The sequence below is a fragment of the Zosterops lateralis genome, assembly GCF_965231275.1.
Source record: "Zosterops lateralis genome assembly, chromosome: 3".
Taxonomy (NCBI): domain Eukaryota; kingdom Metazoa; phylum Chordata; class Aves; order Passeriformes; family Zosteropidae; genus Zosterops; species Zosterops lateralis.
Window position 1 is genome coordinate 11,069,699 of NC_139764.1, and position 124,832 is coordinate 11,194,530.

Below are 124,832 nucleotides of genomic sequence, written 5' to 3' on the forward strand. Positions count from 1 at the left end.
GGCACAAGCTGTATCCTGACCAAGGAGATGAGCTTAACTTCTTGCATTTACCTCTCATGCATGTTTTTCCAGGTCATTGATGAACCAATCCCTTGTGGAACCTTAGCATGTTTTCCAAATCTCCTTGGTAGCCTTAATTCACGAGAAAAATACTGCAAAAAGAGAGACATGCAGCTGTGAGAGGTGTCCTCACTTTGCTCTCTGGCTACATTGCTCAAAGGTTTAACAAAACAAGGTCCAGCACTGTTGCTTTTTATCTTCTTTTCTGCCAGGGTCGGGATTAAATGCTCGAGACGATGTTTCATGTTCAGACTCAGCTGTTTATTAATTCTTATCTCTATTACAGTCTCACAAACTGTGAGTTCTACAGAACTTCTAGCTAACAAACTAAAACAATGGAGACCCCTCTGTCTCTCTACAAGGCCTTTTAAGAACAAACTGTCCAATTATGTAATGAAACCTCAATTATTTTTACTTTTAACCCAATAACCACTCATAGCCCACAATGTGGAGTTTTCTACACAATTACAAAACACAACCCGGACCCATGGAGAAGAAGGTGAAAAAGAAGGACTCAGCCTCTGCCCTGAAACCTCCATCTTGCTTTATATGTATTACTATATTCTAAACCCTTAAACTCTAAGTTTCCACCTTGTGATATCACACACACTTCCATTCAAACTCCACACCCACAATCCCAGTGCTGTCACTCAATTTTGGAAGCCTTTTCCACGGGCTCATGTCCAATGCAGTGTTTGCTTGGGGGTCAGTGCCTGTCAGCACAGACAGTCTGAAATTCTCAGTGGCCAACACAGCACCACAGTGTATCCTTGTGTTCCTGCCACGCTCTATCCTGGGCTTAGTCCATAGCAATGTTCGGAAAACAAACACATTAAAAAGTTTCTCTCATCACCAGGGGTGTTCCCCAGGCCTCAGTATTGGGATGAGTTCTGCTTGTTTATTTATTTAGCAAATGGTGGGATCACCATTCCTGAAGGTGTTGGAAAGACCTGGTTTACTGGTGGACTTTGGTGTCCAGGTTAACAACTGGACTCACGATCTTAGAGGCCTTTTTCAACCCAAAACATTCTGTGATCCTACTTTTTTAGCCACTGGTTGTGTAAAAGAGATGCTCCACAAAACATCCTTCTTGATAACTGAGAGATTTGCCTTTTGGCTGGAGCTGATTTGATGGGAAGTGAAGTTTTGAGAGCAGGAGTAAATGACACTTAGAGTTTTTTAGAACCTTGCTGATAACCTCACCCTGAAGTGTGACATGTGCCCAAAATGATCTTGACAAAAGAGTTAATGTTGAAGGTTCTCAGCTGTGAGTGTGTGTGAGGGGGTGTGTGCAGGATGTGAACCTTTTATTGCCAGAGAAGAGAAATCTTTGTGCTGCTTGCCACTGCAAATCTGCTTGGTGGGCAATGATACATCTGTTAAGTTATCAATCATCAGCTAAGATTCAGGACAAATCAGGACTCTTTTACAAAAATTAGTTCAGACTCTTTCTAGATTCTTAAAACCTCCAAAATAAATCACCAAAGACCCACCTGAGGATCCACAATTTGGTGAGAGTCCTTGCATTTTGAGAGACCAGGACAAGCCCATCTATATGTGCACCTTCTTCATGTGTAGCTGGAAAGGGCCTTTAGGTGTTAAAATGCCTGAATGAAATGTCCCTCCACAATAATGCACTAAAAAAAGTATTCGGCCTTTTATCCTTAATTTCAATGTTCTTATCTTAAAACTCACCAGGCAGACTGTTCTAAGCATGCTTTGAGGCACAGACCCAGAAGAATGCTACAAAACAAGACAGGTTTGCAGGCATTACAAGCTGTGCCACTGCTGATATTTCCTAGACATTTTCTGTCCCTGTTGATAAGAACATGCCAAACTTTAACGTTCTTCTCTTTCAAACAGACAGTCTGATTATCTTGAAACGTGCCTCAATGTAGGCAGCCTACAGAAAAATCACAGAGCAAGACAAGTTTGAAGGCTCTAACCTTAATAAAGTTGATGTTTCCCCAGCACTGATGCCCTGCCTTAACCCTGAGTTGTAACTTCATTTCTTGCCTGTGGCTGGATGTTGTTGGACGCGTGTCCCTTCTCTTGTGGCAGTGCCTAATGCAGACACTTCACTCCAGCAGGGTCTTTGTCACACAAAGGGAAGCCCTGTGCTGAGTCAGGCTCTTTGGGGAGCTGGGGGTGTGCTGGATGTGGCAGAGGTTTGTGCCCTGACTGACTCCAGGTACATCCTCTGCTGCTCATTTGTCACGTTGCCACAATTAAGCACAATTAAGCTAACCAAAGGCTCCAAATCAGTCCTGACTTTGTCACTTGCTTTACCTCATATTTTGGGTTTGCCTCTTTTTTTTCTTCCCTTCTTTGCTTCTCTATGCAGTCCCTCTCCCCCAGACAAGCCAGTGATTGAGCTGGTGCCCTGACTTTGTTATCAGCAATGTTCCTCTTTGCTGCCAATTTTTCCTGCTGCTGTCTAGTCAGTGTAGCTGGTGATCAGACATGGACATCACCACTCTTCTTACAGTCTGCAGGTTCTGGTAGCTCCCCATACCTTTATTTCATGTTGTTAGACAGCCTTAAGTCAGGATTATCCAAAGATTTTTTTTTTCCCATTTTTTAATCATTTTTTCTTTTTTTTTTTCATATTTTTCTCATAATTATTTCCCTAAAATCATAGAATCACAGCACGGTTTGGGTTAAAAGGGAGCTTAAAGAGCATCCAGTTCCCTGCTATGAGTAGGGACACATTCCACAAGACCAGTTGGCTCAAAGCTCCCTCCAACCTGGCCAGGAACACTTCCAGGGATGGACCATCCACAGCTTCCCCCTAAAATTTCTTCCTTATATCTGATCTACACTTCCAAGGATGGGGCATCCACAGCTTCTCTGTTCCAGTGCCTCAGCACCCTCACACTAAAGAATTTCTTATTAACATCTAATCTAAATCTCTTCTCTTTTAGTTTAGAACAATTAGCATTGTTCTGTCACTGTCTGCCTGTGCAAAAAAAAAAAATCTGTGAGCATATTGGCATGTGAATCACTCTCTCTCTTTTGTACACTTTTCAAATTAACGTTGTTGCTGTCACCATTCATTTTCTTATCTCTCTCCTGTTTCCAGTAAATTGTGCTCATTTCAGCCCGTGATCTTTGCCTTTTGTGCCTCCAGTTGGAGCTGGGAGTGATTTTAGTGGGAGAATTAAATTGGGGAATATAATTTCTAAATCACAACAGCCTGGAACAAACCCTGGCAGGACAAAACACAAGTGGGATATGCCACGGGCTCCAGAGCAGCAATCAGCTTCCTTCCCTGGTGTCCTAAATGGCTCATCCACCCAGGAAATTGGCTGCCAGCCTGGACGAAAGGTTGCTCTGCTCCCAGGTTGTGTGAAATTGGAGAGTATTGCCACCTAAACTTGGTCGTGCTCTTCCAGCATGGCCTCATTTCCAATGTTCTGACTCTTCTGAAACACCAAATTTTTGTCCCAAGCCTAAAGGAAAGCTCTTTCCTTTCAGCCTTATCACAACCTCAGTTTTCTCTTTGTGATGTGCTGGATGTCTCCATCTCATCTCCCAGATGCATTTTTTTGGGTGAAATGACGCTGAGAATCAGGTCACCTACACCTGATCTGAGGTTTGCTCATCCTGATCTTGAAACCTTTCAGTGATAAAACACACTTTTCTCCCTCTTTACAGACAGCCCAGCTGCCCTACACCATTACCCTCATGGCTACAGGCAGTTTTTCCTTGTGCCAAACCTCAGTGTCCCTGGCTGTAGTTTAACTCCCTGACTCCTGATCACATCAGCAGAAGGAATGGAAAGCATCCCCTCTCTCAGATGTGCAGGGATGTGTGTCTCCTCTTGGCCTGTCAGTTTGCATTCCTGCAATGTTTCCTCTTGAATCACATCTTTGAGACCTCTCACTTCTCTCATTTCTTCTGCAGCTGCTGCCTGTTTTCCCAATGCCACTGGTCAGGTAAATACAGCTGTTAACTCTGGAATCTGCCACTGGCAAATAAAACCCAGGTACTGTGGGCAGCCCTGGCACAATTAACAAAACACCATACTGGTACCTGGAGGTGCAGGGGGCAGAAAGTTTCTGAGTGACTGAGGTGCATGTGGAAGGGAGCTGAAAGAGAAGGGAAAGGCCTTATTCCCTGAATTCTCTTAATCAGCCTTGTAAGACACTGCTCCACCAAACACAGACAGCAGAAAACTGGTTCTACAGCCTCAAACCAGATTTCAGAGGAGCGGGGTACAGCTTCCCAAAAGAGCAGGAGATTTCCTTAAGGGACTTGGGGATTTCTAACCATGAGGCAAGTGGCAAAGAAGCACCTTCAATCATTTTAAAGCATCATCACAATCCAATAAAAACCTTCAGTTCAGAGCAGCTTTTAAACAAGCCATTTAAAACATTTGAACAGCTTTTAAATGTTGGAAATTCCAAGGGGGGAAACAGACCAGAGTGTGACAATGTGGAAATTTGAAAGGAAAGTCCAGTCTTACAAATGGTGCAGTTTCACATCTCCAAAGTGTCCAGCAAAACCCCCAAACCCAGAACTACTAAGAAATCAGAAAGTTACGTCTGGTTTCCTTGTTTCTTGGTTTTTTTGGTTTTTTGTTGTTGTTGTTTTTTTGGTGGTTTGTTTTTTTTTTTTTTTTTTTTTTTGTTTTTTTTTTTTTTTTTTTTTTGTGGTTTATTGGGGTTTGGGGGTTTTTTGGGTTGTTTTTTTTTTTGTTTCTTTTTCTTTTTTTCTTTTTTCTTTTTCCCTTTTTTTTGGGGGGGATAAATTCTCCTTACACGCAGGGCTTCAATTCCTGTGTTTAGGGCATGCAGCATTGGTTTCTGCCCAAGCACTGCTTGAGCAGGCAGCACAGAGAGAAATAAGCATTTTTCATGCTCATTTTCATGGTTCATATGTCTCCAGACACAAAACCAGAAGAAATAGAGCAAACTGTGCCCAAAGAGCAAGATCTGTGTATGCACCAGTGTGAGCCCCTGGCCAGCATACTGAGCTGTGGGGAAGGAAAGTGGGAAAAGAACCCTGCTGCTGTCTCAGCTGTCCCAGGAGGGGACTAAACCAGGAGCAAGGACACAGGGTTTCTCCAAGGTGCCTTGGGAAGACCAAGGAGCACAGAAATTCCAGGAAATGGACTGAAAACAGCAGACAACATGTTCCTGTGTCCCCGGGACTCAAGGACTATCATTGCACAGCCTCCCACCTCATGGGCCTGGCTTCTGCAAGGTGTTCCACCAGCTTTCCTGATCTAGAAAATATTAATTAAATAAAAATACGATGCTTTGTGCAGCTGAGGCCAGTCACACTTCACTTTTAATTAAAAATAAAGGCTATTTTCCCTGGAATACCCAGCCTTGCTGAAGGATGGCAAACAGATGATACAGAGGAGGCCAAATTACTTTCACAACCAGGGGCCACAGCCAGAGCCACGCTCTACATCTGATTTGCCTTGTGCTTCCCACTGGTAACTATGGGAACCTTGCTCATGGATCAAAGGAGAAACAAGGCCAGAGCAGCTGAGGAAGCCTCACAGCCCCCAGTGTGCAGGACACAGCTCCCAGACAGTGCCACATGGTGCTTGCACTTCTGTTTTTCTGGAAGTCCCAGCTCCTGGAGCCATGTGATTTACTATTGCAGCACTCGTATAGTTTTTTTAACTCGCTTCTGGTCACCAAGTAAATAGGAAAGCACCAAACTCAAGGGCTCAAAAGCAGAAGACAAATCCAGAGAAGAAGTTATTTGTAACTTTTTAATTCTGTGCTTGGAGGCAGGGGGTGGATTCTTTTTATTTTTTTCCAACCAAAAATTTTCCAGGCCTTGGGAAAACGGTGGTGAAGAGGGCTGGAGTGTGAGCTGGAGAGTGCCAGTGCCTGTGTGCTGGCAGTGCTGCCCCAGGGCTGGCACACTGCACCTCCATGGCCCTTTGCAGGGGAGCAGCAGAGCCACTGGGCTGTGGCTTTCACTGGGAAACACATTTCAGTCAGCCCTGCATCTGCATTCTGAGCCCCTGCCTTCTGAGGACAAAACAAAGCTTCACTGGTGCCATGGTTTTGCTAGGAAAAGATCCTCAGGGACAACCAGTTCAGCAGGGGACGTTTCTGAATCTCTGGTCCCTCATTCCCCAGTGATTCAGGGCTCCAGCCAGGAGCTGGTTTGGTCCTGGGAAGTGGAATTGAGGTGCTGATGTTAGCATGCACTGCTGGTGAGACAACTGACAGCTGCCAGAAGGCTTTTTTTTTTGTTGTTTCCAGCCCTTTGAGAAGAGTGAGGACACAGTTTGCACCTTGTACATCTCTCACGACAAGCCCAGCTGCTGAAGCCATTCCATACACATTTTGGATTTTTCCTGTCCATGCCTGGTGACCAGAAAGCAGGGGGTTTTTTTCCCAAAAAAGAAAAGTACAACTGGGAAGCAGAATTTGAAGGGAAGAATGTGTGGCTTGTTTTTCAGCCCACATGATTGCAAAATATGTGCAACTCTCCCCATTTCCAAGCTTCCTAAATTCAAGTCTGGGGCCTCTAACTACTCCTTCTTCCAGTCCCCATGCAGCAGGTGATACAAATATACTTTGGTGTCTGTTGCACATCAGCAGTGCTCTGCAAAATTTGGCCAGTCAATGCTTCCTTCCTCCAGGAAAGCTCTTCCCCAAGCTGTTAAATGCTACGCTCATGAATTAGAGTTCCGGATTTATTGTTTAAACACACATAAAACACAGCACAGAACAAATATCTGGGGCAGAGCTCTAAAGTGGCACGACCTGGGTTTCTCCATTTACCTCTGCAAGGTCTCAAAGCAGGGGTAAATCACACACTATTTTTCACAGGTGTGCCAAAATACTCCATCAACCTCTGCCTCCTCCCTGGGGCGCAGTCTGTGCTCTCGGTTTTCCAGCAGAGAAGATGTTTTCACATCTGGGGTGCAGCCTGTACTCTGAGTTTTCCAGGGGAGAAGTTATTTTCACATCTGGGGTGCAGCCTGTACTCTCAGTTTTCCAGGGGAGAGGATATTTTCACCTCCAAGCCCCCTGGCCTGGCTGATGGACAGCTGGGATTCAATCAGACCTCCACAGGATCATTGGGGCTCAGATGGTACCAGGTACTTGGAAACAGTGAAGGAGGCACTGTCTGGAGAGCTCAAAAAGGAATATATTGATGTCCAGCACACAAAATTGCCCGTCCTACCTACTGGCTGCTGTGTCCCACTCCATCTGCCACATTTCTGAGTGCCTGGTTTCTCTCCTCACAGCCGAGGCTGGTTTGGAGGTGTCAGTGAAAGGCAGCACTCAAATCACTGGGAACAATGTTTCCAAGCATCTTTTTCGGAAACACCACTCTCCAGGGATCTCCAGGTCTCTGCCAAGAGCACGCACAGCAGAGCCAGGGAGTGCTCAGGGAGCACATGCTTGAGCCTCCTGCAGAGAGGAGCACAGACAGACAGATGGAGGGCAAGCAGAGGTGGTGACAACCCACCCGCTCCTGCAGGACCTCTCTGGCACCTCCCGAGGGACTGGAGGAAAAAGCATGACCAGAGATCAGCAGGCAAAGCAGCAGAGTCACTGGTTATCCTCCAGCATCATCTGAGACCAAAGCATTCCATGGAGGAGATGTTCCAAAGAGGGACAAGAAAGGGTGGCAGTGGAGCTCCTCAGAGAACTGAACACACTGAGCATTGCCCTGACCTCTTGTCTCTTACAGGGATTACAAGGCAGGATTTTTTCCAGAAAAAAAAAAAAAAAGTGCCTGAGGCTTTGTGCCCCCCCTCCCCTCTAAACTGTGCAGTAGCTCAGATGTCTCTTTCCACAAGGCACTGCACAGAGAATTCTGCCCTGTGCTCAAGGCTCCACAGCCCACTAACCCCATTCTCTGCCAGCAGGAATTGCCTCGATCGCAGAGAATATTGCAGACAATGCCCTGAAACCTCCTCCAGCAACTGCAGAGAGATGCAGGCTGCTGTCGGAGGGAGCTGTGGGTGGGCATGAATGAACGAGGGAATGAATGAGCCGTTCGCTCACTATCGGCACGACAATCCCCACGGTTTGGAGACGAGGGATTAGTGATCAGTGATTAGTGGTTGTGAGCACGGCTGCAGCGCCGGGTGCTCCCTTGCAGGGCTGCAAACAGTGACAGATAGTCAGAGGTGGCTGGAGCAAGGCTCTGCCTCCCCCAGCACGGTGCAGGCTGCAGTCGGGAGTGCTGAAGCACGGCTGTGCACACACCTTTGTGACAAAACTTGCTGTGTCAGGACACCAGCAGTCCTGTTGCGTTTTTTGCTCTTGTTGCATTTCGTGCCCAGAGCATCTGGCAGAGCGTTTGCTCAGCTCGCCCCGCAGGTTTCACAGCCCGGGCAGAGCTCCACGCTGTCACAGCCACTACTCCAGCTCACCTGTCTGGGAAGAAAGCAGCATGAACACCATCAGCTGCAGTGGGGAGCTGTCCTAGAGCATCTCCTCTCAGCAGCTGGACCCGCTGTCTCTCCCACCTCTGACTTCCAGCCTTCCCTCCAGAGCCCAGCTCCACCTTTCTGTTGGAGGCTGTAAGAAAGGAACATCTAAACGTGCCTGCAAAGGGGTTGTGTGAGGGACCACATCTTTTCCAAGCCTCCCAGCCTCATATTCTTCCCAACCAGCGGCTTTAGAAGCAGATAAAAGCTGCTCTGGTGTTCAGATGGGATAGTTCAGCTGCTTCACCTTTTCTGTCCCAGTGCCATTAGGGCTGTGTGGACACAAAGGGTTCAGGGGCTAATGAGCACCACCACAAACAGTGACAAACTCTTTGTTTCCCTCAGCTCCCCCGGAATGTCACAGAAATCCCGCAGCTGAAGCAGGAGGGACCCTTTTGGAGGGTCTCAGCAGGAGGCACTGGGAGACAGGAACACTGAGGTGAGAGGTGAGTTTGGAGAGGTTTGGAGGAGCTGGCCTCCCCACAGGGCAACTCACCAGTGGATGCCCATTAGCACAGCCTTGGTGATCCACAGAACTTGGGCACTGTGCTCACTGAAAGAGCTGGGAAGTAGGTCAGCAACATTACTGAGGGAATTAGGGAGTTTTAGGGGAGAACTCCATGACTAAAATTTGAGTTCCACTGCTCACTGGCGCAGTGATTGGATTCCAGGGTGAAAAGCAGCAGCAGGGATTGTGTTTGCTGCAGCCAGGCCAATTTTCCCTGCTCACACCATCCTTTAGCCATGCCAGCTCATGCAGTGCCCTGCATCCTGCAGCCCTTGCCAAAGCAAATGCCACAGATGCACATGCACTGCTCTGCTCAGCTCCTGCACATGCACATTCAGCTGGGCTCGTTTGATATCAATGGTCCTGCTGGGAGGATTTAGTGCTATCAAAGTGCCACAAACGCCAGATGCAACCTCAGCCCTCCACCAAAGGGTTTTTGAATCAAAAGAGGTGAGGCAGAAAATCAGAGTTAGCTGCTGGACACAAAATCATGGGTTTTTTCTAAACCAAATTATTCTATGGAAATGCCTTTCATTCCATATAAAGGCAATAAGCTCTTAAAGTGAGGCCAAAAGTAAATAATATCCATTACTGCTGCAACACTAATTATCAGTAGCTGGTTTGTTGGTTGGTCAGCTCATCGCAAAGTGCTTTACCAAGGAGTTTTGTGGCACTGTCCATGTCTTACCCCTCACGTTGAACAGAGAAATTCAGTTTTCCATCTCTGCTGAATGAATGATGGAGTGGTGCAAAAATCTTCAAAAAAATTTTGTTGTTGAAAGCAAGCAAGAAAAGCACAAATGAAATTCAAAAGAAAAATTCCAGGTTGCTGTCTTTTCAGTGGTGATCAAAATTCCAGGCAGAGCTGGCAAGATGAGAGGGAGATGGTGTAAGAGAGTGCAGGAGCTAAAACAATGTCTCTGCTTCCCCACAGCTCTGGTTACACCTGAAGATCTGGGCACAGAGGGTTCGTCAAGGTCGCTGGGTACTTGCACACCAGCCTGTGAGTTATTAGCTCTGCTCCTATTTTAAGTTCCTAAAGTCACAGAGTTTTGCCTGCAGGGTGGGACAACGGGTTCATCTGCTCCTTGCCGGAGCCAGCGAAGGGTGGAGGAGTCACTCAGGCATGGTGGAAGGGGAATTGCCCACAGGAAGGACACTTTGGTCAGCCTGAGGTGCAGCAAGTCCTTCTGTGCCAGGCTGCTGCCTTCCTGCAGGAACTCCCTGAGCGCCATGACCCTCCTGTGGGGTCACAAAAAAGCTGCCAAACACGAGGCCAGCTCCCAGGAGAGTCCTGGCTGAGCCACATGCCCCTTGCCTGTCACCCCATGTTCCCTGCTAACCCCTGCCACAACTCTGAGGATGTCAGAGAGGGGCGAACATCAACTCTTGGGATGCTCCTGAGCTCCTCCTGCCTCCCCACAGCTGCACTGTGGGGCACGGGGACAGACACGGCAAGGCTCTCCTTGTACACACACAGACAGACGGACACACACAGACACACAGACGTTTCCCTTCTCCCCACCTTTCCCAGGGCTCTTTCCCTCCTGAAGGGCGCAAATGGGTTCAGGACCGCCTTGGCAGGCTGCAGGGCAGCCGGGGGGATGTGGGCAGGAGCTGAGCGGCCAGGGTGGGGTGTGATGGGCTGGGATGGGATGGAGGCAAGCAGGGCATGGATGGAGACTGTCCCGGGCAGGGCAGAGCAGGACTGGGGGCAAGCAGGGCATGGCTGAGGACTGTCCCGGGCAGGGCTGGGGGCAGGCAGGCAGAGCAGGGCAGGGCAGGGCAGGGCAGGGACTGCCCCACGTAGAGAGGGCAGGGCTGCTGAGGGGTGGGTCCGCAACCAGCCCTGCCTTTCAAAGTCCCCCGATCGGAGAAGGAATTCGGGAAATATCTCCAGCAGCGGGAGGACGAGCAGCAGGAGGAGGACGAGGAGGACGGCGGGCTCGCTCGCTTGCCCGCGCATCGGGCGGAGGGATGCGGAGGGAGGGCAGGCTGCCTGCGGGGCGGGCCGGCTGAGCGCATCCCCGGGGCGCGCCTCTGTGTGTGTGTGTGTGTGTGTGTGTGTGTGTGTGTGTGTGTGCGTGTGCGCGCTCCCTCCATCCATCCATCCCTCCATCCCTCCCTTCCTTCCTCCCTCCCTTCTCCCTCCCTCCCTCCCTCCCTCCCTCTCTCTCTCTGTCTCCCTCCCGCCGCCGCCGCAGCCGCTCTCGGGGCTCCGCCGCCCGTCCCTCCGCGATGCCCCGCCGCTGCTGAGCCGGCCCCGGCCACCTCCGCTCCGGCACCCCCCAGGTAGGACCGACACCCCCCCGAGCCTGCCCAGCCCCGCGGTGCTCCCCACACCGCCATCCGAGCACCGGGGGAGGCGGCGGGGAGGCGGCGCGGGGGACCCGGCGCCGATGGGGAGGCGAGGCTGGGATGGATGCTCGCACTCACTGCACACACACACACACACAGAGCCGGGAATGCTTCCTACAGCCCCAGCCGCGGCACCTCCGGGCAGGGGAAAAAGGGCTGGCCGCCCTCTCCCGGCGGCCGGTCGCGATATGTCGCGATGGGAGGCGCGGCTGCGGCGGAGGTCTCTTGGCCCCTGTCCCCAGAGCCGGGCGTTGTGGGGTCGGGCGGAGGAGATGAGGGAAATCTCCTTCCCCGGGGGGTTTTGGGGCGCGGTGCCTCCGCCCGGCGGGGCTGTGCGTGCCCCCGGGCAGGGCTGCCCTCCCTGCCTCCGAACGCTTCCCAGGGGAGCGCCGGGAGAGGCACCTGCAGCCGCCACGCCGAAATTCCCCTTTTCGCCTCGAGCAGCGGGCGTTGATTAAGGGCTGGCATTAAGCAGCGCTCATCACGTAGGCTTTGTCTAGGTGGAAGCATGGCTGGGGCTCTTCCGTCATCTTGAGTTTAATTCTTTATTCACAGCCTTGTTGCTTCATCCCCACCGCACACACACACACACACACACACACTCCGCCGAGCCGTGCAAAACAACTCCACGCTCTGCTCTGTCTCCAAGGCGAGAGCAAACTGCCAAAATGTTGCAGAAATGCAGCAGGCACTAAGGGAGGACCGAAAATGAAAGCTGTAGTAAAAATCACAAGGTCACCGGCGTGTGGGTGCGAGCGGCGTGTGCTTTCAGGGCTGCTCCCCGCCTGAGCTGGGCAGGAACCTGTTCATTCCTCCAGTCCCAGGTGTCGGGAATTGGCAGGTCAGGCGATGGGAATGAAGGCTGGGAGAGGCTGGGGTTCTCTGCGGGCTCCCCTGGCACCTGCCTAGGAATTCCCGTGCTTTTTGTCACCATCCCAAAGAGAAGGGGGGAGCTTTTGAGAAAAGAGAAGCTGGGACACTTGCATGGTGATGTGATGGTGGCATCCAGGAAAAAAAGAGCTGTGCCACTGTGTGGCTTTGGCCAGGGACATGGCTATCATCAAAGAAAGGCATTTGTGATCCTTTGGGAGCATCTTTTAGATGTTCCTGTCTCTCCTTTTCTTTCTGACTGGTTCTTCAGCAGCAGCTTTGCCCCTTGTTCAGCACAGACGTTTAGTCCAAATAGGGAAATAAGATAACATTTCTAGGAGCATCCCCTGCCAGCCAAGCCATGAGCCCCCAGGAAAGCTGTCTGACTCCTCTCACGCCCCCAGCAGCTCTGCTGACATGAATAACTCCTAAATCAGTGCTGAGGAGCCACGCTGGTCAAAGCTTCCTCTCCACCAGGCTTTGCACTCAAGGCACCTGAGGAGGTTGGATGTACTCTCTGTATCCAGAATCCCTGAGTGCCAACACGGCTGGCACAGCTCTAACCTCATGAAACTTGCCTTGCTTCCCCTCCCCTCACTTTTACTAAGGTTTTTGTAATCTGTTGGGTGGGAATAGCTCCTGAAACTGAAATGTTCACTGTCCTGTAGCCGCACCTCGTTTTCTCTCCAGGCACTGCTGCACATGACATGGCACAAACTTTGGTTTATGTCCTTGCTCTTGGGAGTCTCTACAGCACCTTAAATGATGCTGTATAGGCACAGCCACTTGTCTGCCTTTTGTAGTGTTCTGAAAGGCTCAGGGAGTTCAGGGCTGTGATTTTCTGGCATTGCATCTGGGACAGATTTTAGGTTCCTGCTGTGGTTTTGAGGGGATACAGCCCTGATTGCTCACTGGGAAAAAAAAAAAAAATCCCCTGTTCTCCAGCATCCTAATGAAACTGAGATCCTGTAATAAAGCCCAGTGCCCCACAAGATCCAAGAATCACTGGATGACCAACCAACAGGTTGGACACAGACAACACAAGGGACAGTGGCTCTCCTTTTGACTGGCACAGGGATAACCTGGAGCTCTGTCCAAGCTCAGAGTGCTGGGATCTGCACGTGCTCCCAGCTCCTGGACATCTGTGCAAATCCTGGCTGCACCTGGGGCTGCTGCAGGCTGCTGTGCTCTTCATCCACTGAGGGCTGAGCTCCCTGCTTGGGCTGTCCCTTGCCAAGGGTGTGAGTGGGATCTCTCCAGCTGTTTGCAGGAACCTCAGAGGAACTTGGCTTTTGCTCTTATCTCTCTCCCTCTGGTGATTTCAGCTGAACTTGGAAAGAGGGGGGAGAACAGACAGACAGACATGGAAACTGTGATTTCATGTGCCTGGCTTCCTAAGGAAACCTGGCTACAAATAGAAGTGAGATTTGGTGCTGCAAAGGGCTCCTGAGGAGACAGAGAAGGCGGGGGAGTCTGCAGAGAAGGAAGGGGTGGCTAACCTTGTGTTTGAGGTGGGTAAAGAAGGCTTGGCACACACCTGGGCTCAGAATCCCTTGCCTGAGGTCTGGGGGTCTAAAAGCTGCCCATCTGCTCAGCACTAGCATCCAGCTCCCTCTAGAGTCAGCCGTGCCAGAGCTGTGCCTCTGGATGTGGCTCTGCTGGGAGGCACCAGCCCCTTCCCACAGCCAGGAGCAGTGACAGCCATGGATGGAGCAGGCCAGAGTGAGCCCCTGCCCAGCCCCTGTCCGCTGCCATTGCTCAGGTCAACAACCTGCCTTTGTGTCCATCCCCATGGACATCACCTCCTCATCCCTGGATGGTCACAGGGAGCTGGGGAAGGGGATTTATCTCCTCTCCCTTCTATTCCTGCAGGGCCCATCCTGCTGCACACAAGACGCACAAACCCAGTGCAAAAACAATCCCAGAGGGAAGAGCAGGCACAGGGGGAAAGCAACAAGCCTGGTAATTCCTCCCTTCTGGCCCGTTTGGGGCACCTCTGGGCAGATACTTTCTCCCCAGGCTGCCTCAGAATTATTAGCAGTGTTTTATTCTCCCAGCACTCACGGGAGATGCTCTTCCCATTTTACACAGAGCTCAGGGAGATGCAGGGCTGCCCTGAGGGAGCACAGGAAGCCTGCCATGCAGGCAGCCTCAGGGCCAGCTCCTGGAGAACGGGCACACTGGGCTTAAATCAGCAAGGGAGATGCACAGGGCACAGAGGAAGGCATCAGCAACCCAAGAGTAATCACAGGAAAAGAGCCTGATGCTGCTTGATAGAGAAGAGACCAAAGGCAGGTGGTAAGGATAAAGAAATGAGGAAATGAATGCTGAAGACAGCAGCAAGAAGGAAGACAGTTGTTTAAAAAGCAGGCAAACAACCATAAAAAACCCCAGTTCCAGAGAAATGTAGCATTTACCCCTTGCTTCTTATTTCCTGGCATATTCTTTGCTGAGATCTTGAGTCGTGGGAGAAAGGGATAACTTGACACTTGGTCTCCATGTGTGAAAAGCAAGACTGTAATCTCCCTGACAAACGGTTCCAGGCTCATTTTCTGCAAGCTGCCCCCAAATTCATCCAATGTGGTTGAAAATTTTATATCAGGGATGTTTTATTTTCTCTGTTTGTCTGTTTATTTTGGAAAGTTGCTGGGGAAATTGTGGGAGGAGATTGGACGTTTCATTGAAGAGATAGGATACTTGGAAAAATCAGTTGCAGACTGATAATTATTCTTACTTTTTAATGTCCTCTACAGAAACCAGGGTGGCCTGATATGTGTTTTACTTGATCGGCCTCATGAAGGGTTTGTGCTTCTGACTATATTTGGAAAGGTTTTGATGGGGGTTTTTTTGGGTTTGGTTTTTTTATTTTTTTGTACTGATGTAATCAGGATGCTGATGGCCTGGAAAATCATTTTCCTGATGTGGAGATCCACAGGGTCATGGGTAGGGGATGCCAACAGGCTGTGCCTGTTCTGGAGTGGCAGAGCTGGGTGAAAGGGAGCAGGAGCCAGGCAGGGCCGGAGCAGGGAGGCGAGCCAAGGGTTTTCAAGCAGTGTTTAAAGTGCCATCCCTGAATGGCCCTTTGGGCTCAGCAGCTTTTTGGATGTCCAGGCAGTGCAGCAGAAGGGTCCTTTTCCTGCTCTGACAGGTGAATCCCACAGCTGGCAGGAGCTCAGTTTTGCCCAAGCTGTGCCATAGGGTCAGCACCATGATCAGAAGTGAACACAGCAGAGCCTGTGGCTGCCCAGACAGATCTCCAAGCACCCTGTGCCTCCTTGCAGGGCTGTTGGCATCCCTTTGGTGCCCCTTGGCTATGAGGAGCTGGGCCTGTGATGGTCACAGACCAGATGGTTGGTTTAGTATTTTGGTTTTTTCCCTACAGCCATATCTTTTCCCAGTACAAGCTGTCTGCTGTAGAGACACTGCTGATTTCAGCGAGGCAGAGGCTTGAGCATAGCAGCAGCAGAGAAGTTCACTATTCCTCCAGAGATAAAGCCATGGCTGTCAGTCCCATGCACGGAGGTGAGGTTGGCAGTGCTTTTCCCCAGGGAGATTGCAGTAGATTCTTCTTCTGCAGGAGAAACTGAGGAAGGGAACATCTCTTCCTCTTCACCTCTGGATGGTCACAGGGAGCTGGGGAAGGGGATTTATCTCCTTTTCCTTGAAGCTTTCTGTTCCTGCAGGGCCCACAGGAGCATCCTGCTGCACAGAAACACGACTGTAACTTGGGGATTTCAGGTTTGACCCTGGAGTAGGAGAGAATCTGCCTTTTTGGGGCTCCCTGTTTCTCCATCCTGCAGGCTGGTTGCTCCTTGCAGTGACCACCAGCTGCTTCTTTGTCAGTTTTTGTCCCCTCTGGCTCTACCTCCAGCCTGTGACACCAGAAAAGGGTGGCTTGAGCTGCCTTCCCTGCCTCTCCCTAGTGCTGGGAAAAGATCCTCTCTTGTCTAGCTCTGGCTGTGGGATGGGAAAAGACTCTTTGGGAATCCCCGTGGTGTTGCAACAACTCTCATGGTTGTGTTCCTACATTGAGTTGAAAAGCAGCCACTGTCACCTGAAGAGCAAACTTTCTGCTGGCAGCCTGTGGGGACAGAGAGGCTGCTGCTCCAGCCTCCTGCACGGTGGGGACACAGCTGTGGGGACACCTTGTCCCCCCCAAGGTGGCAGTAAACTTGCAGTAATGATGTCCATGATGGAGCTGTGGGGTGGCTGTGATGGTGTGGACACTGCTGGGTGACAGCTGGTCTGCACAGGTTTTCTGTGGGATGCTGGGAGAAAGATTTCCACGTGGAAAGCCTCTCCCAGTTTTTCTTTGTATGGAGCCCAGGCCATTTCCTTCCTTGCCCAGTCCTTCTGTAATTAAAGTCTCTGGAGTAGCAGGGCTTTTTTTTTTTTTTAGTGCTCTTAAAAATAATGGTGCTTCTAGAGTGTTGCGTTTTCTGTGTGATGCAAAGCTTTAGGAAAATAATAGGGAGGGTCTCACAGTGGATGTTTCAAGGTTGAAGTGGGACTTTTGGGATGCTGCTGCAAAGGAAAAGCTGTGCTTTGTTGAAATGCAGAGCAGCTTTCAGGCTCGCTTTGCATGCAGCAACCAGGCAGCCTGAAGGATCGATGCTGCCAGGGAAAGATCAGAGCAGAGTCTAAAAGGCTGTTTCCTCCCCATCTGGCAGCTCCTCAGCTGGGGGGCAGGAGTGGGAGCTGGCAGCAGGAGCTCTCTCCTGGCAGTTTGTAAAATCCAGAGCTCCCATGTCCAGCAGGGAGGCAAACATCTCTGTAACCCTCTGCAACAGCTGCCCTCCTGGTGTTTGACAGCACCAAAGGGTGGAAGGAAGGCTGGACTGACCACCCTTGGCCAGGAGCTCCATCTAAACTGAGTTTGTGATGGAGCTTCTCCCAGGCTTTCTTCCCTGAGTGTGCAAAAACCCCTGCTGACACTGCTGTGGAGCTTGTCTGGAAAGGGAGAGGGGCTCAGGGCCACTTCAGGAGAACCCAGGTCGGGCTCTGTCTCTGTTGGTGAGTTTGAGCTCTCCCTGAGAGCTCTCCAGCAGCACCAGGACAGTTCCCCTGCTGCAGTGGTAAAAACGGCTCAGGGTGCTTTCCCTGGGCATCAGGTGGTGCTTATGGCCCAGGACACCATTTTGGGGTTTTTTCAGCACACATTTCAGCCTGTGCCCCTGCCCCGTGCTGCCCTGATCCCTCTGGCCCCAGGGCCACTGGGGCAGTGCCCCTAAAGCCACCAGCACTGTGGCAGGCAGGGTTTGCCAGCCTGACACTCCACACCAGCTGCTGCACAGGCTTTTATTGCTGACGGCCAGGAGAGGAAATGCAATTGAGACACCTTAATGAAAAGCTAACGAAGTTGGGTTTGGAGGGAGGGCTGCTCTCCAGGTAGCCTTGCTTCTCCCTGCAGCATGTCGGAAGTGATTTTTGTGGGGCTATTCCTGCACTATGCCACAGTGTGCTGACCATGAGCCATAGGCAGATGCAGAGCAAAAGGGGCGCAAGCTGTTTATTTTGGATTGTACAAACAGAGAAATGTTGACGGTTTAATAACAGGTGCTTCTCAGAGATGTTTTGGGTGTCAGGCTCTGGCTGCATGTGTGTAACTAGCATGTTGTGGCCAGGCATTTTCTAGCCCTTCATAATTCCTGAGCTTCACTGGGAATTTAGGTTTAAGTAGTGAATTTAGGTTTAAGTAGGAAAGCTGGCCATGGTATATGAACCTTTTTTGATGACTACACCACAAAATGACAACACAGCAGAGCTGGGGGATGCTGCTGCTGCTCAAAGGAGCATTGGCATGGCCGGTGGATGTCTCTTCCAAAACTCCAGCCATTCCTTATCCCTCTCCAGAAAAGCCCCACATTTCTTACCTCCTGACATCTGAGGGAAAAAAAAAAAATTGTTTGTACATGGAGTACTGGTTGGGAATGCCAGAAACATGGATTGCTCAGATGCAAGCCTCTAGGCCTTTTTTCTTCCTGTTTAAAGTAGTAGGGGACTCGATTTCAAACAAACAAATAAATAAACAAAACAAAACCCAACTTATATTAGAATGTTTGAAAGAGGAAACACAGGGTAAATAAAGTTCAAATTATTTATTAATCTGATTTTGTGGGTGTCCTTTTTTCTGAATGAGACATCCAGTACCCAAATACTTTCAAGGCTGGAGAGTTGGTCCAAAGTGTGATGGGACTCTCCTATTCTTCATGACCTAAATCAGTGACCCAAAGCATAATATTTTTTCTAGAACCATCTGTTTTCTCTTCTTGCCAAGGGGATTTCACAATGCCTGATTGCTCTGAATAATTGTACATGTGCAGGGATATGACTTGCCACAGGGATAAAAATTAACTGGACAAGGACAGGTGGATGCTCTTGAGTTTTCTGAAGAAATTACCACCCTTTAGAAGGAGAGGGTGAAGAACCATGCAACTGAGTAATATTTTATGCCCACAATGAAATTTTTTTAAGCCTACATATTTAAAAAGGAAACAAAACTACACTTAGGAGCTGTCTGGGATAAACAGAGTAGGTACCAAGTCAGCCTGTGTTTTGACAGCCCCTTTATCAAACGTCTCCATGGTTTGGTTTGGAGCAGTGTGAGGCACAGGAGTGCAGATGTTGGGTGACTAATTCATTCTTCAGCTGAATTTCAATGACCGTGAATGCACATCTGTTTCAGATCAGCCATCCACTGAACAGCCTGCAACAAGGTGCTTTGCTTTACAAACAGCATTTTTTTTCACTTTGGTGGCTACAGCTCACATTTGGGGAAGGAGAAGGTACCCAGGTACTATGATCAGTCTGGTAGTGAGAGATTTTTTATAGCATTAGCAGGATTCCCAGTGCAAACAACTTCCTTTTAAATCTGTCTTCCTACAAGAGACTTGCTTTTTCTTGTTCAGTTTATCTGTTCTTATCAGCCAGCTCTCTGATTTGCTCACTTCCTCCACCGTGTATCTTTTTCTTTTCTCAATCACAATACCAGGGAGTGGAGGGCTTGGAGGCAGACCAACAGCTCCTGGTGAGAAAATGCCATTTATGTGAAACCATCTTGATCAATTCTCAGTATTGCTCTTCCAGACCAATGATTATATTACTACAGCATCCATAAATAAAAGCAAATGGAGGAGAGGGCTTTGATCCACCAGTACAGCGTCTCTTTGTGGAGCAGATCTCAAACATGGGTGTGGGATAGTACCCATTGCTTCTTCCAGCCCCTACCCCAGTGAGGAGTTAAAACCTTTCATGGCTGAGCTTTGTTGGTTTGTTCTTTCAGGAGAGTGGGTTTTTCTGAGGAAAATCAGCTCAGCTTTTCTATTTCCCAGTGAAGTCGAGGTATTGACATGCTCATTTTCCTCTCTTCACATGAACATTTTTAAGTACCATTTCATTAAATTAACTTGGATTGGAGAAGCATGGTATAGCAAAGGCTCTCCTTGAGGAGAAAATATACAGTTTTAATAACTAGAGATCTGGCTTTTATTGGCTAGTAAATTTGAGAATGTAGCACTGAGCATGCTCAGGTTTTGGTGGGGTTTTTTTTCACTAAGCATCTCTTTGTACTAAAGGCATCTGTTCTGTAGGTTTATGCACTGTTAACTAACTGCAAACCTCTTTAACAGCTCCTCTCCATAGCTGGAAAATCCCGAGGCAGGACAAGGGCAAGCAGGGCTGTCATGCCTGATGACTGATGCTGTAAATGGAGTGAGAAAGGCCCTTGAAGGGGAAGCCGTCAAGGCTGACCTAGTGGGAAAAAAGCACAGGGACACGTTTCCTCCAGGAGCATGCCAAGAGAGCCAGGCTTCGTGCATATGGGGCTCTTTCCAGTTTTGGGAAGGTGCAAAGTGATGCACTATGGAAGGAATGGCTCCAAAATCATTAATTACAGGCTGCCCTTCTGGTGCACCTTATGACCAAGTGACTGTTAAGAGTAAGGTTTTGCCAGGGCTCAAGATCACTTTGTGCAGATTTCCAATGTGGAGTAGATGCTTGGGAGGACTGTGAGCAAGAAAAGACTCTGAAATGCACAGCTTAGAGTGATTTAAAGAGTATAAAAATATTTTTTAAACATGATGAAGGGGATAGTAGATTTCCCTGTCCTCTCCTGCTCTTACCCTGAATTCCAGTGAGTGCACTGTAATTTCGAAATGGGAAACACTTCTGCCAGCTGTGAGGCAGAACGATGGGCTTTAATTAGATTAGAGGAACAAGAAAATGCAATTGAACAAATAGGTTTTCAGCAAAGGGAAAGAAACATCACGGTGGCTAAAGGGGGTAGGTGCTGGCTCACTGGTACCATCTGAATCCATCCTGGTTCAGATGACTGAGCTAGAGGATTTCTGCATGGAAAACATCACTAATGACAAAATGGGCACTTTCTTGAGTAACAGGACAGCCTGATCATATCTATGGGGAGGAAAATCTGTTACATCTGGTTGGCCTTACTAAATGCAACTTTTCCTTTTTGCCTCTTCAGGTCGAGGATGTTTGGGACCCATCTGGTGGGAGCGACCATGTCACGAGTAACCCACTCACACTCGTTCCCAGTGAGCCTCCCTCTCCTGAGCCTGGTGCTGGTGCTGCTGTGCCATGCAGAGGGCACACAGGGGGAGAGCCCCAGCGAGCTGCCTGCCAATGACACCGAGGAGTGTGCTGGCTCCTACATCTGCAAAAAGGGGGTGATCCTGCCCATATGGGAGCCCCAGGACCCCTCATTCGGGGACAAGATCGCTCGGGCAACGGTGTATTTCGTGGCCATGGTGTACATGTTCCTAGGGGTGTCCATCATAGCCGACCGCTTCATGTCCTCCATCGAAGTCATCACGTCCCAGGAGAGGGAGATAACCATCAAGAAGCCCAACGGGGAGACCAGCAAGACCACGGTGAGGATCTGGAACGAGACCGTCTCCAACCTGACACTGATGGCCCTGGGCTCGTCCGCCCCCGAGATCCTCCTGTCTGTGATCGAGGTGTGCGGCCACGGCTTCACGGCCGGGGACCTGGGGCCCAGCACCATCGTGGGCAGCGCCGCCTTCAACATGTTTGTCATCATTGCCATCTGTGTCTACGTGGTGCCAGACGGGGAAATAAGGAAGATCAAGCACCTGAGAGTGTTCTTTGTTACAGCTGCCTGGAGCATCTTTGCCTACACTTGGCTTTACATAATTTTGTCCGTCTCTTCCCCTGGGATTGTGGAGGTTTGGGAAGGCTTGCTCACCTTCTTCTTCTTCCCCATCTGCGTGGTGTTTGCCTGGATCGCTGACAGGAGGCTTTTGTTTTACAAGTACGTCTACAAGAAATACCGGGCCGGCAAGCAGAGGGGGATGATCATCGAGCACGAGGGCGACCGGCCCTCCTCCAAGGCCGACATCGAGATGGACGGGAAGGTGGCCAACTCTCACGTGGAGAACTTCTTGGACGGCACACTGGTGCTGGAGGTGGACGAGAAAGACCAGGACGATGAGGAAGCCAGGAGGGAGATGGCCCGGATCCTGAAGGAGCTGAAACAAAAGCACCCTGACAAGGAAATCGAGCAGCTCATTGAGCTGGCCAACTACCAGGTGCTGAGCCAGCAGCAGAAGAGCAGGGCCTTCTACCGCATCCAGGCCACGCGCCTCATGACCGGCGCCGGCAACATCCTGAAGCGGCACGCGGCCGACCAGGCACGAAAGGCCGTCAGCATGCACGAGGTGAACAGCGAGGCGGCCGAGAACGACCCCGTCAGCAAGCTCTACTTCGAGCAGGGCACCTACCAGTGCCTGGAGAACTGCGGCACCGTGGCGCTGACCGTGGTGCGCCGCGGAGGGGACCTGACCCACACCGTGTGCGTCGACTTCCGCACCGAGGACGGCACGGCCAACGCCGGCTCCGACTACGAGTTCACCGAGGGCACCGTGGTCTTCAAGCCTGGGGAGACCCAGAAGGAAATCCGCGTTGGGATCATTGATGATGACATATTTGAGGAGGATGAGAACTTCCTGGTGCACCTCAGCAATGTCCGTGTGAGCGCCGAGGCCTCAGACGAGGGTGTCCTCGAGGCCAGCCGTGCCTCGGCGCTCGCCTGCCTGGGGTCACCGGCCACCGCCACCGTCACCATCTTTGATGACGACCACGCTGGCATCTTCACCTTCGAGGAGCCGGTGACACACATCAGTGAGAGCGTGGGAACCATGGAAGTGAAGGTGTTGAGAACCTCTGGAGCCCGAGGAAATGTTATTGTGCCCTACAAAACCATCGAAGGCACGGCCAAAGGTGGAGGAGAGGACTTTGAGGACACCTGCGGGGAGCTGGAGTTCCAGAACGATGAGATAGTGTAAGTCAAGGTTTTATTTGTTCCTTACAATCTCTGTTTGTCCTGAAATGAAATGTACTCAGCTCCCAGAGCTGCACTGGAGGTGTTTGGGTGCCAGTGCATTGGAATAAGCCATGAAAGGCCTTAAGTGCTTTGGGGAGCCTGAAACACTGCATCCCTGCCTAGCAGCAGACTGGAGAGTGATGCCTGCTCTGAGGCTCTCCAGCCTTCCAGCAGCAGGGAGGTGGGGCTGATCTGGGATCTCTCCAGCCTCAGCTCTGCAGTGGAGCAGGGAACAAAACCCAGGTGGCTGTGACCACACAGGCATGGGGCTGTGTCCTGGAAAAGGCTTAGACTGAAGGTGTGAATTGTGGTACCTGCTTCCCCTTTCCTGTTGGAGCTCAGATCATCTAGTGCTGGGTCACAGCCTGTCCCACTGATGCTCTGCTCAGGGCTTTGGTGAAGGTTGCTTCACCTCCTCCTTCTCTGGGTCACTGTCTAATACACATCTTGAAAAAGTGTTGTCATGCAGGGAAGATGCCTCATGGTTAGGATGTAACTGCAGCCATATTCAGTTGCTTGCAAGTAAAAAAAAGGAGTCTGAAAGCTGTTGGAGGCTACTCCAGAGTGTTGCTGTTTGGATGGTGGGGAAATTATTAGTGCTGCAGTCTTATTACATGATGTGAAGAACATAAATTTGCTCAGTAAGTCACGGTGGAAAACATCAATCCTTGGGTATGTCATGGAGACATTTCCTTGCCCAGCTGGAGCTCTGGGAGGAGTAGGGGTTGGGAGCTGTGTTGTTCCAGCCCGGGGCTCTCCCTGCAGTGAATTCTGTGTTTGCAGCCAACAGGGACTGAGGTCTGTAGCACAGAAACACTGCACACAACTGGAGGAAGTAACTGATAAAGGGCACTGCTGTGTCAAGGGAGAGCTAAATTATGGCTTGGGTGTTATTTATTGTGCTGCTGGTCTCCTAGGAGCTGAGACAAACCATGGTGAATGCCCAGAGTGGCCCTCGTGTTCTGTCACCTGTGTCTGCACAGAGAGAATGAAATTTCTTCATAAAACTGCTTGAAGTAGATGTAGGGGGTGGGAAAAAAAGGTGATTTGTAGTTCTCAGGCAGGATTTATAGCAGTTGGGATTTTGACTTCCCAGGAAAAGCTGGGCAAAAACTTCACAGCTCTACAGTCTGGAGGCCACAACAGGCATGTTGCTCAAACAAGGCTCAAGAGCGTGTGGCTCCTGAATGACAAATTTAGTAGAGAGGAATGCAGTTATTTGAATTTTATTTTTTTAATAATTTTGGGAGAAGCAGGGAGTTGCCTGCAGAGATGCAATGAACTAGGCAATAAGGATATCTCCCAAAGGCTCCTTGCTTTTTATCCAGGTCACTCAGCACTGGCAAAACTGGGCTAGTGGCAGTTAGACTTTGTTCCCAGCTCCCATGGGATGTGACATGTTTACATGGCAGGCCAGACACGCAGCCTTGCCTTGGATCCATCACTGTGGGCAGGATCTCTGTGCTGTCCTGTGCACCTGTGTCTGTGCTCGGGCTGTGATGAGGGGAGGTGTTCTCCCTGCCACTGCTGTGCCTGCCTCTGCTGGTGGCCTTCCCTCCTCTAAGCTGTGCACTGCTGGCTTTTGCCAGCAGCCCAGTAACCAAGGGGTGTGCTGGGAGCCAGCTGACCACATCCTGTGGGATCTGTGCTGGTGTGCCCCCACCAGGGCCACAAGCCTCCTCCTTCCTCCTCTTACCAGCTGCCAGAATGTGCACAGCAAGCAAGAAAAGGGGGACAGCAGCTTTCTTAGAAACCCCAGCGTACTTTTAATGTGCTGATCTGCCATGGTATCTCTGTTGCCTTTAAACTGTCTCTCTCAGGAGTCACAGTGAGTGGTGGAACCACAGAACTGTCCCCAGCCTGGAGACAGTGTGGGTGACTGCAGGGACAGATGTTGGCCAAGGGGTTTTCTCCATTCAGGTGGGAGAGGACGTGGTCAGAAGGAAACCAGTGGTGCATACTCCGATCTATCCCTGTGCCTGAAAGATAGGAGGTATTAAACTAGGTCTTCATCTAAAACTTGGCTGCTGCAGTCCAAGTTCAGATGCTGGGTGGTACGATCTGACTGGCAGAAGATTTCCCGCAGGTCCATGTTTTCCCTGGACACAAGTTTAGGAAAACCCTGCAGAGTGTTCCTGGGCTGAGCTTCTGCTTACAGGCATCCTCCTCTGGAAGAATTTGCTCCAATAAAGAAGATATACCAGCACAACATGTGGATTGTGGAGCTAAAGACCTTTTGCTCTGTCATTGCTCGATGGTGATGTACTTCAGCTAAGCCACAGTTATGTAGAATGGTGCAGTTCCCTAGCACATTGGATCCAATAAAGTTCTAAAATTCCAGGTTTTCCCATGCTCTGATGGCCAGGAGTTGTCTTTGCTGCCCTTCCTAAAGGTTTTTAGCACCTCTTTAGTTCCGCCATTCGAGCCTGAATGAATCAGTGATAAAAGTGAGTAGGATGTGTTTTTCTGGGGCAGTAATAACAAAGGTAGGGCAGTACAGGGAGACGTGAAGATGAAAGAAAAGCGTGCACAAGCCTCTATTATTAGAGGGCTGGTTTGCTGGTAAGTCCCAGTAAAATTAGAAAGCACTGGGAGGGCCCTGATCTTCTGGAGACCTTCCTCTGGTTCCCAAAAGGCCTAATTACGTAACGTGTTGTTTGTTTGCAGTGTCCAGAGAGACTTCCCCATTTTGCAATCTGTTGATGTCCCCCCTTCCCAGAGTACACAAAACAGCAGTTTAACTGCTGCAGCCACGCTGCTCCCGTGCATTTAAACAAACATCTCCTTCTGATGCCACCAAAAAAACCCAAATGTGTAATGGAGAGGATGCTGGTAATCCTGGGGGACATTAATCCAGCACTGCCTCTTGGAGTGCTGCTTTCCTGCTCCTTATTCCTGGAGCACAGCTGGTGTATTCAGTGGCTGCATTCTAGCCAGTGAAAGAAACAGCTTTTAAAGGGATTTGCATGGCACATTGCTCCAAGCTTCATGGGAAAAGGTCTGGGGCCTCAGCCAGGTCAGTCTCAGTGATGCTGCACAGGAGACACCAGTGTAGGTGCTGTGATTTAAAGTGTAAGAGAGCCCTCCCTCTGGGCTCACCCTCAACAAGGTGGCTCCAGCCTTGTCTTGCATCTCCAGATTAATGATCAAAGCTCTCTGCCTGAGAACATGGAGAGGATATGCAGTTGTAGGCCCTTCCTGCCCTCCCCCCCTTCCCATCTACTACAGCTATTGTGATCATAGAAGAGGTCACTGGTTCACCCAGCCAGTGTATTTTTATCTCCTGACTGAATGTTAAATAATTCAAAAGAAGTCCAGCTTCCTATATTAGAGGAGGAAGCAATCCTTCCCCTATCTGATATCCCATCAGCTCTTCTCCTTTCTGTCCCAAGGCATCAGCAGGAGCACCTCTTCCAGATGTGGCTGCAAAGCTCATTGAAAACAGTGTTCTTTCATGTTCAGAACCCACAGTTTTTCTAGGGATACCATTGCAACTAGAAGTCTGTCACAATCTGTGCTCCAGATGTCTGCACACACACCCCCCAAAAGAAAAGATTTTACTGCATTCATGTCAGTGGGGAAGATGGTACATGTGGACAGCCAGTTAAACTCATATTTCACCTAGGCAATCACACCTGTAAATGCTTGGAAAATCTTATGTCAAATGATCTTGCTGTTTATAATATATTTTAATTGTTTTTATAAAACATGTCTGCTGCAGATTTAGGAAATGACACTCTTTGTCCACTGAATTTGACTTGTCCAAGTCAGTTCTGGCATTTCTCTGGAAGCATAAATTTAGGAGCTGAATACTAACAGAGACACAAACATCAGCTACATCCTCTTTTTTTTTTTTTTTTTTTTGGGAAAGTGTCCCCAGAAACCACATAGGCTCCCTCCCAAGAGCCCTTTAAAAATGTCAATGTTAATAAATATAGACAGTGGCAGGAGGGGAACCAAGTGGTGCAGCTTTTTTAAGTGCCCCTTTTCTTTTCCAGAAAGAAGTTGGGTCAGATATTTCTAAAGAAATAGCAAAAATAATATCCTGACTCAGCCCTGGAACCCCTCTAATATCCCTTTTTCTTCTGTGGCCTGCAGCTTCAGAGGAAAAAAGTAAAGCCTCCAGCACGAGCAGCCTTGCAGTAGGATGCAGTTGAAGAGCAGGATGTCTTCTGATGTGGCAGAGGGAATGCTGTAAACCAGGCTGGAAGGGAAGCAAACCAACATTCCCTTTTTCAGGTTTCACTTGTTGAGTACATTCCCTTCCTCTCTGTCGTCCCACTTTTTTCAGCTGGGCCAATGTGCTTTCCCTGGCCCAACAGCCCCAGCCTGCACAGGGTTAATGTCTGACAGCACAGCTTGAGATATCAAAGGAGACCAAACAAAGATTAAACTCTTGCTTGGCCTGCTTCCAGAGCCCAGCATGGGGTTTGCAGAGCATTCTCCCCTCTCCACTGGAAGTCTTGCCTGGCCCAGTGGGATTTGCAGATGGTACAGAAATGGCCAGCTGGATCTAGGGCTTGGATCCCTGGTCCAGTGGGATTTGCAGGTTATGCAGATATGTCCAGCTGGATCTAGGATTTGGATTCTCAGTCCAGTGGGATTTGCAGGCAGTACAGAAGAAATGGCCAGCTGGATCTAAGGCTTGGATCCTTGGCAGAAGCACCCAGTGTTGCTGGTCCATCCAGTACAGATCCCCCTCATGCGAGGTGGCCCACAGCAGGGTCTGAGCAGGTGTGTTGCACCACGGTGGGGCACGGATGGGGCTTATTTCCCTTTTGAGGAGGAGAAGTTCTCTGGGCTTGAAATGTACAATTTCTTTGGTTCCTGAAGGCCAAAAGCTGGTTGTAACCTCTTCAGAGAGGAAGATACAGCTCTTAACAGGGCCAGCTATCTTTTCTTTTTCTCCCCTTCATTGAAAGAATGTTTAGTCTTTCCTGAAGGCTGTTAAAATATTGGCCTTAATATCTCCCAGGCATGGGCATCTCTCTCAAACTGCTGTGCTCTTGCCTCAGCTGCCTGGGCAGCCACATCTCTGTTGGGGGAATAAGGCCAAGTGATGCCCCAACACAGACCTGTCAGAACCCTGGGCACTGAGAATTTCAGACCCCCAAGCAAACACTGCATTGACCTGAGCCCATGGAAAAAGCTCACAAAATTGAGTGACAGCACTGGGATTGTGGGTGTGGAGTTTGAATGGAATTGTGTGATATCACAGGGTGCAAAACTTAGAGTTTAAGGGTTTAGAATACAGTAATATATATAAAACAAGATGGAGGTTTTAGGAAGAAGGTTTCACCTTCTTCTCCATGGGTCTGGGTGGTGTTTTGTAATTGGGTAGAAAAGTCCACATTGTGGGTGATGGATGTTTGGTTCTTGGGTTAAAAGTCAAAATAATTGAGGTGTCATCTCATAATTGGACAGTTTGTCCTCAAAGGCCTTGTAGAGAGATAGAGATGGCTCCATTTTTGATTTGTTATCTAGAAGTGCTGTAGAACTCACAGTTTGTAAGACTGTACTATAGATTATTAAGAATTAATAAACATCTGAGTCTGAGCACAAAACACCATCTCAAGCATTTAATCCCGACCCTGGCAGAAAAGAAGATAAAAAGCAACACAGACCTTCCCCTCTGTGCTGTGCCCAGGACATGGCAGGTACTGAAAAACTCATTCCCAAGCGAGTTTTTGGGACCACATCAGGTCTCAAGCCCCTGAAGGGCAGTCTCACAGCTGTGTCCCTGAGTGTCCCATGGCTTGATCTGCTCTGTAGGGTGAAGCCACTGAGGGTGCCCTTGTGGCACCTCACTGTTGTGGTGTGTGGGACAAGTGGGAGGGTGAGCACGGGATGCAGGCTATGCCTTTTGCCCAAATAAGTCAGGAAATCCAGGAACTCGACTGCATGATGTTCCCTGTGGAGGGGATTAGGCAGTGAAGTCGTGTTATTGGACAAAGGCAGTTGTGCCAGCACATCACTGGGGGTGAGTGCCGGGGGGAGAAGGATGAGGACAAGAGTTTGCTGAGGAGCTGACACTTTTTTTTTGTCCTTGAAAAACCAATGTTTCCTTATTTGTAATGAACTGTTGTTGGCAATTTACTGCTGCCAGCTGCATCTCTGTGGTTGATTAAGAGAGCTTGGAGCTTAAATATGTAATAACTCCCTGAAAGCCATTGAGAGGTAGTTATTAGCTTCATCAGGGCCTGTGTACACATCCGCTGCACTCCTTTGTGAACAGGCTACCTATTAAATGCATTGTAGTGATTCACAAAATGTAGAATCTAGGCTTGTTTTAAGAAATTAAAACAAGCACAGCTTGTTGGAGCAGGAAAGTTATCTCGGAGTGAAGCACTGCTCCACAGCTCCCTGATGGGGAGACAAGGATAGGGGGTAGGAGAAATACTATCCCTTTTTGCAGACCCTTCTTTCCCTGGCATGTGCTTGAGCACAGCATTGGCACCAGCAGGTTTTTACAGCAGAGCAGGCATCCATCCCTCTCCCAGCTGTGCACACATGGGATCCATGGCTGTGCCAAATCCTTGAGCAGGGAGAGGGAATTCATTTGTACACAGGATCCCGGTGCAGCTGGAGTTCAAGTTTGGGCATTTGGGAGTAAGATTTCTTTCCTCTGACACTTCGCCCTTGGGTTTGAACTCAGTGGATGGCACTGGGTGTCCTTCCAGCAGCAGGGCTGAATCTGTGGGCTCAGGAGGAGAGTGGCAGAACACAAAGCAGACAGCTGACCACAGCCAGGATCTAAGCATCTGTACAGATGGGCACAGGAACATCTGCTGCCATCCAAGGCCAAACACAGAGGAGAAGCTGGACCTGGCAGACTGTGTCAGAAGCAGCCCCTCCTCAGAAGGAGAGGCTGAGCCTGGAGGCACCATCCTGCATGCTGTAGGGGAATGAGAGTAATCAGCCAGCTCTTTGCTCCCAGGGGGATGTGATGTTGCCCTGCCCTTGTCAGATGCACAGTCTTCCATGTCTGGATGTGGCTTCTGTGTGCCTCTACTGGCTCTGCCCACATCAGGGACAAAATCATGTGTCCACTGGCAAGGACATGTACACATCACTGTGTGCAAGGGGAAAGTCACCTCTCCTGTCCCCGGTCTCTGCTCCCTGTCCTGTTCTCCAGCACCACAGGGGAACTGTTTTAGTGTAACCTTCACAGTCTGGTCTTCCTGAACCACCTGTGTTTTCCCAGTACTCTCAGATGAGGAGCTTTGGAGAACAGCCTCTCACAGCTCCAGTGTTAGCCATGGTGTGTGCATGGCCTGGCTGCACTGGTACTGTGAGGTCCGTCCTCCTCTTTGCAGTCCTGAGCATGGTTGGAGTCAGGGTCATTCCTCTGCAAGTTCCAAATGCCACTTAGCCTGAGGACATCTTGGGAGCTATCAAGAAACTCTGCTAATTAAATTTCTGACAATGACATTAGAGGCACTGTGCTGGTTTCCAAGAATGGCAATGCTGGATCCTGGGTGACAACAAACAGTAACAGCATTCTCTGTTTTAAAAATATCTTAGTGTAAGAGAGAAAATATTCCCACTGCTGTGTAAGTAAGAGGGTGACCAGCATGAGCCTCCTCTGCCCAGTCCCTATATGGTTCCATTTCCATAATGTCTGGACTGCTTCCTACACAATCAAAGCAACAATCAGATGTGTCAGGCAATGGGAAACAAGGCAATGACAAAGAGCATGGCTGGATCCCTGTGACCTGGGTGCTGAAAGGAGAGAGATGGAGCTGATGGCATCTGCCTGCCCCCTCAGAGCAGAGTCCTTTCCAGGGAAAGGTCCCCTGAGTGCAGATGGCTCAAATGGGGACAGGGATGGGGCCCAGCTGAGTGGAGTCTAGTGCAGAGATATTATCTTTGGAGAGTTTTGAGAGGTTTTTTTAAAATGGCATTGTTATCAGGAAGCTTCTTTGGAGGGCTTGAGTGATTCCTCTGGTTATTTGCTCCCCTTAAAACACTGTTGTATGGTAGAGTCAGACACTGTGCTATTTTGGGGTCATGCAATATGGCTCTGATTCAAGCACAGGGCCAGCACAGCCTGCAGGAGACCCTTGTCCCAAGGGCCAGATGCACTGTCACCAGGTGGCAAAGCTGTTGTCTCGCTGGCTGGGACATAGGAAGGGCAAGAAGACAAAGAAAGGATTGATTCTCTCAGTTCTTTTCCAAACTTGGTTGCTTGCTTCCTAGTAAGAAACTTATTTTGAGACCTGCTTGCACGCTGCTGGTTTAATTTGTCAGTACACGTGATCCTAAAGAACAAAATAGCTATATGTATGTTTTTGCAAACAATTTGGAGTAGAAATCTACAGATCCATGAGCACTCAGCAGCCCCCAAAAACTACCAAGCAGGCTCTCAGCATCCCCCTTGCCTGACCTTCTCCCTGGCACTTGCCCTCCCATCTCTATAGTGCTCATGTGGCTGTGGCTGTGCCATCCTCTGGCCCCCAAAATCTCCCCCTGCATACTGAGCAGCAGTGTTGTGACAGATGAGTTATCCTGGCATGTCTCTGGATGAGGGCAGGCAGCACTCCTGTCTGGAGACTGTGGCCTCTGTGCTCCAAGGAGCTGTGTGTCCTCAGCCACAGCCCTCCCCTGGCCCCCAGCACTGCCACAGCGCAGCCCAGGCTCTGCACAGCTCTCACAGAAATTCACAGCCCTGTCACAGCCTATAAGGCAGGGGAAAAAAAGCCAGTTCTGCAGGGAGTCTGGGATGAATGGAGCTGCAGAGAGCAGGGCAGAGACGCCCTGGTTTAATTGAGAAGAGGAGGCTTGGTCTGAAACAAAAGCTGTTACTTTGGCTCAGGCAGGTAGGGAGCAGGTTTACCTGGCACTGAAGCCTGCACAGCAGCCAAGTGTTTGCTTGGTTCAGTAGATTTCCATTCACACTTTAGATTTGGTTGTTGAAATTTATCTTCCTCCTGTATGTGACAAAACCTAGGGGAATGAGATATCACCCCTGCACAGGGCAAAAATAATGTAAACATAGTCAGTATCAATGCCCCAGGCACACATCATCCTGGGAATAAGGAGGGAAGTGTAGCAGGAGATTTACCTGACTCATGAGCTCTCTGGTGACCTGGAATTCAGCAAGACTCATACAAAAATCTGAAAATGGGTCAGTTTAGTAGGGAGGATTGTAACAGAGAAGTGTGGGAGGGTTGGGTCAGAATCAGGCTGAGCATGAACTGGACAAGAATTAGATGGGAAGGAGATATTTTGGACATTCATTCCTTAGCAATGCAGAGGGGAAAAGGGAAAGGGAGCTGAACAAGACATCCTGCCAAGAAGCAGGTCCCTGTGTGATGTCTGTGATCATGGGGCCTCTCTGTAGGACACAGGTGACAGTTTGCCTGTCCTCAGCCCACAAGGAAATCCAGGCTCCTCCTGTCAAGGCACTGCATGGGAGGCTCTGGGCAGTCCCTCTGGAAGGTTCCCTGGACAATGGGTGACACGTGCAGGCAAGCTCAAGGAGCTGCCTTCAAAAGCAGCTCAGCCAGCTTAGGTCTGCTTTTGTACCTAAAAGAGCCTAGAATAAATCAACACGTTATTTGTAAGTACCTCAGAGATAACAAGGAGATGAATAACAGCCAGCATATATTTGTCAAGAACAAATCTTATCAAGCCAACCTAATTTCCTTTTATGCCAGCCTTTTGGGGAAGGGAGAAGCAGTGTTGTCATATCACGGAGCTTCAGAAGGGCTTTTAATGTTGTCTTGTTTTAGAGCTGTCATCAGCAAGCCCTGGCTAAATGGGCCACTGGGGTGATGGGGTCTAATCTGTCTGGGAAGAGAAATGTGTCACTGCATGGGGGTGAAAAGGTGTTCAGTAGGTGCTTGGCCTGAAATGGAGCTTGCTGGGCATAGGAAAGAGAAAAATGGTGTTTTAGCTTGCAGATAGAAAGAGAATGAGAGTCTGAAAGAGTTATCAGAGGTGGGGTGGGGATTTACAGGGATGGGAATTAGCCTGGACAGAAGCAAGACACTGTAAAGTGCTTGTGTAGGAATAGCCATAAACACAAATTCAAGTGAGGGAGGAGAACAACCAAGTCAGTGGGTGTCAACATGAGCCAAATCTGAGCTCACAACACCCTGTTCTTGCAATGAATGAGACAGATGCCATCCTGAAGATGTCCAAGAGGAGGGAAACCATCCTCGTGCTCTCTCCTGGGGGAGTGGGTGGCCTCTGTCAGCACCAGGAGACAGCTCAGAAGGCACTGCCCAGTATTGTGCATTCAGGTGTATTGTGTCCTTTAATACATCCTTGGGTTAGATGGGAGCTCTTTCTGTCCTCTTGCTGTGTGCTAGCCAGGCCAAAGTGTTCATCCTGTGAGCCCCTTGTCCTGCAGGCTCTCCTGCCACAAACATGCCAGGGGATAACATGCAAAGCAACCCACAGATGCAGCAAAAAGACCAAAGGCACACATGGAACCTGCACAAGCTCCCTGTGGCCACCCACTCTGGGCTCCTGGCTCTCCAGGGATCTCTGGGCCAGGGGCAGTGCCTGTCTCCTTTGCTAATAATTAGATGCAATCCAAGCTTCCCTGCAGGAGAGCCCTGTCCCCCTGGGGGAAGAAGCAAGGCTGCACAGATTAAGGAGACTAATTAGAGGGGAAGAGAGCATTGGTACTGAAGCCCCAACAGTAAACTTTGAAATCTAGATAAGGGAGCAGTATTTAATTATATACAATTAAAACACCATATCTCAGCCCCCTGAGAACTGGAAGTCCTGGAAAGCCCTCACAAAGGTGCTAATGAAAAGCTCTGAAGGCAGCAGTAGGCTGGGGGCTAAGCTTGTCAAACTTTACCTGGGAAACACACCTGAAGTGAAGAGCTAGGAACATTCCCTTGGACCAGCACCTCCTTGTTCCTCCTTATTGTCCTCCCTCCCCTAGAGCAGGTGATGGGAACCCAGATCTTGGGAACAGAAAGGGAGGTTGCTCTGCTCATACATGCAGCTGGGCAGGACCACTGCAGGCATCTAGGCAAGGAGAGGCAAACCTCTTCTTGAGGTTTGAGAGAGAACGTAGGGAAAGTCAGAGGGGGTTGTAAATACTTGGTCTGAGAAACAACCTTTGTGCCTTTTTCTCACAGAAAAATCTCCTGCCCCAGTGCCTGCCAGCCAGGGGTATCCCAGAACCTCCAGGGAGCACCCTGCCAATGTTCCCCTTTGCTTCACAAATCCTGCAAAGTTACCTTGGGTTATTTTCCTACAAGTTCCCTCCAGCCACTAAAGCAGCAGCTTCCCCTCGCTGCTCCTTTGCTGCTCCACATATCCAGTCCCTGACTTCTGTTCTTTCACCTGTCCTCTTCAGGCCAGGAGGGCAGTGTGGTTTCCCTGTGGGGAGCCTGCTTTGTGCTCAAACACTCCCTGTCCAGCTGTGGCAGCTCCCTGGACCACAGCAGCAGCTCTCAGCCCAGAGCTGTGCTGGGTGCTAATGCAGGATCACCACGAGGGAAAGCTTGGATTCATGTCATCTGACAGATTAGGGCTGCAGAACCAGCCTTGAGTTATCCAAAATTCCTCTTCTTCAGCATCTTCAGCCCCTTAAGGAAGGCCTTTAGTTCAGCCTTTAGTTCAGCTGCCAAAGGAAGTGGTTCTTCTTTTAATTTGTAAATGGAAAGTGCCAGAGAGCTTCTACCTTCTGAAAAGCACAGGTGAAAGCCTGGGGCTCCTTTTCCTGCAGCCTGTTCTTGTTGAGGAACACACCTAGAGCAGGTCTGTCCTTGTGCAGCTGCAGTGGGAGCTGCAGGATGTGACTGGGGTGGGGGAAATGTCTGGAACTCCAGGCAAGGGACCTGGCACCAGCCCTGTGTCTGACAAAGGGGACAGGGACCTGCAGCACTGCCTGGGGGTGGCCAGTCCCCTGCAGACTCTACAGAACCCAAATAAACAAGCAGAAGATCCCCAAAAGTGTAAGAGGCATAAAGAGCAAGAGGGGAATGGGTGCACAGACTGTGTGGGTGCAGAAGGCCAGGGATTCCTTCACTGGCCCAGGAAGCATCAGCTCAGGCTGTTGCAGTGTGACTGCACCTCAATCAAGTTCCTTAAAAGAACCAGACACCTGCAGGAAAGCTGGGGCTGAGAGAATCCTGTCTGGCTGTTTGAGTGTGGTGTGTGATGGGAGCCAAGCTGGGCACAGGGGGGTTCATTGGACCCTCCTGCTGCAAGAGGACTTTAGTCCCCGCGTCTTGGGTGCTGCAGCTGTGACGCCTGAATGCTCAGACAGAAAGGATTCCTTAACAATCTTGTGCCTGGCCTTTGCCCCCACATTCTGCTCATGAAGAGCCTCTCTCCTGTCAGTGTGCAAAGGCCATGAGTCACATCTGTGATGTTGTCACAAATTACTTCCTTCCCTGGTGATGCAGCGGCTTTAAAATGTTACAAGACCCAAAAGTGATGCCCATGCACTCATTTTTATTTGTCTGAGCCTTTCTGGTGATGTTTCCTCTGCTGTGCCAAGAGCTAAAACCTCAGGGCGTTCCTTCACTCAGTGTGTTTTAGGTGAAAATTAAATGTCTTGTCAACTCCCAGGACTCCAAGAGCTGTGGTGCTAAGAAGAATGCTGACTAATATCTCATGTGCCCTGCCTTGGTGTGCCAGGGAAGAAGTTGCCATGGTTTGGGAGAAGAATTGCTCTCAATTGTCTCAGTCCTCTAGAACTGGAAGGAAAGGGGAAGGTTTAAGTTACACTTCACTCCTTATTCCCAGGACAATATATGCCCAGAGCATTGCTATTGATTATATTTACATTATTTTTGCCCTGTGTCAGGTGATTTCTCATTCCCCTAGGTCCTGTCACTAAGGAAGAAGATCCATTTCAATAACCAACTCCTTCCTTGGTGTGCCAGGGAAGAAGTTGCCATAGTTTGGGAGAAGAGTTGCTCTCAGTTGCCAGGAAAGATGGAAGGCTTAAGTTGCTTCTCAGTTCAAGTATTCCTACATCAGTGTGAACGAGCGTGTTGGTGTCTTGCAAACACACAAACACATTTCCACAAAACCCTTGCTAATGAACCAAACCAGCAGCCTGTCCTGTCAGTTGATTTGTGGGGAGCTGGTAAAAGACTCGACCTGGGGAGCTCATTACCCTGCTGGAGGAGTGAGTGCATTTTGAGGGGAGATGCTGGGAAGCTGTTAGCTGCCAGCTGTGAGGCAGAGCCTTGGCAGGGCTGGGAGGAAGCCTGGGAGAGGAGAAATCCATTGCCTTTGTGTTTTCATGTCCAGACTCAGATGTTTATTAATTATTATCTATGTTACAGTCTCACAAGTTGTGAGTTCTAGCTAACAAAGTGAAAAATGGCTCTGTCTCCAACTCCTTCCAAGGTCTTTTAAGCACTAATTATCCAATAATGAGATGACACCTATATTATTTTTACTTTTAACCCAATAACCAACCACCCGTGGCCTGCAATGCCGATTTTTCTATCCAATTACAAAAAAACACCCAGACCCATGTAGTAGAAGTTGAAAGAACTTAGCCTACACCCTAAATCCTTCCTCTTGCTTTATATATATTACTATATTCTAAACCCTTAAAATCTAAGTTTCCAGGGTTCCAACTCAGGCAGGAACTGCAGCATCCAAAAGGGATGGAAATACCTCCAGGTGCACATGTCCCTGAGGGCTGCACCTGCCTTTGCCCCAGCAGTTGGAGTAGGTGAAAGGATAACCAGGGAAATGCACCTGTGGAGGTGAGGTGGGCTAAGGTAAAATATGAATAATTGGAAAAGGAGTGGAAGGAAGGAGTAAAAGAGGGGCCAAAATCACAATGGTTTATATGAATGCCTCCTCTTAGCTGCTGCTGAGCACTTGAGAGCTGCAAAGTGCTTGGGTCTTCCTCAGAGCTCCCCTGTCCCATCAGACCTTAGAGCGAGGCTGTGCTGCTCAGGTTGGCAGCAGGTACTTTGAAAAAGCTGTCAAGTTTCATGTTCAGTGTGTTTGCAGAGAAAACCCTGGCTTGGCACCAGGCATCAAAGGTAAAAGCAATGAGGAACAGAGAATACTTCTAGCCTTGCCAAGAAAAATCACTTGTCTGGGAAAGGAAGAACTAAATTGATCTGAATTTTCCTGCTATTCATCAGCGTTTTGGTGCCAGGGCAGTGCATGTGAGAGAGGAAAGAAAAAAGATAACGTGAAGAGCTCCATATTTAATGTTGTGTTAATGTCTTCCCTCCCAGCTAGAGCAGAGGTTTAAAAATTCTTTCCTGTACACGAGGGAAAATGTACTGATCTGTGTGAGCATTATTATTTAGGGATGACAGATTTACCTTTCAGGAAGTCTGCAACCTGAAGAAACCAATTTGGAAGTCTAAAGAAATTAATTGAAGGTTGAGGTTGTCAGATAGATAGATAGATTTTTTTTTTTTTTTCCCTCTTGCTTCACGGAAGATTAATTTTGCTTTTTGAACCAAACTTTTCTCCATTGACTCTGGAAAGTTGAGCAAGGAGGATGCATTTCAGGCCAAGTGTTTGGAGAAACCCTGCTAACAGCAACTGTGACAGAAGGCGAAGCAACAACACTTCATCACCTCAGCTTTCTCCCATATGAAAGCCCATACATTGGGAAGGAATATATTGTCAGGCAGCTTGTGCAACAGCTCTTCACAGGCAAGGATTTGCTTCTAGCACCCCAGTTATGTGGTGGGAAATCCTGCGGAGGAGCAGGTGGAAGTGGCAAAGCCACATGCCAGTTTTGGACCTGGAGCTCAAGGTGACGGTGACCTCCAGTGCCTGCCCTCCAGTCCTGGCTGGGTGCAGCACCCTTTAATTGGTGGCATAAGTTTTATTCATTTATTTCTTCCTGAGCTTGGACTCGTGGACTAATTAGAGGAGAACTGGTGAGCTCAGCTAATGCATTTGAACACGGGTAGCTTTAGGCTTGCATTTGGGTCATTAAAAATGAAGTGAAATGATGCTCTCTTTGCACCAGCTATTATTATGAGCAGGGGCCTTGGTTTGGCAGCAGTTTTCTCCCCGGCACCACTGCAATAATGACTTCCAGCACAGAAAAGAGCAGCGTGTCATTAGCCCAACACAGTGGTGGGATTCTGCTGTAGGCACAGAGGGATCTGGGACAGAGCAGTTGATGTCACACCTGTAACAAAGCTGGGACTACCTGGCTGAGTTGAAACCCTTAGGAGGCTGGAGGGCACCATAAGGGGAAGCCCTTCCCTCAGGGACGTGCTCCCAGAGCCAGTGAAGTGGGTCTCCTGGGGGCCTGCTGGCATGTCCAAGCAGCCTGGGTGACCGTGATATTTGCGTCAGGTTTTCTTCATTCATTTCTTCTTCTTCTTCTCTGCTGGCTGCAGGCAGGTTTTGGTTGAGATGGAGCCATCAGTTTATAGCATAAAAGGCTGGAGAGAAAGGCTTCATCTCAAATTGGTCTAAACTGCAAATGCAGCATGGCCAAAGCAGCTGGGGATGGCTCATTTGGCTTGACTCCCTGTGGGACAGAGGTTGTGTGTGTTTGTTGGTTGTCATTCCTGTAACAGCAGAAACTGAGGAAATGTCAGATTGAGGATTTCCCCCACAAAGAAATCTGCATTTTCTCCTCTCAGTGAAAGCGAGGAAAACTGGAAACTCCACAGAAGCATACCTGCTTTTCATTAAAAAAGCTGGAGGAGGAGGAGAAACCATACAGATTTAGAGGCATTGTTGGCTTGTATCTTAGAGTAAACACCTGGTACAAGAGAAAACATCACTTGCCTCCTTCAGGCCCCGATGACAGAAACCTGCATTACAACACTGAGGCTGAGTGACCCTGCAGAGGTTTACAATGCTGGGAGGGCCTGGGCATGGTCCTGCTGTGGGGCTGCAGTCACACTGCTCCAGGTTCCATTCAGAGGCTTTGCTTGCATGCTGTGACAGTAGAAATGGCTCACATTTCTGGAGCTGCAGAACAAAATTACCTTCAATTTCTTCCTCGGTCGCTGTGTGCCTCGTAGCAATGCTCTCCAGAGGTGGTTGCAATGCAGGCATAAATAAAATTTGGCATGCACGGGAACTACACATACCTGGAGCCATAACGTAATGAGTTAAATCAGAGCTTTTATTATCTAATTTCTCATTGTCATCCAGTTTCTTGCATCTCTGCAGATAATTGATGTGGAGAATGGTTCTTGCCTTCTGGAAACTGGCTGCCTTTTGAAATGCTCCCATCAGAGATGCCTTTTTCAGGCTTGTACTTCTTTCTTCTCATTATCCTGTTAATAGGCCTGGCTCTGCCAAGTGGAGGAAGGGGAATGTGTTGGCAGGGTACAGGAGTACAGGAGTGTGCCTTTGCCTTGGAGATGTGGGCACTGAGGCCTGGGGAGCAGCTCCTGCCAGGTAAAGGGAGGACAACTCCTCCTTCTGCCAAAAGAGCTGTAAGGGTGGCTGCAGGCTGGTAGGGGGGAAGCCAGCCACAGCTGGGGCTGAAAATGCCTTTGGAGCAGGGGGTCTTGCACTTTGCCTGCAGAAGATTGTGGACTTTGGGTTTGAAGATCAGTAGTATTGTAGAACTTTTTGTTAGAGGATAGTTTAACAGAAATTCTGGGCTCAATCGAATGTTATGCTTATGCTTTTTAGCTTTGCTTGCCTTTAGGAATGCAAATTTACCAGTTAGACAACCCAAAACAAATGTCTGGGTGGCTTTAGCTAATGCATCAGGTTCGGACACCATATCTCTGTCCAATCCAACCCCAGAAAAGCCATTTTCCACCTGTCTGGTGGCTAATCCCCTGGCCACTGCTCCTGTTGGGAGGCTCCATGGCTGCTCTTTTCAGCAAAGGAGCTCTTTTCAAATCTCAAAAATCCCAGCTGCAAAAGCAGTGCATCTTTGAAGTCTAGAGGAGTACAAAAGGCTGCAGATAAACCTGAAGAGTTTTTCCCAGTAGCTAAACCCCTGGGTTATGTCTGTTGAGATTGTCAAGAGGAGATCCAACAAATATTTGTAACAGATTCCTACCGAGGACGCCGCGCATGCACATGAAAGAGTGGAGACGGCTGCTTCTGCAGCTGGGGAGGGTGAGCCTGCATGCAAATATCACTGTGCTCCTTTGGGGACAGCTCCTTTTCCTTCCCAGCCTTGTGCTTGGGCATATCTGGCAGATGTGCCTTTCTTTTCAGATTTGTCCTTCCCCGTGCCGTGTTTGCAGCAGCACGTGCTCGGCCGTGGCATGCAAGGCAGGCAGCAGTGTGAGCTGGGGGACAGGGGTAGCCAGGCCTCCCAGGCACGTGGCACCAGGGCTGGCAGCACAGGGGCTCTCACACAAGGCACCAGACATCTCCTCCCTACACTTAATCCTCCTCTGAGGTTGTGAAACCTCTTATTCCCACACAGACCTCTTGTCTTTTATCATTGCCCCTGTTTTTAGCTCAGCCTTCTCTCTGTTCTGACATTCCAGTTCCCTCTGCTCATCTGCTGTGTGATGAACTCAGGGTTAGACTTGTACCCTGCCTCAGACCATGGGTCACCCTGCCTTAAAAAGTGCTGTGAGTTCACCTGCACAAGTGAAATGCTGCTCCTGGCTTTGCCTTGAAGGCTCCCTGCAGAGAGGACAGGTGCCTGTCGGGCATCTAGTCCCCAGCTGCCACAAATGAATAAATGAGCTGTGCTTTACTGGGATATAAACCAGGGTTTGCATCCCAGTAAAACATCCCTGGTGCCCTGTGGGCTGCAGTGGGTTGTGCAGTGGCACATGTGCATCCAGCCTGGTGCTGCCTGCAGGGTCAGCTCCTGCTGGGAATGCACCAGCGTTCATCTAACACCTGGTTAGATGAGCCCAGTAGTGCCCTCTAAGGCAGCCCGCACCGTAACAGCTAGCACAAATAACAACTAACTAAATAAATAGAAATAAAACAAATAAAATCCCCCTGTTGTGGGGGTTCTGTTCCAAACTACAATTCTCAAGCCTATATATCCTTATTTGCCACCACTGCAGAGAGGTCTGCTGTGTCCAGTGACTGTTTCCACCCTGGGAGCTCACCATTTGCTGTGTCACAGCTGGCTGGTGGTACTGCTCTTCTCTGCTTTCCTTTGCTGTGCCAAGAGCTAAAACCTCAGGGCATCCTTTACTCAATGTGTTTTAGGTGAAAATTAAATTTCTTGTTGACTCCCAGGACTCCAAGAGTCCTGCTGCTTTGGCACCGAGAGAGACCAAAATTTGGTTTGATGCCTTGGGAAGACTGACTTGAAATAGAGACTGGACAGTGTTAGAGAATAAAGTAGGGATTTATTGAAAGGCTTTTAAGGGTGCAGGTTGGTTGGTGGTTTCGTGATCCAGCCCTTTGAGATACAGCACAAGTTACAGAAAGAGAAAGAAAGAAAGAAAGAAGGGCTGGTGTTGAAATAGAAGTGGTTTCTCATGGTTTTGACACCTCCATATGGCAGGGACATATGCAGAAATGAATTTGCTGCTGTTTGCTTGATAACAATGAGCAGGTCGAGACAGTGTGTTAGATCTCACTAAAGGAAAACGTGACCTTTCGGTCATAATCTCTGTTTTTTTAATTGAGATGTTCACTGCTGTTTCCTTGAGATTCAGCTGCGAGTAGTGGGAAGGCATTCAAGTGCAATGAGGAGGAAAGGCTGCCCCAGAGGCACATGCCTGTCAGAATGCTCTCTGAGATGTCCTGTGCAGAGGCTGATGTCTTGATGAGGACCAAGCATTTTGTGAGCTGCAGCTCAAGGCTTGTACATGTTGGCAAGCTCACTTGACTGGTTTGGGATTGCCATCATGGGTGAGCTGTGAGAAGCCCACATGCAGCAGGCTGAGGGCACAGGGCTGTCTTTTGAGCACAGTGTCTTGCTTTTGAGCACAGTGCTCTCTGTGGGGAACTAATGCCTTAAGTTTGAGCTTTCATGTATTTCAGATTCTGTGCTGCCCAGGGGTGCAGTGCTGAGCTCACATTCAGTGTCACTCAGCTCTGCACAGAGCAGGGACACAAAACAAATCCTTTTCCTGCTGAAGACCAAGGACAACTTTCAGCCCCAAAAGCACAAACAAGGGTGGCTGAAGGGAGGAACAAGCAGGATGGGACCTCACAACCTGAAGCTGGAATTGGACAATTCAACCCCAACATGCAAATGGACCAAAACTTATAAAAATATGAGACCTCATGACCAGTTGTCCATTTTGTGACCATTTTGGGTCCACCCTGGGTGTAGCCCTGGTCAGGCCCTGTCCTGCCCAAGGTGGATCCTGGAGGCCTTTCAATAAATCCCTACTTTATTCTCTGGCTCTGTCCAGTCTCTGTTCCAGGTCAGCCTTCCCAAGGCATCAGAAGAGCAGTGAGAAAAAGTTTTTAATATCACAGGGCCACAGCTGTTGACTCTTCAGGGTCCATGAACCTGTTCTTCCCCCTGTAAGAGCAGCCTGCAGTGCTGTTTTTCAGGCCTGTCTGGTTTTGAACACACGTCACAGAACTGTGGAATCATAGAATGATTTACTTTAGAAGGGACCTCAAAGATCACCTCAGTCCTACCCTCCTGCCATGGGCAGGGATGCCTTGCACTAGCCCAGGCAGCTCAGAGCCCCATCCAGCTTGGCCTTGGACATTTGCAGGGGTGGGGCAGCCACAGCTTCTCTGGAGAACCTGTTCGTGTTAGCAAATGCTCAGGTAAAAGCAGAGGAGGGCAGCGAGGAGATGCCTCCACTCCTCAGGGTGTGAAGAGGGACCTTGTGCTCTGCACTAGGGAAGATGTGGAAACATCTCTGTGAGTAAAGCTCTGCAGTTCATTTCCTGCTGCTGCAGAAGGACGTGTGGTGGGAGTTCTTAAAAAAAAAAAAAAAACAACAAACAGTGTAAAATGTAGACTTTTGCCACCAGAACTCATTTAAAAAGGATAAATGGTAGTCACTAGTAGAGTCTCAAGCAATGCCTTTCAATGCCTTCTGATTTTCTAGGTCCCTTTCATGCAGGAGTCAGTTTTGCTCTCATTTTTCACCAGCCTTAATACCAGAAAACACCATTCCTCTGTCCCTGTGCCTTGTAAAACGCCTGGCAGTGCTTTCCTGCAGGAGTGCAGGGGGTCACCCCCTAACTTTGCAGGAGTTAACAGTGCTTTGTAACCCCCAGCTGGTGTCACAGGAGGCTGGGGGACTCTGAGCATTTGCAGGATGCTGTGCCCTGCCCTACACGTGGCTGTGAATGTGACATCCCTTGCAGAGCAGAGCTCTCGGTGCCACGGCGTGACAATCACACTTCAGGGCTAATTGACGACACGGGCTTGGCTAATTTCACCGAGGTTAATGGATCTTCTCAGAGCCCTGAGCATGAGGAGTGCCGGGGACTTGAGCATCTTTTTCTCCCCCACGGAGTTCTTTGACCATATATAGCCAAGGTATCGACTTACAGGCCTGGGATTTCAGCTTTCTGTTTAGATTTCAGATGAAAGGCTGCAGTTGGAAGTGATTGTTATGAATATTTCCTGCTATCTGGTAGCAGCCCGGCTTCAGCCCCTTCTAAGGAATTCTCCCATCATTATCCTGTACAGAGCTGCGGTGAAAACGCCGGGTGAATGAATTTTTATTTATTTTCTTTATTTAGCGGAGAGGAGAGGAAGAGGAGAGGAGGAGATGGAAGTGGTCAAAGGGCAGCCTGATGCTGTGGCCACAGGAGGTGGGGTTGGCACTCCTCACTTTGTGGCAGCCAAAGGATTTTCACCTGGGCTCATTGGACACCAGCAATGAGTTCCCAGTGGAAGGAAGTGTAAAATGTAGACTTTTGTCATCCAAATGCTCAGAGTAATAGGGATGAAAAGTGCTGTCACCCTGCCCAGGCCTCTTCTTCTTTTCATTTTCCCCTTTATCTCTCCGTCACCTATCTCTTTGAATCTCTTCATGTATCGAAAACCCACATCAAACCAGCCAGAGCTGCTACTACATGCAGTAGGGTTAAAAAAAAAATAAAAATGCTGCCAGATCAGTTAGAAATCCTGACTTCCCGGGCCCCTGAAAATTTGTGCCACAGAAATGCTGCACAGTTGTGCAATTTAGTGCCTCTGTGGAAGAATAAATTTGCTTTAAAAAAAAATCCATCAGCATATTGCATGTATTTATAGTTAGCTGCAAGCCTTTCCAGTGAGAACTTTTAGAATTTATTTTAAATTAAAGTGACTAGCATGACATACCAGTACTTAGCCTTTTAACAAAAACATTTTAGTCGTATAAATACAGTTGCTATTATTAAACTCCAGGGAAAGCCAGCAAGCTGCTCCAAATAACAGCCCTCTGGCCTGCCTGCCTAAGCTCTTCTGTTCATACCCAGAACCAAAGCATTTGAACACCTTGTTGGAGATCAGGGGTTTGTTTTATTTTTTTGTTCCTTCCATGGCTTTTTAAGCTTGTTTTAAACTTTGTTTCCACTTTCTCTTCTTTATTCTCTTCTCCATTCCATTATGTTACTCTTTTTTCCTTTTCCTTTAGACATTTTTACCTTTTTCCTCTTCCTCCTCTCTGATCACCAGGGAAGTCAAATTCTCCATGGTACTTCCTGGCCTTTCTGAAGCGTCCTGAAACCTGTTTGCTAAATCAGTTACTGGGACTGACTTCAAGGACATCACAAGCTGCCCTCTGGGTTAGCAGAGACTAAGGGTACTTCAGTGCATGGAAAAAGCGCCTGTAAATGAGATTTTAGAAAATCTCTGTCCACTTATCCTGTCTGTATTTACATCTTTCAAAGGTGCCAAGGGAGAGCAAGTTTTGATGCTTCAGAGTAAACCTCAGACATATTGTGGACAGATTTTTGTCTCTGACCAGCATAGTGCAGGCAGGAGCTCCTTTTTGGGGACCCCCTCCCCACCAAAGAGCTGTCTATAGTTAAAAAAAAAAAAACCAGGCAGCCAGTGACTGGGGTTATTCCCATCTCCTCCACGTGAGCCTTCACCCAGCTCATTTCCAAACAAAAGCTGAGCAGCTCATTCCTCATGCAGCTTTTAAACCTGTGTGGCTGCTGAGAGAGGGAGGATGCAATAAATCATCCAGTCAATTAATGAGGGACTTTCTCCTTATTTGTAACCTCCTTTCCAAGCAAATGAGTACGACTGGTAATGAAGGGAAACATATGCAATAGTTTAAAAATAGTTGTCTGGGGCCAGTGGGGGAAATCTTCTGTCGCCTCTCCACTCGCTCTCTCCCAGCGCCCACTGCAGCTTATTCCTTCAGGTGATGGAGCAACAGTTCCACATCCAGGGCCATGCCAGACCACCCCACTCACAGGGGATGTTTGAAGAGAAGTTTGTAGACTTTCTACAAACCTAAACCCCCCCATAGACCTTGCCCTTGCAGATGGGAAGTGGGGGCAGAGGGCTCTGGGAGCAGCCTGCAGCATTGCAGCAACTCCTCTGCCAGCCCAGGGGCTTTGGGGAGAGCTCTCAGAAATTCAGCAGCCCACAGGTGGGACTTGGGTCTGCAGGGAGGAGAAAAACAGCAGCTGTGTCCTACTCACAGCCTCCTCTTGCTGGCTTCAGTCAAGTGTCTCCTGAGGGAAACCAACAGACATTCCCAGGGTTTCTAATGTGCTTTACAATTTGCTGGGCTGAAAGGGCTGGCTCCAGCTCTACACACTGCATTTCAGACTTGGAATAGAACCTCATGGGTTTGGGACATAGTTGCTGGGGTTGTTTTTTTGTTTGTTTTTAATAATTCCTTGAGGTCTTTCATATTCCTTGGCACCTGCCTCCTAGTCAGTCTGTGTGCCTTAATGTGCATTGTAAGGGAAAACCAGGGCAGCTGCTCATGGCTTGGAGGTCCTGATCCATGTACCTGCAAGACACAGATCCTTCCAAAAATGTCAGGGCATTAGTTTGAGGGCCCAAACAAGGGCACATCTGTGGCAGGCTGGATGGGCAGGATACAGGACAGCAGGAATCATATCATTGTCCAAAACTCTGTGGATCCATGGTGTTCCCCTGCAAAGCCAGGATTTTCTCTCTGTGACAGATAGTGGAAGTAGGAAAGCTTAAGATTTTAGCATTTATCTTCCTCTCCAGCATGGGAAACTGAGAGGTATCAGGAATGTTCTCTGAGTGTTAATTTCTGTTTGCTTTGTCCTTATTCCAGGTTTTCGTTTTTTTACCTCTCTTAATTCTGACGATTTAAAGGACTCTTAAGAGTTATGCTTCAGAATTAAAAGCAGACAGTCTTAACAGTACTCTGATAATAGCTGAAACTTTGCAATTATTGGGCAGGGATTTCCTCTGTTCCTGTCTGAGCTGGTCACTTTGGCCCATCTCAGCTGTCTTGTCCTGAATTCCTTTTCCCCAGGTCAGCAGCAGCCACCTGCTCACACTCCTCTGCTCCCCTTCTCACCACAGAAAACAGGGCCTGGCAGTGCTGCTGCCAGCATGATTAGGGCAGTAATCCATAAGAACCAGTAACCAGGAAAAAAGCAAACACTCAAGCAAGTATGGAGTGGGGGGAATAATTTAATCCCTGTAACAATCATTTCATTGTTGGGTTTAGTTTTTGGTTTATAGTTGGGTTGTGTTTTTTTAGCCTGGAGGTTTTCTGATGGTTCAAGAGATTAAAAAAAAAGTCTTTCTGCCGTATCTGTAGCTTTAATAATCACCCATGTAATTGCATTGTTTGTAAACTGTGTGGTAATGAGCATGTGTGGAGCTGTGATGCAGAAAGCAGAGCTAAATCTGGCCGAGGGTGCCAGGCAATGTGCAGTGCAGGAGCAATGATTATTAATGGTGTGTGTTGACTTAGGCTGATAATGGCCCAGGGTTTCCGTGCCCTGTATCTCACCATGGGGAAGCAGAAGACAAACACCTTGTAACCAGGAAACTGCTGGAACCCTGGGCACTGAGAATTTCAGACTGTCTGTGCTCACAGGCACTGACCCCCAAGCAAACACTGCATTGCACCTGAGCCGGTGGAAAAGGCTTCCAAAATTGAGTGACAGGACTGGGATTGTGGGTGTGGAGTTTGAATAGAAGTGTGTGATATCACAGGGTGCAAAACTTAGAGTTTAAGAGTTTAGAATATAGTAATATATATAAAGCAAGATGGAGGTTTTAGGGCAGAGGCTGAGTCCTTCTCTTTCACCTTCTTCTCCATGGGTCTGGGTGGTATTTTGTAATTGGGTAGAAAAATCCACATTGAGGGCCACGGGTGGTTGGTTATTGGATTAAAAGTCAAAATAATTTAGGTGTCATTTCATAATTGGACAGTTTATCATTAAAAGGCCTTGTAGAGGGATAGATAGGAGCCCTTTTTTACCTTGTTATCTAGAAGTGCTCTAGAACTCATGGTTTATGGGACTGTACTATATATAAGTCTACTCCAAACATGAAATTCCGTCTTGAGCGTTTAATTCCAACTCTGACAGAAAAGAAGATAAAAATCAGCAGGCCTTCCCAGGGCTGGATTCACCTTGGAAACAGCGTGTTTCCAGGTCAGATCCTTTAGGTGCACCCTGAGCAGACCCCAGGGCAGGGGATGTGACCTGGGATCGTGGGTTTGCCTGTGGGGAGTTAATTATTCCCATAATCAGAGATAAATCAGTGCTGAGCCCTATTTCTGGAGGCAAATGCCAAGTGAGCTGGTGAAATATTAAGTAGGAGAAGTTATTACACAGCCTGAATTGTGGAGTCCCTCACTGAAGAGAAAGAAAAGAAATTCAACTGAAAAACTACAAAAGCTGAAATAAGAAAACACTGGATTAATCCAAGAAAAATCCCTAAACCAACCCCAAACCTAGAACCATCGCCTTTTCTTTGTTTTCTGGCCCTTATTCAATTTTTTCGAACAGGACCATATGTAACTGTCAAGGCCCTGGGAGGGGTGGGGAAGAAATTCTTTATTTACTTTCTTCTTTAAACATCTCCATGTTTCCCAGAATTCCCTGAGTTTATGGGAAGAAATCTCTGATGTAGCGAATGAAAAGTAAAACCATGGCTATGGTCACTTGTAGCATTTCAGAATGTAGGAAAATGTTAGGCAAAGGAAATTAAGATAACAGTCATTCTTCCCCTCCATTTTTTGACAAATTTTGAAACATTAATGACATGCTGAAAGTCAAAGAAACTGGTAGGAATCAGCAAAAGTGAGGATGTAAAATAATGGCAGAGAAATAGGTATAATAATATAGAAATTTAAAAGAACACTGAAAATAATACTGTAAAAACTGGTCAGGGGAAATGTGGTACTCAAACATTTTGTTTGAAGAATAGAGTGGGCTTGACATTTTCAGGAAATAGTTCCAAGATAAATTTTGGGTGGGGAAAAAAACTTCTAGCAACACATTTTTGGGCAGGTCTGATAGTAAATATTATTCTTCTAAGGGGAATTGTGGACATTTAGAGGAAATTAAGAGATTTTCCTTAAGCCAGAGCTGCAAGTAGCCTCCACTCAAATGCAGTGATTCATGCTGCCTTGTTTAAGGATCTGAGATCCCTTATATTCAAAAGGAAAACTGGGAAAGGCTCCAACCATAAGGGCAATTAGTACTTCAGATGTGAAATGTACAGCCAAAATTTTCCCAAAACAAAGGTATTTCTCACTGTAGGGCACTGCTTCTTGTACCACATGAGCTGGAATTCTAGCTGGTAAAACAAGCAGCTAAAATATCACCTATGATACTTAGAAAAAATGATCTTATTGCACAAGGTGCTGATTTTAAGGGGTTGTGCCAAACAGCAGCGTGCAACTTAACATCATCAGAGCTCAGGAAATATCACCTGCAACCCAAGGCCATTTGCATTGTCCAGTGAAAGCTTCCACAGGGATTTCTCCAGCTCTCCATCCAGGCCTGGTTAAGGCCTCTGAGGGGCACTTTCTACTTCTGTTTTCATTGAAGGGCCAGATCTCCCAAATCTGGTCTGTCAGAGATGGAGGACACAACCACAGATGCAGCACAAATGCCTCTTCCCTTCTGGATATTTAACAAAAAGTGACTAGAAACCTGTGCTTGGGAGTGGAGCCCTAAATAGCTGAGAATTGCAGTAGTAATAGTGGGAGAAATTGGGTTTGGGTTTTATTTTTTTTTGTTACTTAGACTCATAAGCAAGTTTCTTTAGTGCCTATGGAACTAAAGGATCATTTGGGGACTTGGGGTTTCCTTTAGGAAACGTCATATTTGAGGAGAGGTGATTGGTCAGGCACCCATGGACTTCTGTCAGGACAGGCCTTAGGAAGCGGTTTCCTCAGGTTGAAAACAACCAAAATCGCTTTTTGTTGCAGAGTAAGTGGTTTGGATCCTATTTTCCCACTGCATATTGTGCTTTGCAGACTAAAAAAGACATGAGAAATAGAAGTGACTGATTTTTCCATTCCTTAAGCTGCCTCCATGTGGGTTGATTGCTCAGGGGATTTCAAGGCAGACTGAAACACAGACAAACTCTGGCTTCGTGCAGGCTCTTAAATATTGCTGTGTTTTGAATTTTATTAGAAACTTGGCAGGCTTCTGCTTGAGCTCTAAACTGCCTTTTCTGCCTTCGGTTTATCAGCCACCATAATTTTAGATGCACAATCACAGCGTGCAACCGTGTGGCCCAGCACACATGGGCAAGGGAAGCACTCTCAAAACATGTCTGGTTAAAGTACTTGTCAAATTAGTAGCTGTCAGGCAGGATGAATTAGACCCCAAATGGTACATGCACAAGCGAGGGAACACGTCCTCCAGCACGCCTTGTGCCACCAGTCCTGCTGTGCTTGGACAGGGGAGCTTAACCCAGAGAAAAAGCCAGGATCTTCCCTCACTGGTATCGTCAGAGTTGTGCACCTTGGCTCTGTGTACTCGAGGGGGATATGCATTCAGAGGAGAGGATGTAATAAACCCATGCATCTGTCAGAAAGTAAACACAGCCTCGTGATCTCTCTGAGCTGCCTGCAGCTCTAAATCCTGCCCGTAAGGCAGCCATAATTCCTTGTGTGAGACTGCTGAAGGCAGATGTACAAATCCTGGTTTAACTGGGGAACTAGGTGTTTTTCCACTGGCTTGTGAAATCAGCACCCTTCATTTAGTTTTGCTGCATTTTGTCCTGTCCAGGGTCCAAAAATGCAGGATGGCAGGTGCTCCTGGGTCAGGCTGATTAGGTCTCACCAACCCATGGGGATGTGGAAGACACGAGCAAGTTGGGAAGACGAGATGGGTGCAAAACTCTTGCAGAAGGAACCCAATTCCTTGGGGCAGCACCAGCCCTCAACACTTTGATGACCAAAAAGGCAGGAGAAAAAAAAAAAAAAAAAAAAGCTGATTGCTAACTGATAATGCTGTTAATGTGATGAGATGTTTCTTGGGCATGGTCCAGGCCACAGCACGTTTGGGAGACACTGGCAGCTTGCCACCTGCAAGGGAGATGTTTGTGGTCTCCAGCAGGGCAAGAGGAGGAAACTCCCTGCTTGATTTTGCGTCCCACACGAAGAGCTCTGGTGTGCAGACTCTGCACTTGTGAGGAGCTGAGATGTGCCTTAGAGGTGGGGACACAGCTGTGCTTTAGGGCACTGCAGCACTGGCCTGCCTTGGGGACAGCAAGGGCTTTGCTGGCGTGGCTGGCACAGATCTCTGAAGCAGAGATTTCATCACAGCACGGGGAAACACCAGGGAAATAACCAGGGATAGACTACTTCCAGGTAGTCTATCAGACACCCACATCAGCCAGTCTCAAGGTGGAGTGATAATGAAGACGAGATGGGGAAAGGCAATCTGTGCCCAGGGAGGTTTTCATGAGTGAAATTGAAAATAAATCACTGCAGACGTGATGGCTCATGCCAGCTCTCCCCTCATCCATGCTTATCCCCTCGCTCTGCTCTCCTTCCCATTTGCTAATTCCTCTGCTGCAATGCACTGTTATCCTGGTTTACTACCCAGCTGGGACAATCTCTGAATGTGCCTTGTAGAGGAGCTGCATGAGCCATCTCAGTCTGGGAGAATAAATTGGGAAATGAGAACTGGAGAGCCTAACATATTTGATGTTGCAGAATTAGGTGTACTGAAGTGATTACCAGCACAGCCTACAGCACTTCAGCATATCTGTGTGCCCCTCCTTGAAACTGAGAGCCCACTGTCACAAGTGCCAAAAATCATCCCCCTAGAAGGGAGAGCTCCATCTCTTGCCATCACTGCAGAGAAGTTAAAGCAAGGTCTGGGAAAGCAGCCCTGTGCTGGAGAACTCATGGGATGTGGCTCAGAACAGAAAGGCTCTGCCTCACCACAGCCCTCGTGGAAGCCAGAAGGAGATTGTTCCCATCTCCTCACTGACGATCCCCCAGCTGTAGGGCAGGAGGAACCAGGGTTTGCACACTTCCCTGGGTGGTTTTTGTGTTCTTGAGTGAAGGGCAGCCATTCCTGCCTTGCTTTTTGCCATAGAGATGTGAAAATCTTTGTTTTGGAGCAGATGGACAAAGGCAGCAAAGCACAGACGTTTCATGGTTGTGGGTTTGGAGAGAAGGGCTGGACTGTGCTTATCTCACCCTGCTTTGGGAAGCCAGACTGCTCCCTAGGCCCAGCTTGGTGTGCTCCTGGTCTCACATCCAGCCAGCCTGGCTTGCACAGCTGTGGCACGGTGAGAACCAGCCCTTCAGGGTTTAAAATCAGCTCTGGGGAGTGCCAAACCATACAGAGCAAGAGGTGCTGGGACAGCAGGGCTGCCTGCAAATGTCACAGAATGGAGAGCTGCACTTTGGGGCTGCTGGGGAAATATGCAGCCAAAATCCTGCCTGCAGCTGCTGAGCAGGAAGGTAGATGAGTTTGTGGGGGCTGGAGGATGGTGTATGTGCTGCATCAAGCAGCAGAGAGCTGTGTGAGAGATGGATGAGCTGCAGGAAATGGCTGTCCTTGGGGTGAGCTGGGACCCACTGTCCCCATGCCTGAGGTCATGCCAAGGCCCAGCCGGGGGTTTTCTCAGGCAGTGACAGTGGTGCCATTGCACACAGGGATGCAGAAGGGAGGGTGGCTGGGGTGTCTCTCCCTCGCACAGTGGGCTGAAGTGCAAGCCAGTGATCCCAAACATTTTGAAGATGTTTTCTCCCGATGTCTCTCCATTTGGCATGAGCCCAGCTCTCCTGGCAAGAGCCCAGGAGTGTGCTCAGAATCACAGAACCATTAAGATTGGGAAAGACCTCTGGTATCATCGAGTCCAGCCTTTGACCAAACACCACCATGTCAACAAAACCACAGCCCTGAGTGCCACGTCCAGTCATTTCCTGAACACTTCCAGTGACAGTGGCTCCACTACTTCCCTGTTCCAAAGCCTGACCACCCTTTCAGTGAATAAATTCTTCCTGATGTCCAATATGAACAGCTTGAGGCTCTTTCCTCCTGTCCTGTCACTATTTGCCTGGGAGAAGAGGCCAAGCCCCACCTTGGGTACAATCTCCTGTCAGGGATTTGTAGGGAGTGGTGAAGTCTCCCCTGAACCTTCTTTCTCCAGGTTAAACCCCTCCCCAGCTCCCTCATATGCTCCTCATGGGAATTGTGCTCCAGACCTTACAGCAGCCCTTCTCTGGACTCAGTCCAGCCCCTCCATGTCCTTCCTGAACTGAGAGGTGACAATTGGACACTCAAGGTGTGGCCTCACCAGTGCCAAGTGCAGGGGAAGAATTCCTGATCCAGGCCAGGCTGCCACTGGCTATCTTGGCCACCTGGGCATGCTGCTGGCTCATGGTCAGCACCCACAGGTCTTTTTCTGCCAGGCCATTTTGCAGCCACTCTTCCCCCAGCCTGTGGTGCTGCAGGGGGTTTTGAACCTTCTGTCACTGGTCTTGGCCCCTCAACCTGCCCAGATCCTTCTGAGATTAGATGGGTTTTCTGGCTTTTCAATGCTTCTCCAGCATTGGAAGGGCCTGCTCTGAAAGGAGCTGGAAGAATCACTCTGGCTGCTCTGTGCAAACTAAGAGAAGCACAGTGGAGCTTTCAATGAGTGAAATCAATCTCCTGGCTATGGAGAACCAGGGCTAAAGTTGTCCATTTACTGATGATTCCACAGTGGCACAGCCAGGAATGTACATGAAAAGGCAGACAAGCACATGCAAAGCACCAATAGTTAACTGCAGGCTGGGATATGAAGATTTCTCTAGAGAACATGGAATAACATAATGGGCACAGGTAAGCTGTGGTCATTTATTTAAGGCAGCCATAGCATAGAAATGTTTATCACAGCCTTCCTGCCCTCCAGCAGAAGCTCAATAGCAGCAAGCAGGACTCATTTCACAAGGAGCATGGGGTCATGCTCAGCTGCCCACACCATCCCACACTGTCCCTATGCAGGCAGAGGAAGATCAGGGCTGAATTCCTGTCAGTCCTGGTTGAATGCTCAGTATCACTCTGACTCTGAGTGCTTTGCAAAGAGCCAAGTGCCTTTTGGCCTCACTGTGCATCTCCAGGCAAACCTGCAAGGAAGCACGTGCCTAGGATGCAGCACACATGCTGCATGTGCAGCAGGGTTTCCCTGATGAAGGTAGCTGCAAAGATGCTGACTCAAATCTCCCAGGAGGGTTAGGCAAGCTCTTTGTTGGCTTCTCCACATCTCTGAATTATTCAAGAAATTCAAAGCAGAGAGCAGGTTACTCAGGGACCCTCTGTGAGAAGGCAGAACAGAGACAGCCTGGTGAAAAATGCAAGGAAATTAGGGAAGCTGAAGCAGTAGGATGCCCTGGGCAGATAGCCAGGGAGGCTCTGCTGAGGAAGCAGGACTGCTAATGCTGCAGGTGGTGACTGGATCAGGGAAGTGGGTGCTTGTACCTGCTGCACCTACAGTGTGCAGGTTCCCTCTGGGTCCCCCTTGCAGGCATTTTGTCCCCTGAGTTTCAGCAGTATTGCACAGGGCAGAAATCAGTGCAGTTTTATAGGATGTGAGGCAGTGGCTCCAGCCAAATCTGGATTTGAATTCAGGAGCAGCAATCAGCTAGCCTGGCCCCCTTGCTGAACTTCCCTCAGTTGTGTGTCCATTTCAGATGTCACACACATCTGTGCACATCAAGTGCTCCCCAATTACAGGAATCTAGCGCTCAGAACCACTCATCTCTTTCAGGAGCAAGTGAAAAATTTGCCTTGTGTTCCTTGGCTTTGGCAGCGATTCTCAGCCTTTTATCTGAAGCCCTTGAGATGTGAGAAGCAGGGATGGCTCCTTGCACACTGCAGATGGGCTTGCTGCATGACAGAAATGAAATGATTCGTCTTGTGTGTAATCCAGGGGCTCGGCTGAGTTACTCATCAAGCCCTTCATAAACCACTTTGTAGACTGCCACTGCTGCTTATTCCTTATGATATCTTACATTGTCTGATGAGTTACAGGATTTTGTGCCTGCTGCTTCTTCCATCACGTTGAACTCTGAGCAGCTTTAGTGTCTCAGGCAGCTTCTGCTGACTCAGAGCAACACAGCCCTGAGCAGTGAGGGGTTTGGAAGTCTCAATCTTCTCTGCAATCCAGCTTCCACCTGGAAGCTGAAGGGTTTGGGCTTCTGCTGGAACCCTGGGCACTGAGAATTTCAGACTGTCTGCGCTCACAGGCACTGACCCCCAAGCAAACACTGTGTTGGACATGAGCTGGTGGAAAAGGCTTCCAAAATTGAGTGACAGGACTGGGATTGTGGGTGTGGAGTTTGAATAGAAGTGTGTGATATCACAGGGTGGAAAACTTAGAGTTTAAGGGTTTAGAATATAGTAATATATATTTGAGTAAGGAACTTTCTCCAGCTCCCTGTGTTTTGCTGCTAAGCATAGGGGGATTTGTCTCGAGGAGGAACATTCTCTGTCTGATCTAAACAGAGTTTGGGTGCAATAGGATTTTACACACATTTTCTGGAGTTTTGAGTTTCATTTCCTCATCAGCAAATACAAGTCCCTGCAGGAGTGGAAAGCACTGAAGTGCTGGAGAAGGTTCTGGTGGAAGCTCTGTGGAAGAAGCACTGATTTGAAAGTGTCCAACTTTGGCTCATCATGGTATGGTGGAAATAAAGGGATCAGCTGAAAGTCTGTTACACTGTGAGCTGCTGGCTCTTTCTGGAAACTTCTTCTCTTTTTTTTTTTTTTTTTTTTTTTCTTCCCCTTGCTCTGTGCAAGAGGAAAATACCACAGCTGCTTTCTCTGAGAAGTCATGTCTCCTAAACAGCTCCTCTGTCTGGGAATCAGGCAATGAGGTGCTCTGAATGCACCAACACCAAACCCCCTGGAAAACATTGTTGATGTCACAGCCATCCTGGTGGCGTGCTGGGAGACAAGCCTGGCTGGTGGCATCATTCAGGAGCTCCCTCTCTGCTTCAGAACATGATTCCTGCTATCAATACTTCCAAAATAAAACAGCCAGGAGTTTCAGGGATATGGGGAGGGGTGATGGGGGGCAGCCTGCCTAGCCCTGAGCCATGGGGTGGTTTTGGGCATGGCAGGGCTGGATCTGTGCCTTTTTTTTTGCATAACCCCAAAAGAAAGCTGCCACAGGAGACAGGGTCCATCCATGCTCCCAGCAGCAGCACAAGGATAATGGGCAGACATTAAAGATGTGAGCTGATCCTCAGGTTCTCTGTAGGCTCCTACAAATTTGGCCAGGGTCTGAAATAATAACCAGTTAAGAGAAAAAACACTTTCTTTTTTCGAAGAAGCCCTGCCTGGGGTTGGATCTAAGGCTTTGGTTGGTACATTTAGCTTTAGCTCGCTTGTATTTGTTTGGCAACCCAGCTCTGTTTTGTAACCCTGTGAAATGAGAGAGATTTCCAAAGAGGTCTGGAGTTTTCCCCAGCACCTCCAGCAAGAATCCCTCCCTGCAGCCTCACAGTCCTGGTCCCTTGTGTCCAGAGTCCAGGGTTCCCCTGCCCTCACACCCTGGGTGGCTGAGCTCCCTGCCTAGCCTCTCTCATCCCTTTTCTGGGCTGACGTCATTGTCCTCTTTTGAAATTGTTTATTTCCCCCCTTGCCAGGAATCAGCAAAGACCAAGGGCAAGACATTTTCCCCATGGTTTGGGTGAGGAGGGTGGGCATGGAGGGGCACCATGCCGTGGGCAGAGCTGGCAGGAGGATGATGGGGAGGAGGAGGAAAATGGGGAGCTAACCCCAGGCACAGCTCTGGCCCCAACCCCAGGCTCCACTGCATCACCATGACCTACATACACCCCTGCTGCTGGTGGATGCGTTCCCAGACTTTTAAAGAGTTTGTTCCCCTTGGCCTTGCTGGGAGGAGCCAGGGCCATTTTTTGGGGCCAGGCTCGGCACATTGCTGGCCTCAGAAGAGCTTTCTTAGTGTGCAATTTTTTTTTTTTTTTTTTTTTTTTTTTTTTTTTTTTTTTTTTTTTTTTTTTTTTGTGGTGTAAATAATGAATCATACATTTAATATTAAACATCCTGTGCCCTCACCAGACCCCGCTGAGCACGTGAAGCTTGGCAGATGAAGTGCACGAAGGTGACTTGTCTGCACAGCCATGCAGTATTTCTAAAGTGCCCCATTCTTTTTTCTTCTTTTTTTTTGGGGGGGGGCGGGGGAGCAAGGTTTGATCCTTCACTCTGCTGCTCCAGTCACATCTCATCTCAGTGCATCTCAGTGCATCTCCCACTGTGCTGGGCACAGTCCTCAGAGTTCTTCTGCCTTGGCCATCCTGCCATGACTACCCACATCTCCTCATCCTTCTGCTCTAAAACCTCAGCTGCCTGCAGAGGAATGGTTCAGTGCACAGCCCAGGAGGACCACAGACATGGGCAGAGAAAGCCTGAGGGATTTGCTTATAGTGAAACAGCAGAAAAAAATGTGTGCAGAGCTGGGGGAACCAAGGCAAGGCTGTTTACTGGCAGGGACCCCAGCAGGATGCTGGAGCTCAGCAAGGGTGATGGAGCAAGGGGAAATGAGTCATTTGGGAAGGAAGGAGTGTCAGTGCAGTGGGTGACGTCGGCATGGTTAGCTCACAGACTGCCAGGGACACACTGGGAACCCCTCCTCTGGAGTAAATTAAAATCCAAATGCACTCAGCCATAGGGAGTGATCCTGCACAGGCAGCAGGAAGTTTGTGTGTGCAGGCATGGATGCATCCATAGGTGAGGTGGTGGACAGCAGCCTGATGCAGTTGGTTTTTCCATCTCTGACTCCTGTGACTCAGTGAGCATGGATCATTTTGGAAAGCTAACCACATTACTCCACAGCTCCAGGTGAACAAGGAAGCAGGCAGACTCCCTGGGGATCTGACACACTGTAAAGCAGGCATCCATCTGGGAGAGCATTTATTGCATTAGCTCAGCATTCCTGTTGGTATTGATGCATGTTCTGCTCCTGCATTGCTCCCTGCAAGCAAAGGCTGCATGGAGTAACACACAGAGGGTGGTGAGACAAGGCTGGGCACCGTGATTAGGTGATGCTGCTGTTCGTTTGTGTAAGATTCATGGGAAGCAGAGGGAGGGGGAGAAAAGTCTGGATGAAGATGAAAAATGATGCGGCACATAAAGCTGTCTCTGAATCCACAGAGCTGGCCTTTAATTCAGTTGTCATAGTCTGAAAGCAACACACACACACACACACGTGCAAAACCCAGGCTGCAGATAATGAATTTTAAGAAAACGAGCCCTCAGCCCCCTCCTCCCAAGCTTTACTTTTTAGAGAACGCCCTTCCTTAATTTTGGGAATGATTGCATTATCTCAAACTGCTTGTAAATCTTGTTAGCCAAGTAATATAGTTTGGGCTAAATGTCTGTTCCTACATGAGCCTCAGGGGAGTGTGGAAAATAACCAATGCAGCCCTGTTGCAACCTCCCACCAGCTCTACAAGAGAGACTCCTTTTTTTCTGATTAACCTCAGTTCCTTTCAGCAGTGAAGCAGAGAGAGGCAACAAGATTAATGAAAATTAGGTCTATTAAAGCCCGCCTTGTTTTCTAGCTGTGTGTACAGCCTTGCCACAAGCTGAACTCGTCACCAAATGCACAATTAATCAAAGTGGAGTGCAGGCACTTGGTGTGTGTGTGTGTGTTGTGTGTGTGTTTGTGTGAGCAGGCACTAAGGTGACTGCACCAGATGCATTTGCAATTGAAAGGAGCAGAGGAACAGAAGCAAGATGTTGGTTTTCCTATTTTTTATTTATGGAGCTGAGAGTCTGCACCCAGCAAAGCTCGTGGAGCTGTGACTGATGAGTTAATTGGATACCACACGGGCATCTCTGGAAGAAGCTGTGGAAACCCAGGGACAGAAATAGTAGCTGGGACTGCAGGAGAGCATGTCCAATGTGTGTTGACGTGCTTAGTGATGCAAAGCCACAGCTCCTGCTCCTGCTCCAAAGGGAAGGGACTTGTCATCGTTGACTTTATTTCCCAAAGGACTCTGGTGTAGGATTGGAGCTTCTATAAGGATCAGGATTCCTTATATTAAAGCTGTCTGATCCCCAGCTTTGGGAGAATTGCTTGGGATGTGTCAGAGACAGGCCCAGCTGCATTTCTCTACATCCCAGATGAGTCTTAGACTCTCCTGTTGGCACTTTCCTCCTGCCAGCTTCTGCCCTCCACCCCCTTCTCCTGCTTTTCTGATGGAGTTTTATGGGGTGGGGAAGACACTGAAGACACTGGTGACGATGAATTCTCCGGATTTCTCTGGCCATTCCTCAATGTGTGATTGCCCTGATGCCTTGGGAAGGCTGACCTGGAACAGAGACTGGACAGAGCCAGAGAATAAAGTAGGGATTTATTGAAAGGCCTCCAGGATCCACCTTGGACAGGACAGGGCCTGACCAGGGCTACACCCAAGGTGGACTAAGAATGGCCAGAGATGGTGGCCCACTGGGCTTCCCAAGGTCAGAGCAGGGGCTGGGAACAGCATCAGGGTCCTTTTTCCCCTTGGTGACCAGTCCTAGTGACCAGCAGGTGTCTGTGCACCCCTAATTTTGCTGCAGGCATCACAGCCCCAGCTTTGCTCAGTGCCAGGCAAAGCTCCGTGTTTTCCTGTGGCTGGGAAACCCTGAGCCAGGAGTAGTCACTTCTGGAGAGCACTCTGAGGGGGGCCAGATGGGCAGGGCCCTCCAGCAGACTCAGCCCAGGTGCTGAGCAGGACCTTGGCAGAGCCACCTTGTCCCTGTGTTGCTTCTCCTCCCTGTCCATCACCCCGGAGCTGCTCCACATGAGAGATGTCAATGCTTCTGTGGCACAAGGAGAAAATGCCAGTGTGTCCAAGGGCACACAAAGGACAGCAACTAAGCTGTTTCACTCTGCAAGCATCTCCCTGCCACGGTGAGTGGTTTGATTGGGCTTGGTTTGTGGGTCTTGCCAGGAGCTGGAGTTGTGTTCCCAAAGCTGAGCGCACTGTGGGAAGATCTTGTCCCTTTCTCTGCCCCACCACTGATAAGGAGCAGCCCCTCTACTCAGTCCTTCTCAGGGAGAGTCACTTTCTGACTCTGGGTGGCACCGTCAACGTTCCAGCAAAGAGAGAGAGAGAGAGGAAAAAGCCCTTTGTTGCTGCAGCAGAGCAGCCCTGCCCAGGGTACCCCAGCTGGAGAAAGGCATCACAGGCTTGTGACTGGCTGGGTCAGCTTTGGGCTCCAGAACTGCTGGAAAAGGGTGTGAGCATATCTGGAGAGCACTTTCCCATAGGAAAGGACAGGAGGATGTGACCTCTGGAGCTGCACCCTGGGCTGCCTGTTTGCCCTCTGCATCTTGCAGTGATTTCATTTCCAAACCCTTCTCTTCCAACCCAGGCACTCAGCCGTGCAGCACAAGGTTGAAAGGAGTCAAGCCAGGGAGGGAGCATGGGGAAATAAGGTTGCTGTAGGATAAAAAACAGCTGATGGTTGAAATCCTATCCACTGAGAGCCAGGGGAAACCCTCCTCCATGGGTTATGCTGAGTCTTACATGGCTCAGAGAAAAGAGAGTTAAATTATCCCCCTTATCCAGTGAATTCAATCCGTTTTGCTTTCCACGGACATAGCAATTTATTTTTTTTTTTTTGGTTCGTCTTACTGCCTACAGTACACATTTCAAAATAATCATCTGGATTCCTCGGGATCTCCTTTATTATTGTGCTGTAGGCCATGCAGGTTAGGTCAGACTCCCCCAAAGGAGCAGAAGGTTCTGGCTCCACACTTGCCCAGGTGAGCTTTCCAGACCTCAACTGCTCTTCAGCCTTTACCAGGCCCTTGAACAGCCATGCTGAGAGGTGGCCATGGGAGTTGAAAGACCTTTTTTTGGTGGTCTCACTGGTGCTGTCATGTCCCTGACTCCCTGCCCATCATGGTCTCCCTTTTTTATGAACCCAGCTCAGGACACAGAGAAGGGTGGTGGGAGAGCTGCACCATTTCCAGAATCACTGGTTTGGGGCTACCTTCCAGCATCTTTGGACCAATTCTTTGTTCCTAGTCGTTTGGACTGAATGAGAAAGCGTATTTGTTAATATTTCCTCATAAAAGCATAGGGGCTTGCATGTTTTTTTTCCCTAAACTTCCATTTAAAGTGACTGTATTTTCCTCCTAAACATCTGATTCTGTCTTTAATCATGCTAGTCTCCTGATCTCAACAACGTGTCAATGCCACAATTTGGTGCACTGTAAGTAAGAATATAAAAAACCTTTTGTTTCTTTGAAATCCATTGCTTTTTTCATTTCACCGAGATGATTTATTCTTGTGTCAAGGAAGAATAAATGAGAAGTGTCAGGCAGACCTTTTATATATTGCTTTATCTTTAAGCTAAACAAATCCTCTGTATGCAGCCTGGCTTAGTATGGAAATCTCTGCACTCCTTTATCAGTTGTCACCCTGTTACTTGATGTTCTCCCTTTCTGAAGTGGAATAAGAGAAACCTCATATGTGCCCTTGCAGCTGCTTCACTGAATGTTATTGTGCTGGTTTGATACTATTTTTTATCCAATCTACTGTTTGCACAGCAAAAGGTTGTATTTTGTTTTCGTGATGTCAGAGTTCTTTGCCGGGCTGACTGCTGGGAAGTCGTTTTCAGGAGCAGCCTCAGCTGATTTACAATGTAGGGCACTGTAGGAGTACTTTGGGTCTTTTGCCATTGGTATGTGTGCTGCTTTGCATTAGTTCCCTCAGACTTCATCTTCCCACTCCTTTGTCCTCCTTGGGTGCCTTTGAAGGCTCTCAGAGCTCTCTCTAAGCTGCAGTTAAATAACATGTACACGGATATTGGCCCATTTGTGTGTGTGTGTACATCCATGGACACATCCATCCATTTTGCTCAAGGACTCCTGCAGCCCTGCACATCCTCCCACACACACCTTAGGTGAGCTCCTTCCTTTGAAATCTGACCACTTATTCTTTCTCCTTGTTTTTTTCACTTCTGAGAGACTTTCAAAGGCTCAGCCCCTCTCAGATCCCTTCACTATTGTCACTGCCTTTCACTGCTGTCCTTTCATGGGAGCTGGGCCAGGCTGAAGCCATCTGAGCCACTCACAGAGTGCTCTTAGATGCTCATCCTCAAATTTCCTGCCCTGACACCAGACACCTCCTGGTTGATGGCTGGCCTTCTCTCCGAATTTAATTCAGTCACTGCACAAAGAACCACTTTGTACCCTGAAAAAAGAGGTCGGAAACTTTTGGTGCCGCACGTGAGCCAGGGGCAGGAGAGGAGGACAAAACGTCAGAGGCCTTTTCTGTACTGTGCCAGCAAACAAACCAGTGAGGCTGAGCAGATCCACTGCCACTGGCCACTCGCCCCACACAGCACCTGCCCCACTCGGGGTACTGAAACCCAAACAAGCAAACAGACCATCAAATATAATTCCCATCCAGAAACACAGCCAGCTCCTAACAGAGTGTAAATCACCCCAGCCAGTGAAACAGTCCATGCAGGATCTGGGCCAGGCTCTATGTTTTCCAGGTGGGCCATGGAGTGGTAGCACTGCTGCACATTCAGATCCCCTGGCAGAGGAGGATGGACAGCTTCTTTGGGAATCCTTATAGGAGGCCAGGAACAGCACCAACAAGTTTTACATGAGGCAGTGAGGCTGTCTGGCCCCTTTACATCGTGAAATAAGATGAGAGGTGCATCCTCTTGGGTGAGCATGAGGAGAGCTACTGCTCTGCTTGCTCTTGCTGCAGCCTTTCAGCTTCACACCCACCTTAAGAGGAGCCAGACACTTTCATTTTATGAAGGAGTCGGTTGGGGTTTTTTTTTTTAATTTTAAATTTAACCTCATGTTCACTGGATCCCTTTGTGGCAAATTTCTCAGGGACAGTTCAAGGGGGGAATGTTCCACTCTAGTGAGGTCTGGTGTCTCATCCAGCACAGGGAGCAGCACTGATACAGAAAATTTGGGTTCACCATGCCGGGAGAAACAGAGAGTATCGCGCACACTGTTCTTGAGTCTCTGTGAAATAATGTTAAATAGTATAGAGGAGAAAGGGAGCATTAAAACAGACCATGAGCATTTTTTTTCCCCACGCAGCGTTGGAATGTGCATAGGGGAGGGCAGAATTCGGAATTCTCGCTGCTCAGTAAAGTCACATTTCCCATCAGACAGGGAAAGCAGTCCCAACAAAAAAGCACTTGCTGCCCCATAAACTTTGCCAGCAGAGGCCTGAAGTTGGCAGTTCTGGTTGAGCTGTGTGTTGAAACAGCACAGGAGCTGGGCTGGTGCAGGGGACAGCTCTGCACATAACGTGGTCATCACATAACGTGACTTCTAGTGCCAGTGGGGCAGTGGGGTTGCTAATACCAACATTAACAGGAGGTTTTCTGTGGTTTCAGAGCTGAGACCTCTGGCCTCAGTTGCACTGAAATGAAGAGCAGATCAAAGGGAAGAATTTGGCCAAGATTCTGATGTGCCTCTGTGTTTATGAATGTGCACATGCACAAAACAAGTTAAAAAAAAACCCCACCTGGGTATGATTCACCCAAATATTGTGTGGGGGAATCATTTTCCACCAGGGAGCTAATTGCTAATTAGATGAGTGTGAAGCAAATTCATTTGCAAAGTTTTGTTCTTTGCAGCCAAAGAAACTAAATTTTGGAGCAGCTGAACTAATGGGTATTCAGGCAACGGAGGTATTGTTATTTCTGTCAGAGCCCTGAGCTGAAGTTTTTAGGAAAGCTATTGCTCTTTAAAATAACTTCTCTTTATTTATTAGCTCAAAACTTTCCCAGAGTGAATGACAAATAAAGCCTGTGTTATTTTTCCAGGGCTTATTTTGAGATAAAAGCTATCTGATATGAGGGGTTCCTCTGGCAGCTGGACAAGGAGTCCATACATCAGCATCAAGGAGCAGGGAGAGCTGCCTGACAGATGTGAGATGTGCTGGAGGCTTTCTCTGCCCTGCTTGAGAGCTGCTCAGGCTGCTTGATCACAGAGGTGTGGGGCATGAGAATGGAGATATGAAAATGGTGCAGTGTGGGGAAAAAAATATCCCCTCTCTGCTCTCCTGTCCCCTCCGTGGTGGCCACATCCTCTGCTGCCTTGGGAAGGCTGACCTGGAAACAGAGACTGGACAGAGCCAGAGAATAAAGTAGGGATTTATTGAAAGGCCTCCTGGATACACCTTGGGCAGGACAGGGCCTGACCAGGGCTACACCCAGGGTGGACCCAAAATGGTCACAAAATACCCAACACAGTCTCACATTTTTATAAGTTTTGGTCCATTTGCATCTTGGAGTTGAATTGTCCAATTCCAGCTCCAGGTTGTGAGGTCCCATCCTTCTTGTTCCTCCCTTCAGCCACCCTTGTTTGTGCTTTTGGGCCTGAAAGTTGTCCTTGGTTTTCAGCAGGAAAAGGATTTGTTTTGTGTCCCTGCTGTGTGCAGAGCTGAGTGACACTGACTGTGAGCTCAGAACTGCACCCCTGGGCAGCACAGAATCTGAAAACACGAAAGCTCAAACTCAAGGCATTACCTCAGCAGAGTGTGGGAGTGGTCATGGGGCCACAGCAGAGTGGCAGGATAGGGTTGGGGGCTGCCAAGGGTGATTCCATTAGGAAACGCAGTGTGGCTGAACGTGGTGGAGCAGCAGGATCACAGTTGTATGTCCATGGAGCTGCTAATTGGAGATAATAAGCTCAAGCAAAGGTGGCTTGTTTCTGTGTGCCTCCACAGAGAACTCATCCTCCCCTTATGAGTCCTTTAGTCCTCGCAGTCCAAGTTCCTTTAATTTATCCAGACAGTGCTGGGGTGGCTCCCGGCAGGCTTTGATCAGGAAGAATGGAGAGGGAAGCTGAATGAATCATTAAAAGCAAGCTAAGAACCTAAAAGCCTCCACCAAATGCCCTTATTAATGCTGATTTGATTGTTTATGCCACTTGACAGGGATTAAACCAGAGGCAGATGCAACAACTAAATCCTGGGTCACTGCAGCGCCCTGCCTGTGGCGCCTGGCCTTTGCTGGAGACCCTGTGCATCCAGGCACGAGGTTTATGTGTTTGGGGGAGCAATTCTGCTCTCCCCTCAGGGGCTGGCTGCTGCAGGCCAGGCAGGGGGTGTGTGGCTGCCCAAAGATCCGTGGCCAGATGCCGTGCAGGATTTCTCACAGAAGCGGAGAGTGCGGCTCGGGGCAGCACAGCTCAGCACAGGCAGTGGCAGGCTTGGTCACTGTCACCCATTGGTGACATTGGGGCATTGCTGGTGTCCCCCCAGGGCTGCTAGTGGGTGCCCTGGGGTTCTTCCTGTGCCCTGCAGGCTTCTTGCTTGCAGACAACAAGAGGAGGCTGAAGCAGGAGGTTTTAAAGGCATTTTTTTCATCTGCGTTAGAAGAGAAGCAGAAATGGAGCTCCTGGTCTTGGCAGGGTAAGGCAGGTGCTCATGCTCTAGAGCCATTCTCTACAGGCAAGCTTTGGGCAGCCTGGCCTCTGGGAGAGGGGCTGAGGGGGAACATCTCCCATCTCTCATCCCCAGGACTCACCCATGCTATCCCCACCAGTTCCCCACCCGCTCCCAGCAGGCAGCAGCAGCTCCTTGTACTGCAGAGAGCTGGAAAAGCTTGCAAGGTGCTCAAACACCATGGCAAGAGTGATAAATGCAGACAATTTCAGGCAGATTATGTGTGCTAGATAAGCTGCCAGAACCTGGAAGAGTCATTGAGGGACAGCTGCTGTGCAGCAGTGGAAGACATTTCCTTTTCCTGCTGCTCCCACATAAGCATTTGGATTTAGGTGCATTTCGATCATTCTGAACACTTGTTTCCAGTTTCTGAATGCTGTTTTCCAGTGCATGCTGGAGACTCCACCATGGGGCAACACTGTGCCCTGCTCTGGTGCTCTGCAGCTGAAAGCAGAGAGCTGAAAGGCAGGCCACCAGCTCCATCAGGAGTAAGTCACCAGAGGCCAGGACAGAGCTCTGAGGGTGTTGAGGTCTGCCCTGACCCCAGCATGAGACAATTTTTGGCAATGTTTCCTCTCTGTTTAAGAGTGTTTCCCCCACTCACAGCAGTGAGCAGTAAAAAGCATGGAGTTTTTAGAGGAGAGCCTGAGTGTGCACCAAGGAACAACATGCAGACTCTTTGCAGATGCAAGAAGAAGTTGTGTCTGCTTGTGCTGCTCTGAAACCTTGCCCAGTGCAGCCCTGCAGAAGCCCAGACAGGATCTGGAAGCTGGAGATGTCTCACAGGCACAAAGCAGACTTTTTTTTTGGTCAGCTATTCAGCATGTCCTGCTGTTAGTGGCAGCTTGTCATTGGCAAATCTTTGGCACCATCCAAGCCAAATCCACCCCTGGTAGCGTTGGGAAAGTGTAGGGATGCACCCCACACCCCAGCAGCTGTTTCCATACAGGGAAAGGTTTTAGACTCACCCCTTGCTGTTCTAATAAGGTAAAAGGACCCAAAAACTTCTTTGCTCTCTTGGCAATAATTGGTTCAGTGCCAACACAAAAGTGCTGGTAGGTCTCTTTACCTGTTCCTCAGAAATTTAGCTAATTCTCTATTGGGCTGTTTGCCAAAAAACCCCCCTAAATCCTCCAATACTTAAGGGAGAGCACAAGGTTTCTCAGTGCATTTTTGGGGTTTTGTAGCAGGTATATGGGACTTGTCCCTACACTGTGCTCAGCTTTGTTCTTTTGATTTTGTATTATTTTCTTCCTTTCTTAAAACTGTTTTTGCTTTTTCAAGACACACTCTCTGTGCCCATCTCGCAAAGTTATTTTAAGCCATTTTCTGTGAGGTGCTGGACGCCCTCAGAGGTATTGAACCCTCAGAGAACTAAATACATCTGGGTCTTCGACAAATTCAGTAGGAGAGACTCGTTGCCCTTATTTCTGTGAGGTCTTTCCATGTCTTGGCTGTCTTGGATGAGCTGCTTGCTGGCAGTGTCTCAGGATGACTGCGGCTGGCTGCACGTGGGCTTCACCCCCTGCAGCATGTGCCTGCTTCTTTGCCTCCAAGGGCTCAGTTCCTGGTGCTTTTCAGAGCATTGTGCTTCCTCCTGTCTTCAGAGCGAGACATGTTTCCCAGGGATGAAAGACCAGAGCTGAACCAGGCTGGATCCAGAGCTCGTGGAGCGGAGCTGATCTGGATTTAGATCAGCAGAGCTCAGCTCGCGGCACAAAAATAGACAGAATTCTTCAAGGCATACTGGAAATGTTAGCAGCTCTTTGAACAGCAGCTCTTTCAGTCTACCTTCCTAACTTTCCCCCTGAAATGCTGCTTGTTGAATGGGCCCTGCTTTCCCCTCATCCCTGCAGCTGTGTGCAGCTTTGCTGGCATTTGGAGCTGTGTCTGTGGTGGGCTCTCCCAGGGTTGTGTCACCCTGCAGCTCCAGTGTGATGGTCTCCCTGGCAGTGCCGAGCCAGGGATGTTTCCTCAGTCAGGCTGAGAAGAAGAATCACCTCTGATCAGGTGGATCCTTGGCTTTGGTGAGGGCAGGACTGGGCAGGGGAAGAGGAATCCTTTCTGCTCTTCAGATGCATCAGGCTTCAGCCTCATTGATTCCCCTCACTGGGAGCTGTGTGTGGACACTGCTGAGCATGTGGGAGCTGCAGACCCTCATGGCAGGAGATAGAAACTTTCCAGGGGGGAGTTAGCATGGCTCAGTGCAGGAATTTCAGTTCAGGCAGCCCCAGTGCTGCAAGAAAACCCAGGGTGAGAGCAGCCCTGAAGGAGAAATTTGGTTTAGGAGGGTATCTGTATAGGTGATACCTATACAAATGAGTGCTGCCATGTTGTACCCAGTCCACACTGCCAACTTTTCCAGCTTTTAGGGTAAATTTTGGTTACTTTTGAGAAAAAGAAAGTAGCTTTATTGGTGCTGGGCCATCCCCTGGTGCAAATAAGATCCCTTGATGGTAATGCCGTGCCAGCCCTGATCAGTGAATGCCTGGCTGCTGATGGCAAGAGGTGATGGCTCTGAATTAGCAGCAGTCAGAGTTTAAAGATCCTTCTCTGCCCAGCCTCATCTGGCCCCTGGCAAACTGTGGAATCAGGGGGATGAGAGGCTCAAGGCTCAGTGCCTGCTCTACTTTTCCTGATCTCCATTTTTTTCCCCTGTCTCTTTTTCTCACATCTGCCCTGTGCATTTTAAATCACCTCTCAGGGCAGCTGCAGCATCCTGCCTTATTGCAGTGGCATGTCTGGGTATCGTCCACACTTGCTCTCTTCACAGCTGAAGAAGCTTTTCAAAATAAAAAATCCCTCACTTGCAAGCGGCGCACAGATGAAATATGCTTTCCTTAGTAAAATATTAAAACAAATCTTTTCCACACAGGCACAGCCCATGAAAATGTCTTTAAAACACACAGAGAGACATGGATGCAATATTTACAATCTTGAGCAAGGCAATTTATAATCTGCCTGAGCTCCCTGATGCTATTTGAGCAGGGTTTTGGGTTTGTTTTTTTTTCTGGAGTGTTTCAGAACAAATTAATCAACATTTTCCTAACTATATTCATATGGACTTCTAAAATTCTTTGGCTGTAGGTTGTATCAGTGATTGCTGACAGGGCTTACCCAAGCATCTTGGATTTGATGAGCAGGATAATGCACCAGCCACTCCAGTGCATTTCTAATGCAAACTGACCAGCCCATTTTCCCTTCTGCAATTATTAAAGGTCAGCTCAAAATGAACCGAGGAAGGGGAAGGATCTGGTTGCTTTTTGCTGTGATACTGGGCTCTTATTTCTCTTCCCTGAACTGGGGCTGGGGGAGAGGAATGGAAGCACAGTCCCCTTGTGCTCCCTCCTGTGTTCTCATTCTGGGCACAGAGCTGGCTGGGAGCCCTGTCCAGGGGGCCTTAAAAAGGGTCTCTCACACCATTTCCTTCGGCTTTCTGCTCATTTGCCCCTCTGTGAATTTTCCCCTTAAAAGAAGACACCATCCCACTGCCCTTCCAAGCTCTTCAAAGCCCCTGAACTCTTCTATGCCAAAATGCTGACTTCTATTGTTGCTAAAAAAAAAAAAAAAAAAAAAAAATAATAAAAACTGTCTCCCCCCCAAAATGTCAAATTTTATTGCCAGGCTTTGCCAGAGCTTGAGAGATCCCAATGCTGACCCCTTGGGTATTTTACCTCTGTGTCCCCTAGTGCTGGAACTGCAGGGGATAGCAGGAACTGGAGTGAGGTGGAGCCTTTTCTTGGTGGGGTGGTTTGGACAGGGTTGCTCCCATCCCCTGCCCCTGCTTGGATGCCCATGTCTTGCCAGGGATTTCCTGCATGTGCTTCCTGCTGAAGCTGAGCAACACTTTTACTGCCTCAATGAGTTCTCTTGTACTTTTCTGTGTGACAGCTGCACTTGGGAGAAATGAGGACTGAGGAGAGGAGCAGAAAGCTCCCTGAGGAAGCTAGAAGCATTCCTGTGTGTCCCTTTGCTGCCTCATGTCACAGGGTACTCATGACCTGTGGCTGTATACAGGCTTTTTGTGTCTGTGGTCTGAAAATGCTTCAGCCAGCCCCAGACAAGCTTTACTGGGCATGGGCTGAAGTGGGTGAGTGTCACAAGGTGGGGAGATCCCCATGACCCCAATCGTGGTTTGTGTGGGTTGCACATGGCTAATAAATGAGATGGGGATGATGGATAGCCCAAAGATAAGATTTAATGCATCAGACGATAGGCAGCATCCGAAGGCATGGCCAACCTGGCACTCTATAGGGTTTTACCTGGACAGGTATCCAGTCATGGTTACAGGGCAGGACCCTGTAGACTAATAAGTCTAAGGTCCTGAACCAATGAGGCTTATTGTGGGTGACTTTAATTAGCATCCCACCTCCCCAGGTCTCAGATTTATTCCCTCTGTGTAGGGAATTTGGGTTAAATTTTGATCTGCCCCAGGTAATTCGGTTTCCAGTCGAGCATTGGGAAATGGCTGCTCACTGCAACCATGTTGCAGGAAAACCAAAACTGTTTTCCACATTTCAGGATCCATGTTTTAGGAATCTGGTTGCTAAATTTTAAGTCATTGCCTGACCAACAGGGTTTCAGCACAAGCTTCAGGAGGACCAGGATTTCCCTGGGTAGCCTCAGAGCATAAGGATGGGACAGCAGGAGGTCCTGGGCATTTTGCCCATGGTGCTGCTGGCACTCTTGCAGTACTCTGGGAATAGCAGGGATGGGTGTCCAGTACCCACTGAGTCAACAGAGGTGTGGCTGTGCGGCTGCTGAGACTCCAGTGAGAAGTTTTGGGAGGCAGAAGGCTTTGATGTACCTTTATAAAGCCAGCTGGGCAGCCATGGAGTCCCAACTGTTGGCAGGGGGACTCCAGAAGTGCTGAGCAATGTATCACCATGGTACTACTCCCCAAAACCACCAGGATCCCTGTGCCAGGCACCCAAGCTCCATGGTGTCGGGGAGAACCAAGAGGACGAGCCATTTGGTGAATTATTTATCCATTTTTCATTTACTCAATACGCCGTGCACTGAGTGAGCAGGCGCAAAATTAAAACCCAAAATGATGGATGCTGCCTTATCAAGCGCTCTTCATCCCACTCTTGAGACTCATTCAGCTTTAAATATTGATGGCAGCTCGCCTGTTGGCAAACAGGGATTGTGTAAATCCATCCATCTTGGGGTTGGAGGCAGAGCTGCAGCTGTGGCTGAGACGTGTGGTCTGTGCTGCCCAGGATAGAGAGGGGGCTCAGAGAGCCTTTAATTACCTCCTGAAGTTGATAATTAATCTGTGCCTGAGCACTCACCTGCATGGCAATACCAGTGAGCTGCAGTGTTTGATAAGCTGATCCTTAGAACACCCCTCCAAAGCCTTGGCCACCTCGGCAGGGACTGCAGCACGGCTCCAGTCACAGGGCTGCCCTTCCCTCTGCTGAGCTGCTGCCTTCAGCTGCTCTGCTTTTACTTCAAAACCTGCCAGGTATGCATTAGTATGGAGGATTAGTTAAAAAAATATAAAAATTAAGAAGCAGATCCCTGTTGAGAAAAGTGGTGTGATGCCAGAGGAGCTTTGGGAGCCACTGTGTTGAGGGGCTAGCGCAGTGAGGAGCAGCTTCCCAAGTCCAGGCAGAGCTGCATTAGTGCCCAGGCCAGACACAGTCTTTCCAATGACCTGTAGGACCCTGAATTTCCCAGGTTGGATCCTGCCCCTGCCACCCCCAGGCCTTCCCACACCTTTAACAGGAGATGGATACCCCAAAGCAGCCACAAGCCAAGCAGACCAAGAGGGGCTGCCTGCACAGGGGTAATTTCAGGGCTGAATCCTGACACTGGGGATCTGCTTTTTCCTCTCTCATGACCTCTTGCTGGGCCCATCCATGTGGGTGACAAGAGTCGTTTCTGAGATGAGACCCATGGGTGCTCAGCTCAGAGGGCAGCAGGGCCCATGGCATGTGCCAGCCCAAATTCTACATCCACAGCATGGAGTGGGGAAGCAGACACCTTTCTGGGCTGGCTTCTCCCTGTACTGGCAGTGTGAGAGCACGGGGGAGATGTCCAGCCACAGCCTCCTCTGCCCAGCCAGCGTTCCCACTGCATTTCACACCATCCCCTTCCCTCCCTTCCCCAGCTGGCAGGAACGTGGGGAGGGATGGGGGCTGTGCACAAAGGGTGGGGATTTGCCAGCTTCTCTGGCAGTCTGGAGGCACCCTTGGGACCAAGGCCGCAGATGGATGGCCTGGGGGAGGTGCCAGCAGAAAGCACTCTGGAAACGTCTCCGCTGGCTCTCCTGAGCCCGAGGCATGTGGTGAGGAGCCTCTCTGGGGACGATGTCCTTGCACGACTCCAGGGCTGAATTCACCACGTGCTGCAGTGTGACTCCCACGTGGGCACATTCCTGCCTGCTCCTGCCTGCTCCTTCCTGCTCCTGCCCATTCCTGCCTGTTCCTCCCTACTCCTGCCTGCTCCTGCTTGTTTCTGCCTGCTCATGCCTGATCCTGCCTACTCCTGTCTGATCCTTCCTGATCCTGCCCATTCCTGCCTGTTCTTCCTGCTCCTGCCTGCTGCTCCTGCCGGCTCCTGCCTTCTCCTGCCTGCTCCTGCCTGATCCTTCCTGCCTGCTCCTGCCTGATCCTGCCTGATCCTTCCTGCTTCTTCCTGCTCCTGCCTGCTCCTGTCCGCTCCTGCCCGCTCCTGCCTGATCCTTCCTGCTTCTGTCTGTTCCTACCTGCTCCTTCCTGATCCTTCCTGCTCCTGCCTGCTCCTGCCTGTTCCTTCCTGCCTGATCCTGCCTGATCCTTCCTGCTTCTCTTTCTTCCTACCTGCTCCTTCCTGCTCCTTCTTGATCATGCCTTCTCCTGCCTGTTCCTGCCTGATCCTTCCTGCTTCTGTCTGTTCCTACCTGCTCCTTCCTGATCATGCCTTCTCCTGCCTGTTCCTGCCCACTCCTACCAGCTCCTGCCTATTCCTGTGCATTCCTACCTGCTCCTGCCTGCTCCTGCGCACTCTGGCAGCGCTGTGCAGGCAGCTCAGTGCATTGCAGGGCTTTCAGGACAGCAATAAAAAGCAGGTTTTCATGCTGGCAGCATATCAAGGGACAAAGCAGCATGACTTTGGGGTAAAGGCCTAGAGGATATGCAAGCTGAAGAAACAAATGCCATTAACCCCTCTCATCCTCGCTCTCTGGAAGAAAGAAGTGATATTCTTTGCACATTTGAAAAGCCCAAGACAAGTATCTTAAACATGGAGCACGGCCAGTCCAATTACTTCTCTTGGTCTTGTGCCCAGGGTTTATTCCGTGAAACATCTCAGTGACAAATGTTCCCACTGCAAGAAACTTTCTAGTACTTCTTTTCTTTTTTTTTTTTTTTTTTCCATTTCTTGACACTGTAAACTTATGCCAGAGGCTGCTCAGAACCAAGGTGTAATTCAGATCCATCCAGACCTCTGTGAGGTGCAGCTGGAAAATATCTCAGGAGGGAGGTGATTGGTACAGCCTTGAGAAAGAGCTTTGTGTAAATTAACCCAGAGATTTCTTGGAGATATGTCCTTTTGCTCTTTTAATCTTTCCACTGGGATGTCCATATCAGAAACCTAAGACCCAACCAGACTGTAGTGCTCATTTTCAGTGTGTTTTAAGCACAGATTAATTGCAGATACCCAGCTGTCCTCCTCTAACTAGCCATCTCATACCATTAAACCAGACAACTGCCAGGTCATCTGAAAGCATGCATGAATAACATTTCTAATTGCCATTCTTCATCTACTAAAAAGAAAAAGTCCTAGTGGCAATTCAGGTTCAGACCTTTGCCTCAGAAAAAATCAATGCCTCTCTGTTGAGCACACTTGGCCATCTTGTGCTGGCAGAGAGCTGCTGTGTGTGCTGCTGCCTGAATGCATATTGTTGACATAAATGTTGCATGGGAGCTGCCATCTCCAGAGGTTAAACTCCAGTCTGTGCTTCCAGGCTGCATCACAGCTTCTAAATGGGGACGAGACTGGGAGACAACAGCAGTGCATTTTTTTGGAGGGGCAAGAAGTGTGCTAGTGACAGACCCACGGGCATGGAGGGCAGTGCCAGGCTGAGAGGAGCAGCTCACTGCTCCATTCTGGCCCTGAATCGTGTCTCAGCATCGAGGCTTTTTATTCAGGGCAGGACCCTGTGCAAATTTGTTGCCAGCTCTGGCCCTGCTTAGCCAAATGAATAGTGCCAAGCAGGAACAAGATGTACTGGCCAGTTTCCCTGGGACCAGGTGGGTCCTGGCTGTCCCCACCAGGGGAGCCAAGGAAGGGAAAGGCTCCCCTCTCCCAGGCAGAGTTCAGCCCTGCTGGCCTTGCTCTCTCACAGCTCCAGGAGCCCCAGCATCCCTTAAGCTCCACTTATTGGTCATATTGGGATTTAGGGAGAGGCAGGTTGCAGAGATGTGCACCTTCTCCATTCCCCCACCCTCAGCACTGGGTGGCACAAACCCTCCCCACCATGGCTGTCCCCTGCATGTGGCTCATTCCCTCCTGATATCTCCAAGCACTCATGGCACAGCAAGCAGGAAAGTCCCTTTTTGTTTGTTATTCTTGCAGCAATACCCCCAGTCTGCAGCCAGTGCCTCAACCACAAACTGCTTCCCTTTGGAATGGGACAAATGGACTCTGGGGCCTGGGGAGCACTGTGGGCAGAAAATCAGCGTTTCCTGGGACCAGGAAGTCCCTTGCAGCTCCCAGAGCAGCTGCTGTGTGATGATGTTGCAGACCAGCAGGCTGTTTGCCACTGCCTTCCCTTTTATCTCCCCAGTGAAACCTCATGTGCACAGATTTTCCTGATGGAGCAGCTGGATCTTCGCTAACCCATCCCTCCCCATGCCTCTCTTGGGATCTCTCTAGAAAGTCTGGAATCTTGGCCATCCAGAGGTACAGACAAAAAGGGAAATTCCATTTTGAAGCAGACTGAAAGCCCCAGGGATGGCACACAGACAAGTTTGCTCCCCAGATCCTGTGCTGCCATGCACCACTGGTAGTGCTGGCAGGTACCAAACCATGTTTGGGATGTTTTTTACAAGCCATGGATTTACATTTACTTCTTTGCTTGCTGGAGGGAAGGCTGCCTATCATTCTGGTCCTCAGCATTTCACAAAGGCTCAATTCACAGTTCCATCTGGGGTCCAACAAAGCTTCAGATTTGTGGGAGACTGCTGAGAGCTCTACTTGGTTATTAAAATATTCCCGGTAGCACTTCCACTACCCTCACCCTAGCAAGAGGTGCTGGAGGATGTGAACAGTATCCTCCACAGCCTGCAGAGGAATGGAAACCTCCTCAAACCCAACTGAAATTCAAAGCATGGCATTGAATTTTTTTCAACAAAATGCTGTCATTATCCTAAATATAAAAAATGTTTGATTCCAAACCTTTTTTTCATAGTAATATTAGACAAAAGCAGCTTGTTCTAAACATGTCACTTTTGACAAAACCAGCATCTTTGTGGCTGAAAATAAATATTCTGTGAATAAATCTCTATGCCAGTACTAGTGATAAGTCTTTCATTTCATGCTCTAATTGAACATTGGCTTTACATCTTAAAAGCAATCATCCTAAATTGCCTTCTGCTAATATTAATGCTTCAGACAAAGGGTAACAGCCAGATTATAGGTTCGTATATTATTCAGGCAAATCTGGGTTCTTCATACATCACTTCTAAAAAGAAAATTAATTTTCCCATGTGTCAAGAATGAAAATAGTAATAATGGATGATACACTTACATCACCCTGCATTGCTGAGATTGGCAAGAACATTGCCTCTGAACAGAGTGAGTGTAGATGGCATGCGTGCCTTCATGCCAACCCAAAAGTGCCACTGCCTGTGACTTAAACCTGCTCTTCTCTAAGTGACAAACCAGATCTCACCAGATCTCAGCAACACCCCCTGCCCTTCCTGTTTAACATTCTATTTAAATCCCTCACCTGGCAGGTGGCTCTGTGAATTGGCAAGGATTCACCCCCCTCTAACAGAGCTGAGAGCAGAGCTACAGGAGGGGGTGTTCTGTCACCCCACAGTGGTGCCACAGGTCTGTTTTTGGGGAGGGTTGGTGCCCTGCTCCTGCCCAGTGAACAGCAGGGTCCATGCAGGGCTGACACTGAGCCTGGACAGATCCCAGCCACAGCAGGAGAAGTTTGGCAACACACAGGGTCTTCCAATGGGAAATAAACAAAAGCTCCAATCTCAGCCATCAACTGAGGCTGTGGTGTCAGGGCTGGACCTGTCTTGGAGGCGTCTGGATTGTCCACTGGATGGGAGTCCCTGGTCATTTGCACGTTTTCCTCCTGCTTTATCCATTTCCCAGCCCAGCTCCCTCCCAGGGATGGTGCTGGGTTGGCACAGCAGCCCTAGCACCACCCTGCATGCCCTCTGCTTTTTTGGCTGTGCCATGGGAAAAGCTCTCTTTCCCAGGCCTCTGCTGGGAGTGGGGTATTTTTAGCTCTTGGTGCCGGGGCCAGGTGTGGCAGAGGAGTCCCTGGATCCCTGGGAACTGCCTGTTCCCACTGCAGCTGCTGCCCTCCACTTGCAGGCACAAAGCACCAGCATCACCTCCTCATTCAGCAGCTTCCTTCACTCACATCTTGCAGGTTTCCCCTTGCAGGAGCAGTGTTCCCTCTGTCAGCTTTAGAAAGCCCCTTGTTCTCACCCTGCAGATGGAGATCTTGCCTGCCTTCCCACTCACCCCTGACATGCTGATCCAGCCTGGCATGGTCAGGGATTCACTGGCACCTCAGTGGTTGGGGGATGTCTTTTGTATCAGCTGGAGCAAGTCTGTGCTGGTTCTGAGCTTGGATGGTGGGGTGGGGTCACACCTGGATCCAGCCATCACATCAGCAGTGCCAGGTCACCCCTCTGCCCTCCTCAGGTGCTCTGGACCCTGTGCAGGAGGTGTGTGACCCTGGTGATGATGGTGGGAACTGAAGGGTCTCCAGGCTGATGGGGGAATGAATGGGGGAAGCAGGTGATGACAGGAAAGCACCACATTCCAACTGTGCTGTCCTTGCATTTCCTTCCTTCCTTTTCCTTCCTTCCTTCCTTCCTTCCTTCCTTCCTTCCTTCCTTCCTTCCTTCCTTCCTTCCTTCCTTCCTTCCTTCCTTCCTTCCTTCCCATGGAAACAACTGCCCAGGGGATTGATGGCTCCTTGGGCAGAGACAGTGAAAGGTTGTGTGACCTGCAGAGGCATCATCCAGTAAAAATAGCCACCCAGGAAGGAAAAAATAGCTGCAGCTGGGAGCTGTGGCTGGCATTGAGGAGCATGGCCCCAGCAGGGGACACATCCCTGTGGGCAGAGGCTGGAATGTCATGAGCAGACAGTGGCAGGAGGGAGCAGTCCTTGCCCTTGTTGCAGCAAAGGGCACTCACAGCTCTCCTGCTCTTTCCCTGTGGGAGCTGAGGCTGGGAGAGAAAGTGTCACAGCTCAGGGATCCTTCTTGAGATCAAGATGCTTGGACAAGCAGAGGGTGAAGAGCAGCTGCAGCCCTGGGGAGTGCACCATGCCTGGCAAAGGATTTCCTTACTTAGGAACATCTGATACCAGCAGGGCTGAACTGGTCACACAAGACATCCAGAGCTTGTTTAGGCTCAAGAGGCTGAATCCCAATTGGTCACGCTGCCATCCACGTCCCATAGGATGCCGTCCATGCCAGTCTGCAGCAGCTCAGCAATTTGCAGCAACGCCCAGAGTTTTATGCAGCCCTTCCATGTTGGAGGTCCCCAGGTGCTCACAAAGCCTGGCTGGCATTGTGCTGTCACAGAGGGGTTGGCACAGAGGTGATGTGTGCTGGGGCAGAGCACAGGGTTCCCCAGCATGTGCTGGCAGGCTGAGCCCTGCCCTGGGCTGTGAGCAGCACCTCCTACAGACAGAGGAGCACTTGGGGCTCCTCTGCTGGCTGGGATTCACTCTGCACTTGTCAGTCTCCTGTTGAGAGCAGTGCAGAACCAAAATGCCTCGTGTTAATAGCTTGTTATCAGGGCTGGTGCAGCCATGTACAAGCATTATCTCCTTGATCCCATCTGTCTCAGGAAATGTGGTTAAGGGGAGAGCCAGGGTGGAGCTCGGTGGCTGCAGGAGGCTGGGAGAGAGACCTGGGCACCCCAGGGATACTCGTGGCCATCTCTAATTCATCCCTGCTCAGTGAGCACTTGGAAATGTCACTGGGGAGCTGCAGTGGCCATGATTGATCATGTCTCTGCTGCAGGCTGACGGGGGAGAGCAGCTCCAGCAAGAGGAGACCTTGGCTCCTGAGCCTCCCCTTGAAGTGCAGGAATGAATTATGCAAACTAATCTGTCCCTTGGCTCCTCCAACAGCTGCTGCCTTCCCAACACCTCCTGCCTTCACATCTTTCTTTATCTCTGAGCAGTTTTAGAGCAATTGAGGCTGCATATTTCTTTAGTCTGTTGTCCCTGTGTGTCCCAGGATGCCTGTGGAGACGGGGGCAGCTCATCATCAGTTGGAGGATGTTGTCCCATACACCAAGATAAATTGCTAAACCAGCCTTGAGCAGAGCCTCTGGGCTCCCAGGTTCATGAGGAAATCATAAACCATATTAAAATATAACCAGTGTCTTCTGGCAGCCTTCTTTTGGCTCAGCTAATGGATATAAAAGGGCTCCTGTGCAGGGAACACTCACACAGGGGTGGATTGTCAGGTTCCCTGCATGGACTGATGCTGTCTCCAGTGGACGGGAAGAGGGAAAAAGGTGGAGAGAGGAGTGAGCCAATGAAGAAGGGCATTTGCACAAAAGTGTTTGGTCAGGTTCTTGTATCCATGTACTGCTGCAGAGGAGATTTGTCCAAGCTGAGCAGGTGTCCCCCTCCCTGCCCTGCACTGCTTGCCCTGGCTGCTTGCTGGGATTTTGGGTCCCTGACAGAGCTGGGAGCTGAGGCAGGCAGAGAGGAGGACAGAGAGGAACCAGATGGGAGCAGGATGGACGTGCTGAAGAATGTGGACACGCGACCCTCACCAAACTCACACCTCAGCCACCTCTTTGCCATATCCCTGCTGTGCCTCTCCCCCCTGTGATCTGCCCAGGCTGCCAGCACAGCACAGGAGACAGAGGAGCTGCCATTTCCCCAGCTGTCTCCCTGCCCTGCTGAAAGCCACATTTTATGCAGAAGTGAACTGGCAAATAGCCTGTCTCATTTTGATTTCAGAAGCTCCCAGACTGGAGAAGTGCAGTGGAAGTGGTTGTTTTAATCTGTCACTTGCTGGCAGGTGGGGGAATGGGCTGACCCAGAGACAGGGAGGTCATCAGCTTTTTGGGGGAATTAAAATAGGAAACCTTTTTTTTTGTTGTTCCAGGTATTGGGGAAAACACAACCTAAACATCTAAAATCTTACAGAAACAGGTCCTCTTGCTGCCTGTAAGGCAGAAGGAATATTTCCTTCCCCCTACTCTTTTGTCCATGCAGATCAGCGGCAGGCAGGACTCAGCTTTTATGCCAACATTGTCAGCCAGAAAATGTGTTTTAGTTATGGCTGAGTCTTGAAAGTGATGCTGAGCTGGGAAGGCTCCCAGTGATAGCAGCTCGTTGTGGAAATGGTTTAAAAGGACTGTTTCCCTCCTGCTCTCCCAGGAGCACTCGTGCTAGCCCTGCTGTGTGCTCAGAGAGATTTGGGCAGGCAGCACCATCACACTGGACTGCTGGAGGTGCAGTGTGGGAACGCCGAGCGTCGGATTTACGGTGAATTTTTACAGAGTTAAGGTTGTAGGGACAAGCTCTGCTTCCTTGCCCATGGGCACTTCTGTGCACAGGCAGCTCTCAACACACTCCATGCAGTGCAGTGACTGCCAAGCCACTGAGAATATGGTGTGGAATTACCAGGGCACTGGCTTGAGGCAAGACAGCACTTGAGAAGGCCATGGGGGCAATGCCGTGTCTGCTGGGCAACCAAAGAATTAAATCCCCACAAACCACTTGCATCAGGAACCTCTCAGCAGGTGGATGTTAACAGGTTAACCCTGCTGGAATGGCTTGAGGCCATCATTCTTCCAACCAGCTCTTGTACATTTTGCAATTTTGAGATACAGAGTTTTAATTTCTCCCTTTGCTTTCAGCTGTCTGCAGCACCAAGGCTTCAGCACACCAGATAATAAAATCCGAGATTATTAGCTCTTGTGGTTTGCCACTGTTTGCAGAAGAAAATAATAACTAGCTTAAATACCTATTAGTCACCCACAGCTCTGTGTGGCTGCATTGTGAGTTTAGAAAGCAGATGCAATTTAGAAGGTCACGGGATTTTTTTTTTTTTTTTTTTACATTTTCTTTATGAAGAATGTCTTAAAAGTGCACTTGTGAAAAGTCAGCTTTTAAGTAAGGAGAACTTGATACAGCTTGGCAGCTCTCACTGATTAAAAAGCCAGTGTTAAAACCCATTTCTAAAGTGCCAGCAGGAAACAGAAATGATTCCTGCCAGGGTTTAGAGCCCAGCCTAACCCTGAGCCCAGCTTCAGGAAACAGATGCAAAATGCTGTGTGTGGTTTTGTGGTGTGTTGCTGTCTAAGGCTGGTTTGGTGTCACTGGCCTGGGCAGGGAAGTTATAATTGCTTGCATGGATCTTTTCTCTTCTTATTGTTGTTTCATTTCACTTTATAGATGAAATCATCTTCCTCTGATCTAGGGAGCCCCAGAGCTCTTCCCTGTGCCTGTGAGATTTCTGGCCAGTTGCTTCTCAAAGCCTTTGGAGAGAGGACATGAAATAACCAGAAGGAGCTCGGAAGACTTCCTGGCTTTCCCTAGGAAAAAATCCCAACAAGATGGGCCATGCATCCATCAGGGAAGCCTGAACCTGCTGGCCAGGCATAAGGGAAACCACAGCTTGGTGGGGAGGATGAACCCAGAAAAGAGGGAAGATAGTTTTTATCATCATCTCATCTCACTCAGTTAAGCTGCTTTCACCACCATTTCACAGCCTGCAAGGGCCTTGCAGAGGTTTGGAAGTGCTGCTCCCAAACCCTTGCAGAGGGAAGGCTGGGAGGGGATGTTTTTTAGGTTTCTGCCTGCAGTATAGACAAAAAAAATAAGAAAGCAGCATTTGGGAGTGGATTTGAGATGTCAGCAAGGGTCCATCCAGGGCTCAGGGGTTTCCTTGTGTAACCCACATCACCAAGGCAGGGCTCAGCCATGGAAGGTGCAGAGGGCTTAGGGAGAGCCCTCAGGCAGATCACAGGGATGAGAGGCACAGCAGGGATGTGGCAAAGAGGTGGCTGAGGCGTGAGTTTAGTTTAGTGAGGGTCTTCAGCCCGTCCATCCTGCTCCCATCTGGTTCCTCTCTGTCCTCCTCTCTGCCTGCCTCAGCTCCCAGCTCTGTCAGGGACCCAAAATCCCAGCGAGCAGCCAGGGCAAGCAGTGCAGCAGCAGCCATGGGCAGGAGGGGACACCTGCTCAGCTTGGACAAATCTCCTCTGCAGCAGGACATGGACACAACGACCTGACCAAACACTTCTGTGCAGCCCTGCTGCCCGTGCCTGGGGAGCATTCTCCATGGATATCCACTCTGGGCCCTTGGATCCTCCATGGATATCCACTCTGGGCCCCTTGGATCCTCCATGGATATCCATATCCATTCTGGGCCCCTTGGACCCTCCATGGAACTACCCCAGGGAGGTGACAGACCCTGCTCACTAAGCCCTTTCCTGCAGGGAGAGATGGTGCAGGTCTCTCCACTGCCAATAAAATTCCACTCCAAGAGGCAGAAGGGAGCTGAGCAGATATTCCCACTCCCAGCAGGAGTGGGAGCTGAAAGCCCCTTGCAGCCTTTCCCACCGGTGGGGGGAGCATGGCAGAGAGGGACAACTTCTCTTTGTCCTCACCAGGAGCACCAGGGCAGCACACAGGGCTCAGGGGTTGAGCTGTGTTGAAAACTGGGGTCAATCTGATTTCAGATTGCTGATCCAATCCAGCACTGATCTGGGGAGGACTGGATGCCCTTGCTACTCAAATCTAGGAGAAGTTGCAACTAATGGGTATTGATCAGAGGAGAAAGCAGATCTGTGGGCACAGATTTATGTGTGAGCTTGAAAGGAGTATGTTCCCTAAAAGAGGAACAGTGTGAATAATCAGGCTTTGAGACAAATGCTAATCAGTATTGCATCTTGCCTCTGAATCTCCAAACACGGTGTTTAATCTCTGAAATTAAAAATTTCCCTGGTGAGAAGTTAGATGACTTCAAGAGGGTCGTGTTTGAAAAATGCAGCTTGGTGTGCGTTGGTTTCAGATCTCTCTGATTGTGTGGAGCTCAGTCTGTCCAAAAGCCAACCCAGCCCCTGGGTCTCAGAGCAAAGCAAAAACATCCATTTCTTCCCTGCTTTATTGAGAAGTGTATTAATCAAAGGCTGCCCAGGACAGCTTTCAATCAGATCTGAAGGCACAGAGTTCTTCACTGTGAGAGCCATGGCACAAACATTTTCCCACTGGGAAATACTTTATCAAAGATTAAAGATCAGATATTTGTGATGTGGAGAAGAGTGTCCTACAATTGGCATCTTGGTTTTGGTAGTCTGTGGGACTGTCTTGCAGTGGATACAGGAGCTTAGCCATAGGAGAACAATGGATTTATAGGAACTTGAGTTGGACATTTGACAACTGTAGGTCCAAGTTGATTAATCAATAACTGGTATCCACCCCAGCTTTTACTGCACCAGTGATTTCTAGTTTAAAGCAGGTCTCAGATGGATTCACCTTTTATTGTGTGCTCTGAGAGGCTGGAAAGTGTGCACGTGCATGCATCTACACAGAAACCCATATGTGAGCACCCTGCCCTTGCTTGGGGGTGAGCCTTGCTTTGACCAAAGACCTCTTGAGGTCCCTGCTCACCTGTGAGCCCTCCTACGACTCTGTATTTCTATCCAGGCTTCAGCAGAGGGTGTCTGTGCTTCCCTGAATGCTCTGTGTCCATAAATGCACATATGTGATGCTCACTACAGCAGAACGAGCTGAATGAAGTCACAAAGAAGCAAGAATAAAAGCTGTGCCTTGCTAATTAAAAAATGAATTATTTAAAGGAAAAAAAAAAAAAAACCAGCACCACCAGCAACAACAATATATAAGGCAGAGTTTGTTTGTTCCTTATAGGAATAAGTGTTCTGGTGTTACAGCAGTTATTTTGGAAATTTCATGACAGTGATTTCATCCTTTGTAGCCACGTGTGGCTCAGTACATTTTTACCATGGTTGCCAAGTAACAATCACTAAGTATTTGTGCCTAGATCAGTAGAGGCGAGTGGAGGGAATGGATAAAATCTATTTTCAGAGGCATAATCATCACTGGCTCTTTGTAGGTTAATGGTTAAGTTCACTCAGCAGGGACAGAGTTTCTAAGGCCTTGGGATTTACGAGCAGGAAAATAAAAAAGCAAAGAGACTAAAGGGGGGGGGGGGGTTTATCATTATTATTGTTCTTTCAGAGCAGAATGGCTTATGAGTGATTAAGAAGGCATTAACATGTTGGACGTCAAGTCCCACGTGCAACAGGAGCTCCGTAATCCCCTCCTTGGGGCCGCCCTGCGACCTGCTTGTTCCCTCCCATGTTTGCTGTGCCAAAACCTCCAGCAACACACACCATACCCTGGCCTCCCTCTGCTCCTGGGGCAGCTCACAACCTGTGCATGTGGAGGAAAGGAAAAAAAAAGTAAACTCACATTGGAGCAATGTGGGGAAAACAGGGAGGGAAGGCAGAAAAGGCCTGCATTGGCAGGGCTGGTGTTATCACACACCTCTCCATCCCTTTTGTCCCAAGAAGGAAAAGCCAGCCCTGGAAGAAGGGCCAGGTGTTAATTACATTTCATTATTCTTCCTGTGGAGGGCCAGCACATGGGATGTACCTGGAGAGAGGGTATGGCTTCCATAATTCCGCTTCCATCGGGTGTGTGCGCTCAGAGGAAATAAAGCTTCAGCCAGAGGAGCACCTGGGCACATTTCCAGGAGCCCTCTGTGACCAGCCTGGGTTTGTCTTGGCAGGTGAAGGCTCAGAGATGAGCCAAGGAGGCAGCACTCACTGCTGACTCTGGCATAAGTCAGCATCCCCTCCCGGGAGAGGAGTCAGGGCTGCCCTGCAGCCCCTGCTGTGACACAGGGAGTGACCATGGAGGGCAGGAGAAATGCCAGGGGGCAGTGGGGTGACCTCAGCTCAGGGTGAACACCCTGGGGAGGGGAGTACAAAGAAGGGCTCCTCCTCCCCTTTCATCCCTGCTCCTTATGGAGTGACACCTGGCAAGTGGCCAGGATTTCTGTGCGTGGATTTCAGGAAAAACAACCCAACCCTCAGAGGGATGAGCACTCTGTGAGATGAGTGGTCCTGCTCACCCAGGGGAGAACATGGTTTTGTCAAGGTCTGAGGCACCCGTAGGTGCCTTTGCCTGCTTTTTACATGGAATGAAGAGCCAAATGCTATGGGTGTGTTTGGCAGGGACAGACTGTGAGGAAGGGCATGGAAGAGCTGCCATGCCTGGCACAGGCAGCACTTTTCATTCCCCTCCTGTTTCACAGGGGCACAAAATTCCTGCCTGGTGTCCCCAAACCTCCCACACACAATTCCCACCTGAAAGCCAGGTTGTCAGCAGACAGGAGCGGGGGAGAAAAAGGGATTTGCTGAGTGTTTTTTGCAGGTGCCCTGGAGATGGCAAGCATAGAGGGGATCCATCTCACACACAGACTGTCCCCATGGCAGGAAGGAGTGTTTCCTGTTTCATTGTGGGATTCCACACTGCTGAACAGGCTGGAAACCAAGCAGGGCCAGACCAAAATGTGCCAGAGCAGAACTGCTGGCACTCTCTCCCTTGTGGAAAAGCAGTATTTTTAGAGGATTGGTCATATTATGGAGTTCAGCTCCTGTCTGTTGGCTGGGATTGCTGAGTCCACCTGTGATTAATAAGGGATGTGAGGGGTGGAGCTGGAAACCACCAGGATGAGTGGTGCAACAGTAATGGGAGTCCCAGAGTTTGCCCTGGATGTGAGGAAAGGCATCAGAGTCCTGTTATTTGGGCCAGAGGGACAAACAGCTTTTGTGATCTGCTGATCTATTGGACTGGTGTGTGGTTTAATGTCATTAATATAATGATATAAGGACAGCTGGGAGGTTGCTTTCATACCAGTGAGAGTTTCAGTCATTTTGAGGATCTTGTGAGTGTGTTCATAGGAGCATTGTGCCCCTATGTGATTATAAACATGGAGAGTAAGATTGTAAATGAATCAACTCAATGCATAAGCATTTGGCTTATGCAATACCAATATTGCATAAGCTCGATATTAATGCAAATGCAATATAAATATTGCATTCAGCTTATGCAATACCAATAGCATAAGGTACATTAAATGGATCCTAAGACTTGGGGAAATGCGTCATTTTTAATAAAAGAGGCATCTAGGTATTTTGGATCATAAATACTGTATTTGAGAAGATGAGTCTCCTATGATCCTTCAGAATCTTTTCCCTCTGTTCTGCAGGAAATACATACTTGTAATAAATTAACATCTTATACCTTCTGATTAAAAAAACCCGAAACAACAGCAACAACAACAAAAAAAAAAATACACCAAACACACAATACAACCCTGCTGAATTCAAGTGGAAGAAACTTTCTCCTCCCACTTATAAAATCCAGCTGCTATAGCAGCTCCCAGTCCATCAGGAATTTAAGTTCCTACTGAAGAGTTTCAGGGTTGGGTTGAGTGTGTTTTTTTCAAGTAGGTTTTGATATCTAGATCCAATTTTAATTGCCCTCTTCTGATGGACTGAGATTTGGGGAAAAAAAATAGAGGCAGACCACTAGCAATTGCCTATGATTTTAAAAACCCTGCCTTCCTCTGAGAATCACAAGTGGAGAGGAAAAATACACACAGCCTCTTTTTCACATCATCTGACTGCATTTCATGGAGCAGGAGAGATAAGGAGCCCTGCAGGACCTTTGCTTTTGAAACATGGGCTCAGTGCTGGATTTCACACCTGGCTATCAGAGAGTTTCTGCCTGTGCAGTGCCTTACCTATTTGGGAAGAGATCCATGGTATTCCTGCCTGGTGTGCCAGCACTCAGCCCTGGAGGTGTTGAGAGGAAGGCAGCTGGAGCTGGGGCTGTTTGGCTTGGACCCAGCAGGACATCGCTTTTTCCAGCGTGTTCCAGGCAGATATGGACATCTTAATGTGCCAGCAGCCCTTCCCATGCCACCAGCTGGCTGGGACATCTCACTTGGCACCTGCCAAGGCTGCTCAGTCAAATCCAGTGTGGCCAAACCATTCCTGCCTCACTTTAGCCCCATGGGGTCTCCTGTCTGCTGAGGTGTTTTGGTGCATGAGCCCAAACAGCTGCTGCTGCTTGCAGAGGTGAGTTTTGTGATCTTTCTAGCAAAAGGAACTCAAGAGGCAGTGGGTGCAGCAGTTTGTTAGATCAGCAAAGCTCCCAAGATGTGCTGGAGCTTGCACAAGCAGGATGGGACAGCTGGGATATTCCTTGAGCTTTATTGTGACATCATTGAGCCTCATAACAGAGTTTGAGACAATTGAAAGATGGCAACAGCTCACATCTTGCCAGCAGCAAAGATCTCTTTGTTACAGGGCATTTTAAAAAGTTTTCTAGCAAATAGCACATTGCTAAAGCTTACAGACAATTGTTCTACCAATCACTAAAAGCACATGTACACCTGCTTCAAACAATGCTTGGATGCTTTCTATCAACAATAATCCATTATTAAGCTTAAAACCTTCTACTATCTTGCCAGGCATATTTTTCTGCAGTCTTCAGGTCTATCTTAGCCAAACCCAAAAACTCAAACTGTTGTTTCATGTCCTTGCTTGCTGTCCCATTGCATCTTCTTTGCTTTCAGGCTTTGCAGCTGCAGCTAGCTCTAAGTTCTTTGCTCTTTCTGTTTCTGAGGCCTGATTTCACAGCTTCTGAAAGTCTTCTTATGTTGGTTTCTCATCTTCTTTTCTTCCTGTTAGAGCCGGGATTAACACACCGGAGTCGCAGTTTTGTGTTTGGACTCAGATGTTTATTAATCCTTATCTATAGTACAGTCTTACAAGTTGTGAGTTCTAACAAATAAGGTAGGAAATGGAAGTGCCTCTAACTCTTTCCAAGGTTATTTAAGGGTAAACTATCCAATAAAGAGATGACACCTATATTATTTATACTTTTGACCCAATAATGACCACCCAAGGTCGGCAATGTGGGCCTCTTTCACCCAATTAGAAAAAATCACACAAAACCATGAAGAAGAAGGTGAAGGAGAAGGACTTAGACAACACCTTAAATCCTCCATCTTGCCCCATATATATTACTATATACTAAAACCTTAAAATCTACGTTTTTCACCCTGTAAGATCACACAACACTATTCAAACTCCACACCCATAATCCCAGTGCTACCACTCAAGTTCAGAAGCCTGTTCCACAGCCTCAAGTCAAATGTGATGCTTGCTTGAGGGTCAGTGTCTTTTAGCACAGAAAGACTGAAATTCTCAGCCTCCAGGGTTCCAACATTCTTACCTTCACTATTTCCCACACGGAGGCTCGGGGGAGTGTTGGGGTGGTTTTGCTGGGAGGCATCCCACTGAGCCTGGCTGCTCCAAGGGAGCTCCTGGGGAACCACCAACATTTGGAGACACCCACCCAGTTGTGTGGGTGGAAACACAGGTGGGCACAACATGGGGAGAGAGGGCAGATCAGCACCATGGGGAGAGATGGCAGATCAGCACCATGGGGACACTGGGGATGAGCAGCAGGGACAGGGACACTCATGTCAAACCCCTTTCTGAGTCATATCAGGCTGAGAGCCTTCAGATGGCCAGGCTGTTTTTTGGAGGCTAAAAATAGCAGCAGAGTGGAGTCAGTCCTTGGTTAATCCGGGCTTGTTAAGGCCAGACCTCCTGATCCAGTTCAATACTTTTGTTAAAAAGGCTGCGTTTGCAGCGCTGCCGGGCTGGCCCGTTGCCCACTCGGGTGACACTGGCCACTGGGCACTGGGCCAGCTTCACTGGGTGACTCCTCCAAAGGCTGTGACGAAATGTTGGCCTGGCTGGTTCTCCTGAGACCTCACACAGTCAGAGCTGGGATTTCTCTCTGCTGGATGTCTCGGCCCCAGGCTCACAGACATCCACTTCTGTCTCCAGAACTCTGCCGGCAGGCCAGAGCCTTCTAATATCTAACAAGAACACCATGCCAAAATTTTTGAACATGGCTAAGAAGTCCAGGATGTCCCAAGCAGAGGGAAGGGAGGGAGGCAAGGCAGGAAAATGAGTGTACATTGGTGATCCACTGTGTTTGGCTTCATAACAGCCTGGATGTTGTTCCCTGAACATTCTCAACTCTCCAGTGGTGGAGGGGGTTGCTGAGAGCAAATCTAGGTTTTGAGGCATAGTCTAAGTCCTTCTTCTTCACCTTCTTCTTCTTGGTTTCAGGTGGTTTTCTCTAATTGGGTGAAGAAGGTCCTCATTGCAGGCCTTGGATGGTCATTATTGGGTCAAAAGTATAAATAATATAGGTAAACCTGGATAGTTTACCCTTAAATAACCTTGGAAAGTTAGAGACACCTCCATTTTCTACCTTCCTAGTTAGAGCTCACAGTTTGTTAGACTGTACTGTAGATAAGAATTAATAAACATCAGAGGCACTGGGATGAGTCCTGTGCCTCTTCTCCTAGAAGAAATTGTCACTGCAAGGGAGAGGGAACCAGAGGAGACTGGCTAGGCAGAGCAGAGTGTCCTGGTGTCTTCAGGCTGGCTTGGCTTGCCTGGGAAAAGCCCAGGCCATCCAAGTGACAATTTATGTCATTTCTGATGCTGGGTCACTGAAGGTCACTGGCTCAAAACTGGGAGAGAGATTACTTTGTTTGCCCACAGTCGGCTGATTAAAACCGTATTTCCCACACGTTTGAGTAAGGATTAGTGATGAAATGCAAATTTCATGCAAATTGGGTGCAAATGGCTAGTGTGCACAGCCAGCTCCAAAGTCAGTCATTTTCCTTCCCTCTGAGGCATTTGGGCACTTTTAATGTTCACGTGGAAGAACTGGACAAACCCACTTGTGATCCAAGCCAACAGCTTCAGTGGAGAGAGTGGGAAATCAGCTGGCACCTGAAGGCACCCACCAAATTTGGGTGGTACCTAGTTTGGGAGCATCAATACATGGATTTTGTGCAGAGATCTTTATTTAGTAGCTTCAAACAGGCCTTGCACATCCCTCACTTCCCAGAATTTCCCAAACCCTTGCCACAAAGAGCAATCATAAATATATATATATATATATGCACAAAAATATGTGCATATTTTTAACCTGACTTCGGTTTTCCTTTGGCTTGCAAGATCCAGAGCATTGCTTCAGTCTGAGGCCAAGTTTCCTCACTTCCAGGCAGCTTTGTGGGGGAACAGCAGGGCCAAGAGAAATAAATAAATAACAGCTCACAGAGTGAAATACTATATGTAGTGAGGCTGATGGGCCCTCCTGAAACCCGGTTGTGAAAACTTTAAAAAGTGCCTGTTTCCTGTAGCTATCAACATGCTGGAGAAGGGGAAGCCCTACAGGCTTGTCAAATTTATTTTTTTTCCCCAACGTCTGCAGCTTTCACAGCTGGTCCTGATTTGCCTGGATATTGCTCGTTTCTCTCCAGCTTGTAACAATCCTGGAATGGAAATCCTGGCTCCCCTGGCACCTAGTGCATCTCCATGGTGTGCTGGAGGGTGAAGGGTGCCAGCCCCAAAATTACTCATGCTGATTAGCTCTTGGCTTTCCCTGCAGTTTGAGAAAATGAGGCTGGGATCATGAATAGTAGAGTGGATAGAGGAGGCCCAATAAAGGACAAAATCCGTGGTGTGTGTAAACCCCGTCACGTCAGCAATGTGGTGCTGCTGGTGGCACTGCCCTTCTCCACACACTGTGTTCACAGTGTTATAAATACACATGATAGGATTGGCTTTTGCAAATATTAAAATGAATATTATATGTGCTATGTTAGAAAGTTATGCTGTATTATTACAGTCTTTTCTAGTAATGTGATAAATAGAGTTTTTAAGCTATAGCATGTGCTTTTTTGTAACTAGTTCAAAAAGAAGTAAAAGAGACAATTAAGAAATTCTTCACATTATCTTATCTAGATAGAGAAAACAGCAATGACACCAAAAATCTCCAGAAAGAAGGGTTTACTGCCCCTGTTATCAAGAGACTCGGGACTTTGTAAAGCTCCTGGAAAGATTTATTTGCAAGAAAGAATGGTGGGGGAGAAAAGTCACAATTAAACAGCAACACCTAAAGTCTAAAGAAATGTTTAAATCATGTCCAAAATTTATGAACATGCAATAACAGGCACCCAGACATCTGTAATCCGTTTGCTCTATGCATGTCTTATTGTCTTTTTTCTTTTTTTTTTTTTTTTTAGATTAATAAACTTTTAAAATTTTAACAAAAGCAAACCATGTTTTTCACAACAGAGTTTGAGTGTGCTGGAAAGCAAACCCTCACCTGGTGGTCAGGTGAGGAATTTTTTTATTTTTAATTCTGCAGGAATTGCAGAACCCACCCTTTCCTGGTGGTCAGGGATTGCAGAAGGACAACTCTGGACTTTAAAAAGGCAAAAGCAACCCAAGGCAGCGAGGAGGCTGCAAGTGCCCGCGGGCTGTGCCTGTGCCTATTAAATATACATGGCCCTGCTATTTGTGGGACACAAATAGGGTGTGTGCCAGGGAAGTGGCTGAGCTGACTGTGGCTGGCTCTGTCTCATGGCAAACACAGAGGGATCACTGCCTTCACCCAAATTTTCTGCAAATCAGACATAAATCTCGCTGCCTTCAGCTTCCAAGCCAGCCTCCCTCTGGTGTTTTTCGTGGCACAGCTGTTTCAGGTGGGAAACAATGGCATTTTCTGCCCCCCTGGAAAAGCCGTGGTGTCCCCTTTGCCCAAATACGTGGTGGAGGGTTCTCTGCTATTCAGCTGGAAATCGCTTTTGTTTGCCGCTTTTCTTCTTGCACCCAAATCGTTGTCCACTTGGAATATACCCTGGGCATTTCTATCTGGGTTTCTGGGAGCTGGGAAGCACATTTTCCTGCCTGTTTCTAGGATTTTTGACGTGCAGCTGTTTATTTGAGATGTGGAAATGGAAACCTCATCCTCACGAGTCGCTCTGGAATTTTCCTCCGAAGATCAGTGAAAGCAATCATTAATATGGGACATCCTTTATAGCTCTGTGCAGAGTAATCCTCCAGGCTCCCTGGCAGCTGTGAATTGGAAAACAATGAAGACCAATGCTAGAGGGTTCTAAAAAAAAGAAAAAAAAAAACAGACACCAAACCAAATATGTTCTTTGATACATTGTCTAGTTCTCAGAAAAGAAGGCAGCAAATTGAAAAGCTCTCTCAGAAAATGCATGCAGCACCATTTCAAATTCTTAAGGTTTTGGGCTTTGCTTTTTTTTTTTTTTTTTTTTTTTTTTTTTTTTTTTTTTTTTTTTTTTTTTTTTTTTTTTTTTTTTCCCATGCCCTGACATCTTCCCTGAGTAGTGCCAATAAAATTAGAGGCTTTTGCTGATGCAAAGGCTCCTCTGGGGAGAAACAGCAGCCGTGAACAAATGTCCACATCCAGGGAGGGCTCCAGGGCTGCTGCAGCTGCCCCTGGGCTCAGTGAGACCATGAGCCCTGTGCACACAGGGCTGGGCTCACCCCGGCTCTCCTGGTGCTCCTGATTGCTCCTGAGATTCTCCCCTTTTGAAACGCAGCAGATTGAAGCAGGGGGAAATCTGACTGGGCCCCAGCAGGCTGAGCCTTTCTGGGTGCTCTGGCAGCTTCTGGCCCATCACACTCCAGCACATGGCCAGCAGCCCTCACTCACCGTGCTGGAGCCCTGCTGAGGTCAGGGTTTCATTTAACCTAAACAGCTTTAAAATGTGAGCTCTGATGGGAAAATAAAACTTAACTGTGTGTGGCTGCCCGAGGATCCCTACCTGAGTGCAGTAAATAAATATGCTCGTGGCCAGTTCGGCATCCTGATATTCAGAGGGAAAGGAGATATCATGAGGAGAGGATGTGAATTGATGTGATGAGTGACAGCAGGGGGGTGGCACTGCAGAGCGTTTGGAAGGACACCTCAGCCTGCTTTTGAATGGAGTCTCCAGCTGAGATTTCATTCCCTTCTTTGAGAGCGTTAATAGCCCCACAACAGCACTTGTCCATGCTTGAAGGGAGAGCAAATGAGTGTCAAAGAAGAAGAGGGGCGAGATACAAAAAGGCTGCTTGTATTTCCTGGCTGGTTGTTCTGGTCAATTTGGTTTCTTCTTACCACACTTCACTACGGTTTCCTTGAATCCTGGCAGTGTCTTTAGAACACTTCTTAAAAGCTACTTTTATAATACTGCATGTTCCTGGAGCCAAAGGCAAATCATGCTTTTATCTCTCTCTTTTTATTTGCTTTTATCTCTCTATTTTCCTATCCCCCACTTTGCACTGGGGGGACTCCTTGGAAAACCATTTTTCCTAAATCATCCCAGTGGTTCACACCAGGCCCACACTAGAGAGAAATTCCCAAGCACAGCACTGAGGTGCATTTCCACTTCTTTGTGCTTTCAATGCTTCTCTGTCTTCTGGTATTTAAACTGCCCTTTCCCAGGAGCAGCAGGGGTTTTTTGGTACCATCACTCCACCTGCAGCCAGAGAACATGGCACAAGGAGCAGGTCCTACCCACCCAGCCCAGCACAGAGTTAAACTCAGCTTTCCCCAGCAGCCCTGGCTCACTAAGTCAAGCTCAGGATGGGGATGGACAGAAAAAGGAGAATCATCCCCTGCAGATCCAAGGCTGAGTGTGAGGGGTCTGGTGTCTGTGTCCCAGCAAGTTTCATCATTTACAAGCTGGTCAGGAGGGTTCCAAAAATACTGCAGAGAGCCTGTCATGCTTGCAGCAAGGTGTGAGGTCTGTGGTGCTGCATCCATGTGCCTGGACCCATTCAGCTCAGAGGCCAGCAGTAAAGGAGGAGGATGAGGATGAGGAGGAGGAGGGGAGGCATGGCTGTGGAATTTCTCAGCCCCTGCCATGGGTACCCAGGCCAAGCCACCCTTCCTGTGGCTCCCACAGCTCCGCAACAGCTCCTAAGCACAGGAAAAGCCCTGCTGAGGGCACAGCCTGTGCAAAAGCAGGTTTGGCACTGGGCAAGGATGGAGCATTTCCAGAGCAGATTAAATCTTCCAAGACTTTGAGCTGCCAGTTTGAAGAAGCCTACGCGTTTTGCAAGTTTTTAGAGTCTTAGGACTCGGTCTAATTTAAGCAAATTGGCACATCCTGAGCACTAGAGAGAGATCCTTCTGCTAAGTTTTGTCCTCTGCAGCAAAGCATAAGGAAGAGAGAATTACTCAATATAGTGTTTGGGGGAAAAAATGTTTGCATGGGCAGAGCAGCATTTTATTTTTATTTCTTTTCCAAAGCTGAGACGGTGGAGCTTTTCATTACTCTCTCAGCAGTGGCCACTCTACATGGAAAGTTTCCTTCTGAATGGCTAAAGTCTGGCAAAGCCCCAAGCAGCTGAGACAGACTCTAAAATAGTGGAAAGTCGTGGGCAGGCTTAACAACAGGCACTGGCTCTAACTCACAGCCCTGACTGCATCAGGCATCCGGATGAGCATGTGTAAGAGCTGAGGATCTGCTGGAGAAACAGCAGCTGGGAAGTTTTCCCTCTCCTTGTCTCAGCTGAGCATTGCAGAGGGGATGGAAAGCAGCTTACAGGCTCTGGGGTTTGTGTGGGAATTGCCACTTCCACAGAACATCTGCAGTTCCCAGCACAGGAGAAATGTGCAGCTGGACCTGAGGCCTGAGATGGGGCTGGAGAAAGCCCTGTCTTCATGTGCAACCTACTGGTGCTTCTCTTCTGGCCTTTAGTGGTGGATCTTGATGATCTCAGCTGTCTTTTCCAACCTAGATGACTCTGTGATCCTGTGACTGTCACAGGAGCAAACCCAGCATGTGTGTGTCCATGGGGCTCTGCAGCAGGGTTTTTCCATCCCGTGTTCCATGGATCTGCCAGCCCTCTGATCTCACAGACAGGCACTGGAGCTGCTGAGCTGGCCACAGAGGGTGGGATTTTTGGCCCCACACAGAGCTGGATTTAGTCTGGTCCCACTGTGAGATCTCCTGTGAGAACCTGAACACACAGGTCCAGGCTGAAGCCATGGACAGCTGTGTCCTGCTGCCACAATTGCCATGAATGGGGCTGGCATGTAGCTGAAACCTCTGTTGGCAGGGACTTTTAAAAATTAGCATTTTTAAAAGCTCTTGGCCATTTCCACAGGTACATGCAAACCAAAATATGCAGACCAAAATATGGACGTTATCCCCTGGGATGAGGGGAAGAGCTGCTGGCCAAGGCTGAGCCCAGCAAAAGCCATCACAAAGCATTCAAGTGCTCCTCCACTCCCATGTCTCTCTTGGCCACTTGGTTCCTCTTATTTTAGCTTTGTTTGAACAATCTCCTTGGTAACTGGAGACAGAAGCAGGATTTTTTCATGCTCCTCACCGGATTGGTTTCCTGCCTATCTCAGCACTGGGAGGGATCCTTGGCAAACCTGGGCTTGCTTTTGTGCTCCCACCACAGGCTTTAACCCCACGGATCTCTGGGGATTTCAGGATACCTGGCATCTCTTTCAAAGGGTGTTTATGCTCAGAGTTTCAGCTGAGAGGGATGTATTTCACAACTTCTTTTGTTTGTAAATTAAAATCGTTTGGTTTACACCAAATGAATTGTTGCAGTGTGTCAGCCACACTGTGAATGCTGACTCTTGAAGCTGCCTGCATGCTCCTGACCTCCAGAGTGTCCAGCAGCAGGGAAACTCCATTGGGATGGCCCTTGTCAGGATGCTGCAGCCAGCAGAGTGGCAAAACCCTTCAGCAGGGCAGGGAATGGCTCCTTGGGGTCCTTCAGTCTTTTTGGAGCAGTTTCTGTGGAGGCAAGGGCATTAATCCTTGGCAATTCCTAAAGACCTGGAGGTGTTTGAAGAGACAGGGAGAAAAATCCCATCTCAACTGACACACTTTTTTCATCTGGAGATGGAAGTTATTGAAAAGGAAGGGTGGGGGGGGGGGGGGGGGAAACCAACAAACCAAACAGGTACCAAGCCGTGTGAAGGTTTGCTGGGCTGGAGACAAAGAACTCCACTGCTGGCACTCAACCCTAGCACATGTTTTTCCTTGGCCAGAGCCAGCCCCAAAGGATGAAAAAAGCAGTTGTGATTCCATAAAGTGGTGGATTTATGTGCAGACTTGAGATTTTTTGGGTCATCTGTTGACTTAACTGTCCAAAGAGTGTCCCTGCTTAAGGCAGCACTGTCCCAGCAGCAGCCCCTCTCTAGGGGTGCCTGGACACTTTATGGGGCATTGTCTGCTGGCCCTATCCCTGGGCAGAAAGGACAAGAGTCCAGGATCTGTATCACCTCCCTGGCAGGGCTTGCCCTGTGGCATGGTGACAGCATGGCAAGGCACTGGGCTGTAGCTCTGAGCTTGGCTGGTGATCTTCAGAAATGAGAATTCCTGATGTTTCAAGCCTGTTATAACAGCAGCATTTCACGTGCTGGTACCCAGACACGGTTTTTGTACCATCAGGTAACCTCTGATACCGTCCCAGTGCAGGGGACTTGCCAAGGGAGTCAGGAGTGGAGTCTGCATCCAGTCACTTAAATCCCACTGAAATGTTGGCATCCCACTTGAGCCTCCCTAGTACCCTGACAGAGGAGAACTTACAACTCCTTTTAATAAAAGTTCAGTTTGAGTCTGCTGTCCAAGGCTTGAAATCAGTCCCTGACACCCTTCACTGGGCAAAGGATGATAAATGTGGTGATGGCCAAGTGTATATTCCTGCCACACCATCACGAGGCTTTGATCCTGCTGCTGGGTTACAACGCCAGGGATTTCAGAGGAGTGTCTGCAAGAGCAGGGCTGATTTTTGGGGCCAGCCATCAAATCAGAGGAGTCAGACACATGCCTGGCTGAGCATGGAGCTAAAGTGACGGTGGATGCTGCTTTTGAAAGCTGACCTGCTCATTCTGTATTGATGTTTGCCCTTTGAATTTTTGTGGCGTGCCTTCTGCTGTCACTGAGCATTCCTCGTTTTCTCCTCCTTTTCCCATGTACAGCTGCTTTTCCAGCAGCAGAGCTGGCTGTCAGCAGCCCTGGCAGAGTGGCAGGACACAATCAAGGCTCTTTGTCAAGTGTCTCCCCAAATAAGAAGGGAGATTCTCCCTCTCCCTGAAAGCCAGGCCAGCAGGAATTGAAATGTGCCTTCCCTGAGAGGGAATCTCTTCAGGATTGATACAAAGCCTTGCTGTAGTGGCAGTGCTGGAGCAGTTCATACACAGCACATGTATTTTGGGCTTCCTTGAATCCTGAATCCTGATGCTGAAGCCATGCTGTTAGACATTGACCTATTAATTCTGGTGGTCCCCACTGTTTTGTTCAGTCAGGTTTAGCTCAGCAAAGTTTGCTAAATGATTTACAGAACTGCAGAAACGCCCCTTTTTTTCTGCTGGCAGATCCTAGTTGAAATTCATTTTGTGGAGGCCAAAAGCCATTTAAATAAGAGTGATGTCTTCTGTTTGAGGAGCATTGTCATGGCAACCATCCAGGTGCACATGGGGAAGTATTTATTTCAAAGGTGAAAGCAATTATTGTCATGGGGGAAACCTGGCTGCAGAGAAAAGCTGGATGTGTATTTGGGTGCAAGAAGCAATGGTGTGCCAAGTTTCTGTCCCCTTGTTTACCTGCCTGCCCAGCCAGGTCAGTGCAGAGAAAACCCCAGCAGGGCAGGGCTGGGGGGAAATACCAGATTTTGGCTCTGAAGGCTTAGAAGTGGGATTTACAGGGTTTTATACTGAGCAAGGATGTTGGGCTGGGCTGAGCCCTGGGCAGTGAATCCTTGGCTTGCAGCACAGGCTGGATTTTTCAGGACTAATGCAGTTTTCAGCTGGCATGGGCAGGGCTGTGCACAGCCAGGGGAGAAGTTATTTCCACTCTGTCAGCTTTCCTAGGTACCTTAAGTAATTGCTGCTAGGGGTGTTTTTGATCAAATCCACATCTAGTGTGTTTTCCCTCCCAGTCATCAGTGGTATTGCACTCCTTGTGCAAGCTGTCCTTGGAACTGCAGACACTGATGGAGATGGGTCTCTCCTGTCTGATCTCTCAGGGATCCTGCCCCAGCAGGAATTCTGTAAGGACTGTGGATCATAATCACTAGACAGGCAATGAGATTGGGAAAAAGCAGGAAAAACAGTTTAGTCCTGGTGTCACCACACCCAGAGCCATGGAAGCTGGAGCTGTGGAAATATTTAAGGGTGACCAAAGGCTCAAGCACTGGTTTAGGGCAGATCAAGAGAGTGCCATTCATCTTTGCCCAGCTGGTCCCTTGCAGGATGTGACACTGGCAGATGGATGAAGAGGTGCATTAGTCAGAGCACAGAATTCACAGTCACATCAGAGCAAACATTGAGGATTCGCCAGAAAAACATTCCTGATCTGACAAATCCTTCTCAATATGGTCTTCCTAGGAGGAGAGTCAAGCAGCATTCAGTCTGGCATGTGAAATCATCTTACCTGGCAATCGCTGCTCCTAAAAATGTATTTTCTGAGACGCTGAGCATCAGCTGTGCCTGTCATCTCCCAGCTATTCGAGCAGCAGCAGCAGCCCTCAGTCTTCCTGTCTCTGCAGACCACCTCCTATGCCTTGTGTTTCTGCAAGGCCAAGGAGGAGCAGGCTGGATCTTTTTCCAGGCTTTTCCTGGTGGTGATGCTCTGGATGCTCTGGTGTTATGTATTTTGAGCCGTATGTTGTCATTTAAACTCAGCACATCCCCAGGCCAGGGGAGCAGTTGGTTTGTGCAGACATGGAAATGACAACACAGCCCTGTGGTCTGATTGATTCAGGAGGCCTTGGGGGAGGAGGTGGAGGGCACACAGGAAAATGAGAGCAGCCAGATGAATTTTGGCTCCAGAGGTAAGGGAAAGGTACAGAGGGAGCATTTCCACCTCCCCCTCCCCTTGTTGGCAGTGTCCAAGCTGGTGTGCTCCATCAGTTTTGGGAAGCATTGGGCTGTGAAGCCCCGTGCAGACCTGTGCTGCTGGACCAGCAAACCAAGCTGCCACATCAGATCAGCTCACATCCATCCTTCCCAAAGCATGCGTCATGCTTCGTTTCAGGCAGGTTTTCCTTCTCCCTCCCTGTCATGTTTGCAGTGTGCTGCAGGCAAAATTTTCATTAAGTACAGACATTTCATGTCAGCAAGGCTTGGTTCAGCAAAGGATCCTGTGTGGGTGACTCATGGGACATCTTACACTGATGGGAACCCATCAGCAGGGACAGGAGCCCTGATGAACCCTCTCCTTTGTCAAAGACCACTGCTGAACAGCTAAAAACACGTGTGGCACAAGGTCTTTCACATAATCTGACCTGGTTTTGCCCTTTCTCTGTCCCTCAGGAAGGTTTGTCCCTGTGCTGGCTGAGCAGGTGTCACCACACACACACACACACAAGCCCTGTGGCTAGGACAAACATCTCCACCACAGGTCTGGGTGTCTCTCTGTATGTGAGGCTGCCACCTCCTCACCAAAAGGGGCAATTTTGCTGTCAGCTGGTGGAAGTAAAGCCCCATCACCTCCTTTTCCTTTCCAGCAACAAGCAACTTCCTTCCTCGGGTATCTGCCAGGAATTTGAGCAGGAAAGCTGCTCTTGGTGGTTGGTTCCAACTGTGCCCAGGGGTCTGGTCCAGGCTCCTCACTGTGACTGGGGCCCATTTATGTGGCCCTGCCCTCTGGCTCAGGTGATGATGATGATGATGATGATGATGATGATGATGATGATGATGATGATGATTTGGGAGTTTTCTTCCACAGGCACTGCCCAGAGCCCAGTGACCACATGAGCTGTGTGAGGCTGGAAGCTTCCTATGATGCCTTAAGATTTATCTTTCATATTTTCAGATTCTCTGCTGCCCAGGGGTGCAGTTCTGAGCCTCATTCAGAGCAGGTAGACAAAACAAATCTTTTTCCACCAAGGACAACTTTCAGCCCCAAAAGCACAAACAAGGGTGGCTGAAGGGAGGAACAACGATGGGACCTCACAACCTGAACCTGGAATTGGACAATTCAACCCCAAGATGCAAATGCACCAAAACTTATAAAAATGTAAAGTCTCATGACCAGTTGTCCATTTTGTGTCCACCCTGGGTGTAGCCCTGGTCAGGCCCTGTCCTGTTCAAGGTGGATCCTGGAGGCCTTTCAATAAATCCCTATTTTATTCTCTGGCTCTGTCCAGTCTCTGTTCCAGGTCAGCCTTCCCAAGACATCAGCTGTACCACGTGCCCATCTCTCATGACAAGCTCTAATTTCACTAATTAAGTGACTGGCTGACAGGCAGACGTGTGAGGAATCAGTGTGGCAGAGTTCTGGAGGAGTATGGGAGCATGTGCCAGGACAGGCAGCCCCAATGGATGTGGCTGTGCAATGTCACCTCCAGAACATGTGTCCCTCCTGGCTGTTCCCTCACTGTCACTGGTGGCCCTTTGGGTGGGAATTGCTGCTCTGTTGGGACATCAGGGCTGGCAGCACAACCACTCCTGACTGCCCAGCCTGGGTGCTGCAGCTGTGAATTTGCAGCTGGACATCCTCCAAGCTGCTCCTGTGGCTCTGCTGGGTGAGCAGTGGATCAGCTGGATGGGTGACAAGCTGCAGAAGTGCACCATTCCCTCTGTTGATTCAGGAACAAGTGTCTGTGCAGCTCATGGGCAAGCTTGTCACTGGCTGCTCTAACAGCTGGTTTAGAGGTTATTGTTCTCCTGGCCCACTGCAGACACCAGTTACTGACTATGTGCAGAACTTCTTGGCTGTTCCAGCTCTGGCAGGACTGTGGTTCTGAAAGGGAGATGAGGAAGTGAGTGCTGGACATCTCTGCTCCTGGAGATCTGGCACTGCCAAGAGGTGTCCTGGATTATGTCCCCTGTCCTCCAGCATGTCCTGCCTGAACCTTTCCAAAGCTGGCTGCTGATGCCCTCCAGACACTGACAGCCCCAAATCAAAGCTGGTTTTTGGCCTCTCTCTAGAAGGGTCAGCTTGGAAATACACTCTGTATTGACCCCAGATTCCCATGAGGTGAAGAAATGTGCAATGGTTTAGAGGCTGTTTGATCTTCTGCTTTAATCCCTTGGGTTTTTTCCCCTCTGTCTTGTGGATTTGGGACTCCTGGATCCTGGCCCCACGGTGACGCAGCATGAGGGGTTTCAGGGTACTGATAAGTGTCCCTTACCCCTTGCCATTTTGTTTTGTTACTCCTTCTTATTTCTTGTCTGGATCAAGATGAGGGACCAGAGCAGGTCCTGTCTCCACAGCAGTGCCATGGCAGTGAGCAGAGCCTCCAGAGATGAGCAGAGGCTGCTGGATTTCTGTCCCTGTTGTCTTTGCAATGACTTTGCACTGTAGGAAGGACCACAGTAGCACAGGTCCACCAGCCCATGTTTGTACCCCAGCTTTGGTCACCTCCTGGTGAGCAGCTTTCATCTGGGCATTCCTGTGAGTCCCTGAAAAACTTCTGTGCTATTTTTTTCTTTTCCCTGGAAGAGCAATTTTTACTTGATTGGGTGGCTCCAGAAACAAATCTCTGATAAGTGTCCCTTTGGTTTTCTGTTAAAGCCCCTGAGCCAGAAGGAGAGAGAGACACCTTAAATGCAAATTTCAGAAGGTGCTTGTGCTGTTTGGCCTCCCCATCCTGCTGTGTCCAGCTGGGAAAGCCCAGAGGCAGGGAGCTGAGCTGCTGCAGGCAGTGCTGTGATTGCCCTGCTGCCTTGGGAAGGCTGACCTGGAACAGAGACTGGAGAGAGCCAGAAAATAAAGTAGGGATTTATTGAAAAGCCTCCAGGATCCAACTTGGGCAGGACAGGGCCTGACCAGGGACACACCCAGGGTGGACCCAAAATGATCACAAAATGGCTGAATGGTCACAAGGTCTTACATTTTTATAAGTTTTGGTCCATTTGCATATTGGAGTTGAATTGTCCAATTCCAGCTCCAGGCTGTGAGGTCCCATCCTTCTTGTTCCTCCCTTCAGCCACCCTGGTTTGTGCTTTTGGGGCTGAAAGTTGTCCTTGGTCTTCAGCAGGAAAAGGATTTGTTTTGTGTCCCTGCTCTGTGAAGAGCTGAGTGACACTGAATGTGAGCTCAGAACTGCACCCCTGGGCAGCACAGAATCTGAAATACATGAAAGCCAAGACTTAAGGCATCAGCTCTGTGAGCCTCAGGCAGCCATCCTGGCTCTGCCCATGCTCCCCCTCATTCCCACCACAGTCCTGGAATGCAGGGAAAGCCCGTGGGGGGGGCGTGCTGCACACATCCTCACACACCCTCACACATCTTCACACATTCTCACAGCCACAGCCTGGGGGAAGAGTGACAAGCAGGGACCACATGGAAAGGTCCAGCAGGAGCAGGGGGACATCAGTGCCTGCTTACTCTAATGCAGGATAAATTTTGCAGTTGCCCTCTTCCTTTGCACTGCCCAAGCCCTGCCAGGTGTGTGCAGGACCCGGGGAAGGGGGTTTTTGGGAGAGGCAGAAGGCTGTGAAGGAGCTCAGAATAGCCTGTGTTATTTTCACATCCTTGCTGTTCACCATTAAGGAGGTAATCCTTTCCCTCAGGACTGCAGTCTCATCCCAGGGACAAATTCGCCTCAGCAATTTTTGCTGATTGGAAATCCACCCAGAGAGCAGAGTTGCCATTTGTTCTGCCTGCCCGTGTTCCCAGCAGAAAACAGCAGCAGTGCACAAATCTACCCAGCACAGGGCACTGGTTCACACCCTGGAATGATCACTTGGAAAACTGCAGAACACCACCACCTCCTGGCAGTGGCACTTAAAGCCCCCTTATTCTGCTTTATTCATTTGCTATGGTATCTAAGCATCAGAAATTTATTTTTTTAACTAGCACACAGATTTCTTTTTGTGAGGGAGAATTATTCTGTGGGGCTTTGAGACGTGCCACACATGGCAAGCCAGAGTACACCCACGGGAAGTTTATGTCTTGGTGTCTCTGCTGCCCTCAGAATTTGAGAAGGCACCTCTCTTAATTAACTTTCCTGAGGGGACTTTTCCTGCATGAGGCCAGGATGCAGTGTACATTTTAATAGGAGCTGTCAGGAAAATTATTGATTTTGTTAGTAATGTTTCTGAAATTGTGCCATTCTGGTAATTCCATCAGGTTCTCTTTGAAAGCTTAACTGGGAGCATTTTTATATCCTTCATTAGTTTTTTAATACATGATAATTTCCCCTAACTCATCAACGCAAAGCAAGCTCAGCTGCCTGCCTGGTAACCATTTTTCCTATGTACAAACCTTTTGCAGCAATAATTACAAACTGAACAAATTATTACAGAAATTCATTGTGAAATACAATTACGCTGTGAGCTGTGCTGCATTGTTACACTATCCACAGCCATCACTTGCTCTTGAGTAAATGGTTTCATTAAAAGCATGAAGGGCAAACTTAATACACTTCTGACTCACAGCAAACAGCACAAGAAATCACCCTGGCTTCTCCCTCCCAGTGCTGGAGGTGTTTACCCTCAAGTAGAAAATGTTTCCTCTGCTGCCAAATACTTGGGGGGCTCTGGGTGGCCAGTGCAGATGTGCAGGGCAAGGAGAAAGCCAGAAATCACAGCAGAGTGGCCTCAGTCTCACTCCCCTAGAGCGTGGCTTCCTTCCATGTTTATAGGGTTTTCAGTTCTGCTGTTTCAGACCTGCCAGGAGCAGCAGAACCTCCTCCATCATCTCTTGGAGCAGCCTTGGGGGAATTTCAGCTGGTGCTGGGTGCTGGTGGAAAACAGAGGAGCCAGGGGTGGGATAGGAAACATTTCCTGGAGAGACAGAGAATTCAGGCTTGGGCAGAGAGGGAGCAAAAAGCTGGTTTGAGTAAAAATATTTACAGGGCTGTCAGGTGGCTGTGGGGGGAAAGCAAACCCAGGACTACAATCACTGCCTTGGCTTTTTCTTTTGTACTGTTGCTCCTTCTTATTTCTTGTCTGGACCAAGATGGGGAGCCAGAGCAGGTCCTGTCCCCACAGCAGTGCCATAGCAGCCAGCAGAGCCTCCAGAAGGAGCAGACGCTGCTGGGTTTCTGTCCCTGTTGTCTTTTGTGAAAAATAAGGTTTATTTCTTTTGGTAAAATTAAAAAAGTTTAATTTAAAAAAAAAAAAAAAAAAAAAAAGATGATAGGAGACAGAAATAAAGTAAAGAGTTAAAATGGCTGGGTGCTTGGCATTTAGCCAAGAGCTCACTTACTATTTTTGGAAATATTTTTTAAATGTTTTTTCTGTCATGTTAGTCTGTTGCATATTTATAGACTATTATGCATATTTATACTTTTCTACCAACTAATTTTTTATATTTTAGGGACTGTTTTGCATTGCTACTCTTTAGATTTCATTGGGTTTTTTTTTAGAGTATTCATGGTTTTTGACTGTGGTTTTAATTTGGGGTTTTTTATTACTTTTAATTTGGGCTTTGGTCTATACTTTTTATAGATGGTAGGTGTTTGATAGTTGGCCTGTTAGTAGTAAGGTCTTTATTATATGTTTACTGGATGTTATTTAGCTAAGCAGACAGTTTAAGTATACTATATTAACTATGACTACTATGCTTAATTTTGTTAATTGCAGAAATAAAAACTATATCCATACAACAAGGCTATTTTTACATTATACATATAATATTTATTTTAATACTTGCAAAAAGCCAACAATATAATATGTATTTATGACATCTTTGCAATGACTTTGCACTGTAGGAAGGACCAGCACAGGTCCACCAGCCCATGTTTGTATCTCAGCTTTGGTCACCTCCTGGTGAGCAGCTTTCAGCTGAGCATTCCTGTGAGTCCCTGAAAAGAGCTGAAAAACTGCCATGCTAACTTTTTTTTTCCCCTGGAAAAGCAATTTTTACTTGATTGAGTGGCTCCAGAAGCAAATCTCTCTCCTGGTGGCCACAGCCTCCTCTGAGGCTTTCAGCTTCTGTGGTGTGTGTTTGTGGCTGTGCTCTGAGCAGCGACTCTGCCTTTGGACCTGTCCTTGTGATGTTCTTGGGCAAATTCAGCAACCCCTGGGTGGTGTGAGAGGGAACTGCTGCTCAGCTCTCTAATGGGAGAGGACTAAACCTTGAAGGCTTGGGAAGGGATGTGCTGCTCATAAAGTGAAATTAAAGAAGTAAAATCTCACCATCAGTGAGGGTTTCCATGTGCCTGCCCTGACCAGAGAGGCCATTTTTCCTTTGCATTCCCTCCACAGGAAAAGTCCTAACTTCGACATCCCTTTCGAGCTTGTAAATCAGAGCCTCCAGAGCCCAAACAGAGCAGCTGATCATGGTGTTGTTCATGAATCTGCTGAGCCTGGGGGCACAGAGCCTCTCCCATGGCCAAGCTTGAGCAGTGCATCATGCTCCCAGGGGCTGGGGCTGTGCTGGTTCCCAGTGCTGGTGCCCATGCAAGGTGTGCCAGCTGTCAGGGGGCTGTTCTATACCACAGGGGTTGAGACAGGGACTTGCCAAGACACCTCTGGGGGAGGTTGGCCCATGATACAGGTTAACAGGTGGTTAGAGTCTTAAAAATCATGTGTAAATATATCAATCTCTGAGGGTCCAGCCTTTGCAGACAAGTGGCTAAAATTAATTAGAGGTGTTTTGTAAAGCAAAAGGTTTAATAAGGAAAAATAACAAAATAACCAATTTTACAGAAAACAAAAGATAAGGTGCACAAACCTCTGACACCCTGCTAAAACACTCCAAAAAGCCCTTTACCTCCTTAGTGCTCCTTCCTAAATACTGGATGCTCTAGGAGGGACAACCTGGCCTGCTGCCAATAAGGAGAGATACAGGATTTGAAGAACGGTGACAAGGTCCAGTAGGTGCTTATCTCTTGGCCCTGAGCCAATTACAGTGGGAAGGGCACAGAACTTTCTAGTTAAGCTTCTTAAAATGTCTAAAGGTAAAGTGAAGCTCTTTCCCTATTTGGAAGCACCTGCTGGGGGTGTGGGGTGCATTACCAGAGGCACAGGCTGTGTCATGCCCAGCATTGGGTGACACTCTTTTACACCACAACGACACAGACTCCAACTTCAGAAGGCTGAAAATGACTCCTCTGTTTTTTGGGATGTGTCTCCCTTTTATGCTATTCTACACAGACCAATTTGATTTGTGACACAAAGACAAACTTATTCAATCACATTGGTCAGACCAGACGGACATTCAAGAAGAAGTCCCTGCTAGGGAAAGAATGTAAACAACGTTACAGTTACAAAAACATGTGTCTTGTTTACAGAAAATTCCCTGGGAAAATAATTACAGAAAACCAAAACATCTGAAGCGCAAAACCAGGGCTCCAGTTGGGTGTTTCTGTGACATGGCACCTGCTGGTGCTCTGTGCTCCATGCCCATCCTGAGGGAGACAAGCTTGGCCCATCAGCTCCTGCCTTTTGCTTTTGACTGTGCTGTCCCTCCAGCCTGTGCCACCAAAGCCACTGTTTTCTGTCCACAGCTCCCTCTTCCCGCTCTTCCCACCCTCCTCCTCCTCTACCTTCTCCTCCTCCTCCTGTTCTGCTCCCTGCTCCTCCTCCTCCTTCCTTTTCCCCCCTTACTCTTGAACCTCTATTTCTTCTTCTCTGTTCCAGCAAAACGATATCAATCAAGGTGATAGATGATGAGGAGTATGAGAAAAACAAGACCTTCTACCTAGAGATCGGGGAGCCCCGGCTGGTGGAGATGAGTGAGAAGAAAGGTGGGGGATGTGCTCTGGGGCCCAGCCCAGCCTGTGTGTCCCTGTCTGGCTCACTCATGTCTGGCACCTGCAACACTGAGCTCACATCCCCCGTGCCTATGGAAAAGGGCAGGAGCAAGGGCCACCCCCTGTCCCCCCTGGGCACAGCCTGTCCCCCAGGCCACCCAAGGCAAGGTCAGGTGGTGAGGATGCTCCTGCCCTTCCCCATAGGCCCCAGGGGGGATGTGCAGCCCCTTTTCCCCCACCCAACCATCTCTGTCAGCACCACGGGCGGACATGACCTGCATGCGTGCGTGCAACGCCAATCATGTGTTTGCCTTTGTCTTGTGTTCCCACAGGAAATTCATTACCCTTAGAGTACTTGACCGTGAGGAGTATGAGAAAGAGTGCAGTTTCTTCCTTGTGCTTGGGGACCCGGTGTGGCTACGACGAGGAGTGAAAGGTGTGAGAGTAAAAACCAGGCCAAGCTCTCGAGACGCTGCTGCTTTCTCTGTGTCTCCCTACTCTCACACTCCTTTCTCCTCGCTCTTTGCCTCCTGGCCCGTCTGCCCTCCCTCCTCTGAAGCTTGGCCGCTGCACCTTTTTGCTCTGTCCCCTTTCCTCTTTCATTTGGAGAGGACTCCATCCCACTCAGGGAGCCAGGAGTGCTCCTGGGACCACCCCAGAGCGCCTGGGCAGGAGCATCCCCAGCCCTCAGAGACATTTTGGGAATTCTGCCCTGCTGAGCTGCAGCTCCACCTTCATTTAATCAAAGAGAACATCCAGCCTCGACAAGTGAAAAGGGCAGCACTGCATCATTTTTATCAGAAGATAAAGCAGCTTTCATTCGAAATAAAACGCGTGGCCAGAGCAGTAATTTTAGCCTTTTTTGTACTGGCATTAGGATCCCAAAATAGACAAAAATCACAGCCCAAGTAGGTAATGCCATGAGATGCAATCAGTTTAGGTAAATCAGGTTACGCTCAAATGAAGTTTCATGGCTCTGCATTGGATAATAGCTCCTCACAGGAATAATAAAAACAATTTCCTCTTTCATCACATTTCTAAACCAAATGCCAAACTTCCCAAAAAAGACAGAGTTTTCCACATGCATTTTTTTTTTCTGCTAGAAAATTAAGTGAGGATTAATGGCAGTGGCTGGTTCTGCACACTGCTGGTGGCTGAGCAAGAAGCACTTTTAGAGTTCCTTAAGAGATGGACCATTATTAAAGCCTTTGCAGGAGATTTGGTCCGTCTGCCTTGGAGCTGCTTTCTAGTTTCTGGGACATCAGCTCTCCCTGCAGCAGGCATTAGGCTGTAATATTTATTTGATCAGAACAGAGAGGGCCCTCAGTGGTCCCCAAACTGAGTGGGGACATGCCACACTCCCGTTCAGCTCAGGTGCTAAGTCACCTGCATTGTCCCCTCCATCAGCTTCCCTGCTGGTTTACCTGACTACCTAACAAAAGCTGGGCTAAGAAATCAGACACTGGCACGACTCAGGCACTGCAGTGGGGTCTGTGTCATTAAGTGGGGCTGGTGGATCTGTGGAGCATGGACAGCACTGCCAGGATGAAGTTACACATGGACAACTCAGCTCAGCAGCTCCATCCTTGCCCACAGGGGCCAGTGTGAGCTCAGCCTTGCGAGTCCAGCAGGAGCAAACAAGCTTTCCAGATCCAAGGTTTAAAAACTGTGGTCCCAGCTCTGGAGATCCCAGCTGAAATTTTTATCTAGAAATAAAAGGAAGAGGAAAAAAAGTTCTCATCTTTCTGGTCACAAAGATAACTGCGGAAACCTGAGAGAGGCTCAGGTTTGCCAGCTCGCTGGGTGGAAGACAAGACAAAACTTTAAAGGACTATTTAAAGCTGCTATTTGCTGCTTTGGCCATGCAAGTTTTATTTGGGTTGGTTTTGTTTTTGTTTTTTTTTTCTTTTAAACTTGTTTCTTTGTACATGGTTTGGTACAAGAACAAGTGAGGCAGGAGGAGCAGTGCACTCAGAGAGATGAGGGCAACTCTGAAATGTCAACCCTGGGCTGTGGTGGGGCCCAAGATCCACCAGGGCAATGAGGGAGAGGCTTTTTCTTTCATTTTGGAGATCTAAAATGATGAACAACTTGAGCCAAGCCTTGCCACAGACTCCTCTCCTCTCATTGTCTGTGCCAAAAGTGCAGCTACCACCGGAGCCATTGCTCCCCGTCAGGCAGCTGGAGGAGGTCAAAGCCAGAAGCTGCTGCACATGGGACATCTTGTGTCCCCCCCTGGGCAGAACTGCCTCCCAGGCCAATGGAAGATCTTGCACATACAATTCAAAGGGGGAAAAATGAATTTTTTGGAGTGTGTCTTTTAATCCCATATCCACCCCATGTCTGCAATGGTTTTTATTTTAAGTCATCGATCCCATGAAACATTTCTATTTAGTGTCTTGCTCTTAACACTAATGGTATCCTGCAGCTTTACAGATCTGAAACCTCTGCCCTGGGATCTGGTGTCTTTCTGTGGATATCCCTTTTGATTTCATTATTCATTTACTTTTCTTCTTCTGTGTTTGTCTCTGTCTCCTTCACAGCCCTGTTGTTGAATGAGCTTGGTAAGCGCGCATTCATTTCTCCTTTCCATTTTTCTGGTTTGTGTATTTTTTGGAAGACAATCGATTCTGCTTGATGTTTTCCTTTGCTCACAGCATTCTCTTTTAGGGTGGTCAGCACTGTTTAAGTAAGCTCAGGTACCTGATGCCCCATCTTTGCTTAGAGCAGAGCCCCAAAATCACTGGTATTGAGAGACGGTGCAAGGAGCATTTTTGGGAGGGTGGTGCTGCTACAGCCAGAGTGAACCTGCCCAGTGCCCTGAGGTACAAACCTGTGCCACACAAATTAACCCATCACCTCAAAACTGATGTGATAGAAACAGGATTTCCTGGCTCTCCTGGTTTAGGGATCCCCTTAAGGGATGCTTGTGGCTGGAGAGGAAACTTAGCCAATCCTTTTTGAAGAGACAGTACAAACTTTGCCTCCTGTCTTGGGGAGACTTAGAGCCGAAGCAGCTTTTGGATTTCCTTGCTGGCCACCTCCAGGATAGGGCAGCTGGGGAGGGGGAAGCAAAGCCACCCTCGTCCCCCAAAGCACTCACAGCCCCAGGGCAGACTTTACCCCTTCCACAGCACATATGGGACACCAAGGGGTGGCAGCCTGCAGGTGTGGGTTGAAAAGCCTGTGTTCAGGTCTCCCCGCACTATCCCTGGGGCTCCGTGTCCACACTGGGGCAGGGAAGGACCATCATGTCTATGTTGATGTGCAAACACTAATCCTCATTTATTCTCTCTCTCTCTCTTTCCCTTTTTCTCATTTTTGGTTTCATCTAGGTGGCTTCACCATCACAGGTATGGATTTCTACTCTTCCCCTGTCCCCCTGTTCCTTTCTCTTAATGGCTGTATACTCACCCCGCTCTTTCCTCTTGGTTTCCTCTTTGCTTTTTGTTCTGTCCTGGAGGGAAACTCTGGAATGGTAAGCAGGCGCTGAGCCGGCCCCATTAACACCATGTCCTCTCACAGAGTGCTCTGCCTGCCACACACATTTAACTACACCTCAGGGAGGGTGATCTGCCACCCCACCCCATGTCTTGGAGCAGGGTGGGCTTCTCCATCTGATCCAGTTGTCCCCTCCCTGTGCACAGGGCTCTTCCCTCCCTTCCCAGACCTGAACTGGGTGCCCAAGTGCTGCAGGAGCCCATGGCTGCTAAAGATGTGCAGCCCCTGCCCTTCCAGCAGCAGGGCTGGTTCATCTGCCATGACCCAGCTAAGCCTCCCTCGTTCAGCTGGACAACACAGGACAAAAGGTCCTGGGTCCCTCACGCTGCAGAGCCATCCCTCAGGAGCCCTGGGGACATAATTCAGGTTTAGGAGGTCCTGGCTCCAAGGTGGGTCTCTCTGGCCTGCAGCAGGAGAAGGGCTTTTGTCAGGCCAGGGAGCAGCACTAACCCCGTGTGACATGAGAGTGGAGTTCACTAACTGCACGGGGACAGCGTGTGCAGTGTGTGCAATCCCCCCCTGCTCATCTCCTGATGATCACTTCAATAGGCAAACCTGTCTTCAGGAAGGTCCAGGCTAGAGATCATCCTCTTCCTTGCACCGTGGTCTCCATCCAAGGTACCTGTGGTGTGGCACCGTGTCAGTCTCACGGGGACTGACTGGGGTGTTTGCCTCCTGACAGATTTACCCCAGCCCATTTTAGCCCTGATGTTCTCCTGCCCATCCCTCAGATGGGCTGGAAAGGGGTGCAGTGAGGTCTGTAGAGGGGACACAGTGACAAAGGGCGTGCTGCCAGCAGTCCCCATGCCCCAGAGGTTGCACAGATGACAGTGGAGGTGCAAACCTGCTTCACTGATCTCGTAGTCCCTCTGCTGCCTCCTCTTTTAGGGTTTGGAGCCAGGCATTGGCCTGGTGATGGCTTCTTACATCTGTGCTATTTCCTCCAGCCTGGCCATCACAGCAGGTGTTGGCTGCCAGCCCCCTCTCCCAGGCAGAGTTCTGCTCAGAAGGAGGCAGAGCCAAGATTTCTTGTGTGTCTCAGCCCTGGGGCTGCTGATGGTGCTCTCCTGTTGGAACAGGCTGGTGGAATTGCCCTGCCCATTCCTCACTGCAGACCTGGACTGCTGGGGAATGGAGCAGCCTCAGCACTGATCCTTCCTCTTCCCAGCATCCCTATGGGAGAGGCAGCAATTCCCAAACAATAAGCTATTCCTCAGCCCCAGGATGAGCAGGACTCCTGAGGCTGGATGAGCTGCAGACCTCTTGGTAGCATTCCATAAAACTGTCCTCTCTGTTGCTCCTTCTCCACTGTTCTGTCACTCGTGCTCCCACCTGGAGGCCTCCTACCCTCCCCCCCTGCCATAAGCCAGATGCAGAGTGACCAGCTGGGCCTGGTTCACCTGGGGGCTCTTTGCTTTGCAGAGGAGAATGAGGAAAAGCAGCCCCTGACCAGCAAGGAGGAGGAGGAGCGTCGGATCGCAGAGATGGGGCGCCCAGTCCTGGGGGAGCACACCAAACTCGAGATCATCATTGAGGAATCCTATGAGTTCAAGGTACTGTTCACATCCTGCATCCCTCTTCTTCCTCCCCCCTGGCTGGGGACCCTCCTTTTGGGTTTGCACAGCCCTGGGAGGCTCATGCTGATGGTACTGGAGCAAAGCAAGGCCGTGCATGGAATCACACACAGAACAGGAATTGGGATCCCAAATGCTGCAGGCTGCTTTAAAATATGACCCTGTTCTCACAGTGAGTTCTGCACATTGGTCCTGCTCAAGGCAGCCTTGAATGAGCCCCAAGCTCAGCACTCCCAGTGCAAAGAACCCCAAATGCAAGTGATGCTTGTGCAGCTGAGCTGCTGTGAATGCACATGCCAGAGCTGAAAACTGGCCACTGCTTTATCTTTCCCATTTTTCTGTAGTATAAAAATATAACATGCCACCCTTACAGTGGCTCTGAGATGGTCAAACTCCCATCCATGAGCAGGTTTCCAAAGGTCTTTTTTAGCATCAGCGAAGGGAATTGCAAAAGCTTACATTTGAGTTTGCTGCTGGAGCCTAAAATCTGCTGAGTTCATTCCACAAACACACGGCCGTAAGCACTGGCACTGCTGGGTTTGAGCCCAGTGTCTCCAGCCCCTAATTCTCTGCATCTTCCTCCACAGAACACGGTGGACAAGCTCATTAAGAAGACGAACCTGGCCCTGGTGGTTGGCACAAACAGCTGGAGGGAGCAGTTCATTGAGGCCATTACTGTCAGCGCGGGTGAGTTTGGGCCATGGCTCCGGGTGAATTACGACCACCCTCGCTCCCAGCTCGCCTTGGCTGCATCACTAACACAGGCTGGAGTGGAGCAGCAGGAGGCAAAACAGGTGGCAGAGTTATTTACAGCCTCTGCATAAATAAGGCAGCTGATTGAAGCCTTTTGTGAGGGCACCTTGTCTCATGTGTAGGAAACCTTCTGCGTGGAGTGTGTCTGCAGCACCAGGCAGAGCAACGCCTTGGCTGGCAGCAGACGGCACAGGGGGAAAAGTCAGCTCAGTGGGAGAGAGCTGGGAGGGGAGCACAGTGTGGAAATTCAGAGTGGCATAAATGGTGCTGGTGTGAAGCAACAGTGCTCCCCTTCCCTGATTCTCCCTGTACCTCTGTGGTGAGGACAAGGCAACAGTGAGGGTGTGAATCCTGAAGGCAGCCACCCTCTGTGAGCCAAAATTTGCCCTTCTTTCTGGAACTCCTGCTGCCACAGCCAGCTGTGGCTGGAGGATTATGGCTTAGCAGCCCAGTAGCTGCAGCAGCCCATGGTATCTGTGGCTGAAGCAGATCCTGTATGATCTTACCCTCCCTCCCTTGGAGAATTGCCTTTCCCTCACATGCCCTGTTGTACTGTTCTCAGAGGTGCCATGTTTAACAGCATGCCCAGTTGAGGATATATTATTGTTCCCATATATGTGGAAGAAAAAGAAAGAAAGAAGGTCTCCTGCAAATGTTGTTTTAACAGCTGGAAACACTATTACTTGCTGGCTGGATGTTACAACCTCACAGCCCACCCTGGGCTGTGTGTGCACACACATTAGGGCAAAACCAACCAGCTGAAATTAAATCCCTAGGGAAGGCATTACCTCTCATTTGGCTAACTGTGCACTGAATGCATGGGGGAGCACTCAGCTTCCTACCTCTAACTCTGCTGTACAAGATAACCTCTGCCCAGCACCAGGTAATTAAAAATGATGGCAGTGCCATTTACCCTCTGCCTCTGGAAAGCAAGGGCAGGACTCAGTGCAGCAGCTTTCTCCTCAGATTGTGATCCCTCCTCTTGTAGCACAGTTCTCCTCAAAGCCTCCAGGCAAGAGCCTCCCATTATTTTGCATTCAGCATGAACTTATCATGCAAGACAATCCTTGCTGCAGGTTTCGTAGCTAATATGGCTAAACTAATCTATGCCAGAACCAATTATGTGATTGCATCCCACGTTAAAGCAAAGACAGTCACTGATGGTTGGGTCCATCTCTGTGACACACATAAAGACTGCAGTTATGTGGAAACCCTGTTGCCCCCATGTCTTGAATATGTAGCTGTGATCAGAGCTAACAGATGATTAACAAGCATTTAATAAATGAGATTTATTTTGGTGGACAGGAGCTGTCCCTTGCAGTTGTGGATCAGTAGTTTGTCCCTGAGCTCTGGAGGTTAGCCAGGCTTTAGCTCCTCAAGCCAGATAAGTTAAAATGTTAAATAAGTTAAAATAATGGGAGTTGGGTTTGAGTTTTTCCCCCACAGCTCACTCTGAACGAAAGTCACCTGTCGCCGCTTCAAAATGTAACATCCCAGCTGAGAAAAGAAACTTTAACCCCCCATTTCCCACCCAACGATCAACTCAGGGCAGTATTTACAGGGGGATGGAGCAGCAGAGTGAGGTCTGTGGAAGGGCAGTGCAGGTGCAGACAAGGCTGTGCCACACTGTGCTGTGCCATTCTGGGCTGTCTTAGTCTGCACAAAAGATATTTTGCAAAAGATACTTTGCAAAAACATTCTGGGGCTTGCAGGCCTGTTTCTGAGTGCACCCCTGGGTCACCATCCAACACCACTCTGTTTTCAGTCACTTCCACAAGATGTGGCCAGCTCTTCAAAAGAGAGACATCATGGCTGCTCAGCAAAAGGATGGACAGATCTGGATGAGAGTTAGGACAGTGGCACTCGTGTTCATTTTTCAGTCTGTTTTATCAAGTCCATAAAGATTTAGGTGCACAGCAGTCCTGATGCCACCCCGAGCTTGGCAGAGGGCTGAAAAACCTGCTGCAGAATTACAGCACAGGCACAGCATGGTCTCCTGCCATTAGCAGCCTTTGAACACTGAGGAAAAACACAGGCCAGCACAGGCTGGGACACTGTTCCTTTTCTTCACAACAATGCACAGGAATAGGTATTTATATCTGCCAAATTAGTAACTCTGATTAGCTGCTGTTTCTTGAAGCTCCAAAGCTTGCATCTTCCCATTGCTGAGGAGCTTCTTCCAACAGCCATGCAGGGAGACCTGGTGGTCCACATCCTTGCTGGGGGAAAAAAAAGCATCAAAGATGTGGAAAATCACCAGACAAAAGGCAAGGGATGTCTTTAACACGCCTTTCAGTGGCTATGGAATCCCAAATGTTCATGGCTTGGAAACTTATTCTTGTTTGTTAAGGGCAGCAGGAAAGCTCCCACTGACTGAGTTGGAAAAGTGTCACCTCCCCTTCAAGTCTGGGAGTGGTTCCAGTGCGAGCAGGAGGAGTTTATGACTGTGCCACAACAGTGATGTTGTGCACTGTGCCAGGCTGGGGATGCCCCACATTTGCCATGCAGCCTGGCCGGGGCACAGGCTGGCCAGCAGGCTCTCCAGACAGCTCCTCAGAGCTGCAGGGGTCAGACAAGGGGTCACCAGCCCCAGTGGGCTCCCTGATGGGGTCAGCCCCACACCAGGGGGATTCCCTGTAGGCTGGATGCCAAGTGGTTCTGCAGAGACAGGTGAGGTGCCAATGCTTGGAGCAGGAAAGGGAGTTCCCACTGACCTAGGGAGACCAGACATCAAGGAACAGGCAACCAGAGCTTGTTAGGAAGCATGTGAAGGGGCAGGGAAATGCAGCAGGGAAGGGCAACCTGCAGTGATTGAGCTGGGAGGTTTTAGGGCAGGCAGAAATCCATTTCTTGATCCTGGTTTGCAGCAAAGGTAAGGTGGTGAAGCACCAGAGCAGCTCAGCAACCATCAAAGCCAGCTGCCTTCCCAGAGAGCTGGGAGCAAATGCAGGCACTTGTGGAGAGCAGCTCAGAGCAGCTCAAAAGGGGCTTCCCTGTGGGAGTCTCCATGAGGCAGGAGCTGCTCTGGGTGGGTTTGCCTGCCCCAGTGAGTTCTGGCCAGCATAAGGTTGGTGATTTCCCACATCTTCTGGGAGAAGGGCTCTGGGGCAGGTCTCAGAAAGCATCTGGTGATTAAACTCAGGAAGAGGTGCAGGCACAAGGCTCTGCATATTCTGAAGTGCAGGTTGTTGTTTTAAACCATTGCCTCTGGGGTGTCTTTCTGTGCTGTGGAAAGGGGCAAGGAAAGGCCATCGAGCCACTCTGATGATTGCTCAGAAAATAAAATACTTAGAAGTCAAGGCTTTCCAGGGCCCAAATCACCAGACACAACATTTTGGGGGGTGCACTTTGCACTGGAGCTTTGCCCAGCTCCCCCAGGACGAGCAAATCTAACGAGGCACTGCTGATTTCCTCCAGGGGAAGATGACGACGACGATGAATGTGGGGAGGAGAAGCTGCCCTCCTGCTTTGACTATGTGATGCACTTTCTGACCGTCTTCTGGAAGGTCCTTTTTGCCTTCGTGCCCCCCACAGACTACTGGAACGGCTGGGCCTGCTTCGTTGTCTCCATCCTCATGATTGGCCTGCTGACAGCCTTCATTGGTGACCTGGCATCCCACTTTGGCTGCACCATTGGCCTGAAGGACTCGGTCACTGCTGTGGTGTTTGTGGCCCTGGGGACATCAGTGCCAGGTAAGCACAGCCACGGGGGTTGTGGGGAAGGTCCAGCTCCACCAGGCTGGGCTTGGAGTTGGCTTTTCCTTTGGTTTTGGTTTTGCCTTTGGTTTTGGCTTTGTCTTCGGCTTTAGCTTTGGCTTTGGTTTTGGCTTTGGGGACAGCTGTGCTCTGCAGGCTCCTCCAGCACAGGTTTGAGGTATAGGTGGAAATTGATTTCCAGTCCCAGACGGAAGGATAGAACCAGAATGTGGATTTAGCCCCGTGGGAATTATTTCAAGGACTATCCCACTGCAAAGACTGCAAAGTATCTGTTTCTGTGGGCAGCCTCTCTAGTGTCCACTTTCAGAGTGGGAATTGGTCTTTGGTTGAAATGCTTTGTTGGCAGTCCTGCATTTGAAGCATCTGCTGCTTTAACCTTGCTCCTGATGAATTAAGCGTGAGTCTGTACTCAGGGCACACTTTCCAGCATGGACAGCTCTGTATGAGACCAGGTTCAGGTGGATCAAGGTGAGGTTGCTGAGCTGGGGGAGCTGCTTGAAATGCAACTTGTGAAGCTCTGGGGATTCCCATATCAGCTGGTGTAGGAGAGCCTGTGCCTTTCACTCCCCTTCTCCCATGGGCTGTGCTGGGCAGGCAGAGCCTCATTTCTGGACAAGGAAAATCTCTGACCCACCCCAGCCATCCCTTGCATCAGTCACATCTTCCCTCACCACCTTCAAACTTCCAGTTACCAGCACCCAGATGCTCAAAGATCCTGAACTTGTCCTAATGCTACCAAAGGCAAAGAGAAGAAGCAGCAGAACCGAAAGAAAGAACAGATCTGGGGCAAGTAACAGAAGAAGGAGCATTTTTTTAGACCTCTGGCAGTAGAGGCTTTAGGCAGAAGGTTTGCAGGGCTTCCTCACATGGTTGTCAGTGAAAATCTTCCCTCATGCTTTTGCTGACATAAGGCAGCATTTAAGAAGTTCTTTTTTGGAATCCATTTCCATCCATTTCCTGAGCCACCCTGGGCTGCCTGTACCTGAGGTGATCTGGGTGTGCAGATATGTTCAGGACTCATCTTCTCATTGTCAGCTGAGAGTGCTCACCTGAACAAACCCACAGGCTAAAATCCCTCCTGCTCCTCCCCCCCGCTGCAGATCCAGAGTGGGTTTGGATGTAAAATCAGCACTTCCCTGTGGTGCAGAGCAGTGTCATACTGCTCTGCCTGGCACAGGGTTTTCCATTAAAATGGCTGGCCAAGTTTTATCACTGGTACTAAAGCTGGCAGAGCACCTGAGCAAGCGCCCACCCAGCCACATAGTTTTCTTCTTCCCAAGGGATGGAGGACAACCTGGTTTACCAAAGTTCCAGGGCCTGCACAAGGCACTGGCCCTCAGGGAAGGCAGAAGTCCTGTATTTCTGACCATTTAGATTTCCCTACGGTGCATTTCCAGACCCTGATGGTCCACAGGAACCAGATTCCCTGATTCTTTGGGGAATGGGATTTCTAATGAAATTTCTAATGGAACTCCCATTTGAAGGGTCTGTACCCTACCCCCTTTACCCATAATTTTCTTTCCCCAGGCATCCCCAAGCTGCCCCCTTCCCCTGGGTTTCCATCTTCCCCTGAGGGTTTCCATCTTTCCCTGAGTGTTTCCTGAGGGTGTTTCTCCCCCTGTTCCCTCCACAGACACCTTTGCCAGCAAGGTGGCAGCCACGCAGGACCAGTACGCGGACGCGTCCATCGGGAACGTCACCGGCAGCAACGCCGTGAACGTTTTCCTGGGCATCGGGGTGGCCTGGTCCATCGCAGCCATCTACCACGCGGCCCACGGGCAGGCCTTCCAGGTGTCCCCTGGCACGCTGGCCTTCTCTGTCACCCTCTTCACCATCTTTGCTTTCATCAGCGTGGGAGTGCTGCTCTACCGGCGGAGACCCGAGATCGGAGGTGAGCTGGGCGGGCCGCGGACTTCCAAGCTGCTCACGTCCTCCCTCTTCATCCTCCTCTGGCTCTTGTACATATTCTTCTCATCTCTGGAAGCCTACTGCCACATAAAGGGCTTCTAAAAGGGACAATCGGAGGTAGTAAATATGTGTATATCTATATATATCTATATAGAGCGGTATATAGGTATAGATATAGATATAAAGCCGTGTATAACGAACAGAGAAAGAATAAAAAAAAGAGATTTTTTTTGCCATGTTCACACACCTGCTGATGGAAAGCGGCTTTGGAGCATCCTTTTGAACTAGGCAGGACCCCAAAGCCAGCAGGACCCGTCCCCAGGAGCCAGGGGCAGGGCCCTTTTCTGCAACTCGACCAACGGGAGCGGACGGTGGGCACTGAGCCCCATCCCACCGCCGACTCCCCCCACCGCCCCGGCAGGACGGACCGACCGACGGACCTGGAGGCGGCCGGGGCGCCTCGGCCCGGTGAGGAAAGCCAGAGTAGCTGCTGAGAGACAGAGCAGTGGGCAAGGGAAGGAGAGGAGAGGGAGGGTTCTGACATCCCACCGCCATCCAGCTGCCTTCGCCATCGGGAACAGCCCTCTGGCCCTGCGGGAGAGGAGCGGGAGACCGGACTGGAGACAAGGGGGAGCCGGGAGCTTTCTAAGGATAGAACACAAACCGTTCTCGTCATCGATTAGGGATTGGTTTTTTGGGTTTGTTTTTTTTTTTCATTTCCTTCCGGCGTGTGTACAAGGAGCATTTCCCACCCACATGCCCCTCACCTCTCCCTGTCCGTGCTTTTGGGGGTGCACAGCCTCGTGTCCCGTGTCCCAAGCTGGGGCTGGGCAGGGTGGTGGGAGCCTTCCTCCCGCTCCTCCTCCTCCTCGGGCATGCTGTCGTGGTACTTGTAACATTTTTGCATGAATGAAATGAAATCTATCTGTATATAGCATCCTATAGAGGTAGTCCTCCCAACCATGTGGGTTGAGCATGGCAGATTTGCAAGCGTTTTCTTTTCACTGGGTTTTATTTATTTTTAGTTAGTTCAGGGTGGTTTTTTTTTTTTTTTTGCCATAGGGTTTTTTTGGGGGATTTTCTTTTTTCTCGTTTGTTTGTTTGTTTGTTTCCTCCTAGTGGGGGCGGAGAGGATGGAAAGCTGTCCCCACTTCACTGCTGGTGGCGTGGCTCCATGAGAAGCAATAACAGCCATGCAGTTGTAGGTTTCCAGGGGAGGAAAACCCACTCCCCAGGTCCTCTGATGAGCTGAAGGCAGTGCGGGGGCCTCCTCTGCCCACAGGAGGTTTTACACAAGGTGCCAGGGAGTGGGGTGAGTAATCTGAGGGGAACAAGCCTGGCTGGCTCCCAGCACCGCACATGCTTCTGCCTTTTCAGTCAGTGGCTGCCTCAAAGCCCTTGGCCCCCTGCTATTCCCTTCATCCCCAGAGGTGTAGTGACAGACCCCGTTTGTGAGTGTGAAGCCATCAGGACCAGCCCCCAAAGCTGGTCCTTTCCCGCAGCCATTTGGAGGCAGAATCATCCAGCCTAAGGGCCAGTGAAGCATCCCCCCAGGGAAAGGTGTTCTGCACTCTCCTAACCCAAAATCACCGGGCAGGGAGAGACAGGGAGGTGTAACTCAGCATCACCCCCCTGATGCCGGGAGTGCAGGCTGGGGTAGAGTCCAGCCAGGGAATAATGTGGGTGTGGAGCTCCCCAGGGGAGACACTGAGCACTGGTGTTGTTCTGACCCCTGCCCTCTGCCAGGCTTCCTTGACATTCCAGCCAGGAAAACTCCCAGCCTGCACGTCCATGGTGAGCTCCTCCCACCCAGCTGAAAACCATGTCTGATGCTTGTACCATAACCAGCTGGCTGGGGGTATTTGTACTCATCTTGAACTATCTGTGGAAATTTTAATTCACCTGCTGTAAGGTTTTCTCTAGGAATATGAAGTTGTGGGTTGTTTGGTTTTGGGTTGGTTTTTTTTTTTTTTCTTGAGCCTTTTTTCACTTTTGATTTGTTTGGGGGTTTTTTTCTTTTTTTTGTTTCTCATTGTTTTGGGGGGAAAATCAAACACAGGTGCAGGTTGTTCAGGTTTGTGATTACCTTTATGTACAACGATTTCATTCTCATCTGTTTGGCTTCATTTTTTTTTTCCTTTGTGTGTATTGCCCACCACTATAGGCAGTGAGTCCACTAATTGTGATGATCCTTATCAATGGTACACAATGCACAGAGAAATAAAGTTTGTAATGATTCCTGACAGATCCAGTACTGCTCCTGCATATTCTCTATGGAGAGCCCTCCCCTCCAGCTGTTTCCCCTTTTGTCCCCATCTCACCTTGACTCATTGGTTTGCCTTGCCCAGTCTCATGCCCTCCCTCTCCATCTCCATGGTGCCTCAGGCTCGGTGTGTGTTGCAGTACAGTCCTCTCCACTCCCAAGGGGATGCAGGAAACCACCCAGGGACAAAGCTGCAGGGAAACCCACCCTCCTGGGGCCAGGAGCTGCATCCCTGGCCAGTGCTGGCTTGCCCTGGGCATGGGGAGAGCCGTGGGTTTGCCCCTGAGGTACCAGGCAGCTCTTTTTTCCTTTGTCCTCTGTAGAACTGCTCCTGCTGCAGCCTCACAGTGACCTGTGCTAGGTGAAGCCACGAGCTAACTCTGAGGGAGAATGCAAGAGGTGCATCACCAGGGCAGGGTCTGTGGGTGCCAGAGCAGATCTGGGACACCCCACGAGGCTGGGCTGCTCTCAAGGGGTGCCTGCCCATGCCCCAGTCCAGGTGTCCTGGGCCATTTCAGACCCCTGTGCCTCCACACGGCTCAACCAGCACTGAGGAGGAGAAAAGTCTCCCCATGCCCAGGGATGCTGCTCCTCCCTGTGTTTCACTGGAGCTGTCCCCAGATAAACCCTCCCTGCAGTGCTTGGGAGGTCCTGCTGTGACAGCTGGGCTCAAACACCAGCCCTGGAGATGAGCCCTGGGTGAGCTCTGCCTTCAACACTTCAACCCTGCAGAGAGCAGGGCCAGGGATGTCCATGTGCTGTGCCCAGGCAGTGGATTGTGAAAGCAAGGCAGCTCCTGTGACCCGATAATTGCAGCTGCTGAGAGGTGATGTTGGTGTTTGCCCCCTCATCATTTGCTTCTTCGGAATGAATTGCCTTGGCTGGAGTAATTAACAAGTCAAATGGGACTTGTGTTAGGTTAGCAGGCAGTAAATAACTCCTGGTCACAGAGCTTTCCATAGGGAACGATGGAGCAGTGCTTGCTTAGGACAAGGCCTAAATCACAGGCTAAGCAGCAGGTCCTGGTGCAGCTGCTCTCTGCCAGCTGTGTGCTTTGGGGCATCTTTACCAAGGCACAGTGTGCTGTGAGTGTCCCCTGCAGGGGAAGCCGTGCTCCCAAGGGTGCTCTTCTGCACCGTCTCCTCTTTAACCACACTCTCCAAAGGCAGGGGAGAACTGCCCTCCCCAGGAAGTGCTGGGAGGCAGCAGGAGGATGCACATCCCTGGCACAGTCACAGCTCAGCTCCGTGGATCCGCTGTCTCACCCAGAACTCTCTCATCTTTTTCTTGTCCAGCCCCTGCACAGGGAGAACCTGGAGCATCTCTGATAAAGGTTTATGGATGTTTCCAGAAGCAGTAGTTGGAGCCCTTGGCCTCCATCCCTCTGCCTGCCTCATTTGCTCTCAGCCCCTCTCTTCACCCCACCAGCCAAAGGCAAACCTTTCCATGGAAAAGGACAAAGGACATCCAGACAGACACCCAAATAACTCCACAGGCCACTGCCAAGCACGTGGGGAGCAGCAGCAGGAGCACTCCTGTGACAGCCCTGACCATCTCTGACAAACCATCACGGAGGCAAATCCCAGTCCCAACTTGAACGCTTGGAAAAGGAACCAAAAACAGGGAAAGAGCTGCAGATCTGCAGTGCCTCAAGGCTGAGCCCACCCAAACTGAGCCAGGGCAGCACAGGAACTGCTCAATCCCGAGGTGGGAACCCCTCAGCTCCAACCAAAGGAGGCTCCTGCCCTTGTGTCACCCCATGCCAGGCAGGCTGTGGTGCAAGGCTCATTTGTGCATCCTCATCCCTGCTCCCTGGAAGGACAGAGGGGAGAAGGGAGGCCTTGAGCCTGCCATGGTCACGAGCCTGGCTGTGAGCTGAGTGCACTGTTCCTGCTGTGGGCAGGCACTGGGGAAGCAGAGCCCCTGTGTTATTGTTACAGCTATTTTTAAATCCTTGGGCGAGAGTCGTCAGCATTGGTGGCCATGTACATAACTCAGGAGGAAGTCCAGCTACATTCCTGGAGGGACAGAGCTGAGCACAGCCAGAAAGTGATGGAAAACTTAATGCTGGATGGATGGTGTAATTCCAGGACAAAGCCTTCCATTGTTTTCTCTAGGCTTTGGCACCCAAGCCCACCTGGAGAAACGTGTTTGCAGAGCACCAGGAACCGCTCTGGCCTCTCTGAGCATGCAGTGACCAACTACTGACACCTGTACACGTGCTCAGCACAGCTGTGGAGAAGCCTGTTTGTCTTGTAAAAAACTTGACTTGCACAGGAAAGCATCCAGAGGCATCTGTATTCTTGCAAAAAAGCACCGAGGGACAATAATTACAGTGAGATTCCTCACCTTTTAAGGACTTGAGCTTTTCTGCTGTTGGAACTGGAGGTGCTGAGAGCCTCCTGCCAGCCAGCAGCACCCCTCACACAGAGGGAAGGGACACTGCCAGGGAAAGGGGCCTGCCTGGCCCAGAGGAGCATTTATCAGCAAAGATAGGCAGGAGCTTGCTGCTGCCAGCAGGAATTTCTGCCTGTGGGATGCCCCTGAGAGCATCCAAGGAGTTTCCACAGGGTCTTGCTCTCTCTCTGGAGCATCTAGAGAGCAGCCTGGGACCCCCAGGGAGGTTCACTGCCCTCTCCTGCAGGCTCTGCACCCTCCCTTGGCTCCTTCCCCTTTCCCAGAGGGAATGCCAGCCTGGGGCTGCCCTCACCATAGGTGTGGCAGAGGGCATTGGGGCACCCCCTCTCCCCAAAGCAGGTGCTGTGGGGCACTGCTGGGGCTGGGTGTTCCACTGGGATGCCCAACATGGGAGGGGATGGGCAAGGGACACAAGTGCCAAGGGGTCCCAGCCAGGCCTGGAGACCTTGTCCAAGCACTGCCACAGCATGTCCCCTGCCCTGGCTGCCATGGGCATGGGCATGCACAGACACAGCACAGCCTCCAGCTCCTCTGGCTGCCCGTGGGCACCAGCCCCAGACAGCATTTTAATCTCTTGGATTCCAAACAGCCCTTGGCCTGCTGTACTGCACCAGGAAAGCTTTCTGCCCCTCCCAGTCTGCAGCCCCACCCCAGCTCAGGTGGCAATGGGAAGGACCATCAGTGACCCACCATTAGTGACCCCACCTGATGCTGGGGTCCCCCACATTGTGCCTCGAGCCATCTCAAGGTCCCAAAATCACTGTCTGCCCTCAGTGACAATCCATCCTGTGCTTGCTCTGTGCTTGCCCTATGAAGCCTCTCTACCTTCTCCCAGGCTCCCTGCAGAGGAGCATTCCCTGTCCCTCCCTCCTGCCCCACAGCTGGGGAAGATTCCCATTGGGGTAGGTTTCCTCTCTCACTGCACTGAACAATGACCCTTGTTAGCTCAGCCTTGCTGTCTGTGTCTCCAGACAAAGGTGAACCACCCCACATCGTGGGCCTGAGCCCCTACAAACCAAGGAGCAGGCAAACTTCCACACAAACCTCTCCTGCTCATCACCCAGGCACAGTCACAGGTTTTATTGTGCCACTGTCCCTCACTCATTATCCTGTGGAAGATTTTTTTGCTGAATTTCCACCATTATCAAGTCCCACAGATGCTCCAACTCCACTCCCCAATCCAAATGTGTCTCTGTCCTTCCAAAACAAACTAATGTGCTTCAGCTGGGGGTTTCCTGCCCTTGCTTGAAATGGGCAGTTTAAGCAGAGCAAGTTGCAATGGCTTGGGATGCTTATCCACACCTAGAGCCCCTATACCCTTGCAGCACATGGGAGATTGGCACAGGGCTCTGTCCCTGCCCCTCCCAGCCTCCTTGTTGAGGTGGGATTTATTTCTCCTCCATTGCTTTCAGCTCAGAGGAGTCTCTTTCCAGATGGGAGGATGAGACCTGCATGGAGCCCAGCCTTGCTCTGGTTTCCTGATGGGAATTGCCATGTCCTGTGGCACTGCCATCCCCAGGAGTGTGTGCCCCAGCCCTGGCAGGCTCACCTCCTGTGAGATTCTGGCAGATGAGCTTCTCTGCAGAGATACTTAGAAACACACGGAATTTCTCAGTCCCTGTGAAGTTGCTGTGCTGGAATGGGTGAGGTTGGATCCTGTGCTTTTGGAACATTCATTAAAGCTTTTGCAAACCAGCAGCTTTGTAGGGAGTGCACATGTGGATTTCTCCTTGTTTTGTGCAAAGCTGAGATGCCTCCCCTGCCTTCAGCTCCAGCCCTGTGCCCTGCTCTGACCTTTCCGTTCAGTGGGAGATGTGATGAGCTGCCCCTTGGCTGAACTCCCCCTGTTCAAATGAGAACGAGCTCATTGCCTGTTTGTGTCTCCATTCTCTTGCCCCATGTTGCCTCCTTCATCCTGCGAGCTCTTGAGCAAAGTGTGCCCATGCAGGGAGCCTTGCAGGAGCCCTGCTTGTCTTGCTCTTAATCAGGAAACACACACTTCTCTCTGCAGCTCGAGAGAGCAAAAGATGGCAATAATACCTCTTACATTATAGGCACTGTGTTAGCAAGGAAGAAAATATCTTTTTTTTTTCCCTGACAATTCTTGTCCGGCTTCTTTTTTCCATAATGCATTAAGCATTAGGAGGCACAGCTCTGCACATAGTTCATCTCTCAAGGCTACCTGTTGAGGACATTGCTCAGCAATCCAGCAGCTTTATTTGTGGATGAAGGGCAGAAGGTGATGAATTCTCCTACAATTCCTAGCTTCTGCTGGAAGGCACACAGCCACGCTGAAAAACCCACAAAACACATGGGTTTGTCAAATGCAGCCCTTTCTATCCAGGGTCTGTGTGCCAAGAAGACCTGGCATGAGGCTGTAAAATCCAAGTCATGAACTTCCTGAAGACCACTCAGCAGTGATGGGGCATCCTTACCCCTCCTGCTGTCTCCAGGCTGTCCAGAGAGGTCTGTGGCACGCCTGGTGCTCACCACGTGGGAATGTCACCACTCACCGAGTCAGAAGAGGACACGGAGCAGACACACTACGCTCTACCTCCCACCCCAAACTCAAGCCCACAGGAGATTCCCAGCAAAAAGCAGCCAGGCTGCCAGGCAGGCCTTGGGAAAGCTCACCCACCTCAAAGGCAGCAGGTCCCCCATGGTGCCCTCTGCTCCTCACATGGCTGCCCTGAGGGAGGGGCTGCTCACAGCATCCTGCTGAGACCCCTGGGCTTGCTCATCAGCCAGAGAGGCCTGCAAGGAGTACCCAAAATCTTCCAAAGGAGAGATAAATGAGATGGGAATTAGTAAAAAAAAGCCCACGGCAGGGGTAATTTAGATCCATCATTAATTTTCCTCTGTAATGAAGTGGCCCAATTATCTCGATGCTCGAGTGACCACTCCAGTTCTCAAAAGTCATTTCCACACACTTGAACAACTGCTCCTCCTTCCAGAGCAACCCTCTCAGAAGGAAACACATCTTCCTTGGCAGAGATGTAATTCATGCCAGCAGCTCCTCCCACTGTCCTTGTCAGGGGCAGAGGGACACTGGGGCAGGGAGCACCTGCACAGCCTGTCCCAGGGTTGCTGGGCACTCCCCACAGCAAGGAACAGCAGGATGCAGGAGGGACAGAGCTCCAAGGGGCTCTCTGGGCCTGGGAAGGGATGGGCACAGCTGGTGGCTGATGCAGCCCAGGAGGGGAGGCAGGTACAGGGGTGTCTCCTCACGGTCACCCCACACCAGGGTGGTGGCTGGGGACAGCACTCCCAAGGCAACTTGGCCTCTGGAGTTGTGGATGTGCTCCAGAAGGGATGGCTCTCACTTCCCTGCTCTCTTCTGATGGTCTCTGACAGCCAAGGTGTCTCTGGCTCAGCAGCCCCAGGGGAGCTCCCCGTGGCAGCAGGAGGGGAGGAGGCTGCCACCACCCTTCCTGACGCACCCAAAGCCACCTGTCACTGTCATCCTGTCACCCATCACCCTGTGTGTGTCCCCTCACAGCCACCAGGCCCCCTAGGGCAGACAGACATCTTCTGCAAACCTTGACACAGAGAGAGAGAGAGAGAGAGAGAGAGAGAGAGAGAAATCCCTGACAGCCCCAGCAGCCCCTGGTCCCCCCACCGGGGACAGGGCAGGCAGAGCCCAGCTGGACAGAGCCAAATCATCCCAAAGCTGGGCTGAGAGTTTGCAGGAGAACTGGAACCAGAGCATGGGTCACGAATTCAGCTCCACCTTCCCTCTGCCACCTGCTTGGCACCACGAGCTGGCTCTGCCCCAGCTTGTGCCCCAAGCTGAGGGTCACCCCTGGGCTCAGCAGCTGGAGCCCCCCCAGCCTCCCTGTCTCTGTCACAGTTCCTCACAGATCCAATGGCACAATGCAGCTACACTATTTGAAAAGCCATAATAATATTTGTTGGTACGACTCTTTTATTACTGTCGATTTATATATATATATTTGTTGATAAAAGAGGTCATCTTGGGAGACACTCCCAGTTCTACTGGGAAATAACTGTCCGATGCTGTATATTCTGTACATGCTGTATAAACAAAGCAAAAATATGTAAATCTGAACGTTCGGTGGGCTCGGTGCTGCAGGGGGAGGTCGGGACCCTTCCCGGGGGCTCGGGGGGTGCCAGCAGTGTCACCGTGCTGGGGCAGGACTGGACACGGTGCGGCTCCCTCGGTGCTTTTCCCCACACGGAGGTGAAAAGGGGCGGCTTTGGGAGCCAGAGGCGGCTTTGGGAGCCAAAGCGGCCGCGCCTGAGCTCCCTCCCCGCGGGGCTCAGCACAGCACGCCCGGGGTGTCCCCTCCTGCTCCCCATCCCTCCCTCCCAGAGGGGACAGCCCGCAGCCACCACCCAGCGCCACATCTCCAAGCCTTAGGGGTCCGGGAGAGACGATTCCCCGCGGGGAGGCGGCCGGGACTGGCTCCGAGCATCCTCGGATGCTCCTGCATCCTCCAGCTCCTTCCCGCGCCCATCCCATCCCTCCTCCTCCTCCCTGGTGTGTGTGACAGCAGCCACGAGCTGTGACCTTCTAGCCCGACACACGCTGTTAGAAAAAAAATCCTGTTTTCATATTTTCCGTGGTATCTCGATCTACAACTTTTGAAATTATTGGACACGGTCGTGGTAGCCTAAAAGTTGTGCTGAGCTCATATATTTTTATATTTGTGGTGTTTTCCTATCAATAGAGAG

General features: G+C 49.5%; 1 protein-coding gene across 2 annotated transcripts; it reads left to right on the top strand.

Moving 5' to 3' along the window:
- Window positions 1–9,943: 9,943 nt before the first annotated feature.
- SLC8A1 (solute carrier family 8 member A1) lies at window positions 9,944–117,703 on the top strand. Of its 2 annotated transcripts, none has more exons than XM_083858162.1 (8): window positions 9,944–9,993; window positions 20,701–22,536; window positions 104,336–104,439; window positions 107,339–107,356; window positions 108,927–109,057; window positions 109,666–109,765; window positions 113,249–113,524; window positions 115,182–117,703. In XM_083858162.1, the coding sequence occupies exons 2-8, from the start codon at window positions 20,708–20,710 to the stop codon at window positions 115,556–115,558; spliced, it is 2,835 nt and encodes a 944-aa protein (XP_083714288.1). In that variant the 5' UTR covers window positions 9,944–9,993; window positions 20,701–20,707; the 3' UTR covers window positions 115,559–117,703. The 2 variants fall into 2 exon arrangements, with proteins under 2 accessions (XP_083714288.1, XP_083714287.1); XM_083858161.1 differs by lacking the exon at window positions 9,944–9,993 and adding an exon at window positions 11,195–11,282.
- The last annotated feature ends 7,129 nt before the right edge of the window (window positions 117,704–124,832 follow it).

Bases quoted from the DNA above. Each gene is read 5' to 3' on its own strand.
- SLC8A1 (XM_083858162.1), top strand. From the start codon at position 20,708: ATGTTTGGGACCCATCTGGTGGGAGCGACCATGTCACGAGTAACCCAC. The intron at 109,766-113,248 runs GTGAGTTTGGGC...GATTTCCTCCAG, and splicing joins GGCCATTACTGTCAGCGCGG to GGGAAGATGACGACGACGAT. The intron at 113,525-115,181 runs GTAAGCACAGCC...TTCCCTCCACAG, and splicing joins CCTGGGGACATCAGTGCCAG to ACACCTTTGCCAGCAAGGTG.